At 39.6% G+C, this 119,204-nt stretch overlaps 3 protein-coding genes across 3 annotated transcripts; 1 reads left to right on the top strand and 2 right to left on the bottom strand.

Annotated features, from left to right (window-relative positions):
• Positions 1–6,995: 6,995 nt before the first annotated feature.
• On the bottom strand, positions 6,996–69,188 carry LOC141499678 (uncharacterized). The gene is made up of 10 exons (XM_074202326.1): positions 69,084–69,188; positions 58,628–58,679; positions 52,918–53,044; positions 51,730–51,825; positions 46,817–48,720; positions 46,253–46,437; positions 19,707–19,758; positions 15,973–16,099; positions 14,805–14,888; positions 6,996–11,868 (listed from the first exon to the last, which is right to left on the bottom strand). Exons 2-10 carry the CDS (start codon positions 58,664–58,666, stop codon positions 9,950–9,952), a joined length of 4,533 nt encoding a protein of 1,510 aa, XP_074058427.1. The 5' UTR covers positions 58,667–58,679; positions 69,084–69,188; the 3' UTR covers positions 6,996–9,949.
• A 7,707-nt stretch (positions 69,189–76,895) lies between these two features.
• On the bottom strand, positions 76,896–104,886 carry LOC141497109 (uncharacterized). Its single transcript, XM_074199709.1, has 5 exons — positions 104,780–104,886; positions 103,228–103,279; positions 97,462–97,588; positions 96,257–96,352; positions 76,896–93,045 (listed from the first exon to the last, which is right to left on the bottom strand). The coding sequence occupies exons 2-5, from the start codon at positions 103,264–103,266 to the stop codon at positions 91,286–91,288; spliced, it is 2,022 nt and encodes a 673-aa protein (XP_074055810.1). The 5' UTR covers positions 103,267–103,279; positions 104,780–104,886; the 3' UTR covers positions 76,896–91,285.
• Positions 104,887–105,106: 220 nt separating this feature from the next.
• Positions 105,107–117,061, top strand: LOC141497140 (uncharacterized). The gene is made up of 4 exons (XM_074199782.1): positions 105,107–105,597; positions 108,056–108,182; positions 109,112–109,204; positions 113,488–117,061. Exons 1-4 carry the CDS (start codon positions 105,508–105,510, stop codon positions 114,666–114,668), a joined length of 1,491 nt encoding a protein of 496 aa, XP_074055883.1. The 5' UTR covers positions 105,107–105,507; the 3' UTR covers positions 114,669–117,061.
• The last annotated feature ends 2,143 nt before the right edge of the window (positions 117,062–119,204 follow it).

Below are 119,204 nucleotides of genomic sequence, written 5' to 3'. Positions count from 1 at the left end.
CTCAAGGCTTTCAAAAAAATAGTATAAAGTGCTTTAAATGTGGAAAAATTGAACATATATAAAAAAGGACTGTAGAAATAAAGGGGGGGGGGGTCCTCAGCTGATAACTCACTGTCCAAAGTGAAAAAAAACCAGGACATTGGGCAAGTGAATGCCATTTAAACCTGATGTTGGCCAAGCCCCACAGGTCCAGGAAAACAAATGGGGAATGCTAGGAATGGAGGAAGAGGTTAGCTCAGGGACAAAGGAATTAGAAAAGAAATATCAGCAGTTAACCTCTCATAGACAGCATTCTTTTTTTTTTCTTGCAAGGCAAACGGGGTTAAGTGGCTTGCCCAAGGCCACACAGCTAGGTAATTATTAAGTGTTTGAGACCGGATTTGAACTCAGGTACTCCTGACTCCAGGGCCAGTGCTTTATACACTACACCACCTAGCCGCCCCTCACAGACAGCATTTGTAATTAATCTCTGTTCCCGAGAAAATTATTTAATTAGAGCTGGTACCAGTCACTCTTCCTTTACAAGAATCAAAAATAGATAGTAATAAATGTTTAGTGGCACACCAAATATGGACTATACTGGCTTACATATCCAGGTTGCTCTATTAGAACGGAATGAAATCTTAGTTTTTAATACCCTACAAAATCATATAGACTGCAGTCAACCAAATAGTACCATAAGGAATATTAGAAAATTAAGATTCCACACCAGTAATGGGAATGTTTACAGAAAAAAAATAGTTTTTGTTTTCTGGTCCCTTGTCGTTTTTTGTTTGTGTAATATTTAAAGGGACCCTCAAGTGTGAGAGCAGAGTGGGGTTTCCCAGGATTTTGGGGGCCTCTCTGGTTCTAAATGCTCTGACTCTGTTCAAGTTACAGGCAGAGAAAAAATCTCAGTTGTCTCTCAAGCCTGTTGTCCTCTGTTCTGATTGGTCAATCTTCTTTCCATTCTCTCTTATTAAAATAAGATTTTTTTTTCAAAAACTCATGATTGGTGCCAAAAATAAAAAGGGATATTTTCCGGAGAATCATGTTGTTTTTTGGAGAAGGGGTTCTATTATTTTCTATTGTCTCTTTTCTGGTCTGATAGACTAATAGAATTTTATTTACTGAATTGGGAAAATTGGGACCTAGAAGAAATTGAAATTGTCCCTAAAATTATTTTTGGACCAGTCTTAATGAGCATGTTCAAATAATTAGTGCATACTACCTCAATATCTCAAAATGTGAGGAATCTCCAATTCCCAGAACATCATTTGTCAGTGAGGTTTCCTCTTCGAAATAAGATCATTAGACGTTAGAATAGCATTGATACAGATAAGGATTTGCAAACTTTTATATTTTGAAAAGGAAATTAATTTAAGTTAATTTTGAATATGGCTTTGGAATGTATATTAAGAGAACTATAAAGAAAATCTTGATACCATAAAAAAGGATTTTAGAAACACCCAGTCTCAAGAAATTTTTACATATTACAGAAGTTTTAGGGAGTAAAGGGAATATACATTAAATTGAAATGTGTTATGTATAATTAGTAAATTTTGTATAAGAACAGATTCAGTCAATTTTTTGAAACTTTCAAGATTGTTACAATAACAAACAATGAATGAATTGAAGTATCACCCATCACCTTTCTAGAGATTTGTTATAAGAAAACTGGACCCCCATCCAAGTACTAACCAGGCCCGACCCTGCTTAGCTTCAGAGATCAGACGAGATCGGGCGCGTTCAGGGTGGTATGGGACTGTTGTTCAGAAGAGAGAAGAGGGTTTGAATCTAGACATCTGGGAATCAACTACAAAGAAATGACAAATGAATCCAAGGGTCCTGATGAGATCACCTAATAAAATATCTTTTCATTGTCGATAATAAATCACTAAACTTCAAAAGTTAACATATAAAGTTGTGACTGTAGTTAAAATAAAATGTCTGGCTTATGCATAAAAAAAAAAAACTGGAGAATATCTTGCCAACAAGGTTATATCTCTCAAGGCTTTTTGGCTCAGAGAGATGATGAAAAGCTGTGTTCTTTCACCCAGTGTTTCTTAAAGGGAATATTTCTTACTTAATATCTATTATTTAAGAAGTATATATGTACCCTGTAAGCCTGGCACTGGTAAAACTTTTACATTGGATTTTTTGAAATTATTTTATATAAAACTAAATTCATAGACAGATATTTAGTTAAGAGGTTAACTTTAAGAAAATGAGATGTCAGCATGGAAACATTATGTTTCATGTAGGTTAAGAATTTAATGTTTAATTTTAAAGAAGCAAAAACGGTAAACTTAGAAGGTTGTATAATATTGGGAATTTGAAAATAAACAGGGAAAAATTAGACCATATGTGGTACAAAGACTTCCCATGATCTTATGGGGAAGAGACTTGCTCATGCAAGCAGGACTCACTGTCTCTATGGATTTTTCATAGGGGCCACTCAAAGAAAAGAAAAATTAATGCCCCCTAGAATAAAATGAAAATTGCTGTCATTTGATCTCCTATTTCTCCCAGTTTACATTAAAACAGATGCTGGTTTGGCATATGGTTTCAGGTCTTTTGGAATCTTTTTTAAGGAATTTAACATTATACATATAACAAGAATACCTTATAACACCCGTAGCCAGGCTATCGTGGAACACATAAACAGGACACTGAAAACTTTTCTCCAAAAACAAAAGGGGAATTTTGGAAATAAACCTAAAGTTAGTATAGGAATGGCGTGTTATACATACAATTATTTAACATTTAATAAACAACATATAACTCTAGCCATAAAATACTACTGCCATCCTCCAGTAAATGGCAATAGTAAATCTAAACTAAACAAACTTGTACAAAAGGTACACAACGAACAAGTTATGTGGAAAGACCAGGATGAAATGTGGAAAGGACCTAACAGGTATTATAACAAAAGGGCCATGTTTTCTTTGTATCTCTACAGATGGAGGTGAATGCTGGATAACTCAAAGAAATGTGAGATCTATCATTGAAGAAGATCTCATAAAAGGGGTAAAAGAAAAAAACACGCAGAGTATACAAAAACTATAGATTGTTGTGATGCTGTTATGTCAAAGGTAGACTAGCATCGCAGAATGCCCAGAGGAAGGAAAGAGATGGGTTTTTTTTAATCCTCAACCACCTTAGATCTGAGTTGTGGAAGGACAAAAGACCCCTAAATCTTTCAAATAGTTCAACCACAATTTGATGTGATCCACTTTACAATCACACTAATCCCCCTGTTGGATTTAATTTTATCGTTTTATCAGCAAAATTTCCTGTTTTTTGGGGGGCGGAGCCAAGATGGCAACATGAAGGGATGGAGTCTTAGGAGCTCTCTGATAAAAACTCATAAACTAAGGACTCTAACTAAACTTTGGAGAGACAGAACCCACAAAGGGACCCAGTGAGGCAGTTCTCCTACTCAAGGTAACCTGGAAAAGGGCAGAAAGGCTCTGCTGCCCGGGGTCAGAGGGGCTACCCGCCGGAGGGGTGGCCCGCCAGAGCAAAAGAACTTCAGCCTCCCGGAGGCAGCCCCAGGGTGCTGGGAGCCCCAGCTCACAGCAGCGGGGGAGTCTCCTGAGCTGCAGCCCAGGGAGCACCAGGCACAAAGTGGGGGAACAGCTGGGGACTTCTGCCAGAGCATGTGGAGCCCAGGCCTCAGGGCACACAGCCAGCAGCATGGTCTTTCCACAGCCTAGACCCAGAAATAGAAGGAGGTGGAGCCGGTAAGCAGGATCCCCCAGGGCATGAGCCCACTGAGCTGAGGGAGGGGACTGAAGAGAGAGAGAGTGCAGAGCTCTGTCCTCTGCCCCTGGAACAGGACTTTGGGGCTCTGACCACATTCAGATCCTGATCCCAGTCTGGGCCCCCCCATAGAATAACAGGGCCCCCCCACCTCAGCCCTGTGGCAGAGGGGGGCGCTTATGGTCATTCACAGACCAGGAGGGAGGACAGAACCTCACACACTGAGACCCTTGTGGGAGTGTCCCAAAAGCTCAGGAAGCACCCCCAAAAAACAGGCTTAGGCTGGGAAAATGAACAAAGGAACAAGAGGAAGACTATGGAGAAATATTTTGCAAATGAGCCCAAGAAGGATCAAAATACTCAGTCTGAAGATGAGGAAGCACAAGCTCCTGCATCTAAAGACTCCAAGAAAAACAGAAATTGGGCTCAGGCTATGACAGAGCTCAAAAAAGACTTTGAAAATTAAATGAGGGAGTTGGAAGAAAAACTGGGAAAAGAAAGGAGAGAGATGCAGGAAAAACATGAAAATGAAATCAGCAGCTTAGTCAAGGAAATCCAAAAAAATGCTGAAGAAAATAGCATGCTAAAAATCAACTTAGGTCAAATGGATAAAACAGTTCAAAAAGTTATTGAGGAGAAGAATGCTTTAAAAAGCAAAATTGGCCAGATGGAAAAAGATAAGAAAACTCTCTGAGGAGAACAAATCCTTAAGACAAAGAATAGAATTCAGGGAGATTGATGAATTTACCAGAAATCAGGAATCAATACTTCAAAACCCAAAAAATGAAAAATTAGAAGAAAATGTGAAATATCTCATTGAAAAAACAACTGATATGGAAAACAGATTTAGGAAAGATAATTTAAAAATTATTGGAATACCTGAAAGTCATGATCAGGAAAAGAGCCTTGACATCATTTTCAAAGAATTACTACAGGAAAATTGCCCTGATATTCTAGAAGCAGAGGGCAAAATAGAAATGGAGAGAATCCACCAAGCCCCCCGAGAAAAAGATCCCAAAAAACCAACCCCCAGGAATATTATAGTCAAGTTCCAGAACTCCCAAGTCAAAGAGAAAATATTACAAGCAGCCAGAAGGACATAGTTCAAATATCATGGAGCTGCAGTCAGGATCACACAGGACTTAGCAGCAACTACAGTGGAAGCTCGTAGGGCTTGGAATACAATATACTGGAAGGCAAAAGAGCTTAGAATGCTGCCAAGAATGAACTACCCAACAAGGCTGAATGTCCTCTTCCAGGGATAAAGATGGACTTTCAATGAACCAGGGGAATTTCAAATGTTCCTTTTGGAATGGCCAGAGCTGAACAGAAGGTTTGATCTTCAGATACAGGACTCAGGTGAAGCATGGAGATTGGAGGAGATGGGGAAAATATGAGGGACTTAATGATGATGAACTGCATGTATTCCTGCATAGAAAAATGACACTGATAATACTCATATCAACCTTCTCAGCTAATAGAGCAGGCAGAGGGAGCTTTTATAGTTGAAGCACAGGAGAAAGCTGAATTTGAAGATAAAATATGGTGTAAAAATAGAGTCAATAGAAAAAAGGGAAATGTAATGGGAGAAAGAAAAAGGAGAGGGGGAATAGTCCAAGATATTTCACATAATAAGATTTTTTTTTATTACAATGACTTATTGCAATGATATGGAAGGGGGGGAGGCAAGGGGGAATGAGGGAACCTAGGAGAGGAAACAGCAAATATACTCAATAGGGTATAGACATCTGGAGTAAGAAGGAGGGGGGAGCAGGGGGAAGGGGTGGGGATGTGAATAAAGGAGAGGATGGACCATGGAGGGAGAGTGGCCAGATATAACACATTTTCTTTTTTACTTCTTGCAAGGGGCTGGGATTGGATGGCCTGCCCAGGACCATAGGGCCAGGTGGATGCTGGGCCTAAGGGGTGGTATGGAGGCTCAGGGCTTCTGGGCCCCAGGACCAGGGATCTGTCTGCTGCACCACTCAGCTACCCTACAGCAGTCATAGTGAAAGGAGAGAGAAAAAAAGAGTACATGGTAGTGGAGAAATAAGAAAGGAGGGAGTTGCGATCAGCAATGGCAACGTTGGAAAAATATGGAAGTAATTTTTGTGATGAACTTATCATAAAGAATGGGACCCACCCATGACAGTTGTTGGTGTTGGAACAAAGACTGAAGCACATTTTTTATTATCATTTGGGGGAGGGTGCAGGGCAAGTGGGGCTGGGCAGCCTGCCTGGGGCCACATAGCAGGGTGATCTTTGGGTGTCTAGGGCTGGATTCGGACCCAGATGCTCCTGGCTCAAGGCCAATGCTCTGTCTGCCACCCAGCCACCTCTACTATTATTACTATTTTATTTTATTTGGGGTCTTTTTCTTCTTTTTGGTTTTTGCAGGGCAGTGGGGATCGGGTGGCTTGCATGTCACATGGCTGGGTGATTATTGGGTTTACGAGGCTGGATATGGACTCGGGTGCTCCTGGCTCCAGGGCTGGTGCTTGATCCATTGTGCCACCTGGCCATACCTACAATTATTACTATTATTTTTTTTAACTTTAATTTTTTTCTCTCCCCTTTACTTTTTTCACCCAAGCAAGTCTATCTATATTCATGGGGGGAGGAGTATTTTGTTTACTTGTAAACAAGAATATTTTATTAATGTAAAAAAAATTTGTACAAAATGAGAATAAAAAATAAATTTTAAAAAATTTCCTGTTTTTCAAAAATAACCACATGTGTATTCTAGTAGTTCCAGTAACTCATCATCTAACAGATACCCAATGACATTATTCCTTTCCCGCAGACAAGCTACCTTCTGTAATAGATTATGGATTCCCTACTCCATTATATATGGATAGAGAGGGAAAAACTGTAGAAGGCAGGAAAATAGCTACGATTTTGGGACCAAGAAACATCACATGAAGAGATACTTCCAATAGAATCACTTCACATGAGACATTGATGGGGAGGGCTTATCTGGGGAACAGTTATGCCTTTATGTATGGATCTACTGTAAATATATCAGTAATGCATGGTTATTACAATGTATCCTGTCTAAATTGTACTGTAACTGAATGTAGGGGTAGTAAAACCCTAGGAACAATATTTATCATTACTAGGCCAAGGTACATGATGATACCCATAAAAGGACAGGGTTGGTATCAAAGTAGGGCTGATCATGTGTTTTCTGAAACAGAAAAAAGGATTTCTCAATATCCTACAGTTATAAGAGAAAAAAGATACATTTCATGTGTTATTCTAGGAATATCTTTATTAATATCTATTAATACTTTATCAATTTCTCTAGCAATGTCTGTAAGCACTATAAAGAATGAAAGAATACAGGCTCCACTTTGAGAAGAGTTAGCTAAGAACGTCTCTTTGGGATTCAAGGAACAGCAAATTATAGATAAGGAATTTTATAAAGCAATGAAAGCATTAAGAGATACTACTGAGACTGTTGGGGATGAAGTAGATATGATAGAATATAAGGCTAGTTGGGCATGTAATTATCAATATTCATCTTTTTGCTTGACAAAATTACAATAATATTGAGTCTCATCACACATGGGAAAGAATTAAGAAACATCTTAATGGAATTATAGATAATGGTAACATTTCTATGTAAATTGGAGATTTATATGATTTAGCACAATAAATTAAGGATGCTGCTAAACAAGATCTTTAACCAGATAAGACAGCTCAAAAATCATTGATTATTTTAGTTCCTTCTTGGGAACTGCACACCTTACACACCATTGCTACCACTATGGGAGCAACCCTTCTGGTTTTAATCATACTATCATTTCTTGCTCAATGTGCATGGTCTCCTTTGCAGAATAATCTTGATCAAATGAAGGTCCAATTATGGAAAAATAAAAAGGGGGAATTGTTAGAGCCTCTTGGCCTGTTGTTGTTTTGCAATACTGGCTCAGTTTCTCAGGAGACCAGCTTGACCCAGCTCCTTTGTATCTCCTAACAGTGATGAAGAATCACATTATAGCAAGAGCAATGAAGTATGCATAAGAATGTGTAACTGTTTAACCAATGTATAATCTTTAATATGATTGGTGCTTAAATTGGTAGCATGAGTTGTCCATAAGTACGGAAGTAGATTAGGATATAAGCTGTTGTATGACCCTAATAAAATTTGGGGTGCTTTACCATCTCTGCCTCCTCTCTCGTTCACTGCAGCAGAGAACAGTCCTCTGCTGGTCAGAGAACTCAAGTAACTGGTGCACTGTACAACTATGTTGGAAGTTCTTTTAGAATATGGGTTTTGTTTTTTTTTAAATTAGCTCTTTTCCCATATCAATTCATTATTTACTGATCAATTCCAATTTGTGTGCTGAAAAAGAAGTTTTCCACTGGCATCTCATTAAAATGATTTTTACTAAAACTAGAGATTAGCAAAATCCCAAGAAATAGCTGTTCAAAGTTAGATTCAAAATAACTAGGTGGATTTTTAACATTTTTAACCCAACTCACCCAGTCTGACTCTGACTTACTAAGCCTTACCCTAAAATCCTCAACAAGATCCTAGAAAATATACTAGAGTAAATTCTAATCAGGAAATACAAACATTACAATTAGTCATTTTTTGCACCTTATCATAGCTTTAGGATGATAAACAGCAAAGTCTGTGTAGACAGGGATAGGGATTGGCCAAGAAGGAAACCCAATGGCAGAGCTACCCGAGGTCATTGGAGTACTGGGGGCACATTTCTATGGCAAGGGATATGAAGCCTTCTATAACTGAGCAAGTAATACCAGAGCAAAAGGACATCTCAGATGACCCTTGAACCAGCACTGGAAGAAGGAATGGGGACCAGCTCATAAAACTGTCACCTATCATCTGATCACAGTTCTAGTGTGGAAAAGAGGGGTTTATGAGAAAGCGAGGGCAGCAGCTTTGTACTGAGCAAGGAAGGGACTTCAAAAACTTAAACTTTAACAATGTGTCCTAGAATAGGATGCAGAAGAAGTTCCCACCTCAATTCTATACATAAAATAGCATGAAGTAATCTAGCCAATCAGGATCAAAGGGGAACCAGAAGAGCCAGCAGGTCAAAACCTTTAAAGACAGAGAATCCGTAAGTAGACTAACAATGAGAGAATCCAATAGCAACTTACTGAAACTCAACTAAGAGAAACAAATTGAGATCAGGGTCATGCTGAATTCAAACCAGGAAGGAAGTGAGTAGACCTCCCTCTGGATCACTCCAGTTGGAAAGTGCTGACAACAAGCAGATCCCCAGAATGGGTTATGAAAATAGCATAAGAATAGGAAAAGTCAGTGATATCTTACTACCTTTCTTAATAAAGAGACAAATTCACACCTTAGTTTACAATATCAATTTCTGGAGACTGAAGATTACCATTTCACTTGTTTACATCGTCTCCCTACCAACTTGACCAGAGTTGGAAAAACACAGGCTATATCTTTGTTCTTTTTGGCAAGGCAATGGAATTACCCAGGGTTGTACAACTAGGACATTATTAAGTGTCTGAAGACAAATTTGAATCCATGTCCTGCTGCCTTCAGGGCCCATGCTGTAGTTAGTGCACCACCTAGCTGCCCTAACAGACTCTAACTTCTTAAACTCTTTCAAAGTGCCTAGAAAACTTTTCATTCAGTTGATACATTTCAACTTTAAGTGAACAGGCCAAAGGAAAGGTCACTTTGGTTGTACCAGGATCCCAAACCATGTTCTCTAGGAGTCAATGAACTCTGCTTTGACTTTACAAAATTATGAAGGATCATGCAAGGGAAGCTTTTTAGGAGGAAATTGCAAAGCCCCTTACCAACAAAATAGTGGCTGCTTTTCTTTTTCCACGACTGTTCCACTCTGCCTCAAGTTTATTGGAATCTCTTCTTCATCTTACCATGATCATTAAGTTCCAACAAACAGGGGACAGAGTGCAAGTCATTTTAAAGAGAAGGTTCCTCATGGTCACCTGCAGTGACCTCAATGTAGGCTGAAAAAGTGTTCATAGGTGGCTAATGGTAAATATAAAATTCCCCTTAATTTGCCTGAAATTATACTCCATTGTGCAAACTCTGGATTCGTCTATTAATCAAATGTTTTCCTCCAGTTGTCACAATACTAAGTTTTTTTTTCTTAATCGGAAGACATTGTGTTTTTAAGAATAGCAAATTATGTCCTTCATCATAACAAAAATTTAGGAAACTCAGATCACATTCCTAAGGTTTCTTTCCAATGTGGATTCTCTGATGTGTAGTAAGATATGACTTGCTTGTGAAAGCCTTTCCACATTGATTACAATCATAAGATTTCCCTCCAGAGTGAATTTTCTGATGTACAGGAAGTTTCTTGGTAGCCTTTTGACTCCGAATACTTACATAAGATCTCTTTGCAGTGTGGATTTTCTGGTGTATAATAAGAGTGCCCTTCAACAAAAAAGCCTTTCCACACTGATTACATTCATAAGGTTTCTCTCCAGTGTGGATCTTCTGATGTATAGGAAAATATGACTTGTTTGTAAAAGCCTTTCCACACTGATTGCATTTATAAGGTTTCTCTCCAGTATGAATCTTCTGATGTGTAGTAAGATATGACTTGGTTGTAAAAGTCTTTCTACATTGATTACATTCATAAGGTTTCTCACCAGTGTGGATTCTCTGATGTTTAGTAAGATAGGCCCTTTCTGTAAAAGCTTTTCCACATTGATTACATTCATAAGGTTTATCTTCAGTATGGCTTCTCTTATGTCTACGAAGACCAGACTTAAATGCAAAAGCCTTTCCACACTGATTACATTCAAAAGGTTTCTCTCCAGTGTGGATTTTCTGGTGTTCAGTAAGATGGGACCTTTGTTTAAAACCTTTTCCACACTGATTACATTCATAAGGTTTCTCTCCGGTGTGGATTCTCTGATGTGTAGTAAGATATGACTTGGTTGTAAAAGACTTTCCACACTGACTACATTCATAAGAATTCCCTCCAGAGTGAATTTTCTGATTTACAGTAAGATTTCTCGTAGTAGCCTTTTCACCCTGATTACCTACATTAGGGTTCTTTCCAGTGTGGATTTTCTGGTGTACTGTAAGAGTGCCCTTCAATAAAAAAGCCTTTCCACACTGATTACATTCATAAGGTTTCTCTCCAGTGTGGATCCCCTGATGTGTAGTAAGATGTGACTTGCTTGTAAAAGACTTTCCACATTGATTACATTGATGAGGCTTCTCTCCAGTATGGATCCTCTGATGTATAGGAAGATATGATCTGCTTGCAAAAGCCTTTCCACACTCATTACATTCATAAGGTTTCTCTCCAGTATGGATTCTCTGATGTTTAATAACACTGCTCTTCAATGAAAAAGTCTTTCCGCACTGATTACAACCATAAGGTTTTGCTCCAGTGTGAATCTTCTGGTGTGCAGTACAATGTGACTTGGTTGAAAAAGACTTTCCACATTGATTACATTCAAAAGGTTTCTCTCCAGTGTGGATCCTCTGATGATCATTAAGAGAAGCCTTTTCTGTAAAAGCTTTTCCACATTGATTACATTCATAGGGTTTACCTTTAGTATGGCTTCTCTTATGTCTACGAAGACTGGATTTAAATGAAAAAGCCTTTCCACATTGATTACATTTATAAAGTTTCAGTCCAGTGTGCATGCTCTGATGTTCACTAAGACGGGCCCTTCGTGTAAATGCTTTCCCACATTGATTACATTCATAAGGCTTCTCTCCAGTGTGGATCCTCAGATGGGTAGTAAGATAGGACTTGGTTGTAAAAGCCTTTCCACATTGACTACATTTATAAGATTTCCTTCCAGTATGAATTTTCTGATGTACAGTAAGACCTTTCTTAGTAGTAAAAGCCTTTCCACCCTGATTACATTCATAAGGTTTCTCTTCAGTGTGGATTGTCTGATGTTTAACAAGAGAGTCCGTCAATGAAAAAACCGTTCCCCATTGACTAGAATCATGAGGTTTCTCTCCAGTTGGGATTCTCTCATGTGTGATACCAAATTCTCTCCAGATGAAGTCATAGGCACTGTCATTCATGATGCTTTGCTTGGGAGTTTCTTTCACAGAAAAGCTTAGTTTTACAATATTCTCCTTCATTTCAAGGCTGATCTCTTCTTCTGAAAGAACTAAACAGAACACATAAACACAAATACTATATTTATTCACATGTTTACTTCCCCCTTCCAAGGACTGGTAAAACCTAAATTAATATACTATTTATTCCCTCCCCCAAAAAAACCACCAAACTTCAATCCTTCATGGAGAGAACCAATCAGTTTAAAATGGCACTACCTTATACCCTAAGGATTATTTACTTTATAAAAAGTTGCACATATAAGCCCATTAAATCCCAACAACAAATATCCACTACACCTTTGACACAAACATTCTCATGACATTTTCATGATATTCACAATGTAAGCCATGACCGTAGAGCCAGATGACCAAAGGAGAAAGTAAGGCTGGTGACTTAGCATCTCACCCCCTCACTCAAATTCAATTCATGGGACTGTCATGGCATCACCTCCGTGTTGTCATGCACAATGTTCACCAGACTGTTCACTGATGAGGGGAGGGATATGGGAAGGGAGAGTGGAAAAAAAATCATCTGACACTAATATGCATGTGGATGATTGGTGAAAAAAATTTCATAACATAATTTAAAAGAGAAAATGAAACATAATTTTTAAAAACTGCATAGTTTTCACGAACTATCTTATGTACTTTATCTCCCACAAATCAAAAACATGCTTCTTTTTAACACCCATCAGATGAAAAGATTATTCTTAAGGTTGCTAAAGAAAATCTCTTTACATGTGAAAATTGTTGTCATTGTCTTTTTTGCCCCTTTCTTCTCTAAGAAGACATCAGGGAGGGGATGTTATGACAAGCAATGGAATGCGATTTGACTGAGAGGGTACTATGCCAAATCAGTAGCCTGACTTTCACCTCTACAGTCATCTGAGACCAGTGGTCACATATAAATCATAAAGCATGGAGACAGCCCTGGATGTGAGACAAGTAGGGCGCTAAGTGACTTTCTCAGGGTCACACAGCTATGAACTGTCAAGCATCTGAGGCTGAATTTGAACTCCATTCCTATTTTGAAACCCTGCTGCCCCATGTGCAAATAATCTCATTCCACCACTCAATTTCCTTGGTAAAAATCCTCAGCTGGTATCCTCATTTTTTAAATGTTTCACACTCTTCCAAACTATTTTTTTTATTATCACAAATAATTCATCAGTTCAGTCTAATCTTTAAAACACTCTTACTTGATCCATGCACTCCTATGAGATTCTGTACAATATCTTTCCTACATTTCATGGCTTAACAGATAGAGATAATAAACATTTTCCAAATTATACTAAACTCCTTGCCCTTGAGTTTCTTTTTCTTCCCCCCCACCCTTAAGTCCTCTTTTGAGGTGCCTGCCAAACATAGGACCACATTTAGACACAAACTGGTACATCTATGGGAAAATATTCTAAACATATTTCTAATTCTCAGTTCTTTCTTTACATACAGATAGTATCCTTCTTCATTTATTCTGTACACTTAGTTTGGGTATTTTTACCCAAACTAAGTGCCAAAATTCAATGGTTAATTTGAATTCTGATCCTTGCTTCTCTGCAAGCTTTGATGCTGACAATCTCCCCCTATTCTCAATATTCTCCTTTCTAGATTTTGGTGACATTATTCTTTTCCATTTCTACTTCTCCATTTCCAAAAGGAAACACAATTCTCTTTGTGCCATCCCTCCCATCTTTCCAAATGCTATACAAAGGAATCTCCCAGTAGTCCAATACAATGCAGCACCCATCAACTCTCACACATCCCACTCCTGAGGCACATCTTCAAACTCTTTTAAAGTCCTCTTGATTCTCTCTCTCTGACATCTTTCACATACAATCCTTTCTCTCAATCCTCTCACTTTTTTGTGTCTGAGCATAGTCACGTCACATCTGTGATATTCTAAGAGGCTGCTGGTTGGTCTGGCTACCTCAACTTAACACCCAATCTAATTATTCCTATATCCAGTTGTCAAATTCTTCCTAAAATTCTTACCTGACCATAACACCACATTCTCACCAAGTCCTAGTGACTACCCAGCAAATGGATTCAATACAAAATCCTATCTAGAGCTATTAAAGCCCTTGATCTCCAGCCCTTCCTCTAGGCTTTCAGTCTTCTTTCAACCTATTTCCCCTATACATGCTAGAATCCAGTAGTATGGGCCTCCTTTCTGTGCTAAGGACAGGATGTTTCACCACAAGAATCCATGGCTATTACCATGCCATCCCTCTTCCTAGAATACTCTCCCTGGCTTCCCTGATGATCAACAAGAGACCACATCGTCAATAAGCCTTTCACAGTCCTCCTTAAATTGGGGGTTGTCTCTCTCTTAATTAATTGTTGCCCTCAGGGGCGGCTAGGTGGCATAGTGGATAAAGCACCAGCCTTGGAGTCAGGAGTACCCGAGTTCAAATCTGGTCTCAGACAATTAATAATTACCTAGCTGTGTGACCTTAGGCAAGCCACTTAACCCCATTTGCCTTGCAAAAAACCTTAAAAAAAAAAAAAAAAAAGAACTGTTGCCCTCTTCTCTGTTCCACCAGAATTCAAGTAACACCAGAGCAAGGAAAGCCCCTTACATCTATTGATGTGTTGGGTACTTTATGCAGGGTCTGGGATATGACAGGCACTTAGATGTTCATTGACTTGAAAAAAAGGCCTAAGAAAGAGCCCTAAGAAATCACTATCCACTTTTGGCATTTTCAAAGAATTCTCCATTACCAAACCCTAGCAAGGTCTTTCTTTTAGGATCATAGATTGATGCTTAAAAAGGAGTTGAAATACCATGGAATCCAACTTTCTTATTTTACACGTGGAGAAAGTGAGACTCAGTGGTTCAATAAGTGACTCAGGAAAGTACTGTCAGGGACTGGGAAAAAGAATCCCAAGACAGGTGTTCCAGCCCCCAAAGCTAGTCCTTGCTTCCTTGTGACACACAGAACCCTGGCAATCATCACTGTCCTATACCTGCTTTCACCTCACTCACCTGGAAAGTGGCTTCCCAGGCCTTCCTGCTCCAACATACATGGAGCTTCTCTTTGCTCAAAATCTTGTCTGGGACCTAGAAGACCTGAACAGGGAAATCAGTTGGGGATGAAGATAGAGAGAAAATTGAAATTCAGTTCTCCTTTGGAAAGGGCCGTATACACAGAGCTACTGCATTTTGAATATCACTACATAAAGCTCACATGTACAAGCTTGGACTTCTAATGCAAGGAACCCAAAAGAGGAAGAGGATGGCTGCTATGCAGAATGGTCCAATCCTCTCCCCTCCCCTTAACACCCACATTCAAATAGGTTCCATTCTGATGAAACACTAATTCCAAAACAGATTAAAAAGGGTTAAGGTCCAATACCAGCCTCAAGCCCGGGGAGCATGAACATTTTACCCAGTTTCTCTTCCCTGTTCCTCAGTCCCTGAACCATATAGAAGCCTTGTATGTTGCTCATTTTGGGAGTTATTGCCTCCTCAGGGAAGATTCTCTACTGGCAAACCCCTTAATTGTGTCAAATGCTTTTTCTTGGCCAGTCTGTTCTCCTACCAATGCCAGAGCCATATAGGAAAGAAAGACACGGTGGGTCCCAAGTCTCCTGAAAAAAAAGTCTGAAAACAGTTATTAATGGGGGAGAAGTTAATGGAACCAGGTTGGGATGAGCAAATTTGATCTTGGTACAACTTCCTCATAGAAGGATGGACTTGGCACACACTTTCAAACATCTAGAAATCTAGTCAGTGCAGTGGAGAGAACCCTGGGCCTTGTCTGAGGAATGTCAGAATCAAAATCCAGTTTCACTGACTAGCTATGTTCCTAATCACTTAACCACAATTTGGCTCAGTTTCTTCAACTATCAAATGGAGATAATAATATTCATCTTACTTGGAAGGTTATTATGAAGATGAAGCAACATGATATGGTAAAGAAAGCTCTCATCATAACATCTGGCAAGCAGCAGGTGAAAGCAAATGCTTATTCCCTTCCCTTCCTGTCCCATCATCTCAGTGAAAATTTGGGGGCAAAAGGAAGGAAGATTAAGGACAGAATTGCAGTAGACCAGCCCTTTCCTATCTCTAAACTGCTCCAAACCCTCCACAGTAGGGAATGATGATTTTCCACTGACAGTAGACTCAGTGTTACCGGGGGAAGGGTCCTTACCCACAGAGAGCAGGTTCTGGGCATTCTCCATCATGACCTCCTTGTACATCTGCTTCTGATACGGGTCCAAGAGACTCCACTCCTCCCGGGTGAAGTCCACAGCCACATCCTTGAATGTTACCAAGTCCTAGATTATCAAAAGATGATGAAAGATGTGAGAAGTAAAGAGTCCACCCCTATTCAATTCTAGATGAACACTGAACCACAGAGAAGGGATCTGCCCAGAGCTCATACACTTCATGAGATTCAGAGTCACCTCTACAATCCAAGGGAATTTTGAAAACTGGATGTTATATTTTCCAAGGTCCCAAGTCAAGGAAAACATCTGGGAAGCAACAAAAGCCAATTTAAGTATCTTGAAGCCACAATAAGTTTTAGATAAGATGCAGCATATATTACATTGAAGGACCCTAGTTCTGGAATACAATATGACATAGAGCAAAAGAACTGACCAAGGGTCACTTATTCAGCAACATAATGTATAGATAGATAGATATAGAGATAGAGATAGAGATAGATAGATATATATATATATATATATATATATATATATATATACACACATATATATGTATATGTAAAAGGAAATTTAACATTCTCAATGACTTTAAGGTTGTTGTGAAAACAACTCTAGAACTTAAGGGAAATCTGACATATGAAATCTGGAAGAAAAAGAAGGTAAATCTTAAGACCAATTATATGGGTTATAAGATCCACTTATTTACTTGTAAAGTATAAAAATATTATCAAAACTATTATGACAATAATCACTACTTGAATAATTTGAAAGATGAGCTTGAGCTAACCTGAATATGATGGAGTGATTCTAAAAAATAAAACTATGTACGGAGATATAAAAAGGAGTAATTATCTCATGAAAATGAAGCATAAAAGGAAAACTGATATAGAAGAAACTAATGGGGAGGGTGGGTAGACCTGTTTCCTTGCTCTCTTTGGAAATGGATGAAAGGCATCAGTTTTTCTGAAAGGATGAAGGTTAAAGATTGGGCAAGGTAACAGGGACAAGAAAAGAAGAGCAAAGGGGCGGCTAGGTGGCATAGTGGATAAAGCACCAGCCCTGGAGTCAGGAGTACCTGGGTTCAAATCCAGTCTCAGACACTTAATAATTACCTAACTGTGTGGCCTTGGGCAAGCCACTTAACCCCATTTGCCTTGCAAAAAAAAAAAAGAAAAGAAAAGAAAAGAAGAGTAAAGAGGAGGATTGGGGGAAAGTGTGAGAGGGATAGTGAGGTAAAAATTGGAAGGAGGAAAATATACAATTAATTTTAGGTCACAAGGTGACTGAAATGAATTGACCTACAAAATGAGAGATTCAACCCCAGAAAATAATGAGCAGAAGTAGAATTTTATCAAGTTAAAAAAAATAGCCAGAAGCAGTAATCATGATCTAAGACAAATCATAATGTGAAACTGATTTAATCAAAAGAGAAAATTAGGGAAACTACACTATGTGTCAGCAATATTGTTCTATATTATTATAGATCATTTAAAATAACTAGCCAACCTAAAATTCCTGAGGGTACGCCTGACAAAAGAGACAAAGAAACTCATTGAAAATTTTTATAAAATCCTTTTTATGAAAACAATTTCATAGTAAATGATTGAAATCATATTTTTCATTCATAGGAAAGAAAAACCAATATAATGAAAATTGAGAATTTTACCTAATCTATTTATTCAATGTCATCACAATTAAATACTAATAAATTATCTTACTGAATCAGGAATGATAATAACCACAATCATTTGGATTTACTAAATGTCAAGGATATCAAGGTAATCAATGAACATATGAGGTGTCTCAACTTGTATTATAAAATGATAATTTTCAAAAACAATCCCTGATTGACAAAGATTCAAACCTTTAAAACAAAAACTCATCATTTGACATTTGAAAACAGCTGAACAGAAATTAGGGATCAACAACATGTCACACCCCATACCAAGACAAGGTCAAAATGGGAACATGGTTTGCTCATAAAGCATGCTACTGAGAAAAGGAGGCATGCCTCCAGTTCTTTATTTATCAGTCTATGGGCAGATGAAAAATTTAAGGCCAATGAAAAAAAGAACAATACAAAAATCAAACATAGACAATTTTGATTATATAAAATTAAGAAGCTTTAAAACAAAATAAAATCAAAAGTAAAGGAGAAAATTAGGAAACCACTTGTAACAGATATTTCTCAACTATAGAGAGAAATGAAGTGGCTAGGTGGTACAGTGGATAGCACACCAGCCCTGGAATCAGGAGTATTGGAGTTCAAATCTGGCCTCAGACACTTAATAATTACCTAGCTGTGTGTCCTTGGGCAACCTCCCCCCCAAAAAAAAAACTATAGAGAGAAGTGAAATAAGCAAAAATACAATTCATTCATCAATTGATAAATCATCAAAGGATATGAATAGTTTTCAGACAAAAGAAATCAAAACTATCTCTAGTCATGTGAAAAAAATGCTCTAAATTCCTATTGATTTAAAAAATACAAATTAAAACAACTCTTAGGTACTATCTCACATGTTTTAGATACAACAGAAAGGGAAAATGACAAATGAATGAAGTGGGAAGACTAGGACACTGTTGAATTTGTGGACAGATCCAAGCATTCAGGAGACCAATTTTGAATGTTCCCCAAAGAGGTATAGAGCTTTGCATATCTGTTGATCTACCTTGCCAGCTCTAGAGTCTAAAGACAGTTTTTTTAAAAAAGGGGAAAAAATCAAATTGTACAAAAATATTTATAGGATCTCTTTTTCTTGTGCCTGAAAAAGCAAGAGGATGCCCATTAATTGGAGAATGGCCAAAGAAGCTGGTATGAGATTGTGATGGAATGTTGTGAAAAAGCCTAATTTGGAAATGGTTTGCAACATTGCCAATTGTATAAGCTATATCAAACTGCTTATAATCACAGGTGAGGTGTCTGTGTCTGAGTTTTGTGTATGCTAGGCAGGCATTAAGAGGCAATTCTCAACTGCAGTGGTCCTTGAAAGTTGACTGTAAGGAGGGAGAACTTAAAAACAAATGGGGGGGGGACCCCAAGGGCCCAATGAATCCATTTAAAACACAGAAGAAGTGAACAGAGCAGTGTGGTTACTGAGAGGTTCAATTTCAAACCCATTTTTTTTTTTTAGGTTTTAACAAGGCAAACGGGGTTAAAGTGGCCTGCCCAAGGCCACACAGCTAGGTAGTTATTAAGTGTCTGAGACCAGATTTGAACCCAGGTACTCCTGACTCCAGGGCTGATGCTTTATGCCACCTAGCCGCCCCAAACCCATTTTTAGTAAGGAAATTATCCATGAGAAGGCATTGCCAGATTCCTGAACCCTCCTTTATGCCTATAGAAATTAATTTGGTTATTCATGGTAGTGTGATGTTTCTCCTTCATTCGTAAAGAAGACCATGACATGAGGGAGGTGATGCTATGACAAGAACCTAAATTGGATTGGGGAGGGGGGCACTGTGTTAAGTAACCAGCCTCACTTTCTCCTCCAGGGCCATCTGGATCCAGTGGCCAGAGAGGAATCAGGATGATTGGAGATGGATCCAAGGCAGTCAGGGTTAAGTGGCTTGCCCAAGGTCATACAGCTAGTTAAGTGGCAAATGTCTGAGACTGAATTCTGAGACTGTCATCCTGACTTCAAGGTCAATGTTCTATCCCCTGCACCACCCAGATGCCCCTCCTTGTACCAGTCTAGGGAAAGGCTGTACTCACCTGAAATTTGGGTCTGAGACTCCCAGGCTCCATTGCCATGAATCCAGAATTCCTGCAAAGGGAGCAAGGACCAATGTGAATCCATTTGTTCAAATTCCTCCATCTTTGTTCTGGTCTTTATCTATGTTGGAATCCTGCTTCTCCCAATAGATCCCCAAATATAACAGCCAAAGCTCTACTATCAGAGCTTATTCCTAACCAGGTTTCTCATTCTAAGCCTTTCAGATCCCCAGGAGGAAGTCTAGAGACACCTGGAAAGTCCCTCATCTTAGAAAAACCCAAAATCTTAGTCCCAGACTGACTACTTTGGGGCTCATACTCTGGAAGACTGGTATTTGTCAACCTTTAGCAATAAAACTGTTCCAACATCTCTCCAACTCTGGCAGCTGGATTTGAGTCAGGACCTGCTTCAAGGGCCAGGCCTAGGGCCTCGGCAGACTGAGCTGGGGAGGCAGAAGGATCACAGGAGGGGTGGGAACAGGGACAGCTTTGCCTCCTGAACTGAGGCAGGAGACTGGCCTCCAGGCATTTATAAAGGGTGAGTTCCTCCTGGAGTTACAAAGGCCCAGGTCCTGCCCTTAGAAAAGAAGTAGAAGGGAAGACAAAGACCACATCCCTCTCCCACTTCATGCTGTTCTTCATACTCCTCTCCTCAGGCTTCTAGAGGCAGAAGGAGCTTGGGGTGCCAGGAGGGAGAGCCAGGCAGCACCTCAGTGACTCCCGGGGCACAGCCCTCCCTCCAGCTGGTCCACTGCCTCCCCACATCTCCAGGCCCCAGGTAACTCAGGCAGGTGGAGGCTGCAGAGGCTCGGGAAGGAAACGACAAGGAAAAGACGAGAAAACTGACTGGGAAACACAACTCAGTCGGGGATTCAAGCCCGAGGGGGCTGAAAGGCGTTGAGGCGGGACATCTTTTTGCAGAGGCAAAGAATGGGAAACTGAGGCTATGGGGGACAAGTCACGGAGCACAAACGGTCTGGGGTCCTGCTGTTCTACAGGACAATCCGAGGGACAGGGAGTTGGGGAAGAAGGAAGAAAACTGGACGGACTGAGGCTGAGCCCGGGCAGATCCTCCAGGAGGGCCGCGGGGGCTCCAGGACAGCCCGGGAGGCCCCTCACGGACGCGGCCAGCACAGCTGGGGGGTCTCCCCGGAATCAGGGGCAAACACTGCCACCTGGGCACAGACGCCCCCGGGTTCGCGCTCATTCCTCGGAAACACGACTCAAACCTGAATGTGGGGGAACACGGGCGCCAACTGGGAGCGGCCCGAAGCCAGGGCGCGGGGCCAGAGGAGGGGCCGGGGCCGAGGGGGGCCTGGGGGCGGCGCAGAGCACTCTGGGAAGTGGGGGGGGTGGGGGGCTCCTCCAGGGCCGGGCTGTGGGGGCGGGGGCGCCGCTACCTACCCGGGACCTGCCCGCCGCGCCCGGGCTCCGGGAGGAGAGAGGTCAGCTCCGGGGAGGCCGAGCATGCGCAGTGCAGCTTCCCGTTACCTAGCAGCCCCGCGGGGCGGGTCTCAGTCCCCAAAGCTCCGCCCCCTGCCACCTCCCCGGCTCCCAGGCCCCTCCAATCACGTACAGGGCCGGGACTCCGGGGCCCAATCGGCCCCGCCTCCCGGAGCACCGCCCTCGGTCACGTGCCAAGCCTTCTCCACTCCCATGCTCCGCCCCCACCACAAACCCCACTCCCAGGGCGGAAGCCCCGCCCCCCTCCAAGCTGCTCCTCTCAGACAGACCCTCCCCTCCGGTTCCCCCCTCCCAGAGCGGGGCCCAGGTGCATCTTGGGAGCCCTGGCAGTGTGCATCCGGGCTCTCCCGTGGGCACTGTCCTGTGGGCCCTCCCCCAGGAGACACGATGCCCTTCCCGTGGGGCTGGGAGGGGAGGGATGAGGACGAGGGGCAGGAGAGGCCATTGGGGCGGAGAAGGCAGAGATGCCTGAATGGAAGCGAGCACACCCGGCCGTGGGCCTGCAGGCTCTCAGCTGGACCGCGGTCTGTGGTCTTTTGCTTTGGGTCTTTCTCCTTCTGGGTTGTTGGCCTTCTGGATGGCCATGTGACTGGACTTAGAAAGTCAGCCTCTAATCTGGATGTGGTCAAATGAGGAATTGGGCTGCAAGAGAGCGTGGTTACATGGATCACCTTTATTTGGTCATTTTTCCCTTATTATGGACAAAATGAATATCTTACTCTTTGTGGAAATAGCAAAGGATCTTGTAAATGCTCCATTTCCATGTAGGACTTGGGGAACTCAGCAAGTCATTGCTTTGGTACCTTCCCTTAAGCAAGGGCATCCCATCTTCTCAGCCCTAGGGAAGAAGGCTGTCAGTTTATTAAGTAAACGATGGTCAGTACCCAACAAACCTGCATCAGCCCTCTCCAGCTTAGGTCTAGTCTTCAAAATCAGGGGGAGCAGACTTTCAAGCTTTAAAACTCAAAGAAGGACAATTAATGAAAAGGAAATATTAAGACTTTAGGAAATCTGATTTCTAATTGCATGAAAGATTAGAGACTTTTCAAGTCTCAGAGTGAATGAACACTTTCAATTTGCTGAATTCAGCAAATGGGTTCTTCCATTTCCCAAAGTTTCTTTAAACAATAAAAGGATAATGAAAATAATCGTTGATTACAGTTGTAGCTGAATCATTTTTCAGGTATGTCTGAGTCTTCATGCACTTTGGGTGTTTTCTTGACAAAGATACAGTTTTTCCAGTTCCCTCAGCAGACCATTTTATAGACAAGGATCTGAGGCAAGCAAATGTAAGGGATTTGCCAGGCTCACATTTGTATTAAGTGGCTGAGGCTGGATTTGAACTGAGCTTTTTCTGACTCTGAAATCAGTATTCTATCTACTAAGTCATCTAAGGCCCCAATTTATCAGTATAGAACCAGGGTTTAGATAGGACAAATGGGTTCCTTGATATGTATAATTGTTAAAAAAAAATCCTAACATAGTCTGTTAAATTTCATATCCTATAATTCAAGAACTTGAAGTTCAGACTGTGTGATGAATTTACCCACTTAAATAAAACTTGGAGATCTTTCAAGGTATGAAGAGAAAAGTTTTATTCAATTCCTGAGAATGGGACCATACTCTGAGAGAGAGGAGGTATGGAACAAGGAATCTACAATCTACAATCTACAATTTATCCTTAAAGCAATTTCCCTCCCCCCCCCCCCACTGACCCATGCTCATTAGTGAGGAATGTGGTCTTCACAATCTAGACATAAAAATTACTCTAAAGAAAAAGCATATGATTCAAACAGAGATAGGTTCTCCCTCTCCAGGACAAGGAATGTAGAAACATCTGGACTTCAATCCAGATAAGACAGAATCAGTTTACACTTTACATTTTGGTCAAGGTAACATTAAGTTGCTGGTCAGGAGAGGAGGGGCAGGAGAGACATAACACACAGCTCAACTATTTCTAATCTATAATATTCTACTCAAGAAATCTCAGACTTTATCCCATTCAATCCCTCTTTATTTTGATGAGATTTCTTCAAATTTCTGTAATATAAACTCACATTGCTGGTCTATCTGGTCATCATCCTCATTTTCCTTGCAAGTCCACATTAACTTGTAGTCATTGTTTCCCTTAACAAGTCCCCTTTTTCTTTATCTTTACAAGGTATCCAACTATCATCATTAATCTCACATGCATCTGAAGTTACCTATCTCTAAGTTGTACAGTCCAGAATATATGTACCCTGCTTTGGAACATGTCTAGATATTTGCTACTCCCCAGGCAAATATCCTGGCCAGTCAGTTATCAACAATAGTCACCCTAGACGGCTAGGTGGAGCAGTGGATAGAGTACTGGCCCTGGAGTCAGGTGTACCTGAGTTCAAATCCGGCCTCAGACACTTTATAATTACCTAGCTCTGTGGCCTTGGGCAAGCCACTTAACCCCATTGCCTTGCAAAAACTAAAAAAACAACAACAAAAAAAAATAGTCACCCTTGTGGTGTTCTATGTGCTCCAGGCTAAGGGCTATGAAGGGTTAACACAGAAATAGCTATGTGCCTTAACAAGCAAGATGTACTTCAGAGCCTAAATAAGGGAGTAGCTACATGTCTGAGCTAACAAGATGTATTCCCAGGCTCAGATAAGAAAGCACATTCTGAGAAAATACCTTCTGCGCTACTCTCAAAACATTCTGCACTTTGGTTCCCAAAACACTGTTTGGTTCTCAAAATATTCACCTAAGACAAACACAAGGAAATGTATGGTATGCATGTGAAAAAATGCTTGCTAAAACGCTTATGTAATTGGTTACATAAATGTAGAGTATAAAAGTATGTATCCTGTGATCAATAAACGAACCAGCTTATGCATCACATTGGTGTGTGTCTGAGTTCCCTCCTAGCAGACTCAACACACCCTGAACTGACTTAGCCATATACCACTGGTGTTTCTCTCCTCTGGCTCAGAATTGATTTTCTAAGTGAATTCTTTCATGTTTGCTCAACCCCTTGAAACTTTTAACTGGCCACATTTTCCAGAGTCAAAGGGAAGTTTCAGATAAACAATGTACACATAGGCAAGAAATGGTGAAGATGAACTGGTTCAATGTCTCTTCTCTCTTCTCTTCTCCCCTGGAGATATTCAATGTCCTTCTGCATCTTCTGAATCTGTTCCAAAAAGTCCTCTCCAGCTCAGGTGACTAATTGAGACTTTGTCTTCTGGTAAAGAGAATGCTTAACATTTTACTCAGATCAAAAAACATGTTTTCATCACAAAACAATGAGATTTTGGAGCTTATTGCAATTTACATTTTACCTTATTGCCATATTGATGCACATACTTCACTTTAACACAAAAACCTTTCATTGGAGTTTTACTATATGAGCAAACTCCCGATGAGAATTGTCATCCTGACTTAAGCTTGTAACATACGTTCAACAATCATCTTAGTCCAGAGTACCCAGCATGTGGTAAAACAATCTTAGCCTTTGCTCTTATTACAATAATGGCTAAAACAACCTTAACGAAAAGAAAGTTTAAAAAAATATTCCCAAACATACCATTGATTTTCCTTTTCTGTTATACTTATCTGACTCAAATTCTTTTTCTTAAGTTAGGCCTTAAAACTGTATTTAAGCTAAGAATTTCCCATTCTTCTTCTTCTTCTTCTTTTTCTTTTTCTTCTTCTTCTTCTTCTTCTTACCTAAATATCCCTTCTAAAAATTAAAGAAACTTAATTCCTATCTTAGCATGTAGCTGTTAGCAGGTGTCAGAGCCACACACCTAACATACCTAACCTATTTCTGGCTGTTAGATCCAAGTCACCTAAAACTTCTTTTTCTGATTTGCTTATTAGCTATAAAGATCCAGGACATCAAGGGGAAATTCCCTTATAGGTATTGAATATCAGTGTCCAGGCAGAGGTCATATGGGTAGTCAAATGTCTTAGGCAAGATTTATTCTTCCAGGTGAGACATTATCCAAATGTCACTTTGGGGAAATCAAGTCAAAAGGGTTCAACCTCATCCATACTGAGAAGCTGCCCCTTTGGCTGCACATCCCTGTCACCTGCCATCTCGGCTTCCTTGGCTCCAAGAACATGACATTTACCCAGTAGCATTTCCTTTTGCTGACCATCCTGGTATTTGATATAAAAAGAAAATGGATTTAAAGTCCCATGATCTAAAAATAGTTGTTTTATCTAATTAGATCTCCAAGTGAATCCACTTCACAATCTGGATGGGGGGGGGTCATAATCAATCAGCTCCCTTCCTTACACATATATCACCTATATCTGCTCTGATTATCCCTGTCATTAGAATACATTAAATAGGATTACTTTCTAAACATTCAAAAAGCAGTCAAGTTCCCCAGCATCTGGAGTATTCCTTGAGAGATTTTAGCTGTAAAGGCAGGGCCATTGTCTGACCTGATTCCTAGCAAGAAGTCAAATCAAGGAGGGGCTCAGTCAGAATTTTTTTTTAAACTACTTCCAAGGCTGTTTCATTAGCTTCTCCCCATTCTGAAAGTGTGTCAACAAAAATCAAGAAATACTCAAAACCTGTTGCAGGCATTTTTACTGTTTCTCTTTCTATTGTTTCTGACGTAAGAATTTTCCTGCTGCCTTCTCCTCCCCTTTTGATCTAGCAAAGGGATCTTCCAAGGGGGAATAGACAGGACCTGGTGACAGGGGTGGGGGGATAGGGTTTGAGAATTCAGGGCTGAGATCTCTAAATTTAACTAAACAGTATAAGTGTAACACATGAAGAACTAGATTTCACAGAATAATCTTTCCATTATTGCATCTATACCTGGACCTACAGATCTAGAGCAAGCTCTAACACATCATTTAAAATTTCAGGGAACCCAGAGGGTCATGACCTTTGATAATTTTCCTCATTAAAGCAACAATCATTAATTCCAGCTTTGACATCATTACAGTAAAATAATTTACATTTCCAAAAGCAGATCACATGTTTGATAACACCCTTCAATCTTACTTATTGATAAGTCATCTAATTAGGGTTACAGAATTTTTAATTTCCCAATCATTTTCCAAAGCCCCTCACATTTATTCAACATTATTGGAATGGGTATCTTGCAGTTAAGATATACTGTAAACATTAAATTCTTAACCTACATGAAATATAAGATGTTAACATCTCATTCTCTTAAAGCAACATAAAATAACAGGTTCTCTTAAAGCTAACCTTATAATTAAGTATCTTTTACACGCGAACTTCTGAATTTTTGCTTTATAACTTATTTTATCTCTTCTTCCAACTACACCTCTATTTTCAAAGAAAATAAGATCCTCTCTCAATGTTAGTTTTACACAATAATTTCAAAGCCCAATGTACATTTACTACCCATGACGGTGTTACAGTTATATATATATAATTTCCTCTTTTTAACAGATAATAAATAAGCTACAATGATCTCACATAGCTATATTCCCTTTCATAAACATGAGGTAAAAAACAAAGCCTTTCACAAATTTGGGGGGGGGGGGCCAAAAAAGACCTTGAGAGATATAACCTTTGGTAAGGTGTTCTCTATTTCTTTTCTTCATAGCAAATCTTTACAAATGTGATAGATGAAACTTTAATTCATTCACAGTTTCTTATTACAAAACAATTTTAAAGTCTCAAAAAGTAGAGCTTAAATTGTTCTTATAAAAAGTTTACTAATTATGCACAGCATATTCTTAAGACCAATTGTTGCTAAAAAAAATCCCTTCTTTTAACTACAAGATTTTCTTTATATTTCTTTTAAATTCCAAAATGCATATTCAAATTAGCCTTACATCATTTTCCTTTCAAAAGCCTAAAAAGTTTGCAAATTCTGATCTTTATTAGTGCAATTCTAACTTCTCAATGCTCTCACTTAGAAGAGCTTTCTATCCTCACTGTCCAACATTTTTATTAGAACATTCTATGTTCTGGGAATTGGAGATTCCCCACAATTTGAGATATCAAAGTGATATGTACTAATTCTTTACCTTTACTGTTTATCACTACTCACTCACTACAGATTTTTCCCAAAGACATAAACTACATCCCAATCAGTGTCAAATATTAACTTCCCCTTGTTTAGTTAGTTATTCTAAAGCTAACTCACAAGTCTGTCCTGACTCCCATAACTCTGGAGGGGCCATAAAACATCAGAAGACATTTTTTTTTGTTTTTACAGACCCCTTAATTCAATTTACATGTATCTTTAGATTAGCACAATATAGAATCAATAAAAACATAATAAAATTAACCTAACAATTGCTTTCATATCAAAATTTTCACTTTATGGGGTTTATTACTTTTCCAATCAATTCATTGCCAAATATTGCAAAGTACCAATTTAATGACATTTTTAAAATCATCCCAACCTCATATAAACACATATCTCCCTATAGACTTACAGTTCTATACTTTCTTCTTTTCTTACAATGATTTGTAAACCATTTTCCAAAGTTCCCAAAATCCATCTTTGGTGTACAGTGTCAACCCTGCTCAAAACTTCTGTCCACATGCTTTTACCAATTTCCATACTTAACAGATGATTCAAAAATCCCAATTGTCTCTATGTCTGGATTTTCTTTCCAGTACTTTCAGAACCTCTTACTCAGACCATACATCTCACATTTCCCCACATTTCCACCAGCTCTTTTTGACTTTAATTCATACTATTCTGAACTAGAATCACATAGCTTATGCAGCTATATAAACCACAAATATGATTCCACTTTTCACAATACATTTTCCATTCCAAGGTTTTAATATTTAACATTTCTGGATTATAACTGCTAAAATCCTGGAGAAGGTAAACAGTCATTCAAAATTCTCTTAGCCTAATTAGAGTATTTCCTGCCCCCTTCTTCAAATAGAGTAAACTGAATAACTTTTATAGAGAGACTGCCCTAGATCCTTTCGGGGGGAGGGGGTCTTCTATTCTTAAACCCTTACATGTCCCATAATTTTCCGTATTAACTAACAATATCTGACTCTATATTGATAAACTCCTGAAGCTCTAATGATGCCATAGCATTCTGGAAAAAGATTAACTATTTAGTTTCCCCTACACTGGCATATCTTGGTAACCACATTATATACTTTAGGATTAACCTGACTGTTTTGTCTTTCTGAAACTTTATTTTCCCATAACTTTTTCAAATCAAAATAGCATTCCTTTCTTTGATTTCTTCATTTGCATATTTGGTAAATATTGGCTCTTTCCTGTTTCTTTAACTTCAAAATAAAGTCCCTTTTAACACTTACTTTATTAATTCTTCCTGAAGTAACTCTCTCTTAGTCCTTTTTCTAAACATGGGAGGGAGAGGGAAACACTCTGGCAGGATAGAATCATGGAGAACGGAGAAGAGAAGGGAACATAAACAAGGAATGGGGGCGGGGCTTCTTATAATAGTAAAATAACAGGGTGAATAGTTTGGCCTCAGTCAATTTTTTTGTATGTGTGTGTTCCAACACCACCAGCTCTGTCGTGGGTGGATCACATTCTTTCTGATAAGTCCATCACAAAAGTTACTTCCATATTTTTCCACTGTTGCCATTGCTGATCGCAACTCCTTCGATTTGTACTTCTCCACTACCATGTACTATATTTTCTCTGTCCTTTCACTCTGTCTCTGCTGTAGGGTAGCTGAGTGGCGCAGCAGACAGATCCCCGGCCCTGGGGCCAAGAGGCCCCAATCCCACATACCACCCCTTAGGCCCAGAATCCACCTGGCCCTATGGTCCCGGACAGGCCATTCAATCCCAGCCCCTTGCAAGAAGTAAAAAAGAAAATGTGTTATATCTGACCACACTTCCCCCATGGTCCATCCTCTCCTCCTTCATTCACATCCCCAACCCTTCCCCCTGTCCCCCCTTCTTACTCCAGATGCCTATACCCCATTGAGTCTATATGCTGTTTCCTCTCCTAGCCACCTCTGATGACAGCAAAGATTCCCTCATTCCCCCTTGCCTTCCCCATTCCATATCATTGTGATAGCTCATTGTAATAAAGAAAAATCTTATTATATAAAATATCTTAGCCTATTCCTCCTCTCCTTTTTCTTTCTCTCATTACATTTCCCTTTTATCTATTGACTCCATTTTTACACCACATTATATCTTCAAATTCAGCTTTCTCTTGTGCTCCATCTATAAAAACAACTTCTACCTGTTCTATTAAATGAGAAGCTTCTTATGAGTATTATCAGTGTCACTTTTCTATACAGGGATACATGCAGTTCATTATCATTAAGTGCTTCATATTTTCCCCTTCTCCTCCAATCTCTATGCTTCACCTGAGTCCTGTATTTGAAGATCAAACCTTCTGTTCAGCTCTGGCCATTCCAACAGGAACATTTGAAATTCCCCTGGTTCATTGAAAGTCCATCTTTTTCCCTGGAAGAGGACATTCAGTTTTGATGAGTACTTGATTCTTGGTTGCATTCTAAGCTCTTTTGCCTTCCGGTATATTATATTCCAAGCCCTATGAGTTTTTAATGTAGTTGTTGCTAAGTCTTGTGTGATCCTGACTGCAGCTCAACGATATTTGAATTGTGTCCTTCTGGATGCTTGTAATATTTTCTCTTTGACTTGGGAGTTCTGGAACTTGGCTATAATATCCCTGGGGGTTGTTTTTTTGGATCTCTTTCTCCGGGAGATCAGTGGATTCCCTCCTTTTCTATTTTGCCCTCTGCTTTTAGGATATCAGGGCAATTTTCCTGTAGTAAATCTTTGAAAATGATGTCAAGGCACTTTTCCTGATCATAACTTTCAGGTATTCCAATAATTTTTAAATTATCTTTCCTAAATCTGTTTTCCATATCTGTTGGTTTTTCAATGACATGTTTCATATTTTCTTCTAATTTTTCATTCTTTTGGTTTTGAAGTATTGTGTCCTGATTTCTTGCAAAATCAGCAACCTTCTTCAGTTCCATTCTTTGAAGGATTTGTTTTCCTCAGAGAGTTTTCTTATCTCCTTTTCCATCTGACCAATTAGGTAACATCAAAGGTACTCACCCAGTGAGGAGACCTAAATCATCATGGGGTCATATACCATCTACTTGGACTTCCATCAACTCTTCTTGTGACAATTTTCAAGAACAGTCAACTAGTCAATTGGCTGACCAGTCACAAAGTCCATTCCTCTACATTCAACTATAAACTTCCCACTATATTAATAGTTAATATTTATATCCAACTTTTACCTTTGCAATACATTTGACTTAATTGGCCTCCTTTAATCCTCACAAAGATCCTGTTAGGTGGGGGTCCCTTAGAGTGAGAAGGGACTTAGGGACTGCCCTAATCAAAAATAGAAGAAAATTGGTCTGTAGGTCATTAGATCAGGTGTTGCTAGGGACCAACCATTTCGAGGTTACTTGAATGTCAAAAGTAAAAAAATGTTAATAGCGATGTTGTCCCCTACTTTGTTGATTCTATTTCATGGGAAACGACTTCATTTAAATTATATTTAAAGAGGTAGAATGACGATGGTGGTATAAGAACACCCTTTCCTTGAAGCTCTCTCAAAAATATTCCAAAACCTTAAAATTATGATTCTAACTAAATTTTCGAGAGAACCCACAGAAAGATCCAGTGAGGGAATTCTCCAGCCCAAGATAACCTGGAAAATCATGAGAAAGCTCTGTTCCACAGGGATGGAGGGGGCAGCAGCCCAGAAATAAGAAGCTCCAGTCTTCTGGGAACAGCCCACTGGGCACCTAGATGCCTGTGTTACAGAGAGCTCCAGATCCTGGCAGTAGAAGCAGTTTCCCAACCTGGCAACTCAGAGATTGCCAAACACAACTTGGAATATCAGCTGGGAAACCTCTGCCAGAAATGAGTGGGAGCCAACATGGCCCTCAATGCAGCCACAGCCACCGGAAGCTATGGCCCTCAGTGCAGCCCAGATCACAGAAAACAGAAGCAGGAGCACAGAGTCACCCAGCAACTGCTCCCAGAGTGCTCAGCCCACAGAAGGTTAGGGGGTGGGGAGGACTGTCAAGGACTCTCCTCTGGCCCTGGGACAGGACTTTGTGTTATGTCCATATTCAGACCCTGGTCTCAGTCTGGGGGCCCCCTATAGCCATGCACAGACCAAAGCACAGGCAGGAAAGCAGTCAGAGTTTCTCATGAGATTTTGAATGAACTAAAGACATTTCCTTAACTCAATAATACTCAAAATCTCAGGAAGCACCCCAAACCAGGCACAGGCTGGGGAAATCAGTTAACAGAGAAAAAGGGAACTTAACCATAGACAATTACTTTGGTCCCATGGAGGACCAAATAACACAATCAGAAGATGAGAAGGTTTCAGCTTCTGCATATCAATTCTACAAGAAATATAGAAGTTACTCTCAGGCTATTTCAGAGCTCAAAAAAAGATTTTGAAAATTGAATAAGGGAGGTAGATGAAAAATTGGGAAGTTAAATGAGGAAGATACAGGAAAAACATGCTTAGTCAAGGAGATCCAAAAAGTGCTGAAGAAAATACTATATTAAAAACTAGTTCAGGTCAAATGGAAAAAACAGTTCAAAAAGTTAATGAGGAGAAAAATACCTTAAATAGCAGAATTGGCCAGATGGAAAAGGAGATAAGAAAGTTCTCTGAAAAAAAACAAATCCTTCAAATGTAGAATGGAGCTAAAGGAAGCTGATGACTTTGGGAGGAATCAAAGCACAAAAAAAGATATAAAAAGAATGAAAAAACTATAAGAAAACATGAAATATCTCATTGAAAAAAGAACAAAGGGGTGTCTAGGTGGCACAGTGGATAGAGCACTGGCCCTGGAGTTAGGAGTAACTGAGTTCAAATCCAGCCTCAGACAATAATTACCTAGCTGTGTGGCCTTGGGCAAGCCACTTAACCTCATTGCCTTACAAAAACCTAAAAATAAATAAATAAATGAAAAAAAGAACAGATCTGGAAAACAGATCCAGAAGATATAATTTAAACATTGGGCTCCCTGAAAGACATTATCAGGAAAAGAGCTTTGACTTCATTTTTAAAGAATTTCTACGATAAAATTGGCCTGATATCCTAGAAGCAGAGGACAAACTAGAAATTAAGAGAATCCACCAATCTCCTACTGAAAGAGATCCAAAAAACCATAACCCCTAGGAATATTATAGCCAAGTTCCAGGACACCCAAGTCAAAGAGAAAATACTACAAGCAGCCAGAACAAAATAATTCAAATATTATGGTGGTGCAGTCAGAATTACCAAGGACTTAGCAGCATCTACATTAATGTCTGGTAGGGCTTGAAATATAATATTCTGGAAGGCAAAAGATCTTGGAATGCAACTGAGAATCAACCACCCAGCAACACTGAACATCCTCTTCTAGGAGAAAAGATGGACTTTCAATGAAACAAGGGAATTTCAAATGTTCCTGTTGAAATGACCAGAGCTGAACAGAAACATTGATCTTCAAGTAGAGGACTCAGGAGAAGCATAGAGAGGGTGAATGAAAAGGGTAAACAATGAGGAATTTAATGATGATTAACTGCATGTATACTTGCATGGGAAGATGACACAGATAATTCTCATATGACCTCATTTATTAGAGTAGTTAGAAGGAGCATTTACAGTCAAGACATAGGAGGGAGCCTAATTTAAAGGTAATATATTTTTAAATGGAGTCAATGGGTAAAAAGGTAATGTCCTGGGAGAAAGGAAAGGAGAGGTAAAATAGACTAAGATATTTCATGTACAAGAGACAAGAAATAGCTTTTGCAAGGTATGGAAGGGGGGAAGGGGGGAATTGAGGGAGCCTTCATTCTCATCAGAAATGACTCAGAAAAGAAACAACATATACAATTAATAGGGCATAGAAGTTTAGAAGAAAAAGGAGAGAAAGTGGATGGGTGAAGGGAGGGGGGAGGTAGAGGATAGAGGATAGAGGATAGGGTAGATTATGGGAGAGGATCAGGGTGGTGGGATTGGATGGATTGTCCAGGACCAGTGGAATGGGTGGGTGCTGAGCCTCTGAACTGGAATGTAAACTTGGCCTCTTAGCCTCAGGGTCAGAGCTCTGTCCACTGTGCCACTGAGTTGTCCCACAAAACATTTTTGATGAGAGAGAATGAAAGGAGAGTAGTGGGGAGAAAAGAATGGAGGGAATTACAATCGGCAACATCAATTGTGGAAGTATCTTCTCTGATGGATTTCTGATAAAGAATGCCATCCACCACAGAGACAGAGCTGATGGTATCAGAACACAGACTGAAGCACATTTTTTTCTTTCTTTCACTTTATCTCTCATGAGGTTTTTTTATTTTGGTGGAGGAGGGGGAATTATGTTTACTCTTACTCCAAGACTATTTTAGTAATGCATAAATACAAAATGTAAATTAAAATTTAAAAAATGTTTTAAAAAAGGAATAATAAAATAAGAATGAAGGACAAAAAACATATATTTAATTTATTATCCAGACATTTCTACTTGGGAGACAGAGACAGAGAGAGAAAGAGGTACAAGGGAGGATTATCTCTGTTGCCCTCAAACATGACTCTCTAAAGCAAGATCTTTTGCAGAACATGTGGGATGGTGTGGGCTCAGAGTAAGAGATTTAGGTCAAAGTCCCAATAGCTATTGAACAATGAGTGATGCAGAGCAGGGCTCCACCCCTACTCAATGACCTTCATGCTCCTACCATAAGATCCTAGAGCTAGAGGTAGATGGGATTGTAAACTCTGTAAACCCTGAGATTGTGAACAGATGTGGAAAATGAGACACTTAGATTTTCAAATTCTTTTCTTTTTTTTAGATTTTTTTTTGCAAGGCAGTGGGGTTAAGTGGCTTGCCCAAGGCCACACAGCTAGGTAATTATTATGTGTCTGAGGCCAGGTTTGAACTCAGGTACTCCTGACTCCAGGGTCAGTGCTCTATCCACTGTACCACCTAGCCACCCCTCTGTTCTTTTTTCAAATTCTCAAATAACTTCTTCCTACAACTAGGAAGCAGCACAATTCACATCTGAGTCCTCCAGACAACTCCATAGGTAGGGCTTTCCCCATGTTCTCCTCTGTGGTAGTGGTAGTGGTAGTTTTGTCCTTATTTCTCTGTCTTTCTCTCTCTTTCAATGAGAGTATGCTCTCTGTCTCAGTGTCTCTGTGTTTCTTTCTCTGTAATTCTTTTTCTCAAGAGGGGAGGATATTATTGTGAGAGAAAGGGAGGGAGCTGGGGTGGGAAGGAAGGAGCCACCTTGTCCCACATATCTGGGGCTACAGTTGATGGAAAGCTATGTAAAGGTGGGACAGGTAGGGTCAATGGGATGGGAATCAGGGGATATCCCACTGATTGAGGATGGAAGCCAGCCTTCCTGCCTCTCTAAGAGGACTCGACCTCCACAATTTGTTTCAGTCAATTCTATCGTCTGGGAACTAAAGAAGTTTAAGAGATGTTGTTTAAATCTGCTGACCCCACCAAAACCTGCTGACCAGGACTAATTGACTTTCCCTTCATGTATCAATCTCCACAGTCCCTAGAGATGGGGCAGAGTTTGCATCCCAGTATCAACTTGATTGTGAAATTGAGTCTCCCTAGAACAAATCTGAAGACAGTCAAGTTTACAGACAAATCTAGGGATTGCTTAAGGCTTATCCCATCATTCTTTGGTTCCTGTTCCAGCAACCATTTTCACCTCTGCCAGCTGATTCCAAATGTTATATTTTTATTGATGTGTTCAGTGGATTTTTCACTTGGACAAACTCCAACTCTCCAATTTGGATAGAGGCCTCACAATCCAAACGGACCAGGCTCCCACAAATTTATGTCAAGTTGTCCTCTCCAGTTTCTTAACTTCGACACCAGGACACTCAGAATAGGCCCCTCTCATTCTCAATATTACATTAATAATCGATGAATTCCTTCACCCATCACTGTCCTATGAGAAATTTTCCAGCTTTCTCAGAGAAAGGACACAATGCCTCCCTTGTGAAATTTCAATTTTGTCAGCCATGGATAGAATACCTCAGACCTATTTTATAAGAAGTATAATGATTATTCTCCCCTAGATGGATCCAGGTCCTTTTGAATAGGCCCAAACTTACAATAAAATAGCAGAATCAAGATGTCCATGGTGCAGCTGGCTCCTCAAGGAGAGGGAAGTTGCTCACCCTTTTTAAACTCTTATCAAAGATTCACTGGATCCAATGAAATGGAATAAAAACTTTCATACGTCATTCTGCAAGCCTAGTTTCTGCTTCTCCCTTCAATCAACCAGATTAATGCAAATATTGGGTTATTGTTTCTATTTTGTTTTTTTGGAAGCCAGTGGGAATTAAGTGACCTGCCCAAGGTCACACAGCTAAGGTAATTATTAAAGGTCTGAGATCAGATTTGAACTCAGGTTCTCCTGACTCTTGGACCAGTATTTAGCTGCCCCCCACATTGGACTATTGATCATCACTGTAAGGGCATAGGCTCTGAAGTCCTGGATCAGCACTTTGGCTTTGCCCTCTATCCTGTTGCCTACTCTGCAGGTTAACTGGATCTCAGGGCTTCCTTCCAGTGAGATGTTTCTGGGCAAGCACTGAAGCTGCTTTGTTAGGTGAAAAAGCTGAGAACTTAGTCTTAGGGGAACAAAGACTTATCTAAGGCCTTACTCACTGCAATTGCTTTATTGCTAAAGGAAAAATAAACATTTTGTCCATCCAAATCCTTACACATCTTAAATTCAATTTAGTTTTATCTGAGAATACTCACAGCAAATGTTCTAATTTTTTAAATTGTGACTATCTAAGGGGCAGCTAGGTGGCGCAGTGGATAGAGCACTGGCCCTGGAGTCAGGAGTACCCGAGTTCAAATCCAGCCTCAGACACTTAACAATTACCTAGCTGTGTGGCCTTGGACAAGCCACTTAACTCCATTTGCCTTGCAAAAAAAAACATAAAAAAAAATTGTGACTGTCTTAGCCTTGGTTTATGAAATTGACTGACACAGGTAGCCCCCTAGGTTGAAGTTGTCAGACTGGTCCTTTCTGACATCCCATTGGATAAGACCCAGCACTTTTCTATGTGGTCCAGAACTGAAACACTGGTATCTGCCTTTAAAGGAATAGAAGCTTAGCCCATCTATCTTTAGTTAGTGACCCAGTGGCCCTTCCTGGTGTCTGTTACTTGGATAAAAGATCTTTGTTAACTTTTACACTGGCTCTAAATATGCTTTTGGAATTTCTTCTCCTACAGAGAACTGCAGAAAAAATAGGAGTTACTAACCCCCTGTTGATAGTGGATTGCTTATCTCCCTCCCTAATGCTTGTTAGCTGCTTCTGCCTCTACTTGTGATTCATTAAGAGAGGGAGCCAAGTGGCAAGGTAGCTGCCCTATAACCACTGCCCTGTTCCCCCCCCACTTCTCAATCTTTTACACACTTGAGCATCCCCATGCACAGGTCCCTTTACATCTCATTTTCTCCCTCTAAACTTGTGTTAAAGCAGGAAGCACTGGTCCTTCAAAGGTTTTGGGTATTGAAAAGTGTCTGGACCTGCCTTGACATACCCTTAAGGGCTTTTTGAAGAGACTATTTTCACTTTGCTACTGTGTCTACTGTTAAATGAAGAATTTTCTTCTGCTGTGTTTCAAGAGATCAAAGGAGAATTGGGATTGGGTTTCTTATGTCTTCAAAACAAACAGAAGAGAGAATCCTCTGGTTCCAAGGAGGTCATTCCTGAGTATTTTCCCTTTTCCCTTGACGTCAGGTAGATTTTTGCATGTGCTCAAAGGCAAAGGATCTAAATCTCTTTTGATCCTGGAAGAAGCAGCTCAGTGGGAGGTCTGAAGTATTTTCAGACAGCAGGGTTAGAGCTAAAGAAGTGAGAAAAATTCCTATCAAAGAAATCATTACCTAATTTGTCCCCTTCTGCTTATTGAAATCAACCTGGTAACCCTATGGACAGTTACTAATACTCAAAGATTTGTCCACACAGTAGGGACTTAATGGAAAGTTCCCCCAATCCATCACTTTCAGTCTTCAGAGCAAGTAGAGTGAATGATTCTGTGGGCTCAAATGCAATTAGCTAATATATGGCAAGATCTAGAATGAGCAGATCACCTTATGGGAGTACTGTTTTACTCAGAAACAATCCACAAGCAAAACTGGAAGTTTTCTCACTTGAAATATTGTTTATAAGAACCTTTTTGGCAATCTCTCCCATTTCCTTCTTCACTGGAAGATGGTGGTGGTTGGGGGGGGGTGAGGATGATGAGGAGTTCCTTTCACAAAAAAAGCATAGCCCTCTAGTTTTTTCTTTCACTTTAAGTCTCATCTTTCTAAAACAAATTACAAAGCATACAAAGACTTGATACTACACACACACACAAACACACACACACACACACAAATAGTTACACCTAAAAACACATAGACCCACACTGACACTTTCCTTCTAACTGCAATACAAAAACTCATTTACTTTCTTTTTAAATATTGGTATTTCACTTTCCAATAACGATTTCATTTACAAAGAGTTTAGAACAAGCTCTCCCTGGACCCTGACCAGAAACCTGAGACAAAGGCTGGGTTATCATTTTCTTTCTTTTGTTTTTGATTAAATTATCAATTAATATTTTATTTTTGGGGTGGCTAGGTGGCGCAGTGGATAAAGCACTGGCCCTGGAGTCAGGAGTAGCTGGGTTCAAACCTGGTCTTAGACACTTAATAATTACCTAGCTGTGTGGCCTTGGGCAAGCCACTTAACCCCACTGTCTAGCAAAAACCTAAAAAAAAATAGGGGAAGATATTTTTTTTTATAGACTAATAGTGATCCATAACATTCATATACCATAACTTATTCAAGCACTCACCAATTGATGGGGAGTCCTTGAATTTCCAATTCTCTACCATTATAAAAAGACCTGCTATGGATATTTTGTAACACCTGGGACTTTTCTTCTTTGGGGATAATTCCATATTGCTTTCCAGAATAGTTGGATCTGTTCACAGCTCCAACAGTACATTCCGAACCCCAAACTCCCACAACTTCTCCAACATTGGTCATTGTTGCTTTTTTGTCATCTTAGCCAATCTAAGAGTATGAAGTGGAATCTCAGTTACTTTAATTTGCATTTCTCTGATCAGTGATGATTTGGAGCATTTTTTCATATAATTACATAAAGCTTTAATTTCTTCACTTGAAAACTTTATGAACTTCGACCATTTATCAGCTGGGGAATGATTTTTAACCTTAGAAATTTGGTGCAATTCTCTATGTATTTTAGAAAGGGGGGGGGGGTGGCTAGGTGGCGCAATGGATAAAGCACCGGCCCTGGAGTCAGGAGTACCTGGGTTCAAATCCAGTCTCAGACACTTAATTACCTAGCTGTGTGGCCTTGGGCAAGCCACTTAACCCCATTTGCCTTGCAAAAACCTAAAAAAAATAAATAAAAAATAAAAAAGAGAACTTTACGAGAATTCCAAGCTATGAAAATTGTTATCCAGGTTTGTTTCTAATTTTAACAGCATTGGTTTTATTAGTGAAATCCTTTTTAATTTGAAATAGTCAAAATCATTCATTTTGCAATTTATAGCATACTCTATTTCTTGCTTGGTCATAAAATTCTTCCCCCCCCCCACCCCCCATCATTTTACAGAGTGCTTTTTGACCTGTTAATTGGTCTATGGTATCCCCCTTTATGTCTAAATCCAGTACCCATTTTGACCTTATTTTGGTATAAGGTGTGAGATGTGGGTCTCTGCCTAGTTTTTGCCATACAATTTTCTGGTTTTCCCAACAATTTTGTCAAATAGTGAGAAGCTAATCTTTGGGTTTGTTGTCCAGATTATTGGAGTCAGTTCCTGTTGTTTATTTTGAATCTATCCTATTCCATTGATCTAGCCCCTCTATTTTTTTTTTTAGGTTTTTGCAAGGCAAACGGGGTTAAGTGGCTTGCCCAAGGCCACACAGCTAGGTAATTATTAAGTGTCTGAGACCGGATTTGAACCCAAGTACTCCTGACTCCAGGGCCGGTGCTTTATCCACTGTGCCACCTAGCCACTCAGTCCCCTCTATTTCTTAACCAGTACCAGGTAGCTCTGACAACTGCTGTTTTGACTGGTAGAAGAAGGCCACCTTCCTTTACATTTTTTTTCATCAGCCCCCTTGTTATCCTTCATGTTTAGTTGGTCCAAACGAATTTTGTTGTGATTTTTGCTAGCTTGATTATATTGTTAATTTGTAGTTTGATTGCTATTGGTCTGAATAAGTAATTTAATTTGGGTAAAATTGTCTTCAGCTTGACCTAACCATAAGTTAACTGACATTTTTCCAATTGTTTAGATCTGACTTTATTTGTGTGAGAGGGGTTTGGTATGCAGCAAAGTAGTAGTAGTTCATAAACCATCAGTATTTCCATATATGAACAACAAGGCCCAAGAGCAAGAAATAGAAAGGCAAATTCCACTTAAAGTTACTGCAGACAACAATCAATTCCTAAGACAAACCCAGAAACTGTAAGAACACAATCACAGGGCTATCATTTTCATCACATTCCTCTCTCAGGCCATAAACTTAGATTGAGTGACTTGACCAAAAACATAGAAACTGAGAATAGAATACAAACAATATAGACAAAAGAGACTGGATTTGTTTTGTCCATGGTACTAGACAGTTCACAATTTCAGTCTTTCCATTTCTCTTACCCTTTCATTGAATTTTTTATTCTTAGACATTGTAACCATTTGGTGCTTATATGGTAAGTATTCAAATTATTTCATGACCTATCCTACCTGTAAACATAATACAATTTGTCTAGTGATCCCCATCTTATTTTGTTGCTACTGCTGTACCAGAGGTCCCATGAAGATTGCCAACGGTGATTTTTGTATTTACCAGAGCATGAGATTTGATTCTCATACATTACCTTTAGGGAAGTGAATTTATAATCCCTAAATCCTAATTAATAATTACCAAATTATTAGTGTAAGGCCTCTTCAATATGTATGAAGGCCATAATTGAGGCAATGACCGGTATATGAACTCACCATTTGGAGTATGCCTTATGTGATTTGGCTGTATTTCTGACATCCCAGGAACTAGCCATCCCTGGGAAAGATAAAACAGGATTGGGAGGAACTGGCTATTCTCCCAATACTGATATTTAATAAAAAATAAACCTTACAGCCCCATAATGGCATTTCCTTAAAAAATAACATATTGATTCAATCTATACCTGAAGCCAAAAGGGAATTGGATCCCATTCAACTTAAATGGCTCTGAGCCTTCTTTGTCCTCAAAGGTATAAAAGTTGTAAGCCTCCTCTCCTCTTTGGAATCTCACCCATGGAGGAGACGTCCTGCCTGGGGTACGTGGTCTCCCATTCGGACCTCGAGGGTCAATGAAAACTGGGGTTCCCCGACCTGACATCTCAAGAGTTAGTGCTCCCTGAATTGGTGATGTTTTCTTTATCTTTCTCTTCCATTTTGATTATAGTATTAATAATCCTTTGTCTTTTATGTATTATCTGCTGTATTGGATGCTACTGTAAGCAATCTATTCCTTGTATTGTATAATTAAAATACTTTCATTTTTAACTGAGTGAGAGCATCATTTGCAGGAACAAATCCGAACCTCATTAAAATCACAAAACAGGAAGCTAGACAATACTTAATTTTTTAAAAGTTATCTTTAGAGGCGGCTAGGTGGTGCAGTGATAAAGCACTGGCCCTGGAGTCAGGAGTACCTAGGTTCAAATCCGGTCTCAGACAATAATTACCTAGCTGTGTGGCCTTGGGCAAGCCACTTAACCCCATTTGCCTTGCAAAAAAACCTAAAAAAAAGTTATCTTTAAATGACTCTGCTCACTAAAATAAGATTCATCAAAACAAAAAAGAATTTTTAAAAGTACATGCCAAAAAAAGGAAATGCCATCTCATGTCTGAAAACGATCTTATACTTATTTGAGTTCACCATCATTTTGAAAGGAAGTTGACAACATGACTCACTCTTGTTCCTCTTCCACCCCTTCTTAGAGGTTCACAGCCTTTGAATGATAGAGATCATGGTCCAAAGGCTATGAGCTAAAATTTTTTAAATGGCCTCTTTAACAGTAAACAATGGCCTAATTCAATGTCAAGGATATTTATCCTCTGGGATAACAAACATGTGATATTTTAACCATAGCAGGGTTTTTGTGGAGATTCCAAGCTGTCATAATCAGGTCTATGTTGCTTTGGGAGATCAAGCAATGATTATATAAAACTCCAAATGCTTATAAGTGCAATATAAGAAACTATAAGTACGTTTTTCAATTTCACTCAAATTGTTATCAAACTTTTGTGAAGACTGATGATTCGTGTCCCAATGTTTTGAAATCCTCCATTTCAGTCTCCATGTGTCATTATACTGCCATAATGTTGAAATCAAAAGGCCAAGATGCCACTTGGCTTTGCATTCCTGCAGCAGAGAGAACAAGCTCTTTGAAAACCATGGTTTTCACACAGAGATCCAAGATCCTTATAAAACCATCATGGACCAATACAACCATTCTACCAAATCAGAACTAACATTTCCCTATCAAGATTTCAATACAGCAGGGTTGGCATAAAAAATAAAAATGGGAATTTGGGGTAAGTTTTGTGGAAGCCATGGACAACACTGGAAGGACAAGGGATGACACAGAGCCAAAGTAGGCTTTTTCCTGCAGATTTCACACCATCACGATCAGTGATTGCACAAAATGAATTGTATAAATGCAATGTAAGAATTGATAAGTTCTGTTTTTCAATCTTGTTCACAGTGATTTCAAACTTCCATAAAGATTGTTCATTCAGATGGAAATTATCGACCTCACTGTTGGTTTAACAGAGCTTTAGAGTCGTGGCCTGATTCCAGACTTCCTTTGAATAACACTGCCTCAAAAAATATAATCACCAGACCAAGATATTCCTTGGGTTTCAATTCCTGCAGCAGAGAAAACTAACACTTTGGAAACTGTGGTCCTCAGAAAGGCACAGTGGAGACCCTCATGAAACCATAATGGACCAACATAACCATCCTACCAAAGCAGACCTAACACTGCCACTGGTGGGTGACAGGTTTTCTCGTGTGAATGGATCCTAAACTTATCATTCTATCTGGCAGATTCTTAAAGGAGTTGACTAGCAACCTGGGTTAGTCAGTCAGCAGATACACAGAATGCTGCCACTTTGCTAGTATAGATAAAAGTGTCATTTCTGAAGAAATTCTCATCTTGGAAATAAATGCTTAAAAATTTTAATATGTAATTGATCTTCAAGTATATTTATCATTTCATATATGTATAATGAGAATAAAAAAATAAAGTTTTTAATAGTAACTAATATTTAATTTTGACAAAGTTAAAGAGACTAAAATAATGAATTCCAATCTCTAATCAAGGGAGCTTGTCCAATTCTCTTTGATTTTCCATATCAAATAGGTGTGAGTATTTTCAGTGTATTCTGTGTAAAACACAGAATACATCTCTTGTTGCAGTAGACAGAATTCTGGGTGTCTAATCAAGGACCCATTTTACCTGACTTCACAAACTTACAATGGGGTTAAATGCCTTGCTAAAGGTCATATAGCTAGGAAATCAGAACAGGTTTGAGGCAGAATTTGAACTCACTGTCCCCATGCTTTTTTTTTTGGTTTTGTTTTTTTTTTTAGGTTTTTGCAAGGCAAACGGAGTTAAGTGGCTTGCCCAAGGCCACACAGCTAGGTAATTATTAAGTGTCTGAGACCGGATTGGAACCCAGGTACTCCTGACTCCAGGGCCGGTACTTTATCCACTATACCACCTAGCCGCCCCCATGCTTTGTTTTAAAACAAAAAATGATAACTTACTGTTTCAGGGAAATATAAAAGACTAAAAATTTTCTTCTAGGTGACATCCTTTGGAGACTTAATAGAGTCTTTGGTATCTTCTCTTTGAAAATGGTCTTAAAAGCTTTTGATCCCTGGGGAAGGAGTTTTTAAAACCTAAGATCTTTCAGTATCCAAGGGACTGGTGCTGTTATGAAGTTTATTTCTCAAATAGAAATGATTAGTCTGATTGACCAATGATGATAAAAATTACAAAACTGAACTGGAAGATTATGGAGGAATGCTAAACCTCTGACCCACCTTAGTTTCAAAGCCACTGGCTTTGATTGAAAGTGGGACTCCTTTCTTTTTCTTTTGTTTTCTAGGTTTTTGCAAGGCAATGAGGTTGAGTGGCTTGCCCAAGGCCACACAGCTAGGTAATTATTAAGTGTCTGAGGCCTGATTTGAACCCAAGTACTCCTGACTCCAGGGTGGGTCTTCTATCCACTGCACCACCAAGCCGCCCAGGGACTCCTTTCTTGAACAGAATTCATATGGTCAACTGACAATTGAGAGAATGATATTAAATAAATTCACAAAATGATATTTTATGTTCCAAAGATGTTATTGCCAGGATTTTTCCATGACAGTGTTCTATAAATTGGAGAAACTGTAACGCCACCTATGTATCACCTAAACAAAATGCCTTATAAATAAGCATATGATTGTGATGGAGACATTTAATTGATCAAATTTTCTTTGTTTTTTAATTTTTTTATTAAAGGTATTATTTAAGTTTTATAATTTTCCCCCCAATCTTACTTCCCTCCCCTCACCCCCCCACAGAAAGCAATCTGTCAGTCTTTACTTTGTTTCCATGTTGTACATTGGTCCAAATTGAGTGTGATGAGAGAGAAATCATATCCTTAAGGAAGAGACAAGAAGTCTAAGAGTAACAAGATCTACCTGATCAGATTTTCCTGAAGAATATGGACAGAGGTTCACAATATAGTACAGGAAGCAGCAACAACAAAAAAGAAACTTTCCAAAGAAAAGAACCAGAAAGAAATAGAGCTATCTGATGTGACCCTGGAAATAGCTAAGAAAGAAAAGGAAAGGGAAAGGAAAAATGGAAAAATATACTCAACTGGATGCAGAATTCCAGGAGAAAAATGTTCAGAACTCCTAGAGATCCTTTTCTCAGGAAGGCTCTGGTCTGGGATTCAGAGAACAAAACAGCCAGGAATTTGTGAATCCTGACAAGCTGGCATTCTTTCCCTGACCTTCTTGACCCTGGGTTAAGTGAAGTGGATGTTCTGGAAGAAGGTAGTAAGTAATAAACTGTCTCTCTCAGGGTGCTGATTTCATGACCAACAAGGGCTTCAGGCAAGATCACTTTAATATGTGGGGAGTTATTTTAGAATAGGGCTTTTTTTTTTTCAAATAGCTCTTTTCCCAAAGCAATTCAATATGTGAGATTTTTATCATTATTTCCTGATCAATTCCAATTTCTGTGCTCAAAAGGAAGTCTTTCCACTGGCGTCTCATTAAAGTGATTTTTCCTAAACCTAGAGATTAGCAAAAGCCCAAAAAACAGCTGTTCAAAGATAGATTCAAAATAACTAGGTGGATTTTTTTTAGGTTTTTTTTTTTTTGTAAGGCAAATGGGGTTGAGTGGCTTGCCCGAGGCCACACAGCTAGGTAATTATTAAGTGTCTGAGACCGGATTTGAACCCAGGTAGTCCTGACTCTAGGGCTGGTGCTTTATCCACTGCGCCACCTAGCCGCCCCTAACTGGGTAGATTTTTAACATTTTTATCCAGCTCACCCATTCTGACTGACTTACTAAGCCTTACCCTAAAAACCTCAACAAGATTCTAGAAAATGTATGAGAGTGGGCAGCTAGGTGGTGCAGTGGATAGAGCACCAGCCCTGGAGTCAGGAGTACCTGAATTCAAATTCGGTCTCAGACATTTAATAATTACCTAGCTGTGTGGCCTCGGGCAAGCCACTCAACCCCATTTGCCTTACAAAATCCTAAAAAAAAAAAAAAAAAATTAAGAGAGCAAATTCTAATCAGAAAAGAAAAACATTACAATTAGCCCTTTTTTTATACCTATCATACCTTTAGGGTGATAAACAGCAAAGTCTGGGTAGACAGGGATAGAGACTGGCCAAGAAGGAAATCCAATGGCAGAGCTATTAGCAGCCACTGGAGTATTGGGGGCACATTTCTATGACCAGGAATATGAAGACTTCTATGACTGAACAAGTAATACCATAGCAAAAGGACATCTCAGATGACCCTCAAACCAGTACTGGAAGAAGGAATGGAATACAGCTCACAAATCTGTCACCTATTATCTGATCACAGCTCTAGTATAGAAAAGAGGGGTTATGAGAAAGAGAGGGCAGCAGCTTTGTACTGAACAAGGAAGAGGCTTCAGAAACTTAGACTTTTTAGCAATGTGGCCGAGAATAGGATGTAGACAAAGTTTCCACCTCAACTCTGTACATAAACTAGCATGAAGTCATCTAGTCAATCAAAATCAAAGGGGAGCCAGAGGAGCCAGCAGGTCAAAACGTTTAAAGACAGAGAATCTGTAAGTAGCCAAACAGTGAGAGAATCCAATAGCAACCTACTGAAACTCAACTAAGAGAATCAAACTTAGATCAGGGTCATGCTGAATTCAAACTAGGAAAGGAGTGAGTAGACCTCCCTCTGGATCACTCCAGTTGGGAAGTGCTGACAACAAGCAGATCCCCAGAATGGGTTATGAAAATAGCATAAGAATAGGAAAAGTCAGTGATATCTTACTACCTTTCTTAATAAAGAGACAAATTCACACCTTAGTTTACAATATTATCAATTTCTGGAGACTGAAGATTGCCATTTCACTTGTTTGCATCGTCTCCCTACCAACTTGACCAGAGTTAGAAAAACACAGACTATATCTTAGTTCTTTTTGGCAAGGCAATGGAATTGCCCAAGGTTGCACAACTAGGAAATTAAGTGTCTGAAGACAAATTTGAACCCATGTCCTGCTACCTACAGGGCCCATGCTGTAGTTAGCGCACCACCTAGATGCCCTAACAGACTGTAACTTCTTAAACTCTTTCAAAGACCCTAGAAAAGTTTTCATTCACTTAGTAGCTTTCAGCTTTAGGTGAACAGGCCAAAGGAAAGGTCACTTTGGTTGTACCAGGATCCCAAACTACGTTCTCTAGGAGTCAATGAACTCTGCTTTGACTTTACAAAATTATGAAGGATCATGCAAGGGAAGCATTTTAGAAGGAAATTGCAAAACCCCTTACCAATAAAATAGTGGCTGCTTTTCTTTTTCCACAAGTGTTCTGCTCTGCTTCAAGTTTATTGGAATTTCTTCTTCATCACCATGATCATTAAGTCCCAGGGGGCGGCCAGGTGGTGCAGTGGATAAAGCACCGGCCCTGGAGTCAGGAGTACCTGGGTTCCAATCCGGTCTCAGACACTTAATAATTACCTAGCTGTGTGACCTTGGGCAAGCCACTAACCCCATTTGCCTTGCAAAAAACTAAAAAAAGAAATGATCATTAAGTCCCAACAAACAGGGGACAGAATGCAAGACTTATGAAAGAGAAGGTTCTTCATGGTCACCTGCAGTGGTCTCAATGTAGGCTGAAAAAGAGCTCATAAGTGGCCTGTGGGAGATGTAAAATTACCCTTAATTTGCCTACAATTGTACTCCATTTTGCAAACTCTGGATTCTTCTCTTAAGTGTTTTCCTCCAATTGCCATAGCACTAAGTTTTTTTTTCTTATTCCAAAGACGTGTTTTTGAGAATAGCAAGTTATGCTTTATCACAATAAAAAGTTTAGGAAACTCAGATCACATTCCTAAAGTTTCTCTCCAGTGTGGATTCTCTGATGTACAACAAGTCTCTCCTTCCACGTAAAAGCCTTTCCGCATTGATTACATTCATAAGGTTTCTTTCCAGTGTGGATTCTCTGATGTTTTACAAGAGTCTTCTTCAATGAAAAAGCCTTTCCACATTTATTACATTCATAAGGTACCTCTACAGTGTGGATGCTCTGATGTGTGGTAAGATGTGACTTGCTCATAAAGGTCTTTTCACATTGATTACATTTAAGGAGTTTCTCTCCACTGTGGATTCTCTCATGTTTAATAAGTGTATCCTTCAATGAAAAAGTCTTTCCGCATTGATTACATTCATAAGGTTTCTCTCCAGTGTGGATTTTCTGATGTTCAGTAAGATGGGATCTTTGTGTAAAAGCTTTTCCACATTGATTACATTCATAAGGTTTCTCTCCAGTGTGGATCCTCTGATGTACAGGAAAATATGACCTACTTGTAAAAGCCTTCCCACACTGATTGCATTCATAAGGTTTTTCTCCAGTATGGATTCTCTGATGTTTAATAAGAGAGTTCTTCAATGAAAAAGCCTTTCCACACTGATTACATTCATAAGGTTTCTCTCCAGTGTGGATCCTCTGATGTGTAGTAAGATATGACTTGCTTGTAAAAGTCTTTCCACATTGACTACATTCATAAGATTTCCCTCCAGTGTGAATTTTCTGATGTACAGGAAGACTTTTCTTGGTAGCCTTTTCACCCTGATTACCTATATAAGGTTTCTTTCCAGTGTGGATTTTCTGGTGTATAATAAGAGTACCCTTCAATAAAAAAGCCTTTCCACACTGATTACATTCATAAGGTTTCTCTCCAGTGTGAATCCTCTGATGTGTAGTAAGAGTTGACTTGCTTGTAAAAGACTTTCCACATTGATTACATTCATGAGGTTTCTCTCCAGTGTGGATCCTCTGATGTATAGGAAAATATGACCTGCTTGTAAAAGTCTTTCCACACTGAGTACATTCATAAGGTTTCTCTCCATTATGGATTCTCTGATGTTTAATAAGAGAGTCCTTCAACGAAAAAGCTTTTCCACACTGATTACATTCATAAGGTTTCTCTCCAGTATGAATCCTCTGATGTGTAGTAAGATATGACTTGGTTGTAAAAGACTTTCCACATTGATTACATTCATAAGGTTTCTCTCCAGTGTGGATTCTCTGATGTTTAGTAAGACAGGCCCTTTCTGTAAAATTTTTTCCACATTGATTACATTCATAAGGTTTATCTTCAGTGTGGCTTCTCTTATGTCTACGAAGACCAGACTTAAATGAAAAAGCCTTTCCACATTGATTACATTCATAAAGTTTCTCTCCAGTGTGAATGCTCTGATGTTCAGTAAGACGGGCCCTTTGTGGAAAAGACTTTCCACACTGATTACATTCATAAGGTTTCTCTCTAGTGTGGATGCTCTGATGAGCAGTAAGATTGCATTTCTGTGTAAAAGACTTTCCACACTGATTACATTCATATGGTTTCTCTCCACTGTGGATTCTCAGATGTGTAGCAAGATATGACTTGCTTGTAAAAGTCTTTCCACATTGACTACATTGATAAGATTTCCCTCCAGTGTGACTTTTCTTGGTAGTAAAAGCCTTTCCACCCTGATTACATTCATAAGACTTCTTTCTAGTGTGGATTCTCTGATGTTTAACAAGAGAGTCCTTCAATAAAAAAATATTTCCCCATTGATTAAAATCATGAGCTTTCTCTCCACTTGGGATTCTCCCTTGTGTAATGTCAAGTTCTCTCCTCATGAAGTCACAAGCAGTGTCAATCATGATGTTTTGTTTGTGAGTTTCTTTCACAGAAAAGCTTCGTTTTCCAACATTCTCCTTCATTTCAAGTCTGATATTTTCTTCTGAAAGAACTAAACAAAACACATAAACACAAATACTACACTTATTTGCATATGTTTATTTTCCCTTTCCAACATTGGTAGAACCTAAATTAATTTAATATTTATCCTCCCCCAAAAAAACCCTCAAACTTTAATCTTTCATAGAGAGAACCAATCAGCTCAAAATGGCACTAACTTATACCCTAAGGATTATCTACTTTATAAAGAGTTGCACATATAAGCCCATTGGATCCTAAAAACAAATATCCACAACACCTATGACGTTTCCACACTTTGACACAGGCATTCTCATGACATTTTCACAATATTCACAAGGTAAGCCATGAGCTTAGAGCTAGTTGAATCTGGAAGAAAAAGTGAGGCTGGTGACTTAGCATCTCACTCCCTCACTGAAATGCAATTCACAGGCTTGTCATGCTCCCTGCTATCATGGTCTTCTTCCAAAATGAAGGACAAGGAGAAACATAATTCCTCATATGGAAAATGACTAATATGTAAATATTTTAAACACAAATCTACATATACAATGTTCACCAGATTGTTCACTGATGAGGGGAGGGAGATGGGAAGGGACAGTGGAAGAAAATCATCTGACACAAACATGCATGTAGATGATTGGTGAAAAAATTTCATAACATATAATTTAAAAAAAGAAAATGAAATAGAATTTTTAAAAAACTGCAGTTTTCACGAACTATCTTATATACTTCATCTCCTATAAATCAGAAACATGCTTCTCCTTTTTAATATCATAACAGATGAAAAGATTATTCTTAAAATTGCTAAAGAAAATCTCTTTACAAATGAAAATTGTTGTCATTGTCCTTTTTTTCCCTTTCTTCTCTAAGACAACATCAGAGAGGAGATATCATGACAAGCAATGGAATGGGATTTGACATATTATTGTCAAATCAGTAGCCTTTCAAAGCCATCTGAGACCAGTGGTTATATATAAATCAAGAAGCCTGGAGATGGCCCTGGATATGAGACAAGCAGGGTTAAGTGACTTTCTCATGGTCACACAGTTATGACCTGTCAAGCATCTGAGGTTGAATTTGAACTCCAGTCCTCCTGTTTCTAGGTCAGGGATTCTAATCTATTTTGTCACCCTGCTACCATATGTACAAATAATCTCATTCCACCACTCAACTTTCTTGGCAAATCCTCAACTGGTATCTCCATTTTTTTAAATTAAGTTTCACTCTTGGGAAGGCTAGGTGGCACAGTGGATAGAGCAATGGTTCTGGAGTCAGGAGTACTTTGAGTTCAAATCTGATCTCAGACACTTAATAATTACCTAGCTTGTGGCCTTGGGCAAGCCACTTAACCCCATTTGTCTTGCAAAAACCTTAAAAAAGATTAAAACATATATTTTACTCTCTTCCACACTGATTATTTTCTTATTATCACAAATAACATCAGTTCAATCTAATCTTTAAAACACTCATTTGATCCATGCACCCCCATGAGAGGCTGTCTAATATCTTTCCTCCATTTCATGGCTAAACAGAGAGTCATAAACCTTTTCCAAATTGTATTCAACTCCTTCCCCTTACATTTCTTTTTTTTTCTTTTTCCCCCCTTAGTCCTCTTCTAAGGTACCTGTCCAAAAAATGACCACATTTAGACACAAACTGGTATATCTATGGGAAAATATTCTAGACATATTTCTAATTCTCAGTACTTTCTCTATGTACAGATAGTATCCTTCTTCATTTATCCTGAATTTTTAATAGTCAAACAAAAAAAGAAAATTATTTATTTCTCAAAATTTCTCAAAACCAAAATTCAATGGCTATTCTTAATTTTGTTCCTTGCAGACTTCTCTACGGGCTTTGACACTTTCAATATCTCCAATTTTCTTAATATTCTCCTTTCAAGATTTTAGTGACATTATTCTCTTCTGTTTCTACTTCTCCATTTTCCAAAAGGAAACTCAATTCTCTTTGCTCCAACCCTCCTATCTTCTTATATTCCTAATGCTATCCCAAGATATCTCCCAATAGTCTAATGCAATGAAGTACCCATCAACTCTCACACATTCCATCCTGAACCACATCTTAAAACTCTTTGCCAAGTCCCCCTGATTCCCTCTTTCTGACTTCACATCTGTGATTTTGTAAGAGGTTGCTGGTTGGTTTGGCTACCTCAACTTAACCACTAGTCTAATTATTCCTCTATTCAGTTGACAAATTCTTCCTAAAATTCTCACCTGGCCTTAATACAACATTCTCGCCAAGTCCCAGTGATTCCCAGAAAATGGATTCAAAACAAAATCCTATCTACAGATATTAAAGCACTTGATCTCCAGCCCTTCCTCTAGACTTCTTTCACCCTATTTCCCCTATATATGCTAGAATCCAGTGGTGGGGACCTCCTTTCTGTTCTGAGGATATGATGTCCACCACTAGAATCCACGGCTATTACCTTGCCATCCCTGTTTCCAGAATATTCTCCCTGGCTTCCCTGATGATCAACCAGAGACCACATCTACAATAAGCCTTTTACAGTCCTTAAATTTGGCATCTACCCTCTCTTAATTAATTGTTGCTCTCTTCTCTGTTCTACCAGAATTTAAGTAATATGGGAGCAGGGAAAGCCCCTGACATCTATTAATGTGTTGGGTGCTTTAAGCAGGGTCTGAGACATTATGGGCACTTACATGTTCCTTGACTTGAAAAAGGCCTAGGAAAGAACCCAAAGAAATCAGCCTATCCCCTCTTCAAATTTTCAAAAGAATTCTCAATTGCAAAATCCCAAGCAAGGTCTTTCTTTTAGGATCAAAGATTGATTCCTAAAAGGGAGTTGAAAAACTATGGAATCCAACTTTTTTATTTTACATATGGAGAAAGTGGGACTCAGTAGTTCAATGACTGACCCAGGAAGGTACTTTCAGGAAATATGTGAAAAAGAATCCCAAGACAGGTGTTTCAGCCCCCAAATCCAGGCCTTGCTTCCCTGTGACACATAGAACCCTGGCCATCATCACTGTCATATATCTGTTTTCACCTCACTCACCTAGACTGTGACTCCTCAGGCCTTCCTGCTCCAGCATCCATGGAGCTTCTCTTTGCTCAAAATAAGAGATCACATCTTGCCTGGGATCTGGAAGACCTGGGCAGGGAAATCAGGGATGAAGATGGAGAGAAAGTTGGAACTTAGTTCTCCTTTGGAAAGGGTCATATACACAGAGCTGCTGCATTTTGAAGATCAGTTCATAAAGCTCACATGTAAGAGCTTGGACTCACCTGTTAGTACTTGTAATGCAAGTTACCCAAAAGAGGAGGGGTTGTTATGCAGAATGGTCCAATCATCTCCCCTCCCCATAGCACCCACATGCAAATAGGTTCCATTCTGATGAAACACCTTCTTCCAAAATAGGGTATAAAGGGTTAAGATGCAAGACTAGCCTCAAGCCCAAGGAGCATGAACATTTTGCCCAGTTCTTCTCCCATGTTCCTCAGTCCCTGAACCATATAGAAGCCTTATGTGTTGCTCATTTGGGGGAGATTCTCTACTGGCAAACTCCATAGTTGTGCCAAATGCTTTTTCTTGGACAGTCTGTTGTCCTAGCAATGCCAGAGCCATACAGGAAAGGAAGAGAGGGTGGGTCCCAGGCCTCCTAAAGAAGAGTCTCAGAGCAGTTATTGATGGGGGTTATGGGGAGAGGTAGGGGGAGAAGGTAATGGAACCAGGTAGGGATGAGGGAATTTGGCCTTGATACAACTTCTTCATAGAAGGATGAACTTGGCACACATTCCCATATTCTAGAAATCTAGTGAGTAGAGTAGAGAGAATCCTGGGCCTAGTCTGAGTAATGTCAGAATCAATATCCAGTCTCAGATAATGACTAGCTCTGTGCCTAATCACTTAACATCCATTTGCCTCAGTTTCTTCAACTGCCAAATGGGGATTATAATATTCACCTAAATTGGAAGGTTATTATCAGGATGAAGTAACATGATATGGTAAAGAAAGTCCTCATTATAGCACCTGGCAAGCAGCAGGTGAAAGCAAATGCTTATTCCCTTCCCTTCCTTTCCCATCATGTTGGAGAGAATTTTAGGGCAAGAGGAAGGAAGATCAAAGACAGAATTGCAGGAGACCAGCCCTTTCCTCTCTAAATTGCTCCAAACCCTCCACAGTAGGGAATGAGGATATTTCCACTGACAGTAGACTCAGTGTTACCAGGGGAAGGGTCCTTACCCACAAAGAACAAGTTCTGAGCATTCTCCAGCATGACCTCCTTGTATAACTGCTTCTGACAAGGGTCCAAGAGGGTCCACTCCTCCTGGGTAAAGTCCACAGCCACATCCTTGAATGTCACCAATTCCTAGACCATGAAAAGTCATCAGATGAAGAAATGAAAGACATGAGAAGTAGAGTCCAACCCTATCCAAATCTAGATGACAGCTGAAGTACAGAGAAGGGATCTGCCCAGAGCTCATACTCTCTATGAGAGTCAGAGTCAGCTCTAGAATCCAAGGTTATTAAGAGTCTGAGGTAATTCTGAGAAATAGATGTTAAATGTCAGTGGCAACAAATCTGAGAAGTCCCTTGGAATATAATGCATTACACGGGGCATCTGGGAGGTGTGTGGTTTACGTGGGAAGTGGATATGTGCAGGAGAAAGAGGTGACGGGGAAATTCTTCCTCATCACACCTGACAGGAGGGGAATCCTGAAAAGATGACAGTATAGGTCAGTAATGTGCAGGCTTTTCAGATACCCTCCACAAACTGACAGAAAATCATCATGAATTGAAGAAAGAGTAACAAAAATATAGGGGGTAAAGTCCTAGGAGGACAACTTGAGAGGATTCAGAGAGCAATGTGGGGCTGAGGTATGACCTGAGGGAAGCACTGACACCCCAATGAATCATCCAACTGGAGGCCATTTCAGAAGCAGTGGGGACCTCAAGTCACTCACTTCTGTCACTCTTCCCTCACAAACTTGCTTCTAAAGCAAAATAGACTGAGTAGGAGATGACTGAAGGACCCCAAAGTGTATCTGGAAGTCAAGTCTAACAGTGCTGACCAGATGTGAACCCAGATATGGCTGTGGGGAAGGAGAAGACACTACCATAGAAAGCAAGAACATTTTGGGGACACTGAAGCTGGGACTCACTGGAGGAAAAAAGGAGACCCTGACATTGAGCCCCCAGACAGAATTCAGTAAGCAATAGTAAGAATTGCTGAGGACTAGGACAACAATATTCATAGCTCAGAATCAAAACTTAATAATAATATTGAGCTGTTAAAAATCAAATCACATCAAATCAAGATAAAATAAATGAGCAAAGAAAAAAGAACCCAATCATTCATATTTACTTTGGCGTAAAAGAAAATTTGGGATCATTTTCAGAGGAGTGTGAGGTTCAAAAAAAAAGCCACTCCTACCCTAAAGCATAATGGACAATGGACACAAATACAAAAAGGAATATTGGATGAAAGTAAAAAAGAATTCAAAAATCAAATCAAGAGTGAATGAGAAAAAATTAGAAAAAAATAAAAACATTTTAAGAAAATAATGAAAAAACTTACTCATTTGCAAAAAAGAGAAAGAAAATAGTTAGGAGGGAAATAAATAGAATTTTGAAATCTAATAAAAAGGACAAAATAGCAAAAAAGCAATCAAAAAAGTTGAAAAAATTTTATCCATTTAGAAAGACATAAAATTTTTTTTTAGGTTTTTGCAAGGAAAATGGGGTTAAGTGACTTGCCCAAGGCCACACAGCTAGGTAATTATTGTCTTAGATCACATTTGAACCCAGGTACTCCTGACTCCAAGGCCAGTGCTTTATCCACTACGCCACCTAGCTGCCCCCGAAAGATATAAAATCTTAAAGAAAACAATTCCTTGAAAACTACAACTGAGCAAGAAGGATTGAATGACATTATAAAACACCAAGATATAAAAAATGCAGAAAAAAACAAGAGAATCTGAAACAGCTCAATAGAAAACAACCAACTGGAGAACAGATTAAGAAGAAACAATATAAAAATTGCTGAGCTACATGAAAATTATGATCAAAAGAAGTAGCTGGATACAATGTTACCAGAAATTATTAAGGAAAATTGCCCTAAAGTTCTAGACCAAGAAGCAAGGTAGAAACCAAGATTCTACTGATCACTACCTGCAAAAAATCCTGGGAAGAACATTTGGTTGGTTATCTTTCATTATTAAAGAAGAATAAAGTGACATCTCTATTTTTGGAGACAAATTACAATATGTTCAACAGTGGTTGATCAGACCAATGGGAAGAGGAACATGTATTTGAATGTCAGAGCTAAGTTTCAAAATTCCTGGGTTAAAGAAAAAATATTTTAAAAACAAAGAGAAAAAATAAATACTGTATAAAAATAAAATCATGATTTCATAAAACCTGACAGCTTCTATATTAAAAACACTGTAAACCTTAGAATATCGCACTGCAAAGAGCTAAGGAGTTGGAGTTGCATCCATGTCATACTATGACAAATGTCAAATGTCACAAATAAAAAAAGAATTTTTAGAAAAAGTTAAGACCTCTAGAAATCAATTAAGAGAGATCATGGGAAAATGAGGAAAAATTAAGACCAATCCTAAATAATCAAGAAAATGATGAAAATAAAGTCAGATAATTGGAAATAAAGAATCAAAAACTTAAGGAAGAAAATAATTCCTTGAAAAATAGAATTGGAAAAGGGGAAACTAATGACATTCTAAAAGATCAAAAACTAAAAAAAGTCAAAAATAAGAAAAATAATAATAGCAAGAGACTGTGAATCATTTCATCAGAAAAGCAACTGTTCCAGAAAACAGATAGAGGAGAAATAATATAAAAAGACTTAGACCACCTGATAGTAATGATGAAAGAAAAAGAATCTTGATACAATATTGCAAGAAATTAACAAGGGAAAATTGTTCTAAAGTTCTAGATTTGCCAAGCTCCCAGTCAAAGGAAAAAATTTGGGAGGCAACAAGAAAAAAACAATTTAAATATCTTGAAGCCACAATAAGTTTTAGATAAGATGCAACATCTATTACATTGAAGGACCCTATTTTGTTTTGTTTTGTTTTGTTTTTTTAAATAGGATATCTCTTCTATTCTAGTACAATGCAAGAGGAATAGTTACAAATACTTAGGAGCCACAGAGGTGAAAGAGAGAAGCATCAATTCAAATATATTCTCTTCTTATTTACCCCACCTACAAATGCCAGATTTTCAAACCAACTATTTCCTATCCCAAATATCATGAATACATTTGGAGTAACAGTCTCTTATGCAATCAGGATCTCTCCAAAAATCTACTAAATTAAACAAATACCCTGAGAAAGCTCACCAGCCTAACATTTTTTTAATAGATCAAAAGAGAAATAAGTGCCAAGCTATAGGACTGGTTACTGCTTTCTCCTCTAACCACTTACCCAGATGAAGGGTTAATACCCATTCTGATCCTGGGCAAGGCCATATGCTGGTTCCCCCACTCAAGGTCCCCCATCACCTTTGCATGAACTTGATTGTCTCTGCATATGCCCAGATACTCCCTTTAGGAACTATCCATTCCTGAAGTTTGAATCTTGGGAGGGTTGGCTACCCACCCAGAGGTTCAACGTTTAATTTCAGAACCTTGGCCACAAATAGTCATACATGTACTCTTCACATGGTCATGCATGTACTTTTCACAACAATGTTAAAGTCATTGAGGATATTAAATTTCCTTTTATTTATACACATGTGTGTGTGTGTGTATATATATATATATATATATATATGCATGTATATGTTGAAGATTATATGTTGCTGAATAAGTTACCCTTAAGTCATTACCTCAGTTCTTTTGCTCTATGTAATATAGTATTCCAAGAAATAGGTTCCTTTATCAATTAGGTTTTGGTGAATTTTCATAGGATCCTTGAAGGACAGCTGGGAGTGGAGGTGGGAAGGAATGATAGGTTTGGATGAAAAAGCTTCTGAGTTACTACTCTGGTGTTTGATTAAGGAGTTTTGGTTTTGATTTGCTACTAGAAAAATGACACATTCACACCAATAAAACTAAAAAAGAGTATATTTAATAAAGTGATTATAAAGCAGGTAGAAATAAATCAGTTTTACAGCAAAAGTAACCCATAAGTCCTAATATAATAAAAAGAAGAGCAAAGCCTATATGAAGATAGATATTAAAAGAAAACATCACCAATTGGCGGGGGGGGGGGGCACCAACATCTGAATCAACAGTGGCTGGGAAGTTCCGGAGTAAGCCTTCAGAGTCATGACTGGGAAATACCCCAGGCAAAGCATCCTTTCTATGGGTGAAACTCCCAGGGTTTGGCCAATGTTAGGGACTTTTAAGGAGTCCCAGACAAAGGTGGCACACTGCCAAGAGGCAATTAAACATAGACAATTTCAATTATATAAATTATATAAAATTAAAAAGCTTTTAGACAAAATAAAATCAAAAGGAGAGGAGAAAACTAGGGAAAGGGGGCAGCTAGGTGGCACAAGTGGATAGAGCAAAAACCTAAAAAAACAAAAACAAAAAAAAACTAAGGAAAGCATTTGTAACAGATATTTCTAGTAAAGTCCTTATTTCTCAACTACAGAGAGAAATGCAATAAGCAAAAACACAACTCATTCTTTGATAAAGCATCAAAGAATGTGAATAGACAGTTTTCAGACAAAAGAAATCAAAACTATCTCTAGTCATGTGAAAAATGCTCTAAATCCCTATTGATTAGAAAAATGCAAATTAAAACAACTTTGAGGTACCATCTCATATGTATTAGATACAACAGAAAGGGAAAATGACAAATGTTGGAAGTAAAGTGGGAAGACTGGGACACTGTTGAAGTTGTGGACTGATCCAACCATTTAAAAACCAATTTGGAATGTTCCCCAAAGGGCTATAGAGCTCTGCATATCTGCTGATCTACCAATAACATTGCCAGCTCTAGAGTCTAAAGACAGTATTTTTAAAAAAGGGAAAAAAGATCAAATTATACAAAAATATTTATAAGATCTCTTTTTCTTGTTCCTGAGAAAGCAAGAGGATGCCCATCAATAGGGGAATGGTCAAACAAGCTGTTGTGAGATTGGGATGGAATATTGTGACAAGCAGGATGGCATAGGGAGAAAAAGCCTGATTTGGAAATAGTTTGCACTGTTGCATGTGTATAAACTCTATTAAACTGCTTATAATCACATGGAATGAGGGGAGGTGTGTGTATGTGAGCTTATGTGTGTGTGTACACAATGCTAGGCATGAATTAAGAATCAATTCACAACTGAGGTGGTTCTTGAAAGTTGACTGCAATGAGGGAGAGCTTAAAAACAAACAAGGAGAGGGTGGCTAGGTGGCGCAGTAGATAGAACACTGGACCTGGAGTCAGGAGTACCTGAATTCAAATCAGGCCTCAGACACTTAATACTTATTACCTAGCTGTGCGGCCTTGGGCAAGCCACTTAACCCCACTGCCTGGCAAAAAAAAAAACAAAAAACAAAAAACAAAAAACTAAAAGAACAAAGGAACAGGGAGGATACCAGTTTGGGGTGGGAGGGGCTCAAGACCTCAAGGGTCCCATGAATAAGTTTAAAATACAGAAGTGAATAGGGAAGTGTGGTTACTAAGAAGTTCAACTTCAAACCTATTTTTTGGTAGGGTAATGATCCATAAGAAGGCATTGCCAGTTTCATGAACCCTCCTCTAGGTCTATAGAAATAGATTTGGTTACTCATGTTGGTCTGATGTTTCTCTTTCATTCTCGAAGAAGACCATGACATCAGGGAGATAATGCCATGACAAGGAGTGAATTGGATTTGAGGGGGGGGGGGGGGCGGTGGCAATGTGCTAAATCATCAGCCTCCCTTAATACTCCAGAGCTATTTGAGTCCAGTGGCTAGATATGAATCAGAATGGTAATAGAATGTACTCACCTGAAATTTGGGTCTGAGACTCCCAGGGTCCATTGCCATGAATCCAGGATTCCTGCAAAGGGAGCAAGGACCAATGTGATTCCATTTGGTCAAGTTCCTCCATCTTTTTTCTGGTCTTTATCTACATTGGGGTCCTGCTTCTTCCACTCTTTTTTTTTAATATTTATTCTCATTTTGTACAAATAATTTTTTACATTAATAAAATATTATTGTCTAAGAGTAAATAAAACACCCCCCATAAATACAGACTTGCTTGAGCAATAAACAGGAGAGAAAAAAATTAAAATAAAAAAAATAATAGTAATAATTATAGGTATGGCGAGGTGGCGCAATGGATGGAGCACCAGCCCTGAAGCCACGAGCACCCGAGCCCACATCCGGCCCCGTAGACCCAACAATCACCCAGCCGTGTGACATGCAAGCCACCCCAACCCCACTGCCCTGCAAAAACCAAAAAAAAAAAAAAGACCCAAAATAAAATAAAATAGTAATAATAGTAGGGGTGGCTGGGTGGCAGACAGAGCATTGGCCCTTAAGCCAGGAGCACCCAGGTCCAAATCCGGCCTCAGACAACCAACAATCACCCTGCTATGCGTCTCCAGGCAAGCCACCCAGCCCCATTTGCCCTGCACCGCCCCCAAATAATAATAAAAAATGTGCTTCAGTCTTTGTTCCAACACCAACAATTCTGTCGTGGGTGGATCACATTCTTTATGATAAGTCCATCACAAAAGTTACTTCCATATTTTTCCACCATTGCCATTGCTGATCGCAACTCCCTCCTTTCGTATTTCTCCATTACCATGTACTATATTTTCTCTCCCCTTTCACTCTGACTCTGCTGTAGGGTAGCTGAGTGGCGCAGCAGACAGATCCCTGGTCCTGGGGCCAAGAGGCCCTGAGCCTCCATACCACCCCTTAGGCCCAGCCTCCATCTGGCCCTATGGTCCCGGACAGGCTATCCAATCCCAGCCCCTTGCAAGTAAAAAAAGAAAATGTTTTATATCTGACCACTCTCCCTCCATGGTCCATCCTCTCCTCCATCATTCACATCCCCCTCTTCCCCCTGTCCCCCTTCTCTCATTCTTACTCTAGATGTCTATACCCCATTGGGTACATATGCTGTTTCCTCTCCTAGCCACCTCTGATGAGAGCAAAGATTCCCTCATTCCCCCTTGCCTCCCCCCCCTTCCATATCATTGTAATAGCTCATTGTAATAAAGAAAAATCTTATTATATGAAATATCTTAGCCTATTCCCCCCCCTTTCTTTCTCCCATTACTTTTCCCTTTTTTTCTATTGACTCCATTTTTACACCATATTTTATCTTCGAATTCAGCTTTCTCCTGTGCTTCAACTATAAAAGCTCCCTCTACCTGCTCTATTAACTGAGGTTAATATTATCAGTGTCATTTTTCTATGCAGGAATACATGCAGTGCATCATCATTAAGTCCCTCATATTTTCCCCTTCTCCTCCACTCTATGCTTCACCTGAGTCCTGTATCTGAAGATCAAACCTTCTGTTCAGCTCTGGCCATTCCAACAGGAACATCTGAAATTCCCCTGGTTCATTGAAAGTTCATCTTTTTCCCTGAAAGAGGACATTCAGCCTTGCTGGGTAGTTCATTCTTGGCTGCATTCAAAGCTCTTTTGCCTTCCGGTATGTTATATTCCAAGCCCTACAAGCTTCCAATGTAGTTGCTGCTAAGTCCTGTGTGATCCTGACTGCAGCTCCATGATATTTGAACTATGTCCTTCTGGCTGCTTGTAACATTTTCTCTTTGACTTGGGAGTTCTGGAACTTGGCTATAATATTCCTGGGGGTTGGTTTTTTGGATCTCTTTCTCGGGGGGCTTGGTGGATTCTCTCCATTTCTATTTTGCCCTCTGTTTCTAGAATATCAGGGCAATTTTCCTGTAGTAATTCTTTGAAAATGATGTCAAGGCTCTTTTCCTGATCATGACTTTCAGGTATTCCAATAATTTTTAAATTATCTTTCCTAAGTCTGTTTTCCATATCAGTTGTTTTTTCAATGAGATATTTCACATTTTCTTCTAATTTTTCATTTTTTTGGTTTTGAAGTATTGATTCCTGATTTCTAGTAAATTCATCAATTTCCCTGAATTCTATTCTGTCTGAAGGATTTGTTCTCCTCAGAGAGTTTTCTTATCTCTTTTTCCATCTGGCCAATTTTGCTTTTTAATGCATTCTTCTCCTCCATAACTTTTTGAACTGTTTTATCCATTTGACCTAAGCTGTTTTTTAGCATGCTATTTTCTTCAGCATTTTTTTGGATTTCCTTGACTAAGCTGCTAACTTCATTTTCATGTTTTTCCTGCATCTCTCTCATTTCTTTTCCCAGTTTTTCTTCTAACTCCATCATTTGATTTTCAAAGTCTTTTCTGAGCTCTGTCATAGCCTTAGCCCAATTTCTGTTTTTCTTGGAGTCTTTAGATGCAGGAGTTTCTGCTTCCTCATCTTCAGCCTGAGTATTTTGATCCTTCTTGGGCTCATTTGCAAAATATTTCTCAATAGTGTTCCTCTTTTTTCTCCACTTGCTCATTTTCTCAGCCTGAGACTAGTTTTGGAGTGCTTCCTGAGCTTTTGGGACACTCCCACAAGGGTCTCAGTGTGTGAGACTCTGTCCTCCCTCCTGGTCTGTGAATGACCATATGCGCCCCCCTCTGCCACGGGGCTGAGGTGGGGGGGCATGCTCTTCTATGGGGGGGCCTAGACTGCTATCAGGATCTGAATGTGGTCAGAGCCCCAGAGTCCTGTTGCAGGGGCAGAGGACAGAGCTCTGCAGTCTCTCTTCACTCCCCTCCCTAGGTTCAATGGGCTCATACCCTGGGGGATCCTGCTTACCGGCTCTGCCTGCTTCTGTTTCCTGGATCCGGGCTGCCAAAAGACCAAGTTGCTGGCTGTGTGCCCTGAGGGCTGGGCTCCATGGGCTCACTCTGGCAAAGGTCCCCTGCTGTTCCCCCACTTTGTGCCTGGTGCTCCCCGGGGTGCAGCTCAGGAGACTCCTCTGCTGCTGTGAGCTGCAGATCCCAACGCCCTGGGGCTGCCTCCGGGAGGCTGAAGTTCTTTGGCTCTAGCGGGCCACCCCTCTGGCATGCCGCCCCTCTGACCCCAGGGAGCAGAGCCTTTCTGCTCTTTTCCAGGTTACCTTGAGTGGAAGAACTGCCTCACTGGGTCCCTCTGTGGGTTCTGTCTCTCGAAAATTTAGTTAGAGTCCTTAGCTTATGAGTTTTATGAGAGAGCTCCTAAGACACGATCCTTTCTTATCAACATCTTGGCTCTGCCCCTCCAAAATAATGAAACTCTTCCACTCTTGATAGATCCCCAAATGTAACAACAGCCAAAGCTCTGCTATCAAATGTTACTCCTAACAAGAAAAGGTTCCTAGTTCTAAGCCTTTCTGATACCCAGGAGGCAGTCTAAAGATGCAGATAAAGAACACTCAAACGAGTTTGGGGTCAAGAGGCCAGTTATAGCCAAAATAACCCGAGCTCTGGTGACCCTTGAGCTGAAAGCTTCCACAAAACTCTGATCTGATAACACAACTGTGTCATTAGTCGCCTCACTGTACTATAATATAAGCCCTGTTTCCAAACTTCTTGACCTAGGTCATATCCTGATGGGTCAGTTCCTGCCCATAACAAAGTTACATCATTGTTTTCATCCTGTATGCTAATTTTATGGTTTTCTTCTATAAGAACTGTTTGATGTTTTCAATAAACAGCTCTGCCACTTATCCTGCTCGTATTCCCCATCCCGGTGCATACGTGTTTCTGTTCGCTCCTGAGCTGAATGGATCTCCTGCTGTACAGAGGATCGCAACATTTGGCTTCCTTACATGGGGTAGGTGAGGGACTTGAAGTCATCCAGAGACTGAGAGAGTCCTTCAGGAGAAGAAAACTCCCTGGTAAAGCTGTGAGGAATCCTAGGATTGAGCCAATCTGCAGCTGTGCCTTTTTTTTTTCCAAGCAGGAACATGGGTGTAAAAGGGAAGGAACTTTCCAAGTAACTAAAAAAGGCAGGACAGGATGTAAAAATCTTAAAGAAATTGTCTAAAGAGCTTAGAAATTATCTAAAAACAAACAGATAAGTTTTTACAGACTGTTTACGATATTCTCCATGGTTCCCAAGGAAAGGAGAATTGAGTTTAAAAGGTACTTTGAATCAAACAGATAAATGAATATTAATATGATTAAATGCTGTTGAATTTTTCTCTTCCCCACTTATTCTGGCAGAATGAAAAAGTGAAGAATGCCAGAATGTTCCCCCCCACACACTCTTCTCTTTTGACCTTGGAGTTACTAGCCAGAGAGAGAGAGAGAGAGAGAGAGAGAGAGAGAGAGAGAGAGAGAGAATTACTTCATGAAGATTTGGATAAACAAGTATCAAAAAAGAAAACTTATTTAGAGTTAAAAGAATCAGAAAAGACAGTGTATATTACCAAGTATGTTATATTATATAAAGAAATATTATTTTTAATTTGATAAAGTTTGGGGGGGAAATAAATATTCCAAAAAGATGAGAGAGTCAGGTTAATTCTAAATTATATAATTTGGGTACTAAGTAATAACAAAAATAAATTAATAAAAGAAATAAGGGAAACTAAATAGTTAAACTTTTACCAAGATGATATCGTCACGTTATAGCTTCAGGAGTTTAGCAATATAGATTCTGATAATGCTAGGTATTACAGAAAATTATGGGCCAAAGGAGGATTTAAGAAGGGAAGATTCCACTACCCCCCACCCAGCCCAGAAAAGACTTAACACTTGTCCCCTTAGAAAGAAGTTATTTGGTTTACTCTAAAATAAGAAGGGGGTCAGAGGATATTCCAATTAGGCTGAGAGATTTTTAAATGACTGTTTTGCCCTCTCAAAAATTATACTAGTTATAATCTGTAAGTATTAAAAAATGTATTGTGATATATTAAATGTTCTATGTATTTTCTCTACTGTGAGAACTAGGTGGGGTTTTCTCCAGAGAGAGTTTGGGGGCCTCTCTGATTCAATGTGCTCTGATACTGTTTATGTGTTTTCTATGTGTTTGTTTTAAAATCCAGGCAGAGGAAAGCTCTTAGCTCTTTCTGCATGGTCAGACTTGCTGTCATATCTTTATGTTCTGATTGGCCAATCCTCTTTCCTTTCTCTCTTTTCAAGTTTGGATCTTTTTCTTTTTCAAAAAAACTATGATTCAGACCCACAGATTTTCCTGGAAATCATGTTTTTTGGGGGGAAAGAAGGGGTTCTATTAATGTGTCTTATTTTCTATTGTTTGTTTTCTGATCTGATTGTCTAACAGAGTTGTACCTACTGATTTGGCAAATTATACTTCTAAGAGATCTAGTAGAAATTAAAATTGTCCTTAAAATTATTTTTTGGCTGGTCTTAAAAGAATTTATGGGAAAGAATGGAACAGTATATTAAAGGAATATATAAGTAGTTCAGTCTGAGTAATGGGTTCTGAAAAGTTTGGATAGAGAAAATAAGGTTGCAAGGAAATACAAAAAGGCATATAGAGACTGTTGGGGTTTTTTAAGCATTTGTTAAGTATGGAAGTTGGTTCAAGCATGTAGAAAGAAGGTCTGAGCAGGTTTGACATTGTATAAAGAGATTTTGGGAATTTTGAAAAGTAATCTACAAATCAATGTAGTAAGAGAATAAAATAAATGTAGATATGTGTTTAAATGAGATTGGGATAATCTGAAAATTGCATTAAATCAACACTTCTGCAATATCTGGAAGTGAATTGATTGGAAAAGTAATAATCCCCATAAAGTGAAAGTTTTGATTTGAAAGCAATTGCTAAGTAAATGTTAACTGTTTCTTCAAATTGGTTAAATCTATAATGTATAATCCAGTGAACAAAGTTATCTGAAAATATATGTAATTGAATTAAGGGATTTGTAAAAAAATAATAATTTTTTGGACATAATATTTTTTGACTCCCCCAGAGTCACAGGAGGAAAAAGAACTATTGGGGATGTTAGGGTCAGAACGGCCTTGACAGAGGTTGGGACTCTGTCAAACTTTTGTTTAGCACAGAGTTAGAGAAATTAGAATAGCACTGATACAGATAAGAAAAATTTGCAAACTTTTATATTTTGAAAAAAATGATTTAAGGTAATTTTGAACATGAGTTTTGGAATTTATAAGATTATTAAGAGAACTATAAATAAAATCTTGTAATCATAAAATTTAAAAAAATCTGGTCTAAAGAATTTTTATTTCTAAGTTTTAGGGAGTAAAGCAAATACACGTCAAATTGAAAATGTGATTATATGTAATTAATAAACTATAAGAACAGATTCAATTTTTTTGAAAATTTAAAATGGTCACATTATAAAATATGAATGAATTAAAGTATCATCCATCACATTTGTAAAGATTTGTTATAAGAAAATTAGAAAAATCCATGCCAACAGATTATATCTCTCAAGGTCTTTTTGGTCCAGAGTTTGTGAAAAGTTTTTCCATCTCATGTTTATGAAATTATATCTATTAAAAATTATATATATGCATCTTGTAACACTAGCTTTAGTAAAAAAAATTTTACAATGGGATTTTTGAAATTAATATAAATATATACATATACATTTAAAACTAAATTTATAATCTTATTTTCTTTTTGAAAACAGGAATGTATTTGGAATAAGAGGAAAATAAACTTATAATACATAAAGAAGAAAGAAATTTGCATAAAAGATATTCAGATCTAAGGTTAACTTTAAGAGAACTTGTTTTGTTTTTTCTTTAACAGAATGAAATGTCAGCCTGGGAATCTTATGTTTCACATAGTTTAAGAGTTAATAATATCTAAGCCTAGAATTAATAATTGTATTGCTCTGTGGAGATAATGAGGGACAATACCAGAAGTTATGACCCTCTGGGTTCCCTGAAATTTTTAAACAATTTAATGAACCTTATTCTAAACCTGTAGGTCCAAGCATATTGCAATAACAGAAAAGAAATTATATACTTTTACATCTATAAAGAAAATTTATATGCTATATTGTTGGTATAAAGAGAATGGCTACAACTCCTTAATATTTTTGCAGATAGTAAGTATGATTATTGTGTCATCAGATGCATAAGAACAGCCTTTATTAATCATGGCACTGATGTTGTATTATATCAACTCTTTAAAGAATTACTAGGGGGTGGCTAGGTGGCTCAGTAGATAGAGCACCAGCCCTGGAGTCAGGAGGACCTGAGTTATTAGAAATGGATATAATTCCTTTTTTATTGAACATATAAAATCCCACTCTGGATTACCTGAACTTATATATATGAAGGTAATCATAGGACCTATCAATTAACCCTTCCACTCCTTATAAGCTTAGTAGAAGAGGAAGCTAAACTGTTTCACAGAAAATTTCATCAGAATGTCTCTTTACGAAGGAAAGAATTGAAAATCACTAGAGAGAGCTAGGAATATAGGAAAATCCTGTCCACAAAGGGGTAGTTACCTACCCCTCCAAATTATTTTAAGAATCCTAGAGGCCAGACTCCTAATAAGTTATGGCAGATGGATGTGACTTATTATGCACCTTTTAGAAAAGTGAAATCTATTCATGTTACTGTAGATACATTTAGTTCATATACAATGGCAACAGCACAAAGTTCAGAGGCTACTCTAGGTGTGATTGATCATTCGTTTTATCAGTTTGCAACAATATCAAAATTTATAAAAAACAGATAATGGCCCTGGATATATTTCTATGGCATTTAAACACTTCTGTCTATATAATATAAAACATATTATAGGCATTCATTATAATCCATTGGATCAAGCCTATAGTTCATTAAAAATGTTCCCATATAAACAGAAAAGAGGGAATGTGAAGAAGCAGATACCAGACTATGCCTAAATAAAGCTTTGTATTCATTAATTATTTGACTTTGGATGATAAGAATAAAACCTTGGCTGAAAAACACTTTGGTTACAAAATTACCGTCAATAATATAACAAACATTCCCAAGAGTACTCATAGAGTATTGCTGAAGGATACAAAAGATGGACACTGGAAAAGACTTGATTAATTACTAAACTGGGGTCGAGGGTTTGCTTCTGTTTTGTCCAAAGATGGAGAAACTGTGTGGATGTCAGAAAGAAAGATAAGACCATGCAGACCAGATGAATCAAGTAATACAGAAAATGAACAACTTACATTTAAGAAATAGAAAAAGAAAGCATTAGAGAAGAAATGACAGACCATGCAAAAGGAAAGTCAATTTGGGAACTGCAAAAGGAACTGCATATTGAACTTATGTGCAAAACCCTCCTTGGGTAATAAATATACTATGGAGAGAAAAGTGTGACTGAAGTTCTTTTGATAAGGGAAGTTGAAAATTTATTTGATATATAATAAAGTTACTAATGGAAATATCAAAGAAAATACCTACCTCTGTGGCCTTGGGCAAGCCACTTAACCTTACCATTGCCTTGCAAAAAACTACAAAAAAAATCAAAGAAGACATGCTGAGAAGATAGGTATAATTTTTCTGACTTAATATCATACCCTATATAGAGAAATTTATGATCTTTACTAAGAAAAAAGAGGAAATAATATTAACTGTTACAATTGCATTATTTGAGCATGTGTATGTAAAGAAGTTTATTCTCCACCATAACTGGTACATGGTTACATGTTATTATAGAAATAGAAATAATAATTTCAGCTTTGTTGTAATTATTATATTGATCATTTGTCTCTCATTTAAAAAAAAAGCTATCTTTTGGTATTGAAGATTTGTATAAAATGGCTAAAGACATCCAAATAGCCTCCCAATGAGATTTTGATTCCTGAAAAGACAGCTGATAAGATAATTAAATGGTTTCAGGAGCACTGGACCCAAACTATTATACAATTATGTCTTATATTGATTCTCTTGATGTTTCTACTTTGCTGTTTATCAAGTTTTTTCAAAGTATTTTTTTCTATAATAATTACCTAGCTGTGTGGCCTTGGGCAAGCCACTTAACCCCATTTGCCTTGCAAAAAAAAAAAAAAGTATTTTTTTCTGTAACCAAAGTCACTATATATGCTATCAATAGAATTCAGGATCTTGTTACTCAGGTTGAGCATCAGGTTGGGCAATTGTGAGTTTGTTGTGTAAACAGAAAAGAGGAAAGTGTAGAGGCCCCCTCAAGCCTATTCCCTCCTGAGCTGAAAGGATCCCCTGCTGGACAGGGAATGGCAACATAGAGACAGCTGGAAACTCCCTCCTTTCTTTACCTCTGCGTAGGAAAAACTCATAATCTTAGTCCCAGACTGATTATTCTGGGGATCATACTCTGGAAGATTAATATTTCTCAACCTTTAACAATAAAACTTTTCCAACATTTCTCCAACTTTTGAAGCTGGATTTGACTCAAGACCTGCTTGGGCCAGGCCTAGGGCCTCTGCAGACTGAGCTGGGGAGGCAGAAGGCTTACAGGAGGGGTCAGAACAGGGACAGCTTTGCCTCCTCTACTTGGAGACTGGCCTCCAAGCATTTATAAAGGCTGTGGTCCTCCAGGAGTTACAAAGGCCCAGGCCCTGCCCTTAGAAAAGAAGTAGAAGAGAAGCAAAGACCACATCCCTCTCCCACTTCATGCTATTCTTCATACTCCTCTCCTCAGGCTTCTACAGAAGCAGAAGGAGCTTGGGGTGCCAGGAGGGAGAACCAGGCAGCACCTCAGTGACTCCTGGGGCACAGCCCTCCCTCCAGCTGGTCCACTGCCTCCCCACATCTCCAGGCCCCAGGTAACTCAGGCAGGAGCTAAACTACTGAATCTAGGGAAAATGAAGGATGCAGAGACTCTGGAAGGAAACTACAAGGAAAAGACCAGGGGAAACTCAGACTGGGAAACAAAGTTCAGTCTGGGATTCAAGCCCGAGGGGACTGAAAGACGTAGGGGCAGGAAATCTTTTTACGTAGAGGCAAAGAATGGGAAATTGAGGGAATGCCCCTCCAATGGGGAATGGGGGGACAAGTTAAGGAGTATGAACAGTCTGGAGTCCTGCTGTTCGACAGGACAATCTGAGTGGCTGCACTTTAGAGAGGCATGAAAAGAAGTATTTGAGCTGAGGCTGCGCAAAGGGAAGGGAACCAAGACGTCACATTAACAACATTGGGAGTTGATCCACTGGGGGGGGCAGGAGGGGGGTCTGGGGGAGAAGACATTCCGACAGGAGAGACCCTGGGCCCGGGGAAACCGAGTCACTGGGCCCCGAGACCGAAGCTCTGCTGGGAAGCTGGGGGCACTGGGGGACCCCCCGGGGCTCTGCGGGGGGCAGGGGGCGGGGAGACGGGCCGCGGGGGGGCGCCATTCCGGACTCCGGGCCTCCTGGGGGCTGAGGCCGAGGTCAGGGAGGAGGGGGGCCCAGGGTCAGTCTAGGGCAGCGCAGAGGACTCTGGGAAATGGGGAGGGGGTGGAGGCGCCGCTACCTACCCGGGACCTGCCCGCCGCGCCCGGGCTCCAGGAGGCGGAGAGATCTCAGCTACGGGGAGGCCGAGCAGGCGCAGTACAGACTTCCTGTTACCCAGCAGCCCCGCGGGGGGGTGTCTCCAGTCCCAAAAGCTCCGCCCCCTGCCACCTCCCCTCCTCCCGGGATCCTCCAATCACGTCCAGGGTCGGGACTCCTGGGCCCAATCGGCCCCGCCTCCCGAAGCCCCGCCCTCTATCATGTGCTAGGTCTTCTCTCCCATTCTTCCTTCTTCTGCTCTAAACCACGCCCCTAACGCTGAAACCCCGCCCCCTCCAAGCTGCTCCTCTCAGACAGCCCCTCCCCTCCGGTTCCCCCCTCCCAGAGCGGGGCCCAGGTGCATCTTGGGAGCCCTGGCAGTGTGCATCCGGGCCCTCCCGTGGGCACAGTCCTGTGGGCCCTCCCCCAGGAGACACGATGCCCTTCCCGTGGGGCTGGGAGGGGAGGGATGAGGACGAGGGCCAGGAGAGGCCATTGGGGCGGAGAAGGCAGAGATGCCTGAATGGAAGCGAGCACACCCGGCCGTGGGCCTGCAGGCTCTCAGCTGGACCGCGGTCTGTGGTCTTTTGCTTTGGGTCTTTCTCCTTCTGGGTTGTTGACCTTCTGGATGGCCATGTGACTGGACTTAGAAAGTCAGCCTCTAATCTGGATGTGGTCAAATGAGGAATTGGGCTGCAAGAGAGCAGGGTTACATGGATCACCTGGTACATCCTTATTTGGTCATTTTTCCCTTAATATGGACAAAATGAATATCTTACTCTTTGTGGAAATAGCAAAGGATCTTGTGAATGCTCCATTTCCATGTAGGACTTGGGGAACTCAGCAAGGGATTGCTTTGGTACCTTCCCTTAAGCAAGGGCATCCCATCTTCTCAGCCCTAGGGAAGAAGGCTGCATCAGCCCTCTCCAGCTTAGGTCTAGTCCTCAAAAACAAGGGGAGCAGATTTTGAAGCTTTAAAAATCAAAGAAGGGCAATTAATAAAAAGGAAATATTAAAACATTAGGAATTATGATTTCTAAGATGACTTTTTTAAATTACTTTTTAGGGGTTTTTTTTTTGCAAGGCAAATGGGGTTTAAGGTGGCTTGCCCAAGGCCACACAGCTAGGTCATTATTAAGTGTCTGAGGCCGGATTTGAACTCAGGGACTCCCGACTCCAGGGCCGATGCTCTATCCACTGCGCCACCTAGCCAATTCCTATGATTTCTAATTGAATGAAATATTAGACACTTTTCAAGTCTGACAGAATGAACACCTGCAATTTCCTGAATTCAGCAAAGGAGTTGTCCCATTTCCCAAAGTTTCTATAATCAATTAAAGGATAATGGAAATAATCACTGATCGGACAGTTGTTGTTTAATCATTTTTCAGATATGTCTGAGTCTTCATACACTTTGGATGTTTTCTTGACAAGGGTACAATTTTGCCAGTTCCTTCTGCAGGTCATTTTATAGATGAGAAATTGAGGCCAAAAAAGTTAAGGGCCTTGCCAGTCTCACCCTTGCAGTAAGCAGCTGAGGCTGAATTTGAACTTAACTCTTTTTCTGACTCTGGAATCAATATTTTACCTACTAAGTCACCTGTCCCCAATTTATCAGTGCAGGACCAGGGTTCAGATAAGACAAATTGGTTCCTTGGGATGTATAATTGTTAAAAACATCCCTGTTGGGGGCAGCTGGGTGGCGCAGTGGATAGAACATCGGCCCTGGAGTCGGGAGTCCCTGAGTTCAAATCCGGCCTCAGACACTTAATAATGACCTAGCTGTGTGGCCTTGGGCAAGCCACTTAACCCCATTGCCTTGCAAAAAAACAAACCTATCATGGTCTGTTATATTTCGTATAACTCAAGAACTTGAAGCTCAAATCAAATAAATCAAATAATTTTGATCAAATAAAAGCATATTTTTTATATTCACTTACACATTTTGCCACAGATCAATTTATAAAATATATATTATCCCTTCAGTAGTCTCTCTAAATCTAGACATTGTACTATAAATTTTAAGAACTTCAGAAATATCTACCATTTAGAAAGAGAATGTCCAAAATGCCTTAATAGATCTGTGTGATGTAATACTTTTTAATCTGTTTACTGGGTGACAAGGGAAAATAAAAAACATTAAACATCTCCTAACTCAAATATTTAATTTGGAAAATGCAAAAGATTATTTTTTTTCAATTTAATTAGCTCTATGGTTGGATGTGGAGGGAGGGGAAGGGTGGTCTTTGGTGTGAATGACTGGTGGAATGCCATTTGAGGGGCTTTGTCTGAAGCAAGGCAAGCATCTAGGGCTAGCTAAAGGACAGTTTCACAGTGGGAGAACATACAGCATTTTCTTGATTGGGCAATCAATAACCTGTATAAACCTGTTCCAAAGATTGATGAAGCATCCCCTTCATCACCCCATTAAGTTAAATGGGGCCTAGTTTTCCCCAAGAAACCCAGAAGCAAGAATGGTTTGATTAATTTTAAAATACTGTTTTACTAGGTTGAATTTTTCAGCAAACCACACCATCTTGCAACCCTAGTTGTGTTTCAGCTTCCCCACGAAACTCCACCCTCTGCTCCCTGCTTTAGTTCCAACATTAATTTAATGAACATTTCATTGAATGCTGAGGAACTCAGTAGTCTGAGTGCTGTCACCCACTATCCTTTGGATTTCTCAATTTTATTTAAATAGTCTATTAAACCTCTACCCTCCAATAGTTGGCATTGCTTTTGATTGAAACATAAGTTCCTTAAGACATTCACTGATCTCAGGTGATCCCAGCAACTAGGAAACATCTTGGCCTGAGGTCTTTGTCTCAGTTCACCATCTGAATCTCTCACTGTGCTAATGATCATTGTGCCACAAGGCCTAATAATCAGCTTCATCTCCAGTCTGGGGCCCTTCATGGTGAGAACAGATTTGGCCCCAAGGATAGACCCTGAGAACCAAATACAGAACCAGAACCCTGATACAATATAGCTGAACTATAAATGAATTCTCTGGGATCTTGGCTGGATTTCTACTGGTCCCATGAAGGATAGTGACCGGGGTGACCTTCCTGTATTCGAACTGCAGGTCATGGTGACTGTTAATCCTGGGATCCCAGTCACAGATGTCTCCTAAGTGCCCTCAATGAGAGAGAACTGAGCTCTAAATCCAACAAGACAGAAGCAAGAGTCAGTACTGAAGAGAGCGACAGCACCATGAAACGTATTTCATATGTAAGTCTTCCTTCATCAATCCACATGAGTATAAATTTTGCAGACAGTGACCAACATGAGAAGGAAAGAAATTCTACTCCATGGTATAGATGTTCTGCTTCTTGAGGCTCCAGAACTAAGACTGGGCTCCTACCAGAGATGGTTATCCTCCACACTCTCCCCTATCCTGGGAGGAAGAAGAGTCACTTCATGAAAATAGTTCCCATTCAGTTGGAGTGAATTCACCCCTTGCATTTTTTATGCTGGTCATTTAGTTTTCTACTATACTTCTTAAAATAAAATTAAGTAATGCTTTATTTAATATTATTTATTTAATATTAGCTGCATGCCCAATTCACTAATCTCCTCTTGATCCATTTTCTTTATTTATAAACAACAAGGAAATGAAGAAAGAGGAGATTAGTGAATTATATGAATACAAAAAGATAAATATATATGTGTTTATACGCACACATACATATATGTGTATATAGATAGATAGATAGATAGATAGATAGATAGATAAATGTCCCCTAAGTACTGCTTTGGCTTTTGGATATATTTTCTTCTTTTCTCATTTTCTTGAATGAAATTATTGATTGTTTCTATGATTGAATAATGGATCCACTTTTTCTTTCAGATTAGGATATTTAGTTTCCAATCAATTATAAGTTATCTTTCCACTGTTCTTTATGAATGTATTTTTTGTTGTATTGTGATCTGAAAATGATCCAGTTAATATTTTTGTCTTTCTATATTTGATTTTTTGTTTTGTATGCCCTAACTCATGGTCAATTTATGTGTAAGTGCTATATATCACTGGGAAAAAGATCTGTTCTTTCGCTACCCATTCAATTTTCACTGAAGAATTATCATAGCAAACATTTCTGAAATTTCATTCAAACTCTGGGATGTGATGCTAAAATTCATCCCAAGATCGTGTCTCCTATGATCTTTGTTTCCAAATGGCAAGATGAAAAGAAGAGCAAGGCTAAATACAAGGAAACTATGAAGTAGGTGACTGTACAATCTGGGGTGCTGGCAGCAGTAGGTAACCCAGTTTGAGTCCTTGGTCAGAGGTGGGACAGTAGGGCTCACAAATATTCCTACCTCAGGAATAAGAGAATGAGACTGGAGAAAAATTTCTTATCCCCAGGATCAAAGTCAAATTCCTTTTCTGGTGATGGGATGTCTATCCTAAGTAATGGGAAAAATGGAAAAGAGACTGCCCAGTCAGACATAAGGATATTGCTCCAAATCCTCAGACCACACCATCTAGTTAACCCAGTCCTGATTGTCTCCAGCTGATCAGTGTTAGGTTGCTGACAATAGGGTGTGGTAATTCAAGGTTGCTTTTTTATAACCTCCTTTTTCTATAACCTCCATAACCTTATCTGATGAACTGATCTTTCCCATAAAAATAGGAAGTTTTGTGGATGACTCTACTGTGGATACTGGCTCCATGAACTCCATACTGACTTCTTTGAAAAGATTATCATCTGGGGCGGCTAGGTGGCACAGTGAATAGAGCACCGGCCTTGGAGTCAGGAGTACCTGGGTTCAAATGCGACCTCAGACACTTAATAATTAACTAGCTGTGTGGCCTTGGGCAAGCCACTTAACCCCATTGCCTTGAAAAAAAAATCTAAAACAAAAGATTATCATCAAATGATCTTTCTGATATGGATATTGAGGGAAGAGATATGAGTGCCCTGATCCCCACTTGTACAAATTGTATGGAGAAGTATTCTAGAGGGCCATGGACCAGTTCTTTTAAATCTGGCTTTAGCTCCTGAGGTCATTTCACTCTTTCCCACCCTCTGGAAAAATAAAGTAGAAGTTAGATTGCTCATATCTTCAGACACAATCAAAATCATTGTCAAGGCTATTTTGCCTCTCTGGCATGAATCACAGTACCCAGAGTTCCGAGAAGCAGTACAGTTGGTTGCAAATCAATAAATTGTATGTGAAATTGATAATCTATCAGTTTTACCATATTGAATCTCTTGTTTTTCCTGCTTAATTTTTCATTCTTCTTTTGAGTTTTGTATTTGAAGATAATTTTTGTTTATTCTAGTATAGTATAGAAATTTCCCTAATTAATTACATAGCCATTTCTCTCCAAGAGTTTATACTCAGTTTTACTGTGAAGGTGATTCTTGGTTGTGATCCTAGCTCCTTTGCCTCCTGGAAAAGCATATTCCAAGTCCTCTGGTTCATTGTTTTAAGAAGCTGCTAAATTCTGTGTCATCCTAACTCAGGCTCCACAATATTAAAATTGTCATAGTCTCATCCTGTATCTTTCTTAACTTTATGTTTATTATTGCACTTTCTGAAGTTGTCATTATTTTGGATTCAGCTAACATGTAATAGATATTTCTCCAGCTTTTCATTTTAACTCTGTGTAAATCTTTATTACTTAGGAAAATTTACTACAAAAAAATAAAAGTATGTTGTTGGCTTTTACCTCCATGCCACTCCTGATAATTCAAGTGATCTTCCTCCGTTTATATACAAACATCAATCACACCCTCTCACTTTCCAAGTCTAGGAATGGATTAGGCCAAGGAGTTAAGTATCTGGGGTCCTAAAGGATGATAATACCATTAGCATTGGAAGCAGAACAAGTATAAAAGAAAGTGTTGAGCCTTTGAAATTATCTCCTCATTTTCACCAACTACTGAGACTTTAGGAACTGCCTCAACTCTCTGCCTTGTTCCAACAAGTTACTTGCTGTCAACTCACTTTGCATTAAGCTGTCCCTGCTTCCCCAGGTAGGGGTGAAGGAGCCAGTACTGGATCCAACCCATTCACTGCCCCATCAGGTTTGTCACAACTTTATCCCCTTGAACTGTTTGCACATCAGAACCCAAATCTCATCAGCTTTTCTTCCCACTCCACTGAGACTGAATGTACACTTCCTTGTTCCTTGAACCAACAGAGGGGTAGTCACTCACAATGATTGAAATATTTCTCAACTGTAGAAGGCCTCAAGAAGTTTTGCCACAGAAGGCAGAAAACATGGCATGTTTTACAGAGATTCTGGACATATCAAGGTAGGGTTTGTAAAGGATGGGGCCACGGACATGCAGGGAGGAGAACAATTCATAAACAAGGAAAGATGGGAGAAAAATTAGAGCATGAGAATGGCAGAGGGAAGAAACTGCTGTAAAAATGGAATGGAATGAGATCATGTGTGCATTTATAAAGGTTTAACCTTTTCAAGGAGAAGCACAAACTCATCATGGAGGAATGAGTGAAGGCAGAGATTGCCAAAATCTTGGAAAATGAAAGTTGAGGAAGGGATCAGAGGGATCTTTTGGCATATGGCCTCTCTGTTTTCAGTGAAGTTTGAGGCAACCTTACTGCCCAAAAGGTGAAAGAATGGAAAGGTTAGGGACATTTGAGGAGAAAGGAGGTTAGGAACAATTGTTGAGGTGAGTGGGATTTGGAATGTTTAGGGAAGAGGAGAGATTAACTTGTCTCAGTGATGATCCATTTGGCCTCAGAGAAAATCATTTGAGTCAACAAAATCAACAGTTTCATGAGTTTCTGAGATACATTTAGCAGCACATGAATAGGAACAAAAGCAGAGGGTAGAAGCATCTCCTTTTGACAATTGTTATCTTCAACAGGGACAAAACAGAAGGTAATCAAATAGAAGAATAATTTGTAGTTGAACTGGAATAGGTCTCAAGACAGGAAAAGGAAGAGCAGATTCTACTGTGATAATGACTTTAGAAAATATATAAAGGCAGATTGGGTGTTAGTAACCATTTCTTCAGTAATCCTTTTTAGACTTGATTATCTGTTTATATTTCCAAACTCAATTGTCTTCCTTTAAAAAAAAATCAGCATTGAAGAAGCCCTTTTCTGGGAAAGAGTACATGGTTGAATTCTCATCCACTCCTAAGTTGCTGATCCTCTGGTATCCTAGCCCTGAGAAGTCTAGTGATATCTCTGGAAAGAGCCCCACTTGTATTGTTGTGATGAAAAGGGAGATGCCAGAATGTGTTGGGTTGAAAAGGTTCTGTCACCAGATCTACACACTGTCCTGGTCCACACTCCTAGAGGGCCCAATCCAAGACCTGGTTTAGAAAAATAAATGCAGGGCAGGAAGAATGACAAGCAAGTGGAAAGAGAGTCAACCTTGGCATGGCCTGGAACCTGGGCTTCCCTTAAACTTTTGAATCACCTCTTCCCTCTCTGAATCTGTTACTATGAGGCTGAGTTATACTGTTATACCATTAACCAGAGCAATATTCAGCCTTGGCCTCAGGCTGGGACCCCTTGATGGTCAGAGCATCTTTGGCCCTAAGAATGGACCCTGAGAATCAGATGGGGGGGGTGGGATACTAGATTGTAGTAACTCAGTGGATAGAATACTTGTGAACAGTTTTAAAAGAAGTGTAATGAATACTCTCCCCATTTTTGAATAGGCCCAAACTTACAATAACATAGTGGAAAAGAGGTATCCATGGTGCAGCTGGCTCTTCAAGTAGCTGTGAAAACAGGCTGTGAGGGAAGTTGCTCCCCCTTTTTTTAACTCATGTCAAAGATTCACTAGATCCTATGAAATGGAATAAAAATTATATAAATCCATGTGCAAATCTCCTAGTTTCTGCTTCTCCCTTCAATCAACCAGATTAATGCAGACATTGGGCTATTGTTTCGGGGCTTTTTTTGCAAGCCAATGGGATTAAGGGACTTGCCCAAAGTCACACAGCTAAAGTAATTATTAAGGGTCTGAGACCAGATTTGAAGTCAGGTCCTCCTGGGCAGGTGCTTAACTGCTCCCAACATTGGACTATTGATCATCATTGTAAAGGCAGGGGTTCTGCATTCCTGGGTAGCCAACACTAGTTTGCTCTCTATCCTCTCTATCTTGTTGCCTACTCCTCAGGTTAACTGGATACTAGGACTTCCTTGGGGCACAGTGGGATGTTTCCAGGCAAGTCTTGAAGCTGCTTAGCTAGGTGAAAAGGCTCAGAACTTAGTCTTAGGGGACAAAGACTTAATCTATTTTGGCTCCACTTGCTGCAATTGCTTTACTGCTAAAGAAAAATAAACATTTTGTCCATCCAAATCCTTACACACCGTAAATTCGCTTTAATTTTATCTGAGAATACTCACATTGAATGCTCTAATTTTTTTTTCACTCTGTGACTGTCCTAGCATTGGATTGTGAATGTGACAGACACAGGTGGCCCTCCAGGTTGAAGCTGTCAGACTGGCCCTGTCTGACATCCCATTGGATAAGCCCCATCACCTGTTCTTCATGAGCTCCTCAAGAACGACTAAGTGGCACTGTAACACTGGTTTTTGACTTTGAAGCAATAGAGGCTTGGCCCTTACAGCCTTCAGTTAGTGACCCAGTGGCCCTGGTTGGTGTCTGCCACTTGGATGAAAGGTCTTTAACTTTTACACTAGCTCCAAATATGCTTTTTGGAATTTCTTCTGCTACATAGAACTCTAGGAAAAAAATATGGGTTGCAAACCCCCTGTTGATAATGGATTGCTTGTCCTCCTTCCTGATGCTTGTTAGGTATTTCTGCCATGACTTGTGATGCCCAGAGAAAGATGGCCAAGTAGCTGCCCTTTAACCACTGCCCTGTTACCCCACCTCTGAATCTATTACACTCTTGAGCTGCCCATGCTCAGTTCCCTTTTCACCTCATTTTCTCCCTCTAAACTTGTGTTAAAGCAGGAACCAAGGGTCCTTGGTGGGTTCCAGGTCTAGAAAGGTGTCCAGACCTGCCTTGACATACTCTTATGGGCTTTTTGAAGAGAATATTTTCACTTTGCTACTGTGTCTACTGTTAAAAGAAGAAATTTTTTCTGTTTTTCAAGAGGTCAAAGAAGAGTTGGGATTAGGTTACTTATGTCTTCAAAAAAACAAAAGAGAATCCTCTGGGTCCCAGGAGGTCATTTCTGGGTATTTTCCCTTTTCCCTTGACTACAGGCAGCTTTTTTTTTTGCAAGGCAGTGGGGTTAAGTGACTTGCCCAAGGCCACACAGCTAGGTCATTATTAAGTGACTGAGGCTGGATTTGGACTCAAGTTCTCCTGACTCCAGGGCCAGTGGTGCTCTATCCACTGTGCCACCTAGTTGCCCCAACTTCAGGTAGATTTTTGCATGTGCTCAAATGCAAGGGATCTAAATCTCTTTTGATCCTGGAAGAAGCAGCTCAGTGGGAGGTCTGAAGTATTTTCAGACAGTAGAATTAGAGCTAAAGAAGTGAGAAAAATTCCTTTAAAAGAAATCATTTTGTCCCCTTCTGATTATTAAAATCAACCTGGCCACTCAGTGGACAGTTATTAATACTCAAGGATGTGTCCACACAGTAGGAATCTAATGGAAAGAGCCACCAATCCATCACCTTCAGTTTTCAGGATAAGTAGAATGACTCTGTGGGCTCAAATGCAATTAGCTAATATATGGCAAGATCTAGAATGAGCAGATCATCTTATGGGAGTACTGTTTTACTCAGAAACACTCCACAAGCAAAACTGAAACTTTTCCCACTTGAAATCCTGTTTGGCAGAACCTTTTTGCCAATCTCTCCCATCTCCCTGCCTCATGTTTCTTCACTGGGAGACTGGGGGGAGGGGAAGGGGGGTTGAGGATGATGAGTTCCTCCCACAAAAAGCATAGTACTCTAGTTGTTTCTTTAAGTCTGTTCTCTCTAAAATAAACAAATTACAAAACATACAAAGACTTGATACTACACACACACAAATACAGCCACACATAAAAACACATAGACCCAAACTCACACTCTCTCTCTATATGCAATACAAAAACTCATTTACTTTCTCTTAAATGTCAGTATTTCACTTTCTAAGGATGATTTAATTTACAAAGATTTTAAAATAAGCTTTCCCTGGACCCTGACCAGAAACCTGAGACAAAGGCAGGGCTATCATTTTCTTTCGTGTTTTTTTTTTATTAAATTTTCAATTATTTCATTTTATTTTTCTAATTACATGTTATGAAAATGTTTCACCATTCATCCACTTGCATATGCATATTTTAAAATTACATCATTTCCATCCACCTTCCCTTCCCACCACCCTCTCCTCACCAGAGAACAATATGGTAATTATTGTTCATACATATTTGTGTTTAACATGTTTACAAATTAGTCATTTTCAATATGAGGAATTAAGATTGAGGGAATAGAAAGAAAACCATGAGATAGATTCTGTAGGGTTTTTGATTTTTCTTATTTTCTTCTTCCCAGGGTTGTCCCAGCTCTCTGAACTGCTGAGAGGAGCTGCTTCCATAAAGGCTGATCATCTTACAATACTGTTGTTAATATATTCAATGTTCTCTTGGTTCTGAACTCTTCAAACAACATCAGAATGTTTTACAAATTTTTAGTACAAAATTTTCTGTAATTTATTCCATGCTTCTCTAGATCTGACCATTCATGGTTTCTTATAGAACAATAATACTCCATAATATTCATATACCATAGCTTATTCTACCATTCCCCAATTGATGGACAGCGCTTGAATTTTGAATTCTTTACCATTACAAAAATAGTACTGGATTGAATATTTTGGAACATCTGGAACTTTTCCCAATCTTCCCACCTTCTTCTGGATATAGACCTAGTATTGATATTTCTGGGTCAAAGGGTATGATCACTTTGATTGCTCTTTGGGGATACTTCCATATTGGTCTCCAGAATAGTTGGATCAGTTAGTTCACAGCTCCTCCAACAGTGCATTCCTATCCCAAAATTCCTACAACTTCTCCAACATTGGTCATTTCCCCTTTTTGTCATCTTAGCCAATCTAAGAGGTGTGAAGTGGAACCTCACAATTGTTTTAATTTGCATTTCTCTAATCAATTTGGAGAATTTTTTCACATGATTATATTATAGCTTTCATTTCACCTGAAAACTGTCTGTTCATAAACACTGATCATGTATCAGTTGGGGAATGACTTGTAACCTTATAAATTTAGTGCAATTTTCTATGTATTTTACAAATGAGAGTTTTGTTTCCTAGCTTTCAGTTTTCCTTCTAATTTTAATAGCATTGGTTTTATTAGTGAAAACACTTTTTAAACTTAATAGTCAAAAATCATCCATTTTGCAATTTATAACGTACTCTTTCTTGCTTGGTCATAAATTTCTCCCCTTTCCATAGATTGAGTTTCCTGACCTGTTAATTGGTCTATGGTATCACCCTTTATGTCTAAATCCTATATTCATTCTGACCTTATTTTGGTAGAGTGTGTGAGATATGGTTCTCTGCCTAGTTTGTGCCATACTATTTTCCAGTTTCCCCAACAATTTTGTAAAATAGAGAATTTGTATTGTCACACAGTAATTATTGGAGTCATTTACTACTGTTTCTGTTGAATCTATCCTAATCCATTGATCCATCACTCTATTTCCTAACCAATACCAGGCAGTTCTGATGACTGCTGCTTTATAGTAACTTTTGATTGGTAGAACTAGGCCATCTTCCTTTTACATTTCTTCCCATTAGTTCTCTTGTTAACCTTCATGTTTTGATGCTCAAAATGAATTTTGTTATTATTTTTCCTAGCTTGGTTAAATTGTTATTTTCTAGTTTGATTGGTATGGAACTGAATAAGTAATTTAATTTGGGTAGAATTGTCTTTAGCTCAACCTAACCATGAGTAACTGACCTTTTTTTCAATTGTTTAGGTCTGACTTTATTTGTGTGAGAGGGGCTTGGTATTGCAGCAAAGTAGTAGGACATAAAACAAACCGACATAAATCATCAGAATTTCCATATATAAACAAAAAGGCCCAAGAGCAAGTGATAGAAAGAGAAATTCCATTTAAAATTACTGCAGATAACAACTCCCAAGACAAGCCCAGAAACTGCATGAACACAATCACAGGACTATCATTTTCATCACATTCCTGTCTCAGGCCATGAACTCAAAATGAGTGACTTGACCAAAAACCTAGAAGCTGAGAATAGAATACAAACAGTATAGAGAAAACAGAGACTAGCTATGCTTTGTCCATGGAACTAGACAGTTTACATTTTCAATCTTTTCATTTCTCTTTTCCTTTCATTATTTGCAATTTGAATTTTTTCTTCTTAGATGTGATACCTATTTGGTAGCTAAATGCAAAATATTCAAATTATTTCACGACCTATCCTACCAGTAAACAAAATACATATTTCCCACTGATCCCTCTCAATCATATTCTGTTGCTATTGCTGTTCCAACGGTCACATGAAGAATGCCAACAGTGATTTTTGTACTTACCAGGGCATGAGATTTTATTCTCATCCATTACCTTTAGAGAGGATAGACATTACTAAATTTTTAAAAGTTATCTTTAAATGGCTCTGCTCCCTAAAATAAGATTCATCATAACAGAATTTAAATACATATATATGCCATCTCATGTCTGAAAATGTGTTATATAGTTATTTGAATACACCATTCTTTTGAAACAGAGTTGACCACATGATTCACTCATGTTCTTCTTCCACCTCTTCCTATCTTAGAGGTTCACAGTTTCTGAATAATAAGATCATGGTCCAAAGGATCTGAGCTAAAATTTTTTCAAAGGCCTCTTTAGCAGTAAATAATGGCTTAATTTAATTTCAAAGATATTTATCCTCTGGGATGACAAACATGTGCATATTTTAATGATTACAGGGTTTTCCTGGATATTCCAAGCTGTCATCATCATATCTGTATTGCTTTTGGAGATCAGTGATTCCATAAAACTCCAAATGTTTTTAAGTGCAATATTAGAACCTTATAAGTCTGTTTTTCAGTTTTGCTCAAATTGTTTTCAGACTCTCATAAAAATTGATGATTCAAGTGTCAGTGATCCCAGGTCCTCACTATCTTTGTCAGGGCACCAGAGTACTCCATGCCAGGTTCCCTATGTCATTTCACTGCCACAATGTTGAAGTCATAAGGTCAAGATGCCTCTTGCCTTTGCATTCCTGTAGCAAAGAGAACTAGCTGTTTGAAAACCATGGTTTAAGTAGGAAATGCAGAATAGAGTTCATTATAAAACCAAATAGACCAATACAAACATTTTACCAAAGCAGACCTAATATTTCCCTGTCAAGGTTTCAATATAACAGCGTTGGCATAAGAAATTAAATGGGAATTTGGGGGGGGGGGGGGTTCTGGAAGTCATAGATATACTTGAAGGCCAAGAGATGACACAGAGCATGGGCATAGTTTAACCAAAGCAAGTTTTTTCCTGCAGATTTCATGGCATCATGATCAAGTATATACTGATTTAGGGGATGATACAGTGATTACATAAAAATGAGTTTGTATAAATGCAATATAAGAATCGATAAGTTGTTTTTCAATCTTGTTCAAATTGATTTCAAACTTCCATGAAGACTGATCATTCAGGTGGAAATGATTACCCTCAACTGATGGTTTGTCAGAGCTTCAGAGTAGTTCCCTCGTTCCAGGCTTCCTTTGTCATTGCACTGCCTCAAAATTATAATCACCACATCAAGCTGTTATTGGGTTTCCATTTCTGCAGCAGAGGGCACTAGCTCCTTGAAACTGTGGTCCCCAGATAGGCACAGTTGAGACCCTCATGAAACCATAGTGGACCAAGACAACAATCCTACCACAGCAGACCTAACACTGCCCCTGGTGACTGAGAAGTCTTCTGGTGTTAACAGTTCCTAAACTTATGTTATTATTATTCTATCTGGTAGATTCTCAAAGTCGACTGGCAATTTGGGTTAGTCAGTCAGCAGAGATACAGAGAATGCAGCCACTTTGCTAGTTTAGGCAAAAGAGAATCATTTCTGAAGAAATTCTCATCTTGGAAAGGTGATGTTACAAATAAATGCTAGAAAATTTAATGTGTAATTTATCTTCAAGTATATTTATCATTTCGTATATTATGTGTAATAAGACACTAAAAATAAAGTTTTTAAATGGTAACTAAAATTTATTTTGGCTTGCTATAAAGTCTAAAATAATGAGTTTCAATATCTAATTTTCCATGTCAAATAGGTGAGCATTTTCACTGCATTCTGTTTAAAATACACAATCTACTGCTTGTTGAAGTAGACAGAATGCTGGGTGTCTAAACAAGATCTGTTTTAATCCTACTTCAGAAACTTGCTAGTGCTGTGACCCTGCAAGTCACAACATCTCCATTTGGCTCAGTTACCTCATCTGACAACTGCTTCTTTTGATTTTAACGATTTCCTCCTCTATTCTGCACTTCTTAAATTATTATCCTCATCCCTGGATTCCCTTATTTCCATTCCAAATCATTCTTTTCCCTACATTCAGTTAACAGTGAGGCTGAACATCTGTTTTTCATTTTCACACCATCTTCACATTTGTAAGTTTGGTTCCTGAGCTCTGTGACAGCAGAGACCCATCTTTTCCCTTCCTTTGTATCTTCATGGCTTAACAGTGGGACTGCAACAGTAGATACTTAATCAATGTTTATTGATTCCCTGACTGGCCCCAGCCTCTTCCTCAATTTCTGTATTCTGTTCTTAGTTTTTGCTCTCCTAGCACATTCAGGTTGCAGTTATAATCCTGTGCCTTTCTTGCATCTAATCACCTCTAAACAATCTTTGTCTTGCTCTAACCCTGGTGGATCCTGAGGAGACCTCTTTCTGGCTGCTGAAGAATCTTATATTATGGGATACCTGCTAGTCTCTGCACCCAACACACTAAAGCAATGTGGGGGTCACCTACATGAATAAGTCAATGATTCTCCAAGAATGGAACTGGGATTGAGCTACAGAAAGACATGAAATGACCACATGCCATGTGGTCATATAATCTTTGTTTAAAGATTTCAAACTGAGAGATCATAATTCTTCTTGAAGCAACCAATTTCACATCTAAGAAATTAAAATTCTTTGGAAGGTTTCTTTTCTCTATCAGCAAATCCCACTTACTGCTTATTCCTGTCATCTTGGGGCAGACAACACAAATCTAGGGCGACTTGAGAAGATATCCCCCTCTTGAAGATGGTTATCCTAGTTCTTACTGACACCACTTTAGTCTCTAACCCCACCTTTCTTCCAGACCTCCTAACTAAAAAACATCCCTAGCTCTTCCAATTGATCCTCCTGGCATGGACTTGAGCTTGTTCAGCACTTTGGTTTCCCCATTCTAGATGTTCTACAATTACTCAAGTCCTTGCTATACTGTAGTAACCATAGGTCAACCAAATGCTTTAGACCTGGTCTAACTAAACCCAGGTCCCCACTTTATTCTTTTGGGGAATTTCAACAATAACAGCATTTGTGACCTCCCAGGAAAGGCCATTCCACATTGGGACAGCTCTGATTCCTAGGATACCTCCCCCTACAGAATATTTGAAACACATGTCTCTAAAATATCCACCAACTGCTCTTGCTTCTGCCTGAGAAACATAGCAGCAAAGGGAGAAAGCAGTAGAAAATTGGATCTGAGTTATGATGGACCAGGCACTAGCTCAACATGAGCCAGGATGGGGATGCAATCTAGTGCCATCTTAGGCTGCACAAAGACAAAAATAAGCAGAGGATAATCTCACTATGCTTTTTGACAAACATCATCTGGATTGTTGCACTCAGTGATGGGCACCATGGTTTGAGGTCTCCATAAATTGGGGTGGACAGACAAGCATTTCCAGGAAATATGAAGAGCCCTGAACTTTTGGCATATGAGGACCCAGGTCTTCCTTGGTCTCAGAGGGCAGATCGGGGAACCATGAGTGGAAGCAACAAAGAGGATTATTTAGGACTGATGTCAGGAAACACTTCCTAACAATTAAAGCTGATCCAAAGTGACATGACTAGTAGCGGCTCCCCTACCTTTGAGGTTCCCAAGTATTGTCAATGAGAGGCAAATGAGAAGTCAGATGATGCTCCTAGGTGACCAGGAAAATAATGGAACCAATAATATAATTTGGAACAGCAAAACAGGGAGGGACCTTGACAAAAATAATGACTTCCCTAAGGTCTCACTCTGGTAAATGTCTGAGGTTGAATTTGAACTCAAGTTGTTTTCACTGTAGGACCAGAACTCTATCTTCTAAGCTCCATTGATACAATTAAGAGACAAAGTTAGATTTTCATTTTTTAAATTGAATTCAAGTTCCTGGCATAAATGACTTGATAGATTTATAATCACATAAAATTCTTGACATTCAAATGACATCTATTCAGTTGAATGGATTGCAAAATTATATAAACTGAAAATCATTTCACACATCTGGTATTTTGACACCTTGGACTGATTGCTGCCAGTGACCAGAGTAGTTGACTTCAGAAATGTCTAATAAATATTGGAATTAAGGTAATGGAAAAGAATGAGGTTAGAACCCTGGATTTGAGAATGAGATAGTGAGTGAACTCTACCAGAGAGACAGGACATTGATAGACAAGACCTGGAATTCATCTACTGGACATCACAGTACAGTAGAAAAGTGATCAATGAGCTGTCATATCAAGAAAGGAGGGGATTAGAGGACCATTTTCAGTGCAGCTGAGACTATCACCCAACACAGGACACAGAAAGTAGCTTCAAGAATCCACCACATATGGAGGAAGCACAGTTGGGAGATCTGCTCCATCTACACTAGTTGGTCTCCTTAGTCAAGAGAGGCTTATAGGAAGCCTTCTCACAACTTTTGGACTCATTTCTTGAGCTGTTAAGTCTAAAGACACTATAAGCTGCAGAAATGGGGCCAATTAAGACTCTTAGCTGAGAAGGAAATGAAATTTGTCTTTGAGAAGTCATCGGCTTCACAACCCTGAATAGCTTTGGAAAAGGATGTGTCCCTCCATAGGGTAAAATCAACCCTGAATGGTTAAAAAATAAAGAGGGTAGACACATTCCAATGGATCTAATTGTGATGTTCCACCTTGTTTCAGTAGGACATCCTGAATACAGAATATACTGATACATTTACAAGTCACAATTAGAAAATAAAGTACAACAAGATCTGACATAAACTACTCTGGCCACTGGCTGGTGTCATGATGTTAGATGCATGAAGTGATTTTCAGTTTATACAATTTTGCAATCCATTCGAATGAATTGCTGTCATTTGAATGTCAGCATTATTATGTCACTTTATAAATCTACATCATTTATTATCTTCTAATTTTTCTTATACTGGGATGTGGGGGAAATCCTTGCATATGAAATATGGCTATTAAAAAAATGATTTCTAGAGGATGATGCAACTCTACCCTTGCAAAATTAACTCTTCTTTATACCTAGAAATTAGGCTATTCAATAGTGGCGTTACAATCCTCAACAATTCAAATATGGAGTTGAGCAGGCATTAATTTTTTTTTTGTCTTTATAAGGTCATATAGCTACATAATGATAAAGGCTCTGAGGCAGAATTTGAACTCAATGATTTCAGGGCCAGTATTCTATCCACTGTGCCTACTAGCCTCCATGCTTTGTTTAAAAACAAATAACAGTAGCTTTTTAAGGGAAATACAAAAGACTAAAATTTCTCCTCCTCTGTGAAGTCCTCTGGAGACTTAATAGGTTCTTTGGTACCTTCTCTTTGGAAAAGCTCTTAAAATCCTTTAATTCCTGGGGAAGGAGTTTTGAAAACCTACGATCTCTCAGTATCCAAGAGATTGGTGTTATTTTGAAGCTTAGTTCTCAAATAGAAATGATTATTCTCTGATTGACCACTGATGATAAAAATGACAAAATTAAACTGGAAGATTATGGAGCATATTAAACCTCTGACCTACCTTAGTTTCAAAGCCAAAGTTTCAAAGTGGGACTCCTTTCTTGAACAGAATCGATATGGTCAACTGACAATTGAGAGAATATTTAATAAATTCACAAAATATTTAAAAAGATCAAAAGATATTATTGCAGAATTTTCCCATGACAATGTTCTATAAAGTTGGAGAAACTGTAATACCAACTATGAGACCTAAATTATATCCCTTATGAATAAGCATATGAACGTGATGAATACAATTAACTGATCATATTTTCCAGAACAAAGACAGAGGGTTCACAATACTGTACAGGAAGCAGCAACAACAAAAAAAGAAAAAATTCTAAAAAAAATACAATAAAGAAATAGGGCTATCTGATTGACCTTGGAAAAAGCTAAGAAAGAAAAGGAAAGGAAAAATGCAAAAATATACCAACTGGATGCAGAAAAAAGGAGAGATAAAAGCTTAAATGAGAAATGCAAAAAAGCAACAGAAAAAAACAAAATGGGAAAGACAAGAGATCTCTTCAAGGACAGTAGCAATAACATGAATGTCTGTAAAGTACTGCTTAAGACTGTACAAAAAGAGGTTTTCAGCAAGACTTACTGGAAGAACATGTTGGTTTTCAAAGTGATAGAAGTTAAGACCAAACTTTGAACATTTGTTGAATTATTGAGAAATCAAGGAAGCTGAGGACAAAAACTCTGGACTGTGTACATCCCAACAAAATGTGACAAATCCTCAAAGGGATAGCAGTACTACATCTTTTCTTTACTTATCTTCAGAACAATGTGTATAAGAGCCATGGAAGCAAGAAACGGTATTGAACCTTGAACAGCTGATTGGTTTAAAGTGGAATAATTCCAATTGACAAATCTGTTCCGTATTCATTAACTTGTTCCTCCATTACTGGCACTATTTTTGATCTGCTCTGTTCAGGTTAAAGAATAGAATTCTGTAAATAAAAGCTCTGACATGTCAGGACAAATGAAGAAAAAGGAGAGAGAGAGCACCTTGCTGACAAGGTTGACATTGTCAACTCTTTGGGGTGTCCAAAACAATATAAGGCTGTGAGTGATGCACTATAAGGAAAGCTAAGTGCCTCAGAGTTAAGGCTTTTGAACTGTGGTGTTGGAGAAGATTTGTGAGGTTACCTTGGATAGCAAAAAAAAGATGACAAGTGCCATTATTTCAAGCAATTAATCCTGGCAATTCACTAGAGGGTCACACTAAAACTTTTCATTTTGGCCACAAAAATCAAAAGACAAGATGGATCCGAAATGGCCCTGATGTTGGGAAAGATCAAAGGAAAAAGGGAAAGCAGAGGATGAGATGGATAGTGTCATGCAAAAATGAACTTGAACTGGAACACACTTGGACAGCTACTGAAGGATGAAAAGGTCTGCCATTTTAAGGTCCTTGGGTTCACAAAGAGGTGGATACAACTGGACTACTGAACAAGTGTTCTATAAACTTAAGCCTCCTTTAAGAGAAGACAAAGGACAGCAATACGACCGGATATGGTGAAGTATGGCATCAAAAACTCAACCACGTGAACTGAAATTCATTTTAAGACATTAACTGGCTAGCAAATCACTTAAGCCTGTTTGCCTCAGTTTCATCAGTAAAATGAGCTGGAAAATGAAATTGAAATGACCAAACAAATAAGGGAAGACTATCACGAAAATTATAAAGACAAATGAGGTAATCACTTATAATTTTATAACAATGATTTCTTCATACAGATTTTATAAGGTACTGTCTTCCTAAAGAAGAGACTGCATTAGTAGTCTCAAGAGCACCAGGTCTAATTTTCCAAAATAAAATCCAGTCAAAGAAGGGACAAAGCTTTAAGCAAAAACAATTTATGCAAAATCTAAATGAACTCTTAGGGAGGGACAACTCTTAGAAAGGGCATAATTGGTAGATGGACATGTCATTACCTGACAGTCTGTTATGTGGAGAGGTTAAGAACACCTCTTTTCATGTTAAAAATTAATAATATGCTCTTTTTATTAAACTTTATTCTTAATTTTTGGAATAAATTCTCAAGCATAGTACAATCAAAAAGATAAACACACATAAAACTGCAAATGAATGATATGCAACTTGATGCTCTTCTTAAATATCCAATAGAATTATCATGTGAACTTTGTTCTGCCCGCCTCTGGCCGAGATATGGCTATGTTAGACACAAATCAGTATATAAGTTATTCTGCATATATTTTTATTTATCAGGTCTTTCTCTGAATGCAGGTAGAATCTTTCTACCCATGCCCTTTATAATGAATTTGGCTTTTGACCAGGAGTGATAGATGCAAAAGTGTAAATATAGACAGGATATCTGGTAGTAGGTAATGGGTTGTCTCTCAGGGTGCTGACTTCAGGACCAACAAGGGCTTCAGGCAGATCACTTTATTATGTGGGGATTTCTTGTTCAAGAAATGTTTTAAAAAAAATGCCCTTTTCCCATATCAATTCTATATGTGAAATTTTTATCATTATTTCCTGATCTATTTCAATTTATGTACTCAAAATGAAGTCTTTGCCACTGGCATCTCATTAAAGCGATTTTTCCTAAACCTAGAGATTAGCAAAAACCCAAAACAGAAACCTAAGAAATTGCTGTTCAAAGTCAGATTCAAAATAACTAGATGGATTTTTAACATTTTTAACACAGCTCATCCACTCTGACTCTGACTTACTAAGCCTTACCCTAATAACCTCAACAAGATCCCAGAAAATGTACTAGAGCAAATTCTAATCAGGAAAGAAAAACATTATAATTAATCATTTCTTATACCTATCATAGTTTTAGGATGATAAATAGAAAGTCTGTGTACACAGGGCGAGGGGGCGGGGGTGCCAAGAAGAAAACCCAATGGCAGAGCTATCAGCAGCCATGGAAGTGTTGGGGAACATTTCTAAGAACAGGCATATGAAAACGTCTAACACGGAACAAGTAATACCAGAACAATAGGACATCTCAGGTGACACCTCAACAAGCCCTGGAAGAAGGAATGGGGACCACTTCACAATCCCAACACCCATTATTTAGCATGGAAAAGAGGGGTTAAGAGAAGGTGAGGGAAGCAGCCTTGTACTGAGCAAGGAAAAAGGTTCAAAAACTTAAGCCTCTTTAGCAATGTGCCCTGAAATAAGATGTAGAGGAAGTTCCCACCTCACCTCTAGCCAATCAAGATCAAAGGGGAGCCAGAGGAACCAGCAGGTCAAATCCTTTAAAGACACAGAATCTGTTAGTAGGCAAACAGTGGGAGAATCCAATAGCAACCTACTGAAAATTAACTAAAAGCATCAAATTTAGATCAGGGACATGCTGAATTCTAACTAGGAAAGGAGTGAGTAGACTTCCCTGTGGATCACTCCCCTTAGATGTGCATGATCCCCAGAATGAGTTATGAAAAGAGCAGAAAAATAGGAAAAGTCAATGACTTCTTACTACTACTATTGCCCTTAATAAAGAGACAAATTCAAATCTTTTTTTTACAATATTATCAATTTCTAGAGATTGAAAAAAAATGATTTCCATTTCATTTGTTTGTGTCTTGTCTGTCTACCAACTTGACGAGAGTCAGAAAAACAGTCTCTTATCTTCTCTCTTTTTGTCAAGGCAACGGAGTTAAATGACTTGTCCAGGGACACACAGCTAGGAAATTTTTAAGTGTCTGAAGTCAAATTTGAACTTAAGTCCTCCTGACTCCAGGGGAATGCTCTATCCAATGTGTCATCTAGCTTCCCCAAGAGACTGTTTCTTCTTAAACTCTTTCAAAGTCCCTGGGAAAATTTTCATTCCCTTGATAGCGTTTAACTTTAGGCTAACAGGCCAAAGAAAAAGTCAATTTGGTTGTACCAGGATACCAAACCATGTTCTCCAGGAGTCAATGAACTCTGCTTTGACTTTCCAAAATTATGAAGGATCATGCAAGGGAAGCTTTTTAGAAGGAAATTGCTAAACCCCATCCCAACAGTTTTCTTTTTTACACAAGTGTTCTGCTCTGCCTCAAGTTTATGTGAATCTCTTCTTCAACACTGTGATAATGTGAATCTCTTCTTCATCACCAACAAACAGGGGACACACTTTGCAAGGCATATTAAAGAGAAGATTCTTGATTGTCACTGGCAGTGGTCTCATGTAGGCTGTGGGAGATATAAAATTCCTGCAAATTTGCCTGAAATTGTACTCCATTGTGCAAACTTTTGATTCTTCTCTTAACCAAGGGTTTTTGCTCTGTTGCCATAATACTAAGTGTTTTTCCTTATCCTGAAGACACTGTTTTTGAGCCCAACAAATTATGTCCTTTATCACAATGAAAGTTTAGGAAACTGAGGTCAAATTCATAAGGTTTCTCTCCATTGTGAATTCTCTGATGTGCAGCAAGTCTCTCCTTCCATGTAAAAGCCATTCCACACTGATTACATTCATAGGGTTTCTCTCCGGTGTGGATCCTCTGGTGTGTAGGAAGATATGACTTGCTTGTAAAAGCCTTTCCACATTGATTGCATTCATAAAGTTTCTCTCCAGTGTGGATTCTCTGATGTTTAATGAGAGTCTTCAATGAAAAAGACTTTCCACATTGATTGCATTCATAAAGTTTCTCTCCAGTGTGGATACTCTGATGTGTAGTAAGATGTGACTTACTCCTAAAAGCCTTTCCACACTGATTACATTCATAAGGTTTCTCTCCAGTGTGGATCCTCTGATGTGTAGTAAGATGTGACTTGCTCGTAAAAGGCTTTCCACATTGATTACATTTGAGGAGTTTCTCTCCAGTATGGATTCTCTGATGTTTAATAAGAGTATCCTTCAATGAAAAAACCTTTCCACACTGATTACATTCGTAGGGTTTCTCTCCAGTGTGGATTCTCTGATGTTCAATAAGAGGGGCCCTTCGTGTAAAACCTTTTCCACATTGATTACATTCAAAAGGTTTCCCTCCAGCATGAATTTTTTGATGTGCTGTAAGACTTTTCTTGGTAGTAAAGGCCTTTAAACCTTGGTTATAGTCATAAGATTTCTTTCTAGTATGGATCCTCTGATGTGTGGTAAGAGTTGACTTGCTTGTAAAAGCCTCTCCACACTGATTACATTCATAAGGTTTCTCTCCAGTGTGGATCCTCTTATGTGTAGGAAGATATGACCTGCTTGTAAAAGCCTTTCCACACTGATTGCATTCATAAGGTTTCTCTCCAGTGTGGATTCTCTGATGTTTAATAAGACTGCCCTTCAATGAAAAAGCCTTTCCACACTGATCACATTCATAAGGTTTCTCTCCTGTGTGAATCCTCTGATGTGTAGGAAGATATGATTTGCTTGTAAAAGCTTTTCCACATTGATTACATTCATAAGGTTTCTCTCCAGTGTGGATTCTCTGATGTTCAGTAAGACAGGCCCTTTGTGTAAAAGCTTTTCCACATTGATTACATTCATAAGGTTTCTCTTCAGTGTGAATCCTCTTATGTCTACGAAGATTGGACTTAAACGTAAAAGCCTTTCCACATTGATTACATTCATAAAGTTTCACTCCAGTGTGGATGCTCTGATGTTCAGTAAGACGGGCCCTTTGTGTAAAAGCTTTTCCACACTGATTACATTCATAAGGTTTCTCTCCAGTGTGGATCCTCTGATGTATAGTAAGATATGACTTGCTTGTAAAAGCCTTTCCACACTGACTACATTGATAAGGTTTCCTTCCAGTGTGAATTTTTTGATGTACAGTAAGACTTTTCTTGGTAGTAAAAGCCTTTCCACCCTGATTACATTCATATGGTTTCTTTCCAGCGTGGATTCTCTGATGTTTAACAAGGGTCTCCTTCAATGAAAAAACTGTTCCCCATTGATTAAAATCATAAGGTTGCTCTCCAGTTGGAATTCTCTCATGTGTAATGCCAAATTCTCTCCAGATGAAGTCATAGGCACTGTCACTCATGATGCCTTGCTTGTGAGTTTCTTTCACAGAAAGGCTTAGTTTTCCAATATTCTCCTTCAATTCAAGTCTGATCACTTCTTCTGAAAGAACTAAACAAAATAAATAAGCACAAATACTATATTTATTCACATGTTTATTTCCTCTTCCCAGAAATGGTAGTATTGAAACTCATTTACTATTTATTCACCCCCCCAAAAAAACCTCAGACTTTAAACGTTCATGGAAAACCAATCAGTGTAAAATAGCAATAGTTTATACCCTAAGAATTACTTACTTCATAAAGTTACACATGTAAGTCCATTGGATTCCCAACAAACCTCCACTACACCTGTGACACAGGCAGTCTCATGACATTTTCATGCTATTCAAAATGTAAGCCATGAGCTTAGACCCAGATGACTGAAAGAAAAAGTGAGGCTGGTGACACAGAATCGCAAACCCTCACTCAAATGCAATTCGCGGGTTTGTCATGGCCTTACCTCCCTGCTGTCATGGTCTTCTTCCAAAATGAAGGACAAAGACAAACATAATTCCTCATATGGAAAATAACTAATACATAAACACCTTAAACACAAATCTCCATGTACAATGTTCACCAGACTGTTCACTGATGAGGGGAGGGGGATGGGAAGGGACAGTGGAAGAAAATCATCTGACACAAACATGTATGTGGATCATTGTGGAAAAACTTTCGTAACATTTAATTTAAAATAAAATGAAATAGAATTTTAAAAAATTATACAGTTTTCATGAACTATCTTATCTACTTCATCTCACATAAGTCAAAAACATGCTTCTCCTTTTTAAACCCCCATATCAGATGAAATGATTATTCTTATGGTTGCTAAAGAAAATCACTTAACATGTGAAAATTGTTGTCATTGTCTTTTTTTCCCCCTTTGTTCCAAGAAGACATCAGGAAGGATATCTGTCATGACAAGCAATGGAATAGGATATGACTGAGGGTGCTATGTGAAATCGATAGCTTGACTTTCTCCTGTAGACCCATCTGAGACCAGTGGTCATACATAAATCAAGAAGCCTGGAGATGGCCCTGGATATGCGACAAGCAGAGCTAAGTGACTTTCTCCAAGTCACACAACTACGATCTATCAAGCATCTGAGGCTGAATTTGAACTCTAGTCCTCCTGTTTCTAGGATAGAGATTCTAATCTATTTTGCCACCCTGCTGCCACATGTGCAAATAATCTCATACTACTATTCAACTTCCTTGGCAAATCCTCAACTGATATCTCCATTTTTTAAATTAAGTTTCACTCTCTTGCACACTGATTATTTTCTAATTTTCACAAATAATATCAGTTCAATCTAATCTTCAAAACGCTCTTACTTCATCCATGGATCCCCATGAGATTCTCTCCAATATCTTTCCTCCATTTCATGGCTTAACAGATAGAGATAAACCTTTTCCAAACAGTACTCAACTCCTTGCCTTTGCATTTTTTTTCTTTTTTCTTTAGTCCTCTTCTGAGGTGACTGTGCAACAGAAGACCACATTTACACACAAACTGGTATATCTATGTGAAAATATTCTAATTAAAGTTCTTTATGAACAGATAGTTTCCTTCTTCAATTGTCCTTTCTGCTTAGTTTGGGTATTTTTAATAGTCAAACAAAAAAGAAAACTACTAATTTCTCAAAATTGCCACAATTCAATGGTTATTCTTAATTCTGATCCTTCAAGACTTCTCTGCAGGCTCTGACACTGTCAATCTTCCCCTTTAAGATTTTATTCTTGATATTATTCTCTCCTGTTTCTACTTCTCCATTTCCAAAAGGAAACTCAATTCTCTTTGCTCCATCCCTCCCAACCTCTTGTATTCCTAATGCTATCCAAGGCATCTCCCAATAATCCAATGTAGCACCCATCAACTCTTACACATTCCCACACCTGAGCCACATCTTCAATCTCTTAAGAAGTCCTCTTGAGTCTGTCTTTGTGACATCTTTCACATATAACCCTTTCTCTCACAATACTGTCACTTTCTTGTATCTAACCAGTCACTTCACATCAGAGATTTTGTAAGAAGATGCTGTTGGTCTGGCTACCTCAATTTAACCACCAGTATAATTATTCCTCTATCCAGTTGTCAAATTCTTCCTAAAATTCTCACCTGGCCTTAATTATCACATTCTTATCAAGTCCCAGTGACTCCCCAACAAATAGATTCAATACAAAATCCTATCTATAGGGGTGGCTAGGTGGCGCAATGGATAGAGCACCAGCCCTGGAGTCAGGAGGACCTGAGTTAAAATCCAGCCTCAGACACTAATAATTACCTAGCTGGGTGGCCTGGGGCAAGCCACTTAACCCCATTGCCTTGCAAAAGAAAAAAAAAATCTAAAAAAAATCCTATCTGCAGCTATTAAAGCACTTGATCTCCAGCCCTTCCTCTAGGCTTTCATGCTTCTTTCTCCCTATTTCCCACATATACTAGAATCCAGTGGTGTGGGTATCCTTTCTGTTCTGAGCACAGGATGCTCTACCACCAAGAATCCCTTGCCATCCCTGTTCCTAGAATACCTCCCTGCCTGCCCTGATAACCAACCAAGGACCACATCCACAATAAACTTTTTACAGTCCTCCTTAAATTTAGGGTCTTCCCTCTCTTAATTAATCCCATTTTCGATCCTGTCCATCATCAATTTCTACATAGTTTTTGGCCTCTTCTCTGTTCCACCAGAATTTATGTTAACATGAGAGCAGGGAAAGCCCCTGACATCTATTGATGTGTTGGGTGCTTTGCACAGCATCTGGGACATTAAGGGCACTTAGATGTTCACTGACTTGAAGGTTAAGAGCCTAAAGAATTCAGAACATCCCTTTTGACATTTTCAAAAGAATTCTGTTTCCAAATCCTAAGCAAGGGCTTTCATTTGGAATCATGGATTGATCCTTAAAAATGGAGTTGAAAGGGGTGGCTAGGTGGCGCAGTGGATAAAACACCAGCCTTGGAGTCAGGAGTACCTGGGTTCAAATCCGGTCTCAGACACTTAATAATTACCTAGCTGTGTGGCCTTTGGGCAAGCCACTTAAACCCCATTTGCCTTGCAAAAAAAATGGAGTTGGAAAGACCATGGAATCCAACTTTTTTATTTTACATATGGAGAAAGTGAGACTCAATGGTTCAATGACAGACCCAGGAAAGTAGTCAGAAAATATGGGGAAAAAGTATCCCAAGGCAGATATTCCAACTCACAAATCCAGGCCTTGCTTCCCTGGGACACACAGAATCAGGGCCATTGTCACTGTCCTATACCTGCTTTCACATCACTCACCTGGACTGCGGCTCCTCAGGCCTTCCTGCTCCAGCATCCATGGAGTTTCTCCTTGCTCAAAATAAGAGATCACATCTTGCCTAGGATCTGGAAGACCTGGGCAGGCAAATCAGTTGGGGACGAAGATGGAGAGAAAGTTGGAACTTAGTTCTCCTTTGAAAAGGGCCGTATAAACAGAGCTGCTGCATTTTGAAGATAACTCCATAAAGGTCACATGTAAGAGCTTGGACTCATCCCTTAGTACTTGTAATGCAAATTACCCACAAGAAGATGGGTTGTTATGCAAAATGCTCCAATCCTCTCCAAATCCATTAGCACCCCCCATCCAAATAGGTTTCATTCTGATGAAACATTTCCTTCCAAAATAGGGTATAAAGGGTCAAGGTGCAATACCAGTCTCAGGCCCAGGGAACATGACCATGTTGCCCAGTTCCTCTCCCTGGTTCCTCAATCCCTGAACCATATAGAAGCCTTGTGTGTTGCTCATTTGAGGAGCTGTTTCCTCTTCAAGGGAGATTCTTTAATGGCAAAACTCCATAGTCATGCCAAATACTCTTTCTTGGCCAGTCTCTTTTCCTGGGTATGCCAGAAACATACAGGAAAGGAAGACAGGGTGGGTCCCAGGTCTCCAGAAGAAGAATCTCAGATCAGTTATTGATGGGAATTACAGGGAGAGGAGGGGGGAGAAGTTGATGGAACCAGGTAGGGATGATGAAATTTGGTTTTGGTATAACTTTTTCATAGAAGGATGGACTTGGCACACTTTGCACTAACTAGAAATCTAGTCAGTGCAGTGGAGAGAACCCTGGGTTTAGTCTGGGGAATGTCAAAGTCAAAATCCAGTCTCAGACAGTGGCTAGCTATCTGACTAATCACTTAACCTCCATTTGCCTCATTTTCTTCAACTGTCCAAATGGCAACAATAATATTCACCTAACTTGGAAGGTTATTATCAGGATGACGCAACATGATATGGTAAAGAAACCCCTCATCACAGCATCTGGCAAGCAGCAGGTAAAAACAAATGCTTATTCCCTTCCCTTCCTTTCCCATATTCTTAGTTAGAATTTTAAGGCAAGATCAAAGACAGAATTGCAGAATACCTGCCCTTTTCTCTCTCTGAATTGCTCCAAACCCTCCACAGTAAGGAATGAAGATATTCCCATTCACAGTAGACTCAGTGTCACCAGGGGAAGGGTCCTTACCCACAGAGAGCAGGTTCTGGGCATTCTCCAGCATGACCTCCTTGTACAACTGCTTCTGACGAGGGTCCAAGAGGCCCCACTCCTCCCGGCTGAAGTCCACAGCCACATCCTTGAATGTCACCAACTCCTAGACCATCAAAAGTCATCAGATGTAGAGATGAAAGATGTGAGAAGCAAAGAGTCCACCCCTTTTCAATTCTAGATGGAAGCTAAAGCACAAAGAAGGGATCTGCTCAGAGCTCACTTTCTATGAGAGTCAGAGTCAGCTCTAGAATCCAAGGTCATTAAGAGCCTGATAAAATTCTGAAAAATGGATGTTATATGTCAGTGGGAACAAATCTGAGAAATCCCTTGGAATATAACACATTACCCAGGGAATTTGGGAGGTTTGTGATTTACCTGGGAGGTGTGAGGTGGATGTGTGCAGGAGAAAGAGAAGGTGATGGGGAACTTTTTCCTCATCAAACCTGATAGGAGGGGAATCCTGAGATGATGGCAGTGTAGGTCAGAAATGTTCAAGCTCTCCAGATAACCTCCACAACTGACAAAAAATCATCATGAATTAAAGAAAGAGTAACAAAACCATAGAGGTAAAGTCCTAGGAGAACAACCTGAGACAATTCAGAGAACAACGTGGGACTGAGGTTTGACCTGAGGGAAGCACTGACACCCTACTGAATCATCCAACTGGAGGCCATTTGAGAAGCAGTGGGGACCTCAAGCCACTCACCTCAGTCACTCTTCCCTCACAAACTTGCTTCTAAAGCAAAAAAGACTCTAAGTAGGGAATGGCTGAAGGACCCCAAAGTGTATCTGGAAGTCAAGCCTAACAATGCTGACCAGATGTGAACTCAGCTGCGACTATGGGGAAGGAGAAGCCACTACAATAGAAAGCAAGAACCTTTTAGGGACACTGAAGCTGGGCCTGATTGGAGGGAAAAAGGAGATCCCAGACAGAATTCAGAAAGCAATAGTAAGAAGAGTTGAGGACTAGGGCAATAATATTCATAGCTCAGAATCAAAACAATAATATTAAGCTGTTAAAAATCAAATCAAATCAAATAATGGTAAAAATGAATAACCAAAGAAAAAAGAACCTGATCACTGATAGCCACATTGGTATAAGTGAAAATTTGGGATCATTTTCAGAGGAGTGTGAGGTTTAAAAAAAGAGCCACTCCTACACTAAAGCATAATGGACAAAGGACAGAAACACAAAAAGGAATATTGGATGAAAGTAAAAGAGAATTCAAAAATCGAATCAGAGTGAATGAGAAAAAATTAGGAAAAAAAAATAAAAGTATTTTAAGAAAATAAAAAAAGTAACCATTGAAAAAAGAGAAAGAATCTTTAGAAGGAAAATAGGGATTTTAAAATCAAGGATATAATAGCAAAAAAAAGCAATTAGAAAATTTGAAAAAATATTAACCAATTAGAAAGAGCTATAAAAAATCTCAAAGAAAATAACTCCTTGAAAACTACAATTAGTCAAGAAGGATTAAATGACATTATAAAACACCAAGATATAAAAAATGCAGAAAAAATAAATAAGACTCTGAAACAGCTCATTAGAATACAACAAACCTGGAGAACAGATTAAGAAGAGACAATATAAAAATTGCTGAGCTACATGAAAATTATGGCTACATGAAAATTATGATCAAAAGAAGTAGCTGGATAAAATGTTACCAAAAATTATTAAGGGAAAATTGCCCTGAAGTTCTAGAACAAGTAGCAAGGTAGAAACAAAGACTCCCCTAATCACCACCAGAAAAAAAATCCTAGGAAGAAAATTTGGTTGGTTCTGGTCCTGCATTATCAAAGAAGATCAAAGTGACATCACTATATCTGAGACAAATTACAATGTGTCCAACTGTGGCTGATCAGACCAATAGGAGCAGGAACATTTATTAGAATGCCAGAGCCAAGTTTCAAAATTCCTGGGTTAAAGAAAAAGCATTTCTGAAATACATAAACATATAAAGTATATATAAATATGCTTATATATTTATATACATAATATTATTATACTTTAATATATGATATTAAATATTTTAAAGAAAAAAATTAAATACTGTAGAAAAATAATCAGGCTTTCACAAAACCTAGCAGCTTCTATACTAAACACTGTAGATCTTAGAACATTGAATTGCAAAGAGCTAAGGAGATCTAAAAATAATTTCTCATAAAAAGACAAATGTCAAATGTCATAAGTACAAAAAGAATTTTTGGAAAAAGTTAAGAAGACCTCTACAAAACAACTAAGAAAGATCAAGGGAAAATGAAAAAAAATTAAGACCAAGAAAATGATGAAAAGAAAGTCAGACAATTGGAAATAACGAATTAAAAACTTTAGGAAGAAATTCCTTGAAAACTAGAATTGGACAAGGGGATACTAATGACATTGCAAAAGATTAAAAATTTAAAAAAATCAAAAGAACAAAAATAATAATAGCAAGAGACTGTGAATCATTTCATAAGAAAAGTAAATGTCCTGGAAAACAGATATAGAAGAAATACTACAAAAAGACTCGGACTACCTATAGATAATGATGAAGGAAAAAGAATCTTGATACAATCCTGTAAGAAATTAACAAGGGAAAACTGTTCTGAAGTTCAAGAAGAAATGAAAAAATCCACCAAATACCACCCAAAAGAGATTCTAGGAGGAAAACTTCCAGGAATGTCAGGATAATTTTCTAATCTCCCAGGCTCAGGAAAAAATTGGGAAGCAAGAAGAAAAACCCAATTTAAATGTCTTGATGCCACAGTAAGTTTAAGATAAGTCACAGTATCTATTACATTGAAGGACCCTCGTTCTTGGAATAATATATGGCATAGAGTAAAAGAACTGAGGTAATGACCAAGGGTAACTTACTCAGCAATGTATAATCCTCAACACACACACACCAATTTATTAAAAGATCAAATTATTTACTTGTAAGGTATGAAAATATTATCAGTACTATTATAAGTTTTGAATAGTTTGAAAGATAACCTTGAGCTGACCTGAGTATGATGGAGTGATTCTAAAAAAAATAAAACCATGTAGGGAGATATAAAAAGGAGTAATTATCTCATGAAAATGAAGCATAAAAGGAAAAACTGATACACAAGAAGCTGATGGCAAGGGGTGGGTAGAGATGTTTCCGCTCTCTCTTTGGAAATGGGTGAAAAACATCTGCTTTTCTGAAAGGATGAATAGGTTAAAGACAGGGCAAGGTAAAAGGGATAAGAAAATAAAAGGAAAGAGGAGGATTGTGGTGAAAGTGTGAAAAAAAATAGTGAGGAAAAATTGGAAGGAGGAAAATGTACAATTAATTTTAGCTCACAAGGTGACTGAAATGAATTGACCTACAAAAGGAGAGATTCAACCCAAGAAAATAATGAGCAGAAGTAGAATTTATCAAGTTTAAAAAAAAATAGCCAGAAGCAGTAATCATGATCTCAGTCAATGCTTAATCTAAAATTAATTTAATCAAAAGAGAAAATTAGGGAAACTACACTATGTGTGTCAGCAATATTATTCGATGTTGTTATAGATCATTTAAAATAACTTGCCAGCCAAAAATTCCCTAGGGTATGCCTGCCAAAAGAGACAAAGGAACTCTTTGAAAATAAACTCCTAGATGGGGCTAGGTGGCACAGTGGACAGAGCACTGGCCCTTCAGTCAGGAGTACCTGAGTTCAAATCCAGCCTCAGACACTTCATAATTACCTAGCTGTGTGGCCTTGGGCAAGCCACTTAACCCCATTTGCCTTACAAAAAAAAAAAAAAAAAAGAAACTAACTAAATGATGGAAGTTGTATTTTTTGTTCAGAGTAAAGAAAACCCAACATAATGAAAACTGAGAATTTTACCTAATCTAGTTATACAATGCCATCGTAATTAAATACTAATAAATTATCTTACTATAATGAAAAAGATAATAACCTTCATTTGGATTTACTCAATGTCAAGATATCAAAGTAATCAATGAAAAATTGATGAAGGAAGGGGGTCTGGACATACTAGGTCTCAACTTGTATTATATTTTTTTTATTTTTTACTTTTTTAGGTTTTTGCAAAGCAAATGGGGTTAAGTGGCTTGCCCAAGTCCACAACAGCTAGGCAATTATGAAGTGTCTGAGACCGGATATGAACCCAGGTACTCCTGACTCCAGGGCCGGTGCTTTATCGACTTGTGCCACCTAGCCGCCCCTCTCAACTTGTTATTATAAAATGATAAATATCAAAAACAATCTCTGATTAAAAATTAGAGCAGTAGATCAGGGGAGTAGATTAGGAAAACATGACTAGTAGATGATAGATCCAAGCCTTTAGAACAAAAACCCATCATTTGAAAAAAAGCTGTGGAAAAAATTTGAAAACATCAGGGCAAAAATTAGACAACAAGATTTTACACTTCATACCAAGACAAGGTCAAAAATGGGTACATGGTTTGCTCATAAATCATGCTACTGAGAAAAGGAGGCATACCTAAAGTTGTTTATTTATCAATCTATGGATAGAGGAAGAATTTAAGGTCAACAAAAAAGAGCAATACAAAAATCAAACCGACAATTTTGATTATATTAAATTAAAAAGCTTTTAGGGCAAAACAAGTCAAAAGGAATGGAGAAAACTAGGAAAACATTTGTAACATTTCTAGTAAATTCCTTGTTTCACGACTATAGAGAAGTGAAATAAACAAAAATATAATTCATTCACCAATTGAAAAATCATCAAAGGATATGAATAGACAGTTTTCAGACAAAGAAATCAAAATGATCTCCAGTCATGTGAAAAATGCTCTAAAGACCTATTGATTCAAAAAATGTAAATTAAAACAACTATAAGGTACTATCTCATATCTATTAGATACAAAAGAAAGGGAAAATGATAAATGTTGGAAGTGGGAAGACTGGGACACTGATGCACTGTTGGTGGAGCTGTGGACTGATCCAACCATTCAGGAGACCAATTTGGAATGTTCCTCAAAGGGCTATAGAGCTCTGTATATCTGTTGATCCAGCAACACCACTGCCAGCTCTAGAGCCTAAAGACAGTTTTTTTTTAAACAGGGAAAAAGATCAAATTACACAAAAATATGGATCTTTTTCTTGTGCCTGAGAAAGCAAGAGGATGCCCATCAGTCAGGGAATGGCCAAACAAACTGGTGTGGGATTGGGATGGAAAATTGTGACAAGCAGGATGGCATAGGGAGAAAAAGCCTGATTTGGAAATGGTTTGCAGCATTGCAAGTGTATGAATCAGGTTAAAACACAGAAGTTAACTGAGCAGAGTGGTTACTAAGAGGTTGATTTCAAACATTTTTTTTTTTGGTAAGGAAGTGATCCATAAGAAGGCATTGCCAGCTTCATGAACCCTCCATAATAGACATAAAATCTATAGGAATATTTTGGTTACTCATATTGGTTTCTCCTTCATTCTTGAAGAAGACCATGACATCAGGGAGATGATGTCATGACAAGCAAGTGAATTGGATGAGTGGAGGGGAGGGAGGGGAACTGGGCTAAGTCACCAGCCTCCCTTAATACCTCAGAGACATCTGGGTCCAGTGGTCAGATATGAATCAGCATCATTGGAAATGGTCCTGGATCCAAGGCAATCAGGACTAAGTGACTTGCCCAAGGTCACACAGCTAGTAAGTGGCAAATGTCTGAGACTGAATTCAATCTCCTGTAGTCTTGACTTCAAGGTCAATGCTCTATCCCCAGCACCACCCAAATGCCCCTCCTTGTTTGGGGATAGACTGCACTCACCTGAACTTTGGGTCTGAGACTCCCAGGCTCCATTGCCATGAATCCAGAATTCCTGCAAAGGGAGCAAGGACCAATGTGATTCCATTTGGTAAAGTTCCTCCATTTTATTCTGGTCTTTATCTATGTTGGGGTCCTGCTTCTCCCAACAGATCCACAAATTTAACAGCCAAAGCTCTACTATCAGAGCTTACTCCTAAGCAGGAAAGATTTCTTATTCTAAGCCTTTCTGATCCCTGGGAGACAGTCTAGAGACACCTGGAAAGTTCTTCCCTTCTCTGCCTCAGTTTAGAAAAACCCATAATCTTAGTCCCTGACTGACTACTTTGGGGAATATATTCTGGAAGACTGATATTTGTCAACCTTTAGCAGTAAGACTTCCAACATTTCTCCAATTTTAGCATCTGGATTTGACTCAGGACCTGCTTGGGCCAGGCCTAGGGCCTCTGCAAACTGAGCTGGGGAGGAACAAGAATCACAGGAGGGGTGGGAATAGGGAGAGCTTTACCTCCCCAACAGGGGCAGGAGGTAGGCTTACAGACATTTAAAGTGGGTGTGGTCCTCCTGGAGTTACAAAGGCCCAGGCCCTGCCCTTAGAAAAGAAGTAGAAGGGAAGACAAAGACCACATCCCTCTCCCACTTCATGCTATTCTTCATACTCCTCTCCTCAGGCTTCTAGAGGCAGAAGGAGCTTGGGGTGCCAGGAGGGAGAACCAGGCAGCACCTCAGTGACTCCCGGGGCACAGCCCTCTCTCCAGCTGGTCCACTGCCTCCCCACATCTCCAGGCCCCAGGTAACTCAGGCAGGATCTAAACTACTGAATCTAGGGGAAAATGAAGGATGCAGAGACTCTGGAAGGAAACTACAAGGAAAAGACCAGGGGAAACTCAGACTGGGAAACAAAGTTCAGTCTGGGATTCAAGCCCGAGGGGACTGAAAGACGTAGGGGCAGGAAATCTTTTTAGGTAGAGGCAAAGAATGGGAAATTGAGGGAATGCCCCTCCAATGGGGAATGGGGGGACAAGTTAAGGAGTATGAACAGTCTGGAGTCCTGCTGTTCGACAGGACAATCTGAGTGGCTGCACTTTAGAGAGGCATGAAAAGAAGTATATGAGCTGAGGCTGCGCAAAGGGAAGGGAACCAAGACGTCACATTAACAACATTGGGAATTGATCCACTGGGGGGGGGCAGGAGGGGGGTCTGGGGGAGAAGACATTCCGACAGGAGAGACCCTGGGCCCGGGGAAACCGAGTCACTGGGCCCCGAGACCGAAGGGGAGGAGCCCGGGCCCCGAGGCGGAACCTCTGCTGGGAAGCTGGGGGCACTGGGGGACCCCCCGGGCTCTGCGGGGGGCAGGGAAGGGGCCGCGGAGAGGCGCCATTACGGACTCCGGGCGGGGGGGGGGGAGGGCAGCGCAGAGGACTCTGGGAAATGTGAAGGGGTCGCGGGGAAGGGGGCTCCTCCAGGGCCGGGGGGGTGCCCCAGCAGGCCTGGGGGGGGCCTCTGCGGGAGGCCGGACCTTCAAGGTGGGGGGAGGGGGCGGAAGATGACCTACCCGGGAGCTGCACGCACAGGCCTGGGTCCAGGAGGCGGAGGGATCTCGGCTGCGGGGAAGAAAGGACAGCGCGGACGCCAAGAAAGGCCGCGCAGGCGCAGCTCAGAGACTTCCTGCTACCCGGCAGCCCCCGCGGGGCCCCAGAAGTCCCACCCCCCGAGGTTCTCCAATCCCAGCAGGCCCAGCCGCCCCTCCCCCCCGAGCCCCGCCCCATTACGTGCCGGCTCTCTCCCGGGGAATGATCCCCGCCCCGCCCCGCCCCGCCCCCCGCCCTCCAGGCTGCTCCTCTCAGAAAGCCCCTCCCGCCCCAGCCCCCCCAGGGGAGTGGGGCCCGGCAGTGCCAGGCAGTGGGGGGCAGGCCACTGGCACGGACTGCCAGGGCCTGGCTGAGCGGGGGGTGTGGGTGGGGGCGCGGCCCCGGGGGGGGGAACCCCCAAGTGCTGAGGCCGGGACGCGCACAGGCTTCTGGGCCCCCGGGCTGAGGCCGGGCTTCGGGAGCTGGGGGCACCCCTGGTCTGCCCCCCCACTCCAGCCAAGGAGTGAGGCTGGGGGGACTCCTGGGGAGGGTGGCCCCCCGGGGAGCCGCCCCCCTCCGCGGCCAGCTGGGGGCCCTGGGGCAGGAGGGGGCGCCGAGCCGCGCGGGGGGCGGGGCCTCGGGCGGAAGCGGCTCCCCCATTGGCTCAGGGCGCGGAGCTCCTGGGGGGCGCGGGGTCCTGGGCTCATCCCACATGGGGTGTCCCGGGGGGCGGGGGCTTCCTGTCTCGCCCGGCCCTCCCCTTGTGAAGGTCCCCCCATGGCCCCTGGGGGCTCCCGCCCGGGTGAGTGCCCCCATCCCGGCGGCTCGCGGGGAGCCCCCTCCCCCGTCCTGGTGGCCCAGCGCCCCTTGCGCGTGGGGAAGGGTCCCCCCCTTTCCCAGGCCTCTTGCCCCCCGCCGCCGGGCTGCCGCCCCTCCCCCGCTGGATCCCAACCCGCCCCCCGGGCGGCACTGGGCGCAGAGTGGGGGGCTGGAGCCGGAACGCCCCCCGGGGCCCGGACAGCCCGGCCTGCCCTGAAACTTGCTGTTTTCTAACTTTGTTGGTCTGCCTCCTCCGCCTTCCCCGGACACAGGGGCCCAGGCCGCACCCCAGAAGTGGGGGGTCGTGCGGGACCCTTGTTTTCTTTTCCAGGGTGAGCCTGGCCGCCAGCTCTTGGGGAACAGGCCGTGGGTCTCTGCTTCTTGTACCAATTTCTACTCTTACCCTTTTGGAATGAAAGGAAGTCTTGATGACCTCTGCCCCCGAAAACGGTGCCAGAGTGCTTCACCTGGAAGGAACCTGTAGAGCTTTCATGGCGTGTCAAGAAATACACATAGTCCTTGGTTGTCTCCTTTAGAGGATGCTGTAAGACTTTTAACTAAGTTTCTTTTCTTTTTCAATCCCGTGAGGCAGTGAGGTTAAGTGACTTGTCCAAGGTCACCCAGCTAGTTTTCAACTCAGGTCCTCCCGACACCAGGGCTCTATTCACTGCACCAACCAAGTTACTCCTTAACTTTCGTTCCTTCAGAAAGTCTACATTTTTAACTCCCCATTTTGCTTCTCAATTCCTCAGACTCCCCCTCCTCTTCCCCTTCAGTTAATCCTGTTCCTTAGTTTTTAATTTCATCCATTTTTGTGCCCCTTTCGAACAAGGATTTCTCTCCCTCTCTTCATTTTCCATCTTCTCTTTGTTTTAATCAGTCTGATGCGTTGCCTCTGTGATCATCTGCTCTCTCTTTTCTTGTAGACTCCAATGTCTGCCTTCTCAGCTCTGCTCTCCAGGGGCCTCCTGCCTCTGCCTTGTAGGACTTACCCCATGGAGACCCCTTTTCCTTGGCTCCTTGGATGTGGTTTTAAAAAGAATTTTCAGGGCAGCTAGGTGGCACAGTGGATAATGCACCGGCCCTGGAGTAAAGAGTACCTGGGTTCAAATCAGGTCTCAAACACTTAATAATTACCTAGCTGTGTGGCCTTGGGCAAGCCACTTAAGCCCATTGCCTACCAAAAAAAAAAAAACTTAAAAAAAAAAAGACTTTTAAATCATGAATTAAAAAAGGGTATTTTTAGGCACAGGATAGAAAATGGTTCTCAGCATTAGAATCTCTGATAAAGTAAATTCTGTCCTTATGATGGAGAGGGAAGAAAATGAAATGGAAGGTCTTCAAGTTCTAAGCACATTGGTAAAGCACCTGTTATACATGTACTAGGTGGGAAAAATAGATGGGCCCTCCCTAGTATCAGCCTCTCTTGAATATGATCCAGTAGCTCTCTTAACTCATGTCTTGACTTCCAAGATTCTAGAATTCTAAGGTTATGTTTTGAGCATTGATTTCTCACAAAGAAACTGGAAAAGCTAATCTCAATCCAGTTAGACAATGCTTTTTAAATTTGACACCTCCTTCCCTTTTCCATCATAGAAACCCTTCTTTCCTGGTAATGAATTATTTTAATTAAGAAACATGCTAAAGGCAAATGAAAGCAATCCTAAAGGCAAAAGCTGTTTTTGGCTATGCCACATCATTCCCACAGTGATACAAGCTCTCAATAGAACCATAGATAACTCTTCTTCATATAGCTGTGAACAAGCACTCAGTGCAGCCCAGATTCTGATTCGTAATATCTTTTTATAATGTTCTTCATGTTTTCATCTAGATAAGACCTCCTTTCAGCCATTCAGGAAACTAGATCTTTTCTTTAATTTTGTTCTCTTTAAGTGATTACATAAAAATCCACCTCCCTTCCCATCCCCCAATAACTTGGTCTTGGCAGCTTCTCACAAACTTCTTCACAGAATTTCTTTTAGAACACATAATTTCAGGGTGGCTAGGTAGCTCAGAAGATAGAGCACTGGCCCAGAGTCAGGAGTACCTGAGTTCAAATCCGGCCTCAGACACTTAATAATTACCTAGCTGCATGACCTTGGGCAAGCCACTTAACCCCATTGCCTTGCAAAAAAAAAAAAATCTAAAAAACCCCCCCAAAAGAACATATAATTTCCATCAGGTCTGAAAAAGAAGAAATTTCACATCAGAGATCCACCTACTTCACAGGGATGATACCTACGTTCTAGCTCATTGCATAGAGAGATCCTACTGATCATTAAGGTCTTCCTCATGAGGGTTCCAAATGTTGACTAACACTCATAAAGAGTGTGGCCTTTGGGCAAATATTTCTCTTGCCTTCGGTTTCCTCCTGTAAACTGAAGATGATTTGACTAGGGGAATTTTGAAGTGTCCTTCAGCTCTATGTCCTGTGAATTTAGGAGTTGGTGACACTCACGGATGTGGCTGTGGACTTCACCCAGGAAGAATGGGGCCTCTTGGACCATCCTCAGAAGGAATTGTACAAAAAGGTCATGCTGGAAAATGTCCAGAACCTGCTCTCAGTGGGTAAGGATACTTCCCTGGCAATTCTGAGTCTCTGTTCCCAAGTGGGCAAGGATTGAAGTATGCATCAATTATTAGAAAGAGAAAAATGCTGGTCTCCAGTGTCAAAGAGACAGGGCCCTCCTGCTGTCCAGATGGCCTATGAAAGGCCTTTGTATCGTGTCAAGAAACTAAGGGTTAAGGGGCAGCTAGGTGGCATAGTAGATAAAGCACCAGCCCTGGAGTCAGGAGTACCTGCGTTCAAATCCGGTCTCAGACACTTAATAATTACCTAGCTGGGTGGCCTTGGGCAAGCCACTTAACCCCGTTTGCCTTGCAAAAACCTAAAAAAAGACCCCCCAAAAAAAGAAACTAAGGATTTCTTTTGTAGCTTCTGAAGGTCTAGGTGATGATGATGATGTTTGTCCTTTGACCTCAAAGAAGAGGTGACCCAGGAGGTGATGCCATGAATTGGATTGGAGCAAGGGGGAGCTGTGCTAAGTCACCAGCCTCACTTTCTCCTCCAGAGCCATCTGGGTTCAGTGACCACATAAGAATCAGGATGACTAGAGATGGAGGAGAAGCTATCAGGGTTAAGTGATTTGCCCAAGGTCATATAGCTAGTAATTCAAACTCCAGTTGAACTCCTGTCCTCCTGACTCCCAAGCCAGTCTGCTAGCCACTGTGCCACCTGGCTGTCCTGAAGATCTAGGTAGCTTCAGGTCAAAGATCAGATTGTAGGGGGGGTATCTCAGATATGGAACTAATCTCAAAAGTTATCAAGTCTAACTTCTACTTGCAGTATCAGCACTGATAGGAAGTACAGATACAGATGTTTGAACATAATGGAGGGATTCTCCAAATGGAGCAGTTCTGTCTTCACAGCCCTTTTAAAGAGAATTAAATTACAAGTTTCTCTCTCAGCTCTTCCCTAACTGATTCCTCCTGTCCAGGGCTTCCAGTTTCCAGAGAAGATGTAATCTCTTATTTTGAGCAAAGGGCACCATGGATGCCAGAGCAAGAAAGTCTGAGGAACCACTATCGAGGTGAGTGAGATGAAAACAAATATATAAGAGCTGTGATTACAAGAGGCTTCTATGTTCTGTGGTAAAGCAGGTCCTAGATTTGGGGGCAGATTTGTTTAACAGTGGCTTTCTGGACCACTCCCCGAACCAATGAGCCTCAGTAAAATCTGTGAGAGGGTTTGACTCCCAAGTCCTTTCAGCTCCCTGGAAAGGATCAATATATGTTATTGTTTGGAATTTAGGGGCATGGAACTCTTCTGGAATATTCAAAGGGTTTAGGCTATCAAATATGAGCTCTTTATAAGACCTTCTTCAAGTCAACTAACATTTATTAAGTGCCCACTACATTCTAGGCCCTAACCACTGGGACATAGAGACAAGGGCCTCACAGTCTCAAGGGACAGATGACATCCCAACAATTATGAAGAAACCCACTATGGACAGAATAAATTGGAGCTGATCAAGAGCAGGAAGGCCCTATAGTTAAGGAGGACTGGAAAGGGTTGGTTGTGGAAGGGGACCTCTAGCTGGGGCTTCAGCATTTTGGGCAATGGGGAGAGGAAGGAAAAGCCTCAGAGTCAGGAGGTGGAATATCGTGTTCATAGAGCAGAAAGGATGCCCCTGCTGCTGCATCATAGTAATTATGGAGACAAATAGGCTGAAAACAGCCTGGAGGAGTAGGAGAGGGAGTGGTTTAAGCATCCCTAGAGAAGATTTCATATCTAAGTTTTGAACTGGATGTTGCTGAGTAGGTGACCAACTGATCAGATGAGATCTTTGAGTAATGACTGAGAACTTGGAGAAAAGACTGGACTGGAGGAGCCTTGAGGCAGTCAGACCCACCTTAAATACCTCCAGTATTTAAGCTCATGGGAACCTGAACAACCAACATCACAAGATAAAGATAAAGGGAGACCTGGAAAAGTTGCATAGAAAGTCAGAGAGATGTCAAAGGATTGTCTTGCCATAAGAAGACCCAGCAGAGATGATATAACCTAAATCTGTAGGGAACCAGGCAGCCTGGTTTCATGGTTTCCTCTCATTCAACAAATAAGAGGAGGAGTGAAGTCTGCTGCCATACTTGGAAGTCATCCAAGGCATTCATATAAATGACCCCCACCTCAGTTTCAGAGCTGAGTGATAGAGATTCCTAGGTGGAGACCCTTCAGAGCACTAGACAGAAGCCCCCGTGAATCCTCAGTATTGGGTCTAGTCAGGTTCCATCTGAAACCTGATGGAGGTTATTACTTAAGGGTGTTTGGGTGCCAGAAGAGATTGAGGGAGAACTCGGGCTTGGGGTCAGCCCTGGTCCCAGTCAGTCCATCAATCAGTAAACAGTGATTAAACGCCTTCTGTCTTCTGACCATGTACTAATTTGTGAGCATTCTAAGGAAGGCAAAGGCCATCCCTGCTGTTATATATCTCCTAGTTTACTCTAGATCCGTAGAGATGATTTGAGGACAAGCTACAGATCACAGATCTCATTCCTAGATGATCTACTTGAAAAGAGAGTGTTCTGAAATGGAAATGCATTTACTTGAATAGGAAAAAAAAAAAGAAATACAGGGACTGACTTTAATAATGTTTTAAGAAGGTGAGTAGAATTAGGGAAGAAAGTAGAAATCAAAATGATAATGATAATAGCACAGACATTTTGTTATTGTTCATTTTTCATTCATCTCTTACTCTTTGTTAAGCCATTTAGGGTTTTCTTTACAAAGTTACTGGAGTGATTTGCAATTTCCTTCTCCAGTTCATTTTACAAATGAAGAAACTGAAAGAGGTAAGTGACTTGCCCAGGGTCACACAGCTAAGTGTCTGAAACCATAGTTGAACTCAGGAAGATTCATCTTCCTGATCTCAGACCTCATACTCTCTCCCCAGTACCAACTAGTTAATATTTACAGAGCAGCTACTGTAGGCCATGCACTTATAAATATTATCTCATTGGATCCTCATAATACCCCTGGGAGTTAGGTCCTATTCTTATGTTCATTTTACAGTTGAAGAAATTGAGGCAAATAGTGGTCTTGGTCTTTGACCATGGGGTTGAAGTTGAGGTCTACCTGATTCAAGGCCTAGCATCTTATTCATCTCACTTCCAGATGCATATTGATTTTTAAATATAACACTATGTAGAGGATTATAGCTGCATGGGGTGGAAAATGGGAGAAGAACTGGGCAAGTTCTCCTACTCAGGGCTGGATATGCATTTTTTTGTTTAATTTTGTTTTTACTTCCTTAACCATGCAATAAAATGAATTGCTGGTTACTGTATAAAAGATTTATTTTAGTATTGACTCATGATAAATAATTATTAAATTTTAAATGAACTTGAAGTTCAATTGCACATATTATTTTGTTGTTCTAAAACAATCTTTATTTTTAAAACCACCTTTATAAGGATAGAATTTCTTCAGACTTTTCTTTTTTCTACTGCTTGCAGCCTGGCTACACAGAAACTCTACTGAATAATCTGTATTGCCAAACAATTCCTTTGCAAACATGTCAGGGAGACAAATAGTCATATAAGTGGAAGATAGGTTCCATTAAAGGAGGGTCTGTGACAGTTTACCTGTGAATAAAGAATCATCCTAGAAGTTTGGAAACAGTTTGATGTCAAATCCAAACCTTATGTTGCTTGTGGTCTAAAACAGAGTCTGATATAATCACTGTATGATCCCCAAAAGCATTCTATGCCTGATTGTGATGAATTGGAATCACCTCAGTAAGAATTCTACCATGGTGGAAGATTGCTGACTAAAAGGAAAAATATCTTTATGACAAAATTGGCCCATTATTTACAACTTATATAAATTTTTAGTATAAACTCTTTGGATCACTGTCTAGAACAGGGCCTTAGGTTATCTTAGGGCCTCATTAAAATAAAATAATTATTTCAGAGCTGCACCCAGAATAAAATTATTATAAAAGGTTGCCTCTGGGGCAGTTAGGTGGCACAGTGGATAGAGCACCGGCCTGGGAGTCAGTAGGACCCTAGTTCAAATCTGACCTCAGACACCTGGCAGTATGATCTTGAACAAGTCACTTAACCCCATTTCCTTGCAAAAAAACAAAAAAAAAGTTGCCTCATAACTTCTTAGAAAATTGGGGAACACACATCATCAATATGACAGGCAAAGGTGTGAAGCTCAAAAGTAAACACAACACAACAATATGAAGGTAGGTGCATACTGAACAGTATATATCCAACAGATAGAATGCTTCCCACATATTGATCAAAAATTCCATGTGATATGCTCTGTTTAAAAACATTGAAGAAAATTAACATCAACAAGATTATTTATTAGTGATGGAATTTAAAAAACTAATATGCCTTCGATGCAAATTATTATTTTGTTTTTTGCTTTGTGAAAATTAAAACCCACAGGCTGACTGCATAAAAAACTTGCAGCATGCAGCCCTGGGGCTGTATTTTGGACAGCTCTGGTCTAGAATGTCCTCAGGCTACTGTGAACCACTAACTGGGAGGGGCTGCCAAAAGGACTATTAGGGAAGTATGTTGTCTATTTCCTTATAAAAGGATGATGGACTTACTTATGAAACATATTTTTAGACATGGGAAATGGCACACATTTGTTAAAGTTGTGTTTATTGCAATGAATTTAGTTTTGCTTTAGTGAGCAGAAGCATTTAAAGATAATTTAAAAAACAAATCCTGCCAAGCAAAAAATAATGAGCCAAAACAAAATGTCTTGTGCCAGAAATAGTGCACATGTGCATTCATCATGTAATGTCCAATATTGAGATAGTACAAATACAATGAAAATTGATTCTTGGGTCATAATGTTATGCTTACAGATAAGTTTGATTATGAAATAATAGGAATGTTTAGTATTTGTGTACTAAATGGTAGCATTTATGAAGAATGGAAGATGGAAGGTGCAGACAATGAAAGTGAAAGGGAAGCAGCAAGATTCAAGGTAGAGACAATTTCTCTGGTACTGTGGACAGAGCATGCTCAGTCACAAGGTTTGAGTTCTGAGTCAGCTACTGATATATTGACCAAGTCACTCTGAAACCTTATGGATTGATGACCTGAATTGTGAATGTAATGAGAATTTCAGCCCTGCCTGTGACATAGTGTTGTCAGCATCCAATGTGACTGTGTATGAAGCTTTCAAATGTGAGTAATTGATATTTTCAAATGATTGATTCTGACCACTGAAGTTTGAAGACTTGGGTTTGCCTAGGGAAATAAATTAAATCAGTTTGCATTCGCCCATGGAGTGAATGTATATGTGACTGTGTAAGGCATATTTGATATTTGTTTCTTTTTGTAGGAGATATCAGACTTGAAATCAAAGAGATCCCTGCAGAGATAAGCCTTTCCTGGGAAGAAACACACAAGCAAAAATTTGTGAATGATGGTTCCTATAACTCCACTTGGAAAGAAATCTGTGCTGTACAAAAGAGAACCTACCCTAGAAAGAGACCTTATGAATCTAATCAATGTGAAAAGACTTTCATTCAGAGGGCACATCCTGCTGAATATGAGAGAATCCACACTGGAGAGAAACCTTACATGTGTGATCAGTGTGGAAAGACTTTCACATCAAGCTCCAGTCTAGCTGTCCATAACAGAATGCACACTAGAGAGAAACCATATGAATGTAATCAGTGTGAAAAGACTTTCAAACACGGATCCAGTCTTGGTGAACATCAAAGAATCCACACTGGGAAGAAACCTCTTGAATGTAATCAATGTGGAAAAACTTTCACATATAGGTCCACACTTCATGTACATAAGAGAATCCACACTGGAGAGAAACCTTACGAGTGTAATTTATGTGGAAAAACTTTCCTAAAGAAAAATAGACTTGCTGAACATCAGAGAATTCACACTGGAGAGAAAGTTTATGAATGTAATCAGTGTGGAAAGACTTTCAAATACAGGTCCAATCTTAGTGAACATTACAGAATCCACACTGGGAAGAAACTTCAAGAATGTAATCAGTGTGGAAAAACGTTTGCATATAGGTCCAGACTTAATGTACATCAAAGAATCCACACTGGAGAGAAACCTTATGAATGTAATCTATGTGGAAAAACTTTCCTAAAGAAAAATAGACTTGCTGAACATTGGACAATCCACACTGGAGAGAAATCTAATGAATGTAATCAGTGTGGAAAGACTTTCACAACAAGCTCTTACCTTGCATTACATCAGAAAATCCACACTGGAGAGAAACTTTATGAATGTAATCTATGTGGAAAAACTTCCCTACAGAAAAATGGACTTGCTGAACATCAGAGAATCCATACTGGAGAGAACCCTTATGAATGTGATCAGTGTGGGAAAACTTTTACAAGGAAGGACAGTGTTATTGGGCATCAGAGAATCCACACTGGAGAGAAACCTCATCAGTGTAGTCAGTGTGGTAAAGCCTTCAGGCAAAAGTCAGCCCTAAATTCCCATCAGAGAATTCATGCTAGACAGAAATCTTATCATGTTAATAAATGAGGAAAGTCTTTCAAATGTAGTCCAGAGCATCTTAGCAGAAAATTCACCCTGTCTACAAATCATATTAAGGACTCCATGTGGGTCTTCCTTCAACCAGAGATTCCGTCTTATTTTACATCAGAGGATACAGCCTAGAAAGAAGCCATATCACTGAACTCAATGGGGACACACCTTTGTTTGGGAGATGGAGATTGCTGGTCAAGGGCTAAATTTTGGTAAGGAGACTTTATAGCTGAAAGGCACAATGGAAAAAGTATACAGGAAATGAATGAAATTGTCCATTTCAAAGAGGTCTCAGCTCATACAGTCACCTGGTTCTCTGGAAACACCTGAGAGAGCCCAGATTTTATAGTTGGCCTCATTTGTTCCCCCATTGGGAGGATAAAATGCCTCTAGGAAATTAATAGCAATATTCTTATTATATAAGAAATTGAATTCTAATACAAAAATGAATTCATTTCAAAATTGCCAGATTAACTTCAATTGTACCAAATGTTCTGAGATGGGATATATAAATATATACATTGAATAATCAAGTGCAAAAAGTACATATCAAGTAAGTTATTTGTAATAAACCATTTTCAGCATCTAAGCATGTTAAAATGAATAGCCTCTGGAACCTGTGGATGTCTCTTAAGTCATTCATAAGATGAGCCACAGGCCTTTATTCATAGCTAGGTATGCTGCTGTTCTTTTCATTCACACAAAACTCAGACCAAGATTTAACTTCACTAAATGCTAGAATTATATCCTGCTTTCACAAGTCTTTGGATGATTAGTGCTCCCTCAGATATTTCCATAGTGTCTTCCCCTCCCCCCCATTCTCCTCTAAGCAGTTCCACAATACCCTGCCTATGGTCTGACCACAGCTACACAATTCTGTTCGTCCTGGTGCACCACATTTTAGAAAAGGTTTGGACATTGTTTCCAGAGTAATTGTGAGGGGTCTAGAAAATATGCTATGTGTTGATCTGAAGGAATTAGGTTTGTGTCCTAGAAGAGAAGATATTGAGAGGGATAAGATTATCTTTAATTATTTGAAGGATTGTTTGAAAACAAACTTAGAGGAGTCCAAGAAGATACAACTAGGAGTTGAGGGAACATTGCAGAGAGGCCACCTTCACCTCCCTAAGGATTAGGCCTATGAAGAAGTACAATGGGACTCCTGGAAGTAACAGCTTGCTTTCCCCTCGTGGAGATCCCCAAACAAAGGATAAATGACCATGGGGATAAATTGTAGAAGGGAGTGTTGTTCAGTTAGGAGCTGGAGTCAGTAGCTAAGGTACATTGAAGCTCCTAGTCTATGCTTCTGAGTGTTCAGCACCCATGCCTGCAAGGGAATAGGTCATTTCCTCTGTCCAGTCATTCAAACTAGAGAGGAAGAGAGCAGGAGAAAATAACTTAGAACCCAAAGACTTGCTTAACATGAGTTTTAATATAGTGTTAAGTCTGCAGGCTTCAGGCTTCCAGTGACCTTATATATATTATATGGAAGGGTGCAAGGCACCTTTTTTTTTAAGGATAGAAATTCTTTTTTTTTTCATGTTAAATATACATTTTTATTTAAAGTTTTGAGTTCCAAATTCTCTTTCCCTATCTCCCTTCCCCCTTCCTGAAATGGTAAGCAATCAGATATAAATTACACATTCACATTTATATAAAATATTACCATATTTTTTTTCCAGCACCACCAACTCTGTTTCAGGTGGATCACATTCTTTATGATAAGTCCATCACAAAAGTTACTTCCATATTTTTCTACCTTTGCCATTGCTGATCACAGCTCCCTCCTTTCATATTTCTCCACTACCACGTAATATATTTTCTCTCTCCTTTCACTCTGACTCTGCTGTAGGGTAGCTGAGTGGCACAGCAGACAGATCCCTGGCCCTGGGGCCAAGAGGTACCAAGCCCCGCTACCACCCCTTAGGCCCAGCATCCACCTGGCCCTATGGTCCCGGACAGGCCATCCACTCCCAGCCCCTTGCAAGAAGTAAAAAAGAAAATGTTATATCTGATCACTCTCCCTCCATGGTCCATCCTCTCCTCTATCACTCATATCCCCCCCCCTTCCCCCTGTCCCCCCTTCTTACTCCAGATGCCTATACCCCATTGAGTATATATGCTGTTACCTCTCCTAGCCACCTCTGATGAGAGTGAAGATTCCCTCATTCCCCCTTGTCTCCCCCCCTTTCATATCATTGTAATAAAGAAAAATCTTATTATATGAAATATCTTGACCTATTCCCCCTCTCCTTTTTCTTTCTCCCATTACATTTCCCTTTTATCTATTGACTCCATTTTTACACCACATTATATCTACAAATTCAGCTTTCTCCTGTGCTTCATCAATAAAAACTTCTACCTGCTCTATTAAATGTGAAATGCTTATATGTGGGGCGGCTAGGTGGCACAGTGGATAGAGCACCTGCCCTGGAGTCAGGAGTACCTGAGTTCAAATCTGTTCTCAGATACTTAATAATTACCTAGTTGTATGGCCTTGGGCAAGCCACTTAACCTCATTGCCTTGCAAAAAAAAAACAACAAACTTATGTGCAGTGTTTCTGTGCCAAAGTGGTTCATGAAGAACTATACAGAGTCTTTAGTTGTCCCATTTAGCAGATGCTGTATGACTTCAGAAGATGCTGTAAGACTTTTAACTAAGTTTCTTTTCTTTTTAATTCTATTTTTTTCTTGGTTTTTTTTTTTTTGTGTGTGTGAGGCAGTGAGGTTAAGTGATTTGTCCAAGATCACCCAGCTAGTAAGAATCAAATTTTGAACTCACATCCTCCTGCCACCAGGACTGGTGTTCTACTCACTGCACCACCAAGCTACCCTTTAACTTTCATTTCTTCAGAAATTCTACATTTCTAACTCCTTGGTTTTTTTCCTCGATTCCTCAAATAGACTCCCCCTCCTCCTCCCTTTCAGTTAATCCTGTTCCTTAGTTTTTAATTTCATCCCTTTTTTTTTTTTGAGATTTTGTAAGGCAATGGGGTTAAGTGGCTTGCCTAGGGCCACATGGCTAGATAATTATTAAGTGTCTGAGGTAGGATGACCAGCAGAGAACCATTCTCAGCTTGCAGTGAATGAGAGAGGAGGCAGCGATGGTAAAGCACTCCAGATTTTATTAGGGTCACATAGCAGCTTATATCCTAGTCTACTTCTATACTCGTGGACAACTCATGCTACCAATTTAAGCACCAATCATATTAAAGATTACATATTGGTTAAACAGTTACACATTCTTATGTATACTTCATTGCTTTTGCTATAATGTGATTCTTCATCAATGCCAGGAGATACAAAGGAGCTGGGTCATGCTGATCTTATGAAAAAGCAAAAGGGGTTTGGATCATGTTAGTCTCCTGAGAAACAGAGCCAGTATGTTTGCAAAACAAGAAGCCAAGAGGGTCTTTAAACCATTAAACCATTACCTTTGTCATTTCACAACTATGGTCCTCAAGGATCCCTAACACTTCTCCAACAAGGATTTCTCTCCCTCTCTTCATTTTCTATCTTGTCTTCGTCTTAATCAATATTCTCTGATGCATTGCCTCTCTGATCATCTGGTCTCTCTTTTCTTGTAGACTCCAAGGTCTCCCTGCTCAGCTCTGCCCTCCAGGGGCCTCCTGCCTCTGCCTTGTAAGACTTACCCCATGGAGACAGACCCCTTTTCCTTGGCCCCTTGACTTCAGAAGGATGTCTGTTATTGCAGGTGTCAGAGAGGATAGTGTTCCATGGAAGGGGACAACCCCTCATGATGAAAACCCTCCCTTTTTGCAGGAAATTCAGGTCCAGGAAAATGAAACAACTTAGCCTAGGTCACCCAATTCCTAGGACTAGGACTGTAACACACCTACACACAGAGGTCTAGGTATATGTATGTACAAATGAATTTATATGAATTACAAATTATGTGATTAGAAAGGGCAATGGATAAATTCACTTTCAGCTGCAGATTTCTTGTTCCTCACAGAGAAGTCTCCATGTCCCAAGTCTTCCCCATTTTACTGGCTAATCTCCTTGTCTCTTCCAGGATCAATTGTAAACTGCCCTGCATGACTTGCGAAGCCCTTGCTAACATGGCTCCATCTTACCCTTCCATCCTTCTTCAGTTTGATTCCCCTGTGTGGACTCTAGAATCCAAGCACACCAACCTGCCTACCTGAAATGTTCTCTCTCCTCTCCTTCCTCACCTCTCTGACTTCTTCCTTCAGAACTTCACTGCCTCTTTCTTCCACAGAGGATCTGACCTCCCTCCTCTTTCTCCTCTTCCTCCCCCAGTGCCTTTCCTTGGAGATTCCTCACAAGTTTCAGGGCACCCTAATGGGTTCCAGAGCTGAGGTACAAAGAACAATCTGATTAATTGGTCATTTGGTAATGAGGGCCCAGACATTTGGACAGCCACCTAGGCTTCCTTGTAGAATGTCTACTAGATTTATTTCCATTATGTTCACATGTGAGGACAGAATTGATTTTTACTTGGCCAGTCTCTAATCAGGTAGTGGTTTAATTCATTACTTTCATTGCAAG

This window comes from Macrotis lagotis, chromosome X, assembly GCF_037893015.1.
Source record: "Macrotis lagotis isolate mMagLag1 chromosome X, bilby.v1.9.chrom.fasta, whole genome shotgun sequence".
NCBI classification, from domain to species: Eukaryota; Metazoa; Chordata; class Mammalia; order Peramelemorphia; family Peramelidae; genus Macrotis; species Macrotis lagotis.
The sequence above is the reverse complement of the archived record's forward strand: the minus strand, read 5'-3'. Positions and strand labels throughout refer to the sequence as shown.

Bases quoted from the DNA above. Each gene is read 5' to 3' on its own strand.
- LOC141499678 (XM_074202326.1), bottom strand. From the start codon at position 58,666: ATGGCAATGGACCCTGGGAGTCTCAGACCCAAATTTCAG. The intron at 48,721-51,729 runs GTGAGTGAGGTG...TGTTTTGTTTAG, and splicing joins CCTGAGGAGTCACAGTCTAG to TTCTTTCAGAAGAAAATATC. The intron at 19,759-46,252 runs GTAAGGGGTTTT...CTCCCTTTGCAG, and splicing joins AAGCAGCCACTATTTTATTG to GAATTCTGGATTCATGGCAA.
- LOC141497109 (XM_074199709.1), bottom strand. From the start codon at position 103,266: ATGGCAATGGAGCCTGGGAGTCTCAGACCCAAAGTTCAG. The intron at 97,589-103,227 runs GTGAGTGCAGTC...TTGATGGTCTAG, and splicing joins GTCTCAGACCCAAAGTTCAG to GAGTTGGTGACATTCAAGGA. The intron at 96,353-97,461 runs GTAAGGACCCTT...TTGCCTGCCCAG, and splicing joins CCAGAACCTGCTCTCTGTGG to GTCTTCCAGATCCTAGGCAA.
- LOC141497140 (XM_074199782.1), top strand. From the start codon at position 105,508: ATGGGGTGTCCCGGGGGGCGGGGGCTTCCTGTCTCGCCCGGCCCTCCC. The intron at 105,598-108,055 runs GTGAGTGCCCCC...CTGTGAATTTAG, and splicing joins CCCTGGGGGCTCCCGCCCGG to GAGTTGGTGACACTCACGGA. The intron at 109,205-113,487 runs GTGAGTGAGATG...TTCTTTTTGTAG, and splicing joins TCTGAGGAACCACTATCGAG to GAGATATCAGACTTGAAATC.